Here is a 144179-nt window from a genome sequence, read left to right as displayed (position 1 = left end):
GTGGTATATCCAAACAGAATAGAACTCAGCACTGAATGAACTATCAAGCCATGAAAAGTCATGGGCTATGTCTTTTCACTATGACTAAGTGAAAGAAGTCAATCTGAAATGGCTACACACTGTAAGATCCCAGCTATATGACATTCTGAAAAAATGCAAAACTGTGGAGACAATGAAAGATCAATGGTTGCCAGGAGATAGAGGGAGGGGTGGGATGAGTGGGTGGAACACAGAGAAATTTGGGGGCAGTGAAGCTACTCTATATGGTACTAAAATGATGGGTACATGTCATCATAGGTTTGTCCAAACTCATAGAATGTACAGCACCACAAATGAATCCTAAAGAAAACTATAGACTTCGAGTGGTAATGATATGTTGATGCAGGTTCATTGATTGTAACAAAGTCCACTCTGATGGAAAACATTGATATTGGGGGAAACTTTGCATGTGTGGGAGCAGAAGGTCCTTGGGAAATCTCTGTCTTTTCTGTTCAGTTTTGCTATGAACTTAAAACTGCATTTAAAAAAGTCTTTTGGGGAGCTCCTGGTTGGTGCAGTAGATTAAGCATCCAAGTCTTAGTTTCAGCTTAGGTTGTGATCTTAGGGTCATAAGATCAAGCCCCACATGGGGCTCCACACTCAGGGTCAAGTCTGCTTGAGATTCCCTCTCCCTCACCCTCTGCCCCTTCTGCTTGTGTCGCTCTCTCTAGAATAATAAATAAGTAAATTTTTAATTTTTAAAAATAAATATATAAAATAAAAACCTTTTTTTTTTGGAAAGCAAGTGGCTGCTGTTCATGCTGATATGCCTAGAGTCCCTTGGTTGCCCCTGGCACAAGGAGATTGCATTGTCAACGAAGTGAACTAACATTAATTGATATTCAGGGAGTGGGTCAGTCCAAGCGAGCAGAACATCAGAGAACACTGGCTTCTAGAATAGGCAGACACCCAGACAATTATATTTATTGAGCAGTCACCTGAGAGTAGGCCTCTGATGGTGCAAGAAGAGAGTTGCTTCAGAAGCATCGATCTTGGGCAAAATTGGCCTAAGAAGCAGGATCCTCCTGAAGGACTAGAAAGTACCAACAGTGAGGCATGTCCTGTTGAATGTCATTAACTCCAAGGAGTAAGAATGAATGGTGAAAATAATCAGAAAAGCAAACAGGTTACTTATATAGAACAAAAATTAAGACCTCTACCAGGTTTGCTCATGACATTAGATGACAAAAGGCAATAGAGTGATATCCCTAGAGCTCTGAGGTTAAAAAAAAAATGGTCATATACAAATGATCTGTAGCTAGAGAGGTTGTCATTCACGTAGGAAGGTGGTGGAAATATATTGTCAATGAAATGGCATGCAATTATATTAGGTGGGGAGTAAATATTAGTATAGAGAGTCAGAACAAGATAAATAACAACAGTGTCAATTTAATAAATATACGCCGAACTTTGTGTACTGTGGACGCTACTTAGACAGCCAGAAACTCTCCTTAGAGGTCTTCTGACCTCCCTGTCATTCTGTCATGTCCTCTCACATATTCTTAGAATAGGGTCAAATTCCCAGTCTTTCTTCTTATCCATTTTCAATTGGGGGAGTGTCTCCCTCTTTCTAAGTCTCCTTCAGAGTATGGTTGCCAGATTTAACAACAGAAAGTGTAGGATGCTTGGGTATATTTGAATTTTGAATAAATAATGAATAATTATTTTTTCCTTTTCTTTCTTTCTTTCTCCCTTCCTTCCTTCCTTCCTTCCTTCCTCCCTTCCTTCCTTCCTTCCTCCCTTCCTTCCTTCCTTCCTTCCTTCCTTCCTTTTTAGGTTGAAGTATATCCCATGCTACATTTGGACATAGTTGTACTGAAAATTATGTTATTCATCTGAAATTTAAATTGAACTGAATTTTTGGTATTTTACCAAGAGACCTCTCTCTGTCCCAACCTGTGTCTCTCCAGGATACTTTGCCAAACTGACTTAAGTTCTTGGAATTAAAAGCAAACTTGGGAGGAAATTGTTCTTGGGTGAATTCTGTTTTCACCCAATCCCACAGAGCCCGATTTCATGGCTAATAGGTGAAGGCAAAAAGAGAAGATCCAGTGAAAACTTTAATAACTCAAAAAAAAAAGTTTTTCATTACCTTAACTCTCTCATTGTGGGGAATTTCTATATAAGGGGGGGTGAGGGATGGGTTAACCTGGTGATGGCTATTAAGGAGGGCATGTATTGCATGGAGCACTGGGTGTTATACACAAACAATAAATCAGGGAACACTACATCAAAAACTAATTGTACTGTATCGTGACTAACAACTTAATTTTTTTTTTTTTTTTAAAGAGCTATAATGTTGGAGGTGGTAGGGCAAGGAAGAAGTCTTCAAAATTTTGTCCTTCAAAACATACCAAGGCTTTTTAATAACAAGTAATGGTAACATACAACCTGAATAAAATAAATTGTTTTCAATCTTAAATAAATTATTCACAGTCTCTGTGTTGGTGCTGACTTGATCCGTGTTTCTCACTTCTTAGCACCAGTTTTCAGTGTGAAATAAACCAGATGCTCTTTTAAAAACATATTCCTAAAAATCCATGATTGTAAAAAGGCAATAGATATTTTTTGGGGGGAATAGCACAAAAAGGAAAAGGATTTTGTTATTTTAAAGAGGAAGCACAAAGAATTTCAGATCGAGTTTCGCTATGACTTCTGCTAGCAGATTTAGTCAGAGACCTTGGAGGGATTCTTCAGCCAGTGCTTGCAGTGTCACTGCCATGACCGTACCCCAGTCCCTGATCATTGTCTTGTGAATGCAGATGTTGTTCATGAGGGATGCTGGATGTAAATCTGTCACTACTGCACAACAAATAATCTAAAGTATGCGTCTCCGACCAGTGGGCAAGTAACAGATTTTTCACACATAGGCACAAAGCACTCATTACCTGACTGTTTCATCTACTGCATTCTCCCCTGTGCTGCAACTATCTTTGAGTCAGCAAGTGACTTTTTGTGTGTCTATCTTTTAAAATTAACACATCCAAGATGAAGCTGCTGAACCTTACTTTATCCTGGAATCCGTTCCATCCCCAAGCTCTCTCTTTGTAGTCATGGGGACCATTCTCTACCAAGTTGCTGAAGGCATATAATCCGAGACCTGCCTTTGATTCTCCTTTCTGCCTCACCCCTCACATCCAAACCTTGAACAAGTCCTATCAACTCAGTCTCCAAAATAGATCGTTGATTATTTCTGTGGCCATGTTTCACACGTGGACCACAGCGATAACGTCCAGAAAAGGCTCCCTGCTTCCTTTCTTGCTCCTCTGTTATCCATTTTTCAAACACACACAGAATAAGAGTTTTAGAAATGTGAATCAGATTGTGTTACTTCCTTGCATAAAACCTTCCAAGTGCTCCTCTCGCTTTTCTAATAAAACCCAAACTCCTGTAAGTCCTGTCACATCAGGCTTCTGAGTACCTCTCCAGCTTGATCTCACAGACACTACTCCCCAGTCACATTAGCCTCTTTTCTTATCTTCAAATACAGCAAGTCCTTTTCCACACTTCAGAAACTTTGCAGTTGCCACTTCCTCTGCCTAAAATGTGTTTCCTAGCTTTTTAGCTGATTCCTTATTCTCATTCTTTGCTCAAAAGTTACTTCCTATAAGAGGCATTCCAGATGAGTTATCTTAAATTTGGTCTTCACTTTACCCCTTTTGGAAATACCTCCTCCCATCACTCTTGTCTCCCTCATCGCCCTCAGTAACAATCTGTTAATTTTTCTCCATGTCTTTTTTTTTTTTTTAAAGATTTTATTTATTTATTTGACAGAGAGAGATCACAAGTAGGCAGAGAGGCAGGCAGAGAGAGAGAGAGGAGGAAGCAGGCTCCCTGCTGAGCAGAGAGCCTGATGCGGGACCCTGAGATCATGACCTGAGCCGAAGGCAGCAGCTTAACCCACTGAGCCACCCAGGCGCCCATTTTTCTCCATGTCTTATTCATCATTGTATTCTCAACCCTTAGCATAGTATATATCACATAATAGGTGCTGAGTAAATATCTGTTAAAGGTGTTAACTCCTTATGCCTAGTGTATTGTCCTGTAAACTATGAAACTATAGGAATGGTAGCAAAGGTACGGATATAATATTAACAAGGCCAATCAGGGGAATCAGTGTTCCCCACCTGATTCCAGTATATGTGGTATTATTAAATGTGGGGCTTCCCAAATGATTCTAGAATTCATGGTTATTTTTTCTTTGGAGCTATGGTTAAGCAACATTTTGTTTTTTACCAAGAGAAAAAGCTGGCAGCTGTCAACAGCACCCATTTTCAGCAGAGTTCATAGAATCATTCTCTAAAGATCTTACCTCTGACTGGAACTGCAATTCTCATTTTGGATTTAGCAGCTTGTCTGAACCATATTTCATAAACTTCCTGATTCCTAGAGGCATTTTTATAGGGTGTTTTGGTCACAAACTTAAAGTTGTGCAATTTCATAGATTTATGTGCAGTAAGCTTCTAATTGGGGTATTGATTTTTAAATCTCTGTAACTATTTATTTTAGATGCAATGAAGCATTATCATAAATAATTGAAACTCAGATAACAATGTCTAAATAAATTACAAGGGGCATATTATGATTTGAGATCATTTTTATTGCCCTCCGCTAGTCCACAAAATATAATAGTTCATCATTAACAGCTGTACCTATAGAATAACATAGATTATGATCTACAGGTAATTTTGACCTCAGTTATACCTACAGATTATTTTAAAAATCTCTGCATATTTAATAAGTAAAAAGGGTAAATAATATATGTATAGCATTTTCTATAGTGGCTTTTCTTATCCATCCATCCAGGCATTTAATAAATACTTATTGAGCCACTGTCCTGTCCCAGGCCCCAGCATAGATGTGGAAGACTCAGTGGTAAATAAGGCATATGGTGTTTCTTTCCTCCTGGAGTATAATATAACAGGGAGGTCACATAACATTGCATGACTTTATGCGGTTTGCTGAATCCATGAAATTGGAGGATATGGTATATTGTGTGGGGAAAAGGTTAGGTTGTAAGTCAAGACTTCTTGGAAGAAATAGGTCCTGTTGAGGCAGAGTGTGGGATAAAGGATTCCAGGCAGAGGGAAGAGCATTCAAAGAGGCTCAGAGGCAGGACACAGCATGACTAGGAGAACTGGAAGGAATATAGGAACATAGATGGAAAAGAGAAGGTGCAGAGATATATTCAAAGGGTCCAGATGATGTAAGGTCTATGAGTCTAATTAAAGAGTTTGGACTTATTATAAAGACAATGGGTTTTAATTGGGAATAATGTGATCAGATTTATATTTCAGAAGGTCTTCTCTAGATGCATTGTGACAAACGGATGGGAGTGAGAGAAGACACTAGGTGAAGAAGTTGCCAAAAATAAAACCACTTTTAGTCAAAAATATAATGGGGTAAATTAAAATTAAAAATAAAATGCAATGACAACTCTAGACAGATGGTAAGGTTCACAGAGCCAAACTTGGATTAAAATGCATAAAATATATAAAATGTGATCTAATCAAATGCAAGATGTATGCTAAATTCATGTTCTACTGAAATTTAAGATGCTTAAATAAGGAAATAGAAAAGTAGAGCAAGTGAAGCCACATTACCACAATTACTCAGTGCCATCCCATGTAACCATATAAAGTACATTTTCCTTTAATATGAAAAGTCCAAATGGTCACTGCTGCGTAGTCCACACACCCAGAAGGCAGTGCTGTTAGTGTCTGTGGCATTTCTCAACCAGCACCCTTGCAGCATTGACTCCTCCTTCCGCCTGATAGAGAAAAATCATTAGAATCCTATTGTTCCATAGAGAATCCCGGGTGAAACTATTTGATCCCAGGTAATTAGTTAAGGGTGTTATATAATGAGATGCTTTTTTATTCTTTTTCTGAACAATGTCGCTAATACGCAGACCCTCACCTTGAGCACCAATGAGGCAGTATTAAGATGTCTTCGTTTAAAATGGAGATAATGTATTTCCTTAAAAATTTTACAGCTGCATACCCTAAATGTGCTAAATGACAACTGTTAAACGACAACTGTTTTGACTTCTTCCTTTTACCACTTTGTTCAACTTTCTCTAAAGAAAGGAAAAATACTTTAAACACACCTTCAAACCTGCACAGATAGGCAGGGCAAACTTCTAACAGTATGAATTGAAATAAATTGTTAAGTGTATGTTCAGTTCCAGATTTTGAAGCAAAAATAACTTTGAACATTTTGGGGCTAGAATTAACAAATATTATAGAATTTCCTTCCCACATTTGAAATTTTAATTTCATAGTATTTTCAGTCCTCTGGGCTGAAACGAGGACCAGATAATATTTTAGCAAAAAAGGTGTTTTGTTTTCACGCTTTCATCATGCAAAAATAACCCAACTAATTTAGCCCTAACTTTCAAAAAATATTCAGTTTCATACAGAAATCAACTATGTAATTCTCAGGCCAAAAGGAATATTTATCAGAAAAGTCTGAAGCAAAGATTTTTATAAAAATATACTCTTCCATAAAGTTTTATTTTCAGTCATTTTTGACACGATGTAAATGAATTACTGCATTATTGCCTTCTAGTTATCTCTTATCCTTGATCTGCCAGGATTTTGTACGATTTTTTTGTATAAATTTTGATCATTTAAATTAAAACCCTGAGGCCAAGCTTAAATATTGTAATTTTATAATAATTCATAAAAATAATAGCAGTTTGCATTTGTGTTACACTCCCAAAACGCCAAAGACTGCGCTAAACGCTATGTACATATCATCTCTTTTAGCTGTATCACAATCTTAGGAGGGAAGTGTAATTATTATCTTCAATTTACAGTTAAGGAAACTAACTCTGAAAGGAATTAAATAATTTTCACTGAGCTACTGTGTTAGTTTGTGATGGAGCCAAGATTCCCCTACCCCCTGCCTCTGTAACTCTAGAATCCACTCAAAAGTGGCATCGCCTTTAGAAACAGCCCCTGGCACAGCCCCAGTCAAAACAGTCAGAGTGAGTAGGAGCAAAAACAAGAGTAGTGAGATACTATCATATATTATAGTAGGTATAGATGAAAAACTGAATACCCAAACCATCTGATAAATTACATAGCCACAGGAATTATCCATTGTGTTAAATTCTGTAGTGGATTAAATCAACAGATTTTTAAAGGCAAATTAAAACTGTTTATGGTATTTTAATACTGGCAGAAAGTATCAGCTCGATAATAACAACATATCAACTTAATTGTTGAGATACTTTGGCCTAAATCTCAAGCCATCAGTGACCATCCCAAAGATTTCGGATCAGCACAAAAGATATGCTTTATTCAGTTTCCTTTAGGATTTTCACTCAGCCAGCTATTCTGAGCACCTCTTCAAAGAGGATATTGACATTGTTTTTAAGTGCTAGAATAAGAAACATTCTGGTGAGCAGTAAATGGGTCCTGACCTTAAAAAACTTACATCCCATGTTTAGAATCAGGTGATTAAAACACACAAGGGAATTGCAAAGTACAGATTGTTCATAATAAGATTATGAATAAATTCCTAAGAATGTGAAGGAGAAAACAATTAATTCTGCCATGAACAACATGGTCTGTAAGGACACATAATTTTCTCAAGGCTGGGCTCTGACTTTCTCTCTTTCTATACTTCCCCCTGCTCATTTTGCTCTTGCTACATTGAGGCCATGTAGCTGTTTCGTGAAAACTCTGAGTTCAGACACTTCGTATGTGTTCTTACCTCTGCCTGCACATTCCTGGGCTGGCTCCTTCTTACCTGTGAGGACTCGACCCTGATGTCACCTGTTCAGAGAGAACTTCCGCGACCCCTGTTTCTAAAGTGGTCCTCTTCCATTACTCTATTTCTTTCATAGCACTTAAAACAATCTGTTGATAGAATGTAATAATAAGTTCCATTTTGTACATTTTGAGGATGAAGTGACTGTGAGAGTGATTAGGTGCCCATATCACAGACAAGTGAATAAGTTGGAGATATAAAAGACTTGATGATCAGGGTTCATGTCTATGCAAAATTGAGAATTCCAGTTACTGCTAGGGACATTCCTCTACACATGCCCTAGAAGTCAATTCCAATTCTAGACTCAAATGAATATAACCAAGAAGTCTATTGTCACCTGGTTCTGTCTCTGTAAGTTTGGCTTGAGTACTAGAACCTACTTTCCCAACGTTCTCAAAGAGTTTGCTGGTGGCCAGCCTTCTTCGGACTATAGTTATCTCTTTGACAACATCCTTGTGGGATCATTATTTAGTCACTGTTTCAAAATTTCTAATAATCGATAACTCAATACTTCAAAAGCATGCATTGATTTTAGTTATGTAAAATCTTGATGTTCTTCCAAAACTTAACTGGAATTAGCCCTCCCATCAATTTGCAACCTTCTAATTCTGCTAATAAGTTTAAGGCTACACCTTAACACTTCCCCAAGTCTTTTTTTTTTTTTCACATTATATTGTATATTGTATATATACCACTATATCTTCTTTTTAAATTTTTTAAAATTTAAATTCAATTTAGTTAACATATAGAGTATTATTAGTTTCAGGGGTAGAATTCAGTGACTTATTAATTACATGTAACACCAAGTGCTCGCTATATCAAGTGCCTTTCTTAATGCCCATTACCTAGTTACCACATTCCCCCACGACTCCATTGCATCTTCTAATCTCCATGTTAAACATCTTCACTTATTTCTTCCTTTCAAGCAAGAAACATTTGAGTTACTACTGCTAGACACTGGGATAAGAACTGAACTAACATATTTCCATTCCTTTTATAGTCCTAGAATTTCACACTATTCTGCATCAGCAATCTGTGTATTGTATAGTATCTTGAGACCCTATCATCCCTTGATGTGGACATCACGCGGCTAATAATGTACTCTATTAATTCATTTGTTGAGCAGCACATTGCCTTGTATTCCAGAATTTCTTAAACTTGTCATTCTCATGTCTTCATCACTATTTTGTCATATTTGGGTATTACCAGTGAAGACTGGATGATCTTTAAATTTTCTCACCTGTGTACCTAAATACTGTTTCAAAAAAAGCTTTTGTGCCATTGCCCTAAATAAAACACCAGTATCACTTTCTATAAATAGAAATTATAAAACAAAAACAATGAAAATATTAACGTTATTAAAAATTATCTGTGTCAATAAATATAGTTCTGTTTAAAATGTCTACTTTAAGAAAAAGTTTTTCAATGAAGGAATAGAACTATCTTTATATGTCGCTAACTTTATAATGAAGAGAGGCACTACATAAATGAGGAAAGATAATTTTTAGTTTGCAATTAATTACCTCTTGAAGTTTTCGTCATGTATATCTCTAAACCAAAGGATAATGATAACATTAGCTACGTTATAGTTTAAATTTTTAATGGCCATAGGTAGGGAAAGAGTTGCAAAACCAAAAGCTTGATCAGCATTCATAACCATTGAACTCAGCCTTCTTTCTTGTCCCTGGAAGCAAGAGAATAAGAAACCTGGAAGTAAAAATGTCTCCCGGTAATGAGAAGCTAGGCACATGCATTGGCCTCTTTTCTCCCACCATTCCCCCAGAAAGCCTACTTAATCCACAGAATGGGGAAGAAAGGAGGTCATTAAATGGGAAAGAAGACAATAACAACAACTCGCAAATAAAGGGAAAGATTGTTAACTGATATACAGATCCCAAAGCATGACTCTAACCAGCTGTGGAATGAGCCAAGAAGCAATCTGAATTACACTGTCCTAAAAAACTCTCAGAAGGTTCAGTAACGGGGTGATACATGAAGACATGAATGAACATGGTGCCAAAATTTTAAAGAATGGCTAAAAGATTATTTAGGAAGCCATCATCAGAAGACCAAGATAATCCCCTCACCAACTGGCAGATGACTGGAAGTGTATTCTCTGGAAAGAGTGAAGCAGGTTCATTGGACTCAGAAGAACCAGGCACAGTTAAAGTCAGGAGTGCCACATGGAAATCAGAAGCACTGTGAATGTTTTCTTCCTAAATACTGAATCACCAACTTTATTTTCCAATAAAGTTGGAAGTCCCAGAATGCCAGCAGCCATGATTCTGCCATCCAAGCAGGAGATGGGAAGAATTTTCTCTGAAGAAGACGACTTTAATCAGCCCAAGAGAATATGACTAAAACTGCCGGCATCTGGGTTTCCATCCCCCAAACTCCAAAAGGCTCAAAAATAAGAGGATCTGACAATGTATACCTACAGAATTTCTGCCTAACTTTTGATTTGCTCACTCTAATACCAGTAGATATTTGAGAAAGCCTCCAACGTGAGAGGGAGATCAGAACAGCCAAAATAAAGCAATCAGTGCTATGAATGCCACACATTAGGAAATATAACTCCTGGGTTTTCATTTAATATTCAGTCAATATTGATGAAGCACCTACTGTTTGGGATTGTGGCCAATTGTGAGATGAACTGAATCAGACAGAAAAGGATCATGATGTGAGCTATTTTCCAAAAGTGTTAGATTGGAGGATATGACTTACTGGTCTAGTTAAAAGGGCATTCAAACACTGCGCTAATCACCCACTCACAGACCACCTTCCCACCAGGCTAGACACTGGGAAGACCATATGGAGAAAAGTTTCATCTATAGTGCAGGCACAATACACTCGGATTGCTGCCTTAAACTGATCTGATATACAAACCAAAGAAGCAAATCGCCAGTGATCATGAGTTTTCCACTGAGTAGTTCTTACCCAGTAAGGGGGTAGGGAATGAAGATACCAATGATCATCACCCACCAATCTAGTAGCACCTTCTTTCTTCATAAACAGAAATGGTAAGGTGGGAGGAGTCAATGGTGTTACTCCAGTGGAGGTCCTTCCACATAGAAACCTGAGGAAGGGAGGAATAAATGTTCCCCTGTAACACCTGCCGTGTTTTAGGCTCTTTTTTATATGGCCTGAAAAAGACCCATTCTTTTTCATTGTGTCACTATTCAGTTTACATTTATATCATCTTATTTTTACTTAAATACTTTGGGACAATTTTCTCAAAGTTTTGACATATTTTCATGATCTGAATGTAATAACCAACTTACCTACCATTTTTGAGATCTACAAATTTGAGATCTTATCCTTTCTATACATGTATCCAAATAAATAAAATGGCACTACATAATATGACTAAAGATAGGAATCTGCGCCTCTAAGGTAATGATGATATATCACATGACTTTTGGGTATTGTCAGACCAGTTACAAATCTACCTACCTAAACAAAGTTCATGTCGAATTCTACCACAAAGGGGGAACATTAAGGGATTTGATCAAATTTTGTTCTGAAATTCACATATTTGATATTCACTGCAACTTCTTCACTCATTTATATTGTAATCATATTTTTTTTTAAAGAAAATATATAAGGAGAGAAAAGGAGTTTGTTCAGAATGATTTGTTCTAGATGAACCCTTTAAAGCTAGTAATGAGCCTCACTTTCTTTTTCCAGTTCTAATAAAATAACCTTTTAAAACTTTCTGTAATTTTATCAGTGACAGGATCATAGTCATTTACTATAGTTTCCATTTTTTGCTTTTTTTTTTTTTTTTTTTGAAAATCAGAGATTTCCCATTTCAGGTTTTCTAGCAAATTTTTGTCAAAGGTCATCAACTGAGACTCTATCGTCATGTCTGTAACTTATTTCAGTTTCACAGGATGAAATTCACCTGGCCTGGAGATTTAGGTGCATTTAAAGAATCTCCGTACTTCCCTACTGTCTTCTCACATTTACCTCTTCATCAGTTTCAGCCTTTCCGATTTGCAAGTCATTCTCCTTGAAGAAAAAGACAAAAGTAAAAATACTTGTGTAGTTTTGCTTTCTCTATGTCAGCTGTCAACTCAATCTCTCTCCTCAGTAATAGAGTGATATAATATCTGTGTAGAGTCTGAAAAATCCTTTTTGCTCAGCATTTGTCTTTAAAAAAAAAAAGAATTCAGAAGAGAAAGAAGAGATAGCAGATTTATTTATTTAGTATCTTGAACGTATATACTAATTTCCTTGCTAGCCTCTGGAGTCATTTGTGGGAGGTGATTAGACACCCGTTTGCTGGTCTCAGATACTCTATTGAATACAAATGATAGACGAATAGAAAGCGATATTAATTCTGCTTGAAAGAACTTATGTTTTAGTCACTGGATGTATGTTCAGGTCAGGGCAAGGGGCAGATCAAAAAAAGCAAATCAACAAAGAGAACGCAAAGATTATGTACTCCAACTGGGTGCATAAGGAAGGACACTTTGCCTAAGTCAGTGCTTGTGGTGGGAAGGCTGTGAGGAAGAGTCAGGCATAGCTTCCAAATAGAGTCAACCCCTTCACTGAATATTAAAAGATGAATAGGAAAGAGCTTTTGGACAAGAGGAGCAGAGTCAGAGTACGTAGAGAAGATAAGTAGTTAGAGAGATCATTACCATTTCAAAATGTCCAAGTCCTGGCCATCTGATGAAGTGGAAAGGTGAAGAGGTATGTTCTTTCTTAATGATGTTTTTGTTAAAAATACAGTGTTGGGGGGATGCCTATGTGCTACAGTTGATTCAATGTCCAACTCTTGATTTCTGTCGGGTGATGATCTCAGGGTTGTGCGATTGAACCTCTAGTCAGTGTTGAGCCTGTTGAAGGGTCTCTCTCTCTGCCCCTCCCCCCTTCTCTTTATCTCCTTCTTTTAAAAAAAAAGTACAATTTTTGGGTAGCTAGTTTAAGTTTTCTCAAGTGTTCTTTATTTTGCTTTCATGCATTCCTATTGAGAGCTTGTATATATAGGAAGTGATTTAAAACTCGTGCTGGTCTTGTCTTGTTCACAGCAAATTTATAACTCCTTCTGAGAAGCAATGTCTTTCTTCAAAGGCTTTGTACAATGAACATCTTCTGTCCTGGGGTGCCCTCATTTCAGATGTTTTGTTATCTCTTATACTAAGATACTTGTCCCACTGTTTATAGAACAGAGGGCTTTATATGAGAGAATACTGGAATTATTGAAATCCTGGCTTTTAAATAACGCAGGAAGCAGAGAAAAATAAATAATGAAAAACAGAGTTCATAGCACACCCAACAGTACTCCCATAATTATTTTTTCATGATATTTCATGTTGGTCTAAAAAGTATCTTTGGTTTTTCCAGATTATCATTCATAGAAAATCATCTCCTCAGACAGATGACTGAAATGTTCTTCTCTGTTTTCTTTATAAAATTTAGATACTGCTTCCCAATTAAAATGGCATTGGACCAGCAGAATTCCCCAACTTTCTACTAGAGCTCATAAGACATTAAAATACAAACACACACACAGACACACACACACACACACACACACACACACACACACGCTCACAGGTAGGAAGCTTCTTTATACCCTGCTTTCTTTTCACAGCCATACCATCCTTAGCCCCCTTTTGAAATGTAAGTCTTCACCAAAAATTAAAACATAAAATAGCCTTTGGTCAGTGTACCACTTTACCATAGGTACTCTTTCCACACTCATTCAGACAACAGCTCCTGGGTAACAACTCTCCAGGAAGGAGGCAAGCACCACATCTAACCTTATGGTGGCTATAGAAACTGATGTCGGGGCCACTCTAGCCCATGAGAGTAAAATGACCATCACATTACTCTTTATGCCCTGCATTGAATTGACTGAAAGCCCTTTGTTTTAATTGTTGGGTGTCAAAACAATTCCTCCCTTTGAAATTATCCTGTCAGAATTATCATGAAATTATTTCTTAAACTCCCAAAGAAGGTATATATAACATGTATTAACACACAAGTTCTGTCAACTGCCATCCCTAAGGGAATCCGTTATGTTCCTTTTTTCTGCTAAAACTGTGCCCAGCTGAAGTGTCCAACCTTTAAGTCGAGTACCTAGAGAAGCCTCACAGGTGGTACTGTGAACATGGTAATTGTGAGTGCCTGTGTTCTTTGTCAAAGGTCTGAGCAAACCTCTCCATGTTTTCAAACTCTCCTGAGAATCACTAGATCTTGTATGGAGGGTAAGAAATGCTCTTTTATTCATGTCTCAGCTATATTTAATTAGTTGGTCTCCTAAGCAACTCTGGTTATCACCGGACTGTTATGAGATTCTTTCTTCTACCATCTATGCTCTGCTCTTTTTCTCACAGAAGCAACTTTCCACCTGCCCCGCCCACAAGAAAACACAGCTCTCTCCACTCTCCCCACCAAATGCCCATTTCCATAGGAACAAGCAAATAAGCCACAGTTCTAACACGGTCTATTTTAGTTTATATTTTACAAAGAAACATTCCTTTCCACCTCTATCTAGCTTCCACCTCAGAAAGGCACAAATAAAATATGTCACACACATACACACATTCTAAAGCAAGAGCAACAGCCAAATACAAATTGCCACAGTTATATCACCAACCAAAACACTTAATACTATCAGTAGTGAATTTTTCATTTTCCTCAAGAATACTGATAGGTATGTGACAGGTTGCATTATTCCAAAAGAGGCCACAACTGTGTCTATCATCCTACATGCTCTTCTTACGGCATGACTTTGACACAGCTCCCTTTGACAGGCAGGTTCTAGATTCCCTTTCCTTGAATTGGATGGGTTTGTGATGATAGCAGAAGTGACACTATGTGATTCCCAAGGAGGTTGTTAAAGATGGAGAGGCCCGTGGAGAAAGGAACCAGACCCCTGGTCCACAACCTTGCTGAGCTTCCAGCACTAACCTATCAAGTTGAAAATGGATCCTCCAACCCCCAGCTGATCCATAGCCCCTCTCCCTGACACAACAAGGGGCAGAGAGAAGCTATACCTACTGACTTTGTAATTGCTAAGCTCAAAATTTCAAATATGTGAGCAAAATAAATGAGTGAGGTTGTTTAAAGCCATCCCATCTGAAGTGGCTTGTTATGCAAGAATAGCTAACTGAAACACAGTTGAGGACCTGAAAGTGCTCTTTTGACAAAGGGCTTAAAGTATGTGGCATTGCCTTTGGGATCAGGCAGAACATGTAAGCTTCAAGGGTCTCAAAGTGAGTTAGTGAAAACTCAGAAGGCTTCAAAGAGAGCATTAGTGGAAGTCTAAAGAGACCAGAGGAGGCCATCAATGAGAGCTTAAGGAAGAGTCAGGAAAATGATTTTGGGCACTGGAAGAAAGAGGACCCTTCTTATGTAGTAGCAGAAAGTTTGACAAAACTGCTGCCTGAGTTACTGTGGAAATAAGAAATATATGTAAGGAACTTGATGGTCTAGCTAAAGAGATTTCCAGGAAAAGTACTGAAGGCACTGCCTGGCTTCTTCTAACTGCCTGGACTCAAATGAGAGAGCTAAGAGATGAACTAAGAAAAGAACTGGTTGGTTTACAAGCAAAATCTGAGGAAACATAAATGTTCCAGGACTTGAGGTGTCCTAAAATAAAGCTACTTCTCATTCCCATCACTCCTGACAGCAAACGATTCTCTAATGAAGAATTGATCCTGGTCAAAGATCAAATCAAGTATGGTCCGTAACATCCTTTGTTGAGATCAGAAAGATTTAAGATGATACTGAGGCTTTCTCCACCTGGTGGCCATCCACTCAAGGCACCCAAGCCAGTTGCATATATAAATGGAACCAATCCTTCCTGAATACATGCCGAGTGTACTGCTTGGGGAAAATGCTATACCATTTCACTGGTATCTGCCAGTAAAATAGGCACCAAGTCTCACAGAGCCTCAGTAGATGCTTACAAATGCTAATGAAGATAACTTATGTTATGGGCTTCTTGAACTGCTCCTTTGTTCCTGCCAAGCCCCATCCAAGTTGTAAATTTGGGAGCTTTTCATTTTGTTTTGGTTTAGTTTAAGGTTGTTGTTATGCAGCAACTAGACAATTGAAAAAAAGGTACTAGCTTTGTATTTAGGTTAGGTGCTTTCTGATGATTTCCCTAAAATAGCAATTCTCACAGCAGTGGATGATACTGATTATTATAAAAATAATAAATTTAAAATTTATCAAATGACCCATCACAGCATTATCTAAGCAACTGTTGAATATTAAAAGAATAGATTAATTGTATCTTAACCACCTTCTCAACTATTTTGAAATTTTTAAAAGTGCTGTCATGTAATAATTTAAAAAGCATGTGGATGTGAAAAGAAGACACCATATTATTTTTACATATGACTCTAGCTATAAGAAAATAATATACCCCCCAAAAGAGTCAAACCAAAAACCAACTACCATGCATGGATAAAATAGTGGACAGACATCCAAGAGATCCTCCCCAGATGATGTGACTATGGATGGATTTCTTAATCTTTTTTGTGTTTTCAGTTATTTCCAAAATTTTAAAAATATATATTATTATATTTATAATAGAAGTACACATTGTACCAATATTTATTAAAAACTAAATGATTTGATGAAACCTCAGCACGAAGCAAATTTGTGGCTTTCTGGCTGTTGTCATTTTGGGTTTTCAGGGCAAAAAAAGATGACATATTTATTTTACCTTCTTGAGAAGATTTTTTAGAATAGGCCTAGATGAAACTGGTTTCTTCCTTTTGTTTTATCTCCTTACTATTCCTCAGACAACACTTTGAAATTTTCCTACTAAATACATCTTATTCTTTTTTCTACATGTATAACTAATTGGCACATGCCGCAAAATGGCCCTTCAAGAAATATTGTTCCCTAAATACAGAGGTCTTCTCTTAATGAGTCCTCATCTTTCTCACAATACTTTCACAGGTCCTCCTGTAGTCCTTGGGGAGATTGATGCAATTTTTTCTCAACCATCCTCTTAAAGAGGTGCTTTTCTATGATATTTTTGACTACCTTCTGTGTAGATCAATCCCTAGTCTTTGCTTTCGCCCCCTTCTTTTCTGCCAGTCTTGCATTTCTCAGTGTTCTGTTAATATCTTCACAGGGTATACTTATATATTTAAGATTTCACTATTTCTCAAAACTTTCAGTTCATTTTTTCATCCCTATAATATCCAAAAAGTTGTCTTCACTTTTTCATATTTAATATTCAATCATGACCAGACTATTCCAAAATTATTTCTCTGCTTCTTCCAACTTATCATTACATTTTATTCATTTCCCTCTTTTCCTGCTCTCCTAGGAGTAAACATGATGAGAATATTTTGTTTGGAGCAAATGAAGAACTCCAGTACTCACCTCCAGCAGAGTAGGCATTCAGTCAGACGGTGATTCACTGCGCCTTTCTCTCCCTAATCCATTGCCCTGGTTATGCCAAGCAACGCACACTTCTTTCCTTTTCTCCTCTTCATTGTGCCTGAACTAAATCCCCACGGTCACAAGCATCTTTCTCATCTATCCCTTTGCCACCATAACTCTTCACCATAAATCCCCACTGACACTGGTTTTTTTCTCTCTGCCACTAATGCAGATGATTGATCTGAAGCTGTAAATTCTCTGGTTAGCTAACCCTATTGACTCCCTTGATACTTCATGATCAAACAAACAAACTTGCTCTTAGTCAAACAAACAAAAAAGAAATTATTTGACAATCAGAAAAAATAAAAAATATTCTGAAAGAATCAGTGATCTGGGCTGTTAGTTTAAAAAAAAAAACCTATTCATTAAAAAAAATCTTATCATTCAATTCACCCATTGACAATTTTGTTCTGATTCTGTGTGAATGTGTGCATATATTTGCTAGTTTTTCCTGCTTAGGAGGAATGGGGGGATGTAGCCATATTAAGAAAAATAGAGTCATTTGAACAAATCCAAAATTATAAGTATGCATGCTTAATGAAGTTGAGTATAATATGTGACTCTCTATTTGTAAACATAATTGATCGTTAAGTAAACGAAGTACTCAATGATATGCTGTACTTAAGTGTGTATAAAAACACCAAAAGAGTATGCATAGGACAGAAGCTGCACAAAAATAGAAAATGCAAGGTCATACAAAAGTTTAGAAATAAATAAGGAACTTGTTAAACCTTGCTCAGATAATCAGGGGGTAGGTAGGCAAAGAAAAACAAAAATCAATTGCCATTTTTTTTTTTTACATTATGTTATCAGAAAATTCAAATTATATTACAAATGTAAACAAAGAGGCCATGAAATTATTACCTTTCATTCTTCATTGGTGGCATTATCAATTGGTAATAATTGTAAGATTTTGGAAAGCAGTTTGGCAGTCAATTGAGAGCAATAAAATATTTGCAATCTTTGAGCCAATAACTTCCTTTATGGAAATTATTTTGGAAAAGTAGTCGGAAAATAGAAAAAAGATGCATTGTTATGATAGTAAAAGAAAAGGTAGTAGCTAATAGGACTTCTCTCAATTACTCACTGGAAATTATGCTACAACTAAAAATTGTTATAAATGCCATGTGAAGGAAAATGTGAAAATAAGGCAACTGATATGATTTATTTTGATACTTTACTGCATTTCTTTTTGTAAACAAGGTACCTTAGAACACAATCTAAGAGCCCAAGAACACAGAAAGATAAAACAATTAAAACTGTGTTACCCAGACCGAAATGCTATTAATATTATGGTGCATTTTGTTCCAAGAAAGATGGAAGATTTTTTTGATAGTGAGATAGATACAGAGATAGTTAAAGATATAACATAACTCCATGCAATTATGGAGTTTGTAGTTTGCTGTTTATGGTATAACATGAATACTAAATGACAGAAACAAAGTACAAAATTGAAGATAAAGTAATGATAAAGAAAAACTTTAATTATGGGAAAAATGAAGGAAATATTGAACAATAGTAACAATGGGTTGGAACGGTGACATGTGGTTAATTTTTTCCAACTTGGCAAGAACTTTCTTTTTCTGCTTTTGTTTGTGAGGACTCTAGTGATTATTTGCTAGTTTGACCACCAAGATTGAAACACCCCTCCTCCCACCCTAAAAGAAATAGGAGGTAGGGTCTCCAACAGCTCAGAAGAGATAGCTGTTACCTTCCCCAGCCACTGGGCATCTCTGTCTTTTAGTTGTATAGTGCAGGCAGAGCCTATTTGACATTTTTGTCTTTGACTCTGAGACTAATGTTAGAGTGACAGCTGGGTGATTTCAAGTGACTGGATAATAGAGATGTGGTCATGTGTCCAGGGGTCATAATACCAGTACATACAAATTTTTCAGACTCTTTACGGGGTAGGGGGAGTCTTGGCTGTGCCACAGGCACCTGGGGGGTCTATGGAGGATCTTCCAAGAACTATGAACTTAATGAAAGCATAGGTCACACATTATGTGCGAATGTGCATTTTTCTTTGAAAAGAGTTCCTTGATTTCTTTAGATAGGCAAAGGATTCCATGAGCCAGGATGGCCCAAGTGCCTCTGATGCAAATCCTCATAAGGGAGGGCCCCTACCTATTTCTGAGTTCCATCTGACCTTAGAAGGTAACTCTATCAGACTATAATGCTTAACAGGTAGAGATTTTAATAAATTATTATTGATCTATTATTTTAACCAATTAATGAGTCCAATGGATCAATCCATTTGTTAATTTCCTTAAAAAATATATTTATTGCCAGCTTTTACCTGCAGGCATCATTTGGCAGAAGGGATACCAGCAAAGGCGTTCTCAAACACATTCTAGGTCAAGGATACAGAGAGATGCACGAAGTCATTGTGGTCTTTTTCTCCTGGTAAAATGGCAAACTAGATGCCCTAAAAATTTCCCACTACAAAATATCCAAAAACTCCAGATAGAATATAGACAATGTCCTCTTGAATAGAGGCATGATCTTGCAAGATAGTAATGGAAATCCTCCGGGAACCAGAAAAAAAATCTGTGATGTAAGTGAGTCCTGCAGCTACCAGCAAACTGTAGTCCTGGGTGGCCCTAAGCTTTGACTTAAAAAGGCATGTGTAGAAGGAGAGAGACTTCTGCAGTCAATAGAAATCCAATATCAGGTTAACTCTGGGCTTTCCTGCAGTTACCAATATTGGATTCCTGGTGACTGCAAAAATCTCCTCCTGGATGATTTGTGTAAAATTAAGCAAGCCATTCAGACTTTTCATATCTCAATTCCTCTACTAATAAAATTTTAATAACAGCACTTCTATTAGCCTTGTAGATATATAAAAATATTACTATTTGTTACATCACTATATCCATGTATGAACAGAACTCCTGCATCAGACCACCTTGTAGGCCTCCAGATGCGCTACTTTTGTGTCAGATATTTACTGCAGGTCTAAACGAAAGCGTGTCACCCATTTTGTGCTTACAGGATCACCTGGGACCCTTCCCTCAGCAAAATCTGTGGGTAGAAACACGTTAGAAGGAAGTAGGGAAGGAATTCTGAGGGTTTGTTTGTCCAACTAAGATGAATAAAGGGATAAGTCCTAAAAAGAAGTATTTCTCTCTATTCACAAATAGGACTGTAAGGACCAATGCTCTCATTTTATTCAAAAGAGTAACATAAGTGTAGTATATTCCTGAATCACAGCTTTCAAACTCCAGTAAAACAATAAAAAAATAATTCATATGTAATATAGGAGGCAATACATAGCTGGATGTGTATTTTAATATGTTATTTGAAAATATGACTTAGAAAACTAACCTTAATAGCCCAGGAAATGTGTGATATGTCAGTTGCTTATCTGTATGAAAGCATATAAGCAAAAGATCCAACACGGGACAATAGACTGAGTGGTGAGACTACCTAAGATTTGTATTTATTTTCTTGTGGGGGAGAGATAAAGAAAAATGGCAAGAGTCTGGATAATATAACTTGATTTAAGACTAATAATTACAGAGGATCGGTGATTCATATATTAAATTTATAAATATCACAAAATTTGGGTGATTTGCAAGTAGCAGCTATAACGGAAAATATGTTTATGAATATAGAGAGGTTACAGCTTTGAGTAGGAAATATCAAAATAAGATTAGGCTTTGAAAAATGTAAAGTAATGCATCTTGGATGAAAAATTCACAGATAATCAGGGAAATGGAGCTACTGTACTTGGAAAATGGTAATGTTGAATGAGACCTGGGAGTGATAGTTACAGAAAATTAGTATGAGATTGCCCAGGATGATAGAGTGGTTTATAAAAACTGTTTGGGCAGCACATGCAGAGATAACACATCATGAGTCAGACAAGTGTGTCCATTTATGAAAACCTCCGTACCAGAAGGATGTCATCATACCGGAGAGAATTCAGAGACAGCTACAAAAATGATTGAGGGGCTCGAAGGGCTGATGTGAGGTAAGATTAAAAAGAACTAAATATGTATGGCTTATCCACATATAGACTCTATCACTGCAAAACCTAAGATGCTCACGTACTGAGGAAAAGGAGAAAACTTTTCGAGGAAGTTTAAGGAGGGGCTTATTGGGAACATTCTGAAGAAAACTGAAAAAAAAAAAAAAAAAGCAAAGTTAGGGTGAAATAAGGGCTCCCTTGTGGGTTAAGTAAAGAAAATGGGATATCATATTCATTCTCTAGAGCCATTGTATGAAGTGAAAAACAAAAACATAAACAAACTATAATTTAATTTCCTAGTCCTTCAGTGTCCACATCTTTAAAGCCAGGAGCGGGGCATCTGGGTAGTGGAATCCATTAAGCCACCGACTCTTGATTTCAGCTCAGATCATGACGTCAGGGATGTGAGATCAAGCCCAACCACGATCTCCACCTCAAATGAGTCTACTTGAGATTCTCTCTCTCCCTGCCTCCATTCTTGCTCTTTCTATTTAAATAGATAGATAAATAAATAAATAAAATCTTTAAAAATGAAACAAAACAAAAAGCCAGGAGGACAAATTCCTCTTTGGCATACTTAAGAGTTTTGACTAGTTAAGATCAATTCTAAACATACTCGTTTAAGTATCTTTTAAAAAATACATGGCACTATGCTCAGCATATAGTGTAACAGAGTACAGACTTTTTTCAATAATTTAATAAAGTTGACCTAAGAAATGTATAGTAAACTTGTTTTTTTTTATGGACTAAATATGAGCATGTAATATGAAAACTTGAATTTATTGAGGTTTCTGACATCAGCACTTACAGTCTCTTGGATAAGTAAACATGAATTCAAGTACACAAGCAAAGTATGTTAATAGTTATTATAGAGGTTCAAAAAAGAGCAATTAGAGCAATTCAGATTCCAAAGAATTGAGAGGGGAATGTTTTGAGGATGAGAAGGAGGTGGTATTCGAACTAACGCTGGAAAGTTACTAGGGACTCAACAAGAAGAGATTGGAAGGAGATTCAAAAGTGGAAGAGCACGTGAATGACACCAGGAGGTAAACACACAGCCCACGGCAAAAACCATGAGTGATCTAGTATGGCTGAAACGAGAAACGAAAAAGTATGGTGGAATGCACATCTGGACAGGTGTATTGTCACTTATTGGACAAGGACATGACTGGGGCTTGAATGGGAGTGAGACCACAGACAGACCAGTAGTTTTCAAGGTTTTTAAGCTTTCATCAAATAGCATCTTAAAGAGAAGCCTCATCTGCGGAATGGATAAAAGTAGTGTTTCTCTGTCTGAAGTAGGTTAGAGGCCTAGACTCCTGTCCCAAAGCAAACCATCCATCTCTCTTCCTCCTCACTCCCAGACACCCTGAGGCTTCTCAAAAGACCTCTGACAATGGTGGTGCACTGTTCAAAGAACACAAATACTAGCAAAAAGGAACAGATAAGGAGTGCTGAACTAGACCATGAAATGACCAGTACACAACTGTAAAAAAAAAAAAAAAAAAAAAAAAAAGGAAGGGAAAAGAAATGGGAAGGGTGGGTTGAATTAAGACTTGTCTGCATGGGTCTGAATCTAGATGGTAGCTGGAGATTAGAAAAGATGTGACTTTGATATTATAGAGTCAAACAGCAGCTCTTCTTGGTGTTTTTGTTTTGTTTTGTTTTGTTTTGATTTTTTTGGTTGTTTTGTTTTTTTGGTTTTGAGACTAATTGTGAGAAGTAGAATAGATGCTAACTCAGATTTTCACAGTGGGTGTGTGGGACCTTACAATGCCACTAACTGAAGGAGAGCATGCATTTTTATTTAATAAATTATTCTAGTTTCGATTTGAATCTTCCAGTCTCCCTTAGCAGCTCTGTTGTGTACCTAACCAATGTGCAGTAGTAAAATGTACTGCTGGAGAAGTGAGAGCTTAATGCAGTGTCTTTTGTTGAGTCTTAAATTACAAAATCCTGTCCCCTGTGTGAGAGGAGACAAGAGGTATATACCAAGACTGGAATATCATTTTTGTAAATGTAGGCATTTCTTCATTTGTTTGCTATGCATTAGTTACTGATCATTTAAAGGGTATGAAGTATTTGGGTACAGGCTGGGGTAATTGAAGTTTTAATGAGTACTCATATTTTGGCTAGATTATTAACCTTTAAACTCATCTTCTGATAATTTTTAAAAACATTTCTTTCAGATTTACATTTTTCTATAAACAAAGAATTCTTTCTGAACTTGCTCCTGTTTTTATATTTTTGTATGTGTCAAATAGTGCCAAGTACCCATGTAAGTACCAAAATTCCATCCCTAAATCAAAGCGTTTTGACCTTGACCATCTGTTATCTATTGTACATACATTTTCAAATATTCCAAGTCATCACTGATATTCTAGTTTATATTTGCCTTTATGACATTCTGTGTATTTTCTTTCAGCCATTTTTATCAAACCAAAAGCTAAGTTGGCTAATTATATTTTGCATCAGACAAGAACTATTCATTTATTTTGAGAAAACCTGAAATCAATAATTATTTAAGGAAAATCTAGTTCCTTAAAAAAAAATGTGATCAGAGTGTTCATTTCACCCTTAAGTCTCAATGCCATGCTGTCACTTCTTATTTTGTATGGTTAGAATAACTGGCAGCAATATTATGGACTAGAATACCTTTTAGAAAGAAATGACCATTATCAAGATATTCTGGACAATCTTCTTTAGAGAGGGGTTAAGATTAAAAAGGCAGTATTAGGTCTATAACCTCCAATATATGTCAGTGTCATGCTATGCATTTTACTTCTTATCTCATTGAATCCTCATAACCTACATGGCAAGTAAAATCACCCATTTTATAAATGAGGAAATTGGAGTTAAGAAAGTTTAACTTGCCTGGGGCACACAACTAGTAATCAATAGAGCAAGGCTTATAAATTTCAAAGTCCAAGTACCTTTCACTAAAAATGCTCCCTACCAGAGAATAGTAAAGAATTCATTAACAAGCATTCAATATCATTGTCATTGGAGGAGATAATAGGGCGTGATACTTTATTACAGAAGTATCACAGTTATCTTCCCTGTCATATCTCAGGAATTGTCATTTACTATTACAATATTAAAGTGATAAGCCAATCTTACTTGATGTTTTCCTGCCTATTTGAAAGAGTTATCTTTGGGCAAATAGCCTTTTAGAAGGAAATCTTTTAATTTGGATTTCCTGTAGATGAACATTTGCCATTGATCATCATGGTCATAATGGCTCAAAATTACTGTACAAACTAATCAATATCATCAAGTCTTGAAAATACTATACAAACTAATGAATAATTTGCGAATACACATGTTGAAAAGATGTCAAATTCATTATGGATGTTTGAGGGATTGGTCTGTAAACTATTAGAAGTTAATTATAAGAAATTCACATCAAGCTAGATCTAAGTAGGAATAAATAAGTTCTTAAAGGACGTAATTGGAAGACTGATACATTGACATTAACTGCATGAAAAGTGGTTAATTATTCTTGTTTTTCCAAAGGTGGCTTTGCCAAGTAACTAGATAACAACAAAATAGACTTTCTTTATAGAAATTTCTAGGCGTGCTTAAATGCTGACCTATGGGTCAAGATCCTAGTTCTGTGGCTTCTTATCTCTTTATCCTTAACAACTTTTTTAGCCTCTCTGTACCTACAGGTTTCTTCACTTATATATAGGGATAATGTTCTATCTGGTTCATAAAGTTATTTTGATTGTTAAATTAAATAAGTCAATCCATATGAATATTTAGTCCATGTGGGTGGAAATGGGAAAAATCAAACATAGCTAAAGGGCAGAGAGCAGTCAGAAGAATGGTATAGATATGGCTGGGCAGAAGCAGGACCACACCTGAGTGTGTGCTCTGAAGGCCCTAAGAATCTATCCTCAGCCTAAAGACACAGAGAAGTCACTGAGTTGTTTTAGACAGAGACATGATAGAGGACTAATGTTGGAGCTAAGCAAAGGATCAGGATTATTAAATTTACTCTCTCATTCTGGAACATGCCACGATAACTCTTTGGTTATTTTGTCGTTTTTTAATGGGATCTGGATCAGGTTCTGATAATGTAACTCTCTGTTCTATCACTCCTAAAATAGAAACACTCATTGTTATGTAGTATAAGGGAAAAAAGTAATCAAGAGAAAGGATAATAAAGTTAAAAAAAAAAAAAAGGTTGCAGAAGGACGTTAGTAGAAAAAAAACAATGATATCTCAAGCCGTCACACCTAGAAATAATACAATGTATAGTCTATGTGGTATTCTTATAAAAGTGATGTCACATCGGGTGTGCCCGGGTGGCTCAGTGGGTTAAAGCCTCTGCCTTCGGCTCAGGTCATGATCCCAGGGTCCTGGGATTGAGCCCCGCATTGGGCTCTCTGCTCTGCGGAGAGCCTGCTTCCTCCTCTCTCTCTCTGCCTGCCTCTCTGCCTACTTGTGATCTCTGTCTGTCAAATTAATTAATTAATTAATTAATTTTAAAAAAAAGTGATGTCACATCATTGTCAATGTGTAAGGAAAGAAATTAAAGAATGAAAAAAGATAGCATTTATGTTTATGAGTTACAGCCTCTTTACTATGTTTAGCATCCTGAATCTATTATTTGCATGTCCATGGATTTTAAAATGCATAATTAATAAATTTTGAGGTAACTATAATTTGTTTCATATTTTAAATATATATACGGCTATTTATAATGCTAGATAATATGACAGACAAATAGAAGAGAGCATAACAAGGGTTTTAGAAATGAATTGCATTGAGATAATTTTGCTCTAAAAAATAAGTATTGCATTTTCTCCCAAATATAAAGGCAATTCAGAGGAAGAAAAGGTTTCTGGACAGCCAAATATCAGCCAGATCCATAAAGAGCCAAGTATAGCTCCAATCTATCATCTGGAGCACACTACTGCTGAGCCCTACCCCAGCCAAGATAGTCAAGTATAAAATGTGCTCGGAGCTCCTGATTCCTCTCCAATATTTTGCACTCTGCTTTGGCTGATGTTCATTTAGGTTAGATTGCCTTTTTTTTTTTTTTTTTTGGAAAAGAAAAAGACATGTTTCATCAATATAAAAATGTTCTTGAGAAATTTGTTCAATAAATGAAATTGATTTTAAAGTCCAAATTACGGAGTTGGTTTAAGAATTTCAGAAAACCATGCTGTCTAATTATCTGGGTTATCAAGAAAAAAAAAAATCTTCCTTCCTCCAGTCCTCCCTCCCCCCACCTTCTTTCCTCCTGCCCTTCCATCCTTTCTCCCTTCATTCCTTCTCTCTCTCTCTCTCTCCCTTTCTCTCCCTGCCTCCCTCCATCTTTCCTTCCTCTCTCTTTCTTTCTCTGATTGAACTAACAGGGCAGTAAGTGGTTGGTTCCTCCACAAAAGTCACCATGCAACAGAACCCGCACTCTGTTAAATAAAAGGTAATTTGTCATTGAGGGATTTTCTGGTTTATAATTTTTACAGCTGGTTCTAGTGACCATATCACTCAGTTTTGTGTCACCAATTTAGAGAGCACAGAAGACCAACTTGAGACCACTGTGTTTGTCTAAAGGCCTACAATCTAGGCCTTTGGTCTCTACTAACGATTATAACAAGGAAATTGATCATAGGAGACAACTTCATAAAACATCTCAGAAATTGGATATTTCCCGAACTGAAGCATCTAATGTTTCTTCAGAAGTCCTATCATACTTGTATGGTACTTCAGAGATCGCAGAGTTTTTATATTATTTTAACTCACTCATTTTTTAACTTACTCATACATTTATTGTGTGCTTGTTATATACATCAAAGATGTTTTTAACCTTAAAGAATTTATAGTCTTGTCACTCATTTCTTCCAAAAACTATAAAGAGTAGACCTTATTATCTCAACCCGAGGCTTACAAAGTTTTAATAATTTAAATTAATAGAGTGGGAATGCTGAGGAACAGCCTTCTGTGGCCATGATTCTGAGTCTCTGACACAGCCTCTGCTCATCAACCCTTCCTAGTAAGCCCCATGGTGACTTGACAACAGCATGGTTTCTGGAGTCAGGTGAATCTGAATTAGGATCCCAGCTCTGGTTTTTAGTTGTTGTTGTTATTTGTTTGTTTTTTGTTTTGTTTTGTTTTGTTTTCCAGTTCTGTTTCTTAATACCTATAATACCTATATGAATGTGAGAAAATTACTTTTCTTCTCTGAGTGTCCCCATTAGTGATAGGGACTGGTCATGCCCACACAACAAGGTTGTGGAGAATGAGAAGGTGGAGGGGAAACACGAAGGGCTAATCTCTTCTTTGATTAAGTGGGGACTAAGGCACTCCCCACTTGTGCAAAATTAAAGGGGGGTGGCACCGATCAATAAATATCTTAATTCAATATAAAAAAATGAAATTGGCAATTTAGAACTCATAGACTGGCTGGCTGTTTCTGTGAAAATAGTTTATCAGAAACATGTTTGGGTTTGGGTAAAGAAGTAAATCAGGGTCCGTCATGCAAGTGCAAGGTTAAATCTAATCTTTAAAATTTTGATATTTTGTTCCTCTTTGTAGCAGATGGAATATAACATATCTCCCCAAAGATTTTCTGCTCTTATCTCTGGAACCTGTAAACCAGATGAGCTATCATTCCCATGCTTATGTTTTGCTATGTTATGTTGTTATTTTATGTCACAGTTGATCCTAAGATAGAAAGATTATCTAGGTGGGCCTGATCCAATCACACAAACCCTCAAAAGCAGAGAGCTTTTTCTGGCTGATGGCAAAATATGAAGGGAGAAGAAAGGGAGACTTGAAATGTAAGAAGGATTCAGCTTGCCATTACAGGCAAGGACTAGGGAGCAGGTACAAAGAGTAAAAGTGACCAACAGGCACAGGCAACAATGACAGGTAGACCTCAGTCCTACACGCATGAAGAACTCTATTCTACTATTAACAGGAATGAGCTTAGAAGAGAACCATGGACTACAACTTGGTTTCAGCCTTTTAAGATCCGGAGCTATGCCAGCTATGCCATTGCAGACTTTTGACTCACAGAAACTGAGATAACAAATGGAGGTTTAATCCACTAAGTTTGTGGTAATTTCTTTGGAACAATAAAATTCATACAATCATGAATATTTGGCCTTAATTTCTATGTTAAATATTTTGTATTGCATCACCAGTTATCTTTGTTATGATTTTTTTGGTACCCTCTTAAATGAGTGTAGTGTCTCATTTACCTCATCCTTATCCTACTCTTAGAATGTTTGGCATAAAGAAGGTACACAATACATGTTGTTGTCTTCATCTTTATTAGTTCACAGTGAGTTCTAATTCTAGTCTTATTGATGGCAATTTTCTTAATCTTCCCAACTCCTTCAAAGTTTCTTCTCTTCATCTGCCCTTTCCCCACAATAGCCAGCATCCATGCCTCCCTACCTACTTCAAATCCGTGTGGTACTGGGATTATTCAGATGACTAACTCTTAGAGCAGTATGCTAAGGATATCACCAGATACCGTGCCATGTAACTGTCTTCTTTAAAAGGCCCCTGTTTTCCTCCTCTGTATTTGGAAACTTCTTCCTAACATTTGTATGGTACTTTGGATTCATGTTAATAACAAAATTTACTCCCACAGATATTATGTTTCTCCAGCTTTCTTTTCAAAATAATTTTGCTAAATTTAGGTGATTTGGGACTTGTGAGTTTGAGAAACACGAGTTTGGATATGGGGAGATAAGAACAAAAAGCATAATGGTTAATAAATGTTCTCTCTGATCTAGCACGTATGTGTCTAAATTGTTAACAGTAACTCTTGCTCAGGAGTTCCCACTTTATTAAGAAAGAAAGAGAAGCAAAGTAGCGATAAGAATCATTCACAGCCACCCATATTAATGACTGTTTTCACTATGATTGAATCATAGATATTTTATATCTATAGAAAGTGGTCATTTTTACTGCACATGTTGATTCATAGTTGCATAACTAATCATGACAACTTTATTAATTGCTTATTATTAAAGGTTTTCTCTTTTATTAGAGAACAAGTGACTTCCTTCCCTTATGCTGGTGTGCGTATATATCTCTGCGTGATAGAGATTAATGCATAAAGCTTTGGAGGAAACTGCCTCATTGATTTTGTTGCCTTTATATTTGTCTTCCTTAGATGACTTCCACTAACATAGATGGAGGACGTATAGCCCATTTCAGTGGGACACCCAGGGCCCTGCCTATGGTGGTTGGAGTTCTGGCTTAAATTCAGGCAGCTGAATAAGTAAGAGGTTAGAGGGATATTTTTGGAGAAATGAATGCATTGTATCATTGGTTATTTTTAAAGTCCCCAATATAGCACTACTTTGATAGAGGTACTTTAATAAAGTATCAGTCCTTGCTTGCATTTCGTACATTAATTAGGAATTGCATTGTCAATGCTGCTGTCACGATGTCCCCTAGAATAGTATTCAATCTTGTTATAAGTTGTACATAAGTTCAGTCTCTGGAGTCTATGTGTTTGGATATTCTCATGCCGTATTTTCAAGTTCTTCAAATCTCATGCTAGCCAGTCCACCGCTCTACCATATGATTCAGAAATGTTTTCAAAAGCTCATGTTGTCTGCCCACATTATTTAAGACTTAAATTGATTCCTGAGCTTTTTACGCAGTGGTAAATTCTACTCTTACACGTCACTTAATTTAGCAGCATCAGAGCTAATGATGACTAAATGTCCCCACCTTAGTACATGGTACCTCCTCTTAGAGAAAACTCTCCCAAAGTCTTTATTGAAGAAAAGTATCAAATCAGTACCTGAGAGTCTTCTGTGCTATGATAGTGCGTTGAATACAAGAAAGCTGATGGGGTAGTTTTAAAAAATGTCCTGACAGAGTCAAGGTGATGGCCATTTTTAGCTGCCCTGCTATCCATCACCTCTTTCAGCCAAGCATACTCCATCATATGCAACAGCCTCATGAATTTATGCATCAAGCTGTGCAGCCAGTCGTGCCGAGGGCGCTGGTGACAAGTGAAATTGCTGTGCGCCTCATTTAGCTGTTTATTGCGCCTGAGTACGTGTTGCAGCTGTCATCCCACGATGGGATGATAGTGCTCGTTAATAGACAAGACAGGCAAATAATGATGGAGGCCACAGCAAGAGATGCTCATCTGCCAATGGGCTCTGAGCAATATCACAAACATCCACAAAGTTTTCCATCAAAAGCAGCTCTGTAAGAAAATAGAGAGGGCAGGGCTGTTCTTCATAGGACTAACAATGGAGATTAAACTTTTGAAAAAAAAAGTGTAGCCCAGCAGATTGTGTAATTTAGGGCTGGCATCGGGGGGGTTCTTCACAATTCTTCCCTTTTAAAAGAATCCCAGGAAAATGACCACACACACTACAACCCAGTTTGCTATCAGTGTGTCCGAGGTGCCTGTGTTCCTATTCTACACCGTAGATTTAACCCTAACAGGATGAGTAGTTCCCCTTATTCCGCTGTCCTCCATGGCCCCGAGAATTTGCAAATATTATTTTTCAACTATTCGAAGACTTGCTTCATACATTTAGAACTTTGGATTGCTATCTTTCAATTCTTCTCAGCAATTCAGTGGGAAAGAACTTGGAATAGAAATATTCTATCTTTAGATTTGAATGGAATTTTCTTTTGTATACAATTGAATTATACTCAAGCATTCATATCTTGGCATATAGGAAAGAGGCTCTTAATAAAATCTCTCCCAGACAAAAGTCTGTTAAGTAACTGGCTTCTATTTCCTTCCTTCCTCGAATGTGTGGTGCTTAAACTTATGGGTATTTTACAGTGGGTGTTTAGTAAGTGTCTAAGGTATGGGCTTAAATGTGAATCTTTATGATTTTGCCAACAGGTTATTCATTTTGTAAGATATGGAACTTAAAGAGTTAACATGTTTGGTAGAATGAAAGGAAGCAAATTCTGACCCTCCTTTGTGGGCTTTTTTATACAATAATAATACTCAAGAGAATTTGAATTCTGTGCTTGATAACTGGATATTATTTTGAGTCCCAAATATAGAAAAAATATCAAGGTCTAAATTGTGAACTCAGAACAGAAATCATTATAGATATTTTATAATTAATGGCGGACTTGGAAAACCCATAAACATAAAAATATGGAAATGGAATATGTGAATAATCATTAAACACACACACATACACACACACACACACACACACACACACACACACACACACACACACTATTTGGGAAATGGCTCCCTTGCATAAAATTTTGGCCATGGTTTTTTTTTGGTAGCATCTATCTTACCATGAGGAAAGACTGCCAAAAGTTTAACAAGGTCATTATTATTAATAAGCATGTCAAGAACCATAGAAAGAAAGTACTAACTAGGCCTACATAGAGAGAACGTTTTTATTAGGATCCCAGAGCTTTAATGATGGGGGTGGGGGCGGGAAACATTTATGTGGCCTTTTCATTTTAAGGATGAGGAAACCAAGTCCCAGCCAGGCTAAGGGACCCAGAGAGGTCTGTGGTGAGCCCTCTGCAGCACTGGCAGTGAACCCAGGTCGCTGGGACTTTAATGTCCTCCAGAGCTGCCTTAGCTGTGACATTACTCATGCTCTTGCTGTGACTGGCAGTGTGGGCTTTTTTTTTTTTTTTTAACTGCTTATTAACAAGAGTCTTGCTTATATTTTATGTTACTTTGAAAGCATATTCTGGTTTGTTTATTTATCATTTATATATGTTTATTTCCTTAAAAAATAAAATAAAGTGGAGAATATAAGGCATCTAACAATAAAGTTAAAAAGGGTCGTGTCATGAGAGAAAAAAGAGAGTTGTAACAAAAAGCTCAGGCAAAGGATAATTACTAGATTTGAATACAGAATTTACCACTGATTTAAAAGGGTTGATTCATTCTTAAATGTGATCATTGTCTTTGAGCCAAAAATTACTTCAGTGAGAATAGATCTTTAGTTTTATGGTGGAAATAAATGAGAAAATAAAAGTTAACTTGCAAAGTTAACTTGCAAAGACAATAGTTTTATGGTGCATATTTGAGGAATATACATATTCTGTAAAGTGAGGCACATCTGTATTAATTATTTAACGGTCCTTTTCTTCTTTAAAACATTCATATCTGTGAATTACTTAAAATATATAGCAAAAGTCCTTAGACACAACTTTCCACTGGGTATCTGGATCCAGAAATATCTATGTGTCTTAGAAGTCTTTGATAAACACTTAGTACACAGGGCAATGTGTATTCTACAACAATTAATTTGGATGCATAGTAGACATCATTATACAGGAGGTACGAAATCACATTTGGATTATACATTACAGTAGTGATTTAGCTCAGAGTCTTAATGTAAAAATCCTATGGACTCACATGTAATAACTTTATGTACTTTATTTCTTTTTCCTTGGTTTGTGCTTCCTGGGGAATAATACAGAGGGAGCTATATTATTCGGCTTCTTTGCTTTTTCAAAAATAACAACAACAAAAATTTTTTTGGCATTTACAGAATTAATGGTCAGCAAATTTAAATATGTTGACTCCTTTTTCTTAATGAAATGGAAAAGAGATGTGTGTTACACATACACACGCACAAAGTTTTATTAATGTTTCATAAAATGGTTGCTACAATCAAAGGAACTGCTCTGAAAATTAAATCACTGGGCTAGCTCTGGAAATCAGCATAATATGCTCTGCTTAATTCAGTCATGCTAAGATGTTAGATTCTCCTTCATTCTCTCAGCTTTCTCTCTCCTTCACCTGGGGGCATCTGCTGATGAGTCTCTTCTAGAGGTTGTTTAATGACTATTTTACAGGAACTGTCAGCTTTCTAAAGCCCAGTGGTATTGGGCGTCACTGTATTACCAGCCTTTTTACACAATTGGCCTGACTGTAAAGCGGAGGTTTAAAAGTACAAGAAAAGCTCCTATTTGATTTAATGACTGGCTGATGGAGGTCGATTAATCTTTCTGTGCTCAGATGTTTTACTCATAAAGGTCATCTATTGTTTGTTTATACTCACTTTCCTGATTTTAGAAACACAAGAAATAAGAAGAGCATTTTGAGAAGAGCTGATAGTCGCCTTAAGAAAATCCCTGTCATATGCACTCTGGGATTTGTACTCAAATCCTAATTATACAGTAAGTGAAATGAACACAGCCTTGACATTAGCCTAATGTAAGGCTGCAAAACCATGATACCTGCTCAATTTGGTTAAAGGAACTGAGGATTGTGTGGTTTTTGTTTTGTTTTGGTTTGGTTTTTTCGTAGGAGGGGGCTACTTCCATTCAAAAATGAAGATCTTGGGACGCCTGGGTGGCTCAGTTGGTTAAGCAGCTGCCTTCAGCTCAGGTCATGATCCCAGCATCCTGGGATCGAGTCCCACATTGGGCTCCTTGCTCAGCAGGGAGCCTGCTTCTCCCTCTGCCTGCCTTTCTGTCTGCCTGTGCTCGCTCTCTCCCTCTCTCTCTCTGATAAATAAATAAAATCTTAAAAAAAAAAAATGAAGATCTTTTTCATTGTATGAAGAAAACTATTTGTTTTTTCCCCCTCTTCACCTCTTTTTAAAAAACCAAACAGGAGTCTTTTAAGCACTATGACCTTTACTTAGGGGCATTACTTTTATTTCAAGGTTAGGGACTCTCTATTTTCTTAAAAATATATATATTGAAAATGTATCCTTTTTAAAAAAAATTAGATTATTCACTGTAATCTTGATATAGAATACAAAGTCTTGCTTCCTGAATTTTAACATGAGAACTCAAGGTTCTCCATCAAATTATTTTTGTCAGTTTTAATTTTTAGTCAAGGAATAACTTGTTTAATCGAAGAATAGACCAATCGATTCGTCAACGCTGGTCAACAGAGAGCATGGCTTGGGAGTACAAAAAAGTAGCACACAGAGGATGATGCTGAGGAAACATTCAACAAGTTTGTAAATCTACCTTTAAAAGTTGAGACCATGTAGCCGAGTTATTCTTTGACCAACCAAATATTACTTAACTCTGGCTCCTCCAAACAAAGGAAATAGAATGATGATTTTGGCAGTTTTCCTGAATGGAGAGTTCTGATTACAAGTGATCATAAGAGAATAAGACCCACTAGCAAGTGGAACATATATAGTGAGCAAAGATGGTTCTAAATCCCCCCACACACCCTTTCAAAAGTGAGAATAATATAAACACTGAAGAAGAATAGAGTCTCATAACTTTTCACTGGACAGTCTATTCAGACATGCAGACAAGGCATCTGGATATTAATTTGGGAAAATCCCTAGAGATAGGAATTTCTGCTATAACCTAAGCAATTCAGGGCATCAAAAAGCCACAGAAGTAAATTTAGCATTGTTTTCTATTTGAATCTCAAGTCCACATTCTATTACCAAATGGCCACAGAGCAACCATATTGATTGATATGATGAGTAAAAGTTTTTCTTGGAGTATTCATTGAAAGGCATTTCTAAGGGCAAATGTAAGAGAAGGAATAACTGACAGGCAGGCTCTGATAATTCTGGCATAACATCATATAGCTTTTTTGAAGCAGTAGCTCAATCACCTCTTCCTGGAAAGTCCCAGGATTTCTTCTACCATATGGTGCCTCTTTTGGGCTTTTGCTGGCCTGAGTTATAGTCATTTGTTTACATGGTGATCATTCTCTGGAGATTCGTCTTCATAAGGACAGGGCCTGTTTTATATTCATCTTTTCTTTAAGTTTTTATTTAAATTCCAGTTAGTTAATATATGGTGTAATGTTGGTTTCAGGTGTATGATACAGTGTTTCAACACTTCCCTACAACACCTGGTGCTTATCACAACAGGTGCACTTCTTAATCCCCATCACCCATTTCACCCATCCCCCCACTGCCCACCTCCCTTCTGGTACCCATCAGTTTGTTCTCTGTAGTTAAGAGTCTGTTTCTTGGTTTGCCTCTCTCTCTCTCTCTCTCTCTTTTTTCCCTTTGCTCATTTGTTTCACTTCTTAGATGCCACATATGAATGAAATCATCTGGTATTTGTTTTTTATATTTATCTTGACATATCCCAAATATCCAGCACCTAGGACAGTGTTTGGCATCTGCGAAGCACTCAATAAATATTTCTTGAATTAAGTAACCAAATTATAGTGTTTCACGCATTCAGTAGGGGACTTACTAAAGTGTCTAAATTTACATTCCTCATTGGAATTCAGACGGCCTCTTATTGCTAAGCATGAAGGAGCAATAAGATTGGACATGGAGATGGAGGCTCTAGTCTCAGCTCTGTGACTCTGTGACTACTAAGCAAAGTACTTACACTTGAGCTTCTCCAATTCTTATCTGTAAAACTCAGAATCAGATATATAATTGTGATCCTTGACAGCAGTAATACCCTGATTCTTAGATCTCTGCTATTCCCATAGATGGTTAGCCATTTTCTTTCAGTCTACTGGGTACTCTAAATTATTACTAACACCTAACATTAACTAAGCAGTTAGATGTGATGTTAATATTATCTCCTCTCATTCTCACAACAATCCTGTGAGTTAGGTTTTTACACATAGTGAAATTGGGAACTCAAGCTGATTTAAAACCTTGTTGTAAGGATCACTTAGTCCCAAGTGGGGTAGCGAAGGCTCAAGCCTTGGGCTCCTGGGGCCAATTTTTCTGCTCTTTCCATGGTAGTGCCTAATTCTATCTGCGGCTCATTCTTTCCCAGACTTCTAAAAGTATTGTAAGTTTGTATTTAGTATTGTAGTGTTTTAAATAGAATTCTTGAAGAAAACAACAGGACGCTCTGTGAAAAGACCAATTTATTATGAGTCAGGCATTCTGATTGTATTGTTATCAGAGGTGATGAGGCTCCTCTGATCCCCCATATCTCTTCTGCTCCTCTGGTGGCCAGTGTCATGCACTTTCAAGACAGCTGGCCAATGGACTCTGTGGCCATAAAATAGAGCTCAGCAAGCTGCTCACACAAGGTCTGAACTTGTGACCTTGGCATCATTTCCATCACACCCCAAGCAATTGAATTAAATAGCCAAAGACAAATCTAACATGACATGAAATGAAACATGACCCCAGAGATGTGGAAATATTTATCATTCAGTCTATTTATATTTCAGTTAGTTTTAATTGTTTATTTTGTACTTGCACTTTGTAGAGTAGTGCACTAGGAACTGCAGAATAAATGCGTAGTTTGGATCTCTAGAGCTTGACGTGTGAGGGAAGAATTGGAAACAAGTGTGTAGATGACCGTAGGTCCTAAGAGAAGATAAGCCAAAAGTCACAGAAGCACAATGCAAAAACTCTCCATATCTATAGAACGCCCTCCCACATCTAAAGAATCCTTTAGGATCAGCAATAGCTCCAAAAGTTACCCCATCAAAAGGGATCATTTAGCACCTCATTGGCTCTCATAGCTCTTTGGATCTTCAGTCCTTGCAATGCCTCTGGTTTGACCTTACTCCTTTCTGTACTGTGATCTTCTTTTTATTTAATACCAACAGATCTGGATGATTCCCAGTTTATTTCTTCTTTTGAGTTTTCATTTATTATTCCCTAGCACTCTGAGCACTTACTGGGCCCTATCTTTGATTTTGCTTTCACTCCCTAACTCTTTGGGTTCACTTCCCCCATATTATGCTGATGGTCCTACTGCAGTTAACATCTGGATTCCTTAAAGAGGTTGCTTCACACTGTTCTATCCAGCTTCTGGAGGAGCCCAGAGATTTTCATCTTAATCCTTTGGGATGCTACTGCCCTGGCTGCTTGGGAACAGGAGTTCTGGAATTGAGTGTACGTTGAAGAGAAGACCTTAACTTTTTATTTTAAATGAAGTAAATCCAGGAACTATGGGCTAAGGATGCAACCCAAGTTCAGTTTGACCAGTAAGCAGGGACTTACAGATAGATTTTTACTTTTGGCTAATGGGTAAGGAACTAATTGAGGGAACAGAGTGTCAGGGAATGGCTTCCTTTATTTCAGGGCAAAAGTCTGGGTGACAGTGCACTGTCCCTCCTCCCCGCAGTTCATATGCTGAAATTCTCTCCTCCATGTGATAGTATTAGCAGGCAAGGCCTTTGGAACATAATTAGATCTTGAGTGTGAAATCCTCATGAATGGAATTAGTGTCCTTTTAAAGGGGGCCCAAAGAGCTCTCCTGCCTTCTTTCTACCATGTAAGGAGACAAGGAAAAGAAGGTTGTCTACAACCTAGAAAAGGGTTCTCACCATAGCTCAGCTAGCATACGGACACACTGATCCCACACTTCCAGCCTCCTGATCTGTGAGAAATAAATTTCTGTTTTTTATAAGCCACCCAGTCTATGGTACTTTGTGATAGCATTCTGAACTGAGATGCTCATGGATCTTCAACCTCTCTCCATTGGCTTCTCCTTTAAGATTCCCTCCAACTGAGATTCTGTAAGATGTAATGCCAATCAAGCTGAGCATATAGGAGAATGTGATGGTTCATGGTACTGCTCCTTGTGTACAAATCCAGTGTTTCCTTCCAGAAATTCACTCCATAAAGTGAGTTACTTTTTTGAACCACCAAAAGTAAAAATTTTAATATATGGGCTTTAGAAGAAAAGATTACCCTTTATTTTTGTTCAATAGTGATTAACTCTCTAGCAGCTTGATCAATGCCAGCTTTTAAGTTAGTATCCCCAGCGAGCTATGTGTAATATTTCAGATTAACTTGAACTTCCTTATTACTCTATGTGTCCAAATTTTTAAATTAGAGTAATCTCACTTTCTTGTTATAAGCTAACTTCAATATTCGATCTTAATATATGTTGTATTTGGCATTCAATTTAGGCAGGTCATGTCCCTGAGTATGCTTAGAGACTTATTTTCTAAGATTTCTATAAAATAGCTCTGACTTAAAAAAAAAATCTATAATTGTTAAAAAGGATAAATTTCCGACCAATAATTGCATATCAAATACAATCAAATGAACCCCATTCGCTAAAGGATTGTTCCTTATTGCTTTGACAAAAGAATTCGGAGACCTACTAAATTTCCACTTGGCCATTTTTTCAATAAGTTTCAATGAGTTTAACAAATTATCTGCTTAGGTCTGTAATGATGATGAGAACAGGAAATTCGGACAGCAAAATAGGTCGCTTCTTAGGCTTGCTGCCAGACTTTGAAAACCACCATAACAAGTTGTTTCTGCCAAGTAAGTGAAATCCGAATGCTGGCTAAAACATTTGGGGGAAAAAAAAAAAGAAGAAGAAAGGAAAAAAGAAAGAAACCCATGCTGACTAATAGGCGCTAATGTGTGAATAATAATTAGCTCAATTAAGTGACTGGCGCTGTGCGGGTGAAATTTTCAGAAAACAGAACATTAATGTAGAGGTTTACATACACATAAACAAAGCTTTAAAATGGGCTAATGTGAGCTCTGATTATGGAAATGTTTAAGGGTCAGTCTAACAATTGTGAAATTCTCATTGTAGGTATGCTAATCTTAGGTATACAAATTCTATGAATGTAAATCGTTGTTGTAATCTTCTAACGTCCTCAAAGGTTATATTATATCTATGTCATCTGTATCTATCACCCTGTGTATGGGAAACAGGTCTGAAGTCTGATAAAGAGTCTAGTAACACTAAATTCATGTGTGTGGAGTTAGAAAAATGTCATATATATGAAGCCACACTACCTAGATGACCACTCAGACACTATTTATCCCTCCCTACCTCCTGGACCCACCACCCTCCCATACAACCATGTTTATAGTCTTTAAATCTCTTTCTGTGTCTCTTTCTCTCTCTCTCCTTCTCGCCCTCTCCACCTATCATTTATCTGAAAATACAGGACCAGTTTCTTCAGTGAATAGTACAGAATTATAGCTAAGAACCATCATGGGCTTAGTTTATCTAACATGAAGAATAAATTATTATTCTCTTAGAAATACTGCTGTGTCAAGGTCAGGGTTGAGGTCATTTACAAGGCAATGTAGAGGACAGCATATAATTTACTAGCCAGAATCACTCACAGCTGATGTGTGTTGGGGGGATGGGGATCTTTCCATCAGAAATCTATACTCATTTAGCTTTCATAAACAAATGCTTTTAAGACTATAAAAAAAAAAAAAAAGGTGTGTTGTGAGCTTAATTAAGAAGCATCAAATTACCCACTTCTTTTGTTCACCTTTGGAAAATATATTTAGTAGCTGATGATTAGCGACCTGTGTGTTTATTCAACAGAAATAAGAAACTCTAAATCAACATGTTCTAATGTGCTGTTCTTTGCAAATGAAGATAACACTATTGATTCACAATCAAAGGGCATGCATTTATTTCTTCTTTCTTTGGGGGGCTTAAAGTATTGATGATAAGTAGAATATCATCCCCAGTTTTTTACCTTGTCTAATTTGTGACCAATACTTTCATCTAAGAAATAGCTGCCCAGGGCAAAACAAGTAGCCCTTGTTAATACAGTAAACACACTGTTCAGAATGTTGTTGTTGTTGTTGTTGTTGTTGTTGTTGTCTAGGTACAAAATGACCCAGAGAGTTAAAATTGTTCAGATACTCCTAGATTTCAGTATTTCAACCCATTCTTATTGATGGTCCAATTCACCACTACTGCTTGCTGTATATCTCCCTATATGCCAGAAATGTGCCTCTGTAATCAAGTCAGACAGCCTGGAGGTGAAAACGATCTAGTTCAGCAAACATTGTGACAGCATGGTCTGAACCTTGTGAACTCAACTCGATATTTAAAGCCTACCCTCATCATATCACTCTGATTTCAAAAAATCGTGAAGAGTCCCTTTTGTTTGACAGATCCTCTTTTTCTATTCTCTAGCCTGTGTCTTTCCATCCCTTCCTATGTATTAGGGTTCTTTCAATAACCATTGCTCTGAGTGAAAGGGAGTTAAAGAAAAACTAAGTGAGGTCCCAGGTTCTCTAGTGGAAAATGTTGACAAATAGGTCATTCATTGCCTACTGCATATTCTCATGTATTTAAAGAGCAATGAGTTCAAAGAGAAGGAGTACTCAATCCTTGCTGCAGGTAGAAGGAAAGAGGGCATTAAGTGGTTGGAATGCAGGGAAAGCTTCCTAGGGGAACAATTTCTGTTTACTCCTGAATTTCAAAGCTCTCCTTCCCGGCTGCCCTGTACTCTGTGAACATGCTTAAGTTTTTCCCACCTTAACAGAGAGAAAATCTTCTCATCAACCCAGCATTTCTCTCTAACAATAACCCAGCCCCTCCCACTCTTTCCATCTTTTTCTAGGCTTCCTTCTACCACTGCTTCTGCTTCCAGTCTCACTGCTTACCTCATACTTCCCTACCCTTGATTGTCACTTTTGAGCACTTTTTTTTTTTTAGAGACTCTTTATTCCCAGAAATTCCATGTCTTACCTCGTTCTAATTTGTCTTCCTTTTCATGATTTCAAATCCTTTCCTCTGTTCCCATTTTAAAACCTAGTGTTCTTGAGCTTCCTCTCTGGTTGATTACTCTTTTTACTCTGTACGTTGTCCTTAGTGATGTGTGTGTGTGTGTATGTGCTAGTGTGTGCGTGTGTGGAGGGTGGGTCTCATCCATTCTCTTGATCTTAACCACCACCTATACATGTCTATCTTCCAAATACTAGTCTCTACTCTCAGGTTCTCCTCTGAATTCCAGAACTGAATATAACAGTTATGAAAAATTCTACTAGCCATGCCAGAGACATTTCCACATTTCCAACATGGTCCAAAATGTCTCTAATCATGTCCTCTTCAGCTCACTGTATCCACGTCAAAACTTACTACTCTTTGTAATGTTTCTTTTTTTTTAATTATTTTTATTAACATATGATGTATTATTTACCTCAGGGTTACAGGTCTGTGAATCGTCAGGCTTACACATCTCACAGCACTCACCATAGCATATGTCCTTCCCAATGTCCATAACCCAACCAACTTATGCCTGCACCCCCACACCCCAGCAACCCTTAGTTTGTTTTATGAGATTAAGAATCTCCTATGGTTTGTCTCCCTCCTGATTCCATCTTGTTTCATTTTTTTCCTTCCCTACCCCCACACAACCTCCCACTCTACCTCTCAAATCCCTCATATCAGAGAGATCGTATGATAATTGTCTTTCTCTGATTGACTTATTTTGCTCAGCGTAATACCGTCTAGTTCCACCCACGTCATTGCAAATGGCAAGATTTCAGAGAAATACAAATCAAAACCACAGGGAGCTACTACCTCACACCAGTCAAAATGGCTAAAATTAACAAGTCAGGAAACGGCAGATGTTGGCGAGGATACAGAGAAAGGGGAACCCTCCTACACTGTTGGTGGGAATGCAAGCTGGCGCAACCATTCTGGAAAACAGTATGGAGGTTCCTCAAAAAGTTGAAAATAGAGCTACCCTGTGTCTTAGCAATTGCACTACTGGGTATTTACCCTAAAGATACAAAAATACAAATACCCTAAAGATCCAAAGGGGCAAGTGCACCCAAATATTTATAACAGCAATGTCCACAATAGCCAAACTATGGAAAGAACCTAGATGTCCATCAACAGACGAATGGATAAAGAAGAAGTGGTATATATATATATATATATATATATTGCAGCCATCAAAAGAAATGACACCTCGTAATGCTTCTAACTCAGAACCGTAGGGGTTATTCCCCAGCTGCCTGTTTTCCTTCCTTCCATCCCTTACAGACTCTCACCAAGTCCTTCTAAGTTTACCTAAACATTTCTCAACTGTATTTCTCCTTGTCGCAATGGGTTCCCTTTTTACTTCTGAGGCTTCTCCTGTCATATTTTAGGTAGGGTTCAAAGGCAAATTTAACATAAATCTAATAAACTTCATCTTCCAACTCCTCACTGGACTGTCCCTCCTCTCCGAGACGTTGGGAGAGGTCTGACGATGGACTCATACAGTCCTTTATTTTTCAGGTTGCTGTTTCCACACTTACTCCTTCATTGTACCTTCCGTTAAATTGTGTGGCCTTGGAATGACTACAAACATTGTTAAGCTCAGGCTCAGCAGAGGGTGAGTTGGGAGCACATTGGTTCGGGTTCATGTGATGTATTTTTGTGGCTAGCAATTGCTCGTGTGAGGATTTAGATTATTGTAGCCATTCCGGACTAGGAATGGCTTCCAGGAATATTCTTTACCCTCACTGTGTCCTCTCACATAGAGCAGTAAAAAAAGCTGCAGAAGCAGAGTTCAGGCCGTGATTGTGACCACGTTCTGTGGCTCTAAAAACAGAAGTGTGTGTACAGTGGAGGGCAGATAGTTTGGAAATGGTGGAATTTTACCAGTTATGAAGCCTATGAAATTCCAAGTAGAAGGCTCATGTCTTATTGACTCCTAGTCAAAATGGAAGTAATGTCCTGCCAGGCATATACTCAAAAATACAGCAAATACAATTATAAATCCAGCATGGATTTTTTTTTCTTTCTTTCTTTGAAGAGAATAACATATATTTACTCAATTTCTGTATTTTTAGGGTTAAATCTTATAGCAGTGCTGTGTGTAGAACCTCATATTTAGGGGTGCTTGGGTGGTTCAGTCATTAGCATCTGCCTTCGGTTTGGGTCATGATCTCTGGATCCTGGTATTGAGCCCCATGTCCAGCTCCCTGCTTGGCAGGTAGCCTGCTTCTCCCTCTCCCACTGCCCCTGCTTGTGTTCCCTCTCTTGCTGTGTCTCTCCCTGTCAAATAAATAAATAAAATCTTAAAAAAAAAAAAAAAAACACTGCATATTTAGGGCATCCTAACATACTGAATTGCTTCTTAATCTACCTGAAGAAAGTCTATCAGTTCCAAAGGAAATAGCATGAAAAATTGCCACCTGTAAAGAAACAGACTAAGGAAATGTATGTTCTGGTAATAAAACTCATACACATGTTAATTAATAAGTCAATATATGTAGTATAAAAGTAAATTGATAGCACATTTAAGTCATTCTATACATTTGAGTTGCTCTAATATATGCTTTAAATTAGGATTCCTTTTCCTAAAGGAATTACCTAGAGGTAATTAGTCCCATTTTTCAGATCTGTAAACTGAAGCAAATGCAGTTTATATCTCTTGCCCAAGGCCAGCTAGGTGGTGAAAATAATAATCAGAGTAGAAATTCAAACCCAATTCTTTTAATTCTAAAATTCTAATTCCAGTGTTCCTGGGTGACTTAGTCAGTTAAGCACCTGTCTTCAGCTTAGGTCATGATCCCAGAGTCCTGTGATCAAGTCCCACATCAGGCTCCCTGCTCAGCAGCAATCTGCTTATCCCGTTCCCCGCTCCCTCTGCCCCTCCTCCCCTCTGCTTGTGCTTGCTCTCTCTCACTCTCTTTCAAAAAAATAAGTAAAATCTTTAAAAAAAAAAAAATAAAATCCTAATTATTTTACCATAGCATAATGCTACGTATATAATTACTGGCAAAAATTTATAACACAATTTCTCTACTCAAAACCAAAGGTCAATACCATTTCATAACCAAATGATGCTATAATATTTTTTTAAAAGAGCTTTGGTAATTTTTTCCACATTACTCTCACTTAAAATTGAAATGAGTTACAGATATTATTAGTACCTACTGATGTACACCATATGGTTTCTTAAGACTTTGTTAATGCAAATTTCAAGGATTATACTACTTAAATCCTAGCAAATTCTATTAAACACATTAATGGGAATCATATTTTTAAATTTGTTTGTAAATCTTCAAAATTATCAATGTGTGAAGGCAATCTGTTCTTCACACTTTACCCTTGAACGTTGATATCAGCCCTCTGAAAGCAGCTAAAAGGACTTGAGGTAATAATAAATGAGAAAATGAATCCTTGGAATAATCATTAGAATGGCACCCAACTGAAAGATCATGACAAAACATGGCATGACAAGTAGTGGAAATTAAAAACCAAAATTAATCAAAATATGAAATAAGCACCAATAATTAAAACCCCTTACAAAAATTAAAGATAGTGACTCTTCTAATGATGAAAGAAGCCTTAAAGGTATGAATATAATACATTATAATACAATCTGCTTCTTGGAGCCAGCCAATTCACAAATATTCATGTAAGAGGAACAGAGAAAGTGTTTCTTACATCTTGAAAGCTAAATCTAAATAAAAGCAAACTAATAAGCAAATCTGATGACAGTTTTCTCTTCAGCATTATATAAATTAACATTTCTAATTTCATTTCTTATAAAGACTACAGAAAACATTTTTGGTGAAAAAAATCAAGAAATGGTTTTACCTAAGATTTAAATAGAAAAACCTTTGAAGTGGGAAGTATAGAAAAGCAGTAAAATGGTTCAGGAGTTTGACCTTTACAGTATTTTTTTTTATTCTTAGAAATATTTCACTAAAATATTGAAAAGAGTAGGATTTGAAAACCTGAAATTGATGATATATCTTTAAACAAAGTGAATATTGGCTATATATGGAGTAGAAATAGATATCATTTTATGTTGGGGGAAGACAATGATGAAAATATCTGATAACCAAGAGTGTAACAATAAGAAAATAGAAAATAAAACTGAGTGAAGAAAATAGACTCAAAAGATAATGTGGCTTTTAAAACCAAATAAAATTCATTTTATCTTTATTTTCTTGATTTATTTAAGTAGGCTCCACACCCAGCATGAAGCCCAATGCAGGGCTTAAACTCGTGATCAACACCTAAACACTTAAAACAACTGAGCCACTCAGGCACCTCTAAGTAAAACTTATTTTAAACCATTGCTTTATTCCAGTGTTGAGCTTTATTGGTAAAAAAGGAAAAGTAAATAAATCCAAGAGGATATTTTAAATTTTCTTCTAACCTTGTGGATGCATTCCTGAATCTTCAGGTCATTCTAAAGACCCGAATGAGTTTATGACTGGTATAATATATGAGATCACATAAGAAGCATAACTTCCTCATAAAATGAGAATATTCATACCAGGGGGAAAATAAAGCTTAAAGTTTTAAAAATTTTCTGAAGGAGTCACATTTGATAGCAGAAAAAAATGTGTACATACATAGATGAAATTAGCAATTATTTACATTAAGTTACTGCTAAAATACATTTTTGTCCACTCAAATCTCAAATGTAGAAATTTCCATCTCCTATATTATAAGATTAAATTTCTCAACAAATTTAACTTTCACATTCTCAAGAATTTCAGTCATGGGAGCACTGGTGTCAGCCCCTCTATCACCAAAGACCAAAATAACTTTATTTTCAGAACTGTTTTAAAACTTTGTGTGCTGGTTTATAACATAATGTGTGTAATCCTTGTTGCTTTCCTGATACCAGACCGTTTCCCATGGTTGGTTAGAATATATTTTGTTTTGATGTATATATTGGTATGTTTAGATGTCAGGTTTAGTCTTCTGAAGATGAAGTTCAGCCATTTTGCATCAAACAGCACAACTGTCTGTCACTTTCCATACATAAAGTTTAGTGAGATGTTATATGTAAGATTTGATTTGCCAGTTCTTTCTTGTAGAGTTATAAATGGAAAGATTACACTCTGATTAATAGTTTCTTCATACTCTGCATATAATTTGTTGCTGCAGAATATTGTAATTTGTTGCCCCCTGTGTAACAAAACAACTGAAGATGTGTTTAATAAATATTATACTTATTGGAAATAAAAAAAAAAATTCCAGGCAGGTATGAACTTTACAAAAGAAAATATTTTAGGCAGAAGTTGATTCTTCCAGGCTCTAGGAGGAGAAGCATCAAAGATAGCCATAGAGAAACCTGAAATAATTTGTAAGGATAAGAAATGAACAGAACAATTTGTCTTTCTTTACATGGAAATTATAAAAAAGGGAAATAAGGATGCCTGGGTGGCTCAGTCAGTTAAGCGCCTGCCTTTGGTTCAGGTCATGATCCCAGGATCCTGGGATCAAGCCCTGCAGCAGAGTCCCTGCTCAGTGGGGATCCTGCTTCTCCCTCCCTTTCTCCTCTCCCCGCCCCTTGTCCATGCTCTCTCTCTCTGTGTGTCGCAAATAAATAAATAAATAAAAACCTTTAAGAAAGTAGAAGATAAAAAGGAAGAAGGCATCGTTCTTTACAGCATGATGGTGTTGTCACAGCTACATTAGCATTGACTGTTGCGAAGCTGACCAAGTACAAACCATGAATGATAGATGCGTTATAGAGAATGGACATCAGGAATAGAAGATGGCAGGCAGAAGGAGGCAAGAACAAACAGCAAGGTAATTACAGGGAAACCCAATCAGGCGCCTCACAGGGCATTATACTATTTCCTTTTATTTGGCTAAATGCACGGGGGCCTACAGATCTCTAAAGAGGTGGGTTGGAAAATGAGTAAAATTTAGACTTTGGATACAGATGTCATAAAGATAAAAGACTTAGAAATTATTTAAAGTTCATCAACTGCCCTTTTTTCTTCTAAGACCTTTACCCAACCACCTTAAGTGAAGAAATTTTCCTGTACTGCCTAAGCAATAAATAATATGAATGATCTCCTTTATTTGCCTTAACTTCTCAAAAGTCCCACTAGTATTTTTTAATTAAGAAACTTTCTCTAATGAGAACAAATATTACAGATTATTACAAAGCATATTCTATTCTATATGTTCTATTCTATCTATACTGGGTATCATATATATAGTATATTATGTTCTATGTATTATATTCTGGATTTCAAACTGGTGGCAGTTACTTAATTGCCATTTTTTCCATACACACAAAAATCACCATATGTACTCAAAATTATTATCATTCCCCTTCTCTTCTACAGACTAAGATATCCCATTTTACATTATGCTTTACCTTGCATTTTTTAGCAGTTCTATTATTTCCATTTTTCTCCTGTATGCCCTTATCAACTGATTAAAATATAGAGTTCAAAATAGGCAAAATGATATGCTAAGCCAGTTTTGAATTTGTGAAGCCCATGATCCTGTATCCTTATTTATGCATCCTTGAGACCAATAATTAATTACCCACAGGCATTGCTGACTCATGGTTAGTTCTCAGGTCTTTGTAATCCATAGTGCTCCACCAAAAATCATGCCCAATTTTATGTTTTTCAAGTCAATATGGGATATCTTATATTTGGGAATTTAATATAACTCTTTGCCTACCAACACCTCCAACTGTAATTTTGTTTTCCAGCTATGTTAACTGTGAAGTTGATAATTGATCTCTGCTCTAAGTTATAATGAAACCAAATAAATTCAAGATGTTGGGACTCTCCTTGAAGGACCTCTTGGTTTAGTAATGAATTCTTGGTGATTTTTTAACTGCTGGAAACTTATAACATGTTTCAGTATTCAGAAGTAATAGGAGCAAAGAAAAAATTTTCTAAAGTGTAAAGGGCTCTAAGACTCATCAAATGATAAAGATACAGGTATATCATTTATTATTTATATCATTTATTATTTTAAATTCCAAGTTATCACTGTCCTTGTGGCAGAAGTGTTTTTTTTAACTAAAAACAATATTAGACAATTTATTAAATTGTACAAAGCAGTTTTTCCATTCCATTAAAACTAGAGTAATGTCTTCATTTCAGTGAATTCTAGAAAAAAATAAAATTACTTTGTTGATAGATTTATTTAACAATACCCAAGTTCCCAGAATATCCTGGAATCAACTGGACCAAGATGTCTCTTAGTAACTTTAAAGAAAACAAAAAATCTTTAAGAGGGAAATGATAGTAATGGGAAAGGAAGAGCTGACTATTCACGAGTGCAATGAAGGGCCTCCAGTTGCAAAGCAAAATCACATATAGCTGTCTAATACCGACTTCTATTGCATATGCTCTTGAGTTTTCCCAGTTTTTCTCATGAGTTGTGACAAGATGACAACAAAACTACTGCCTTAATTACACGAAGATTGGAAGGTGTGTAACAGCATCTCAAGATGACTGAAGAAATTTCACGTGAAATACAAACCTCAAGACTAGCATTTAAATATGCCAAGATAAAAATTTTAAAGTTACATGAAGGCTACAATCTTGATATTCTATCCATCCTTCAATACATGCTACTGCTTACCTTTGAAACCAAAAGCCAACTAGCCCTTTTTAGCAACATGTAAATGCATTTTCTAAAAATGAGTTACAACCTTCATTGGAGATCTTCTGTTTCCCACAAAATCATGTAACATAACAATCGTGGGTGGTGTGAGGGGATGAATTTCTAATAATGAATTATTTCCTCTCGTGACATTATTTGTGTTTATTGGGTAGGTCAGATCTCATAGATGAAAGAAGTTTTCCCAAAGCCCATTCACAGCTTACCACTACCCTTAGTATTTGAAGATGACATACATTCCTGGCCATGAGTGTGCTCCAAATGGAAAAGTGGAGGAAGAAACCAATGTCCAGTAACACTCTCCACCTGGAAAAATGACTCCTTAATTTTCAGATCTCTTAGACTTGACAACCCAGGTATTTTATTAAAAAGATCAACACTCCACTGCTGCATGTCAATGCCCTTGTCCCCCACACCCACCAGGTGGTTGGTCTATAAGCGGCTAAGAAACCTGAGAGTATTTCTCTTTTCTGTTTCCTTTGCCTGCCTCCTCTTCAGATCACTGTACAGCAGCAGCTTCAGGACCTGTCTTTCATTCTCCGTACATCTATAGCCTCAGAGGTTGTGCTATGATGAGTCCCACACTTCCGTGCTAGCAGACTGGCTGAGCGCGAGCCCTTGTTGTTGTGAATGGACCTATCTTGCGGGCTCATGCAAAGTGTTGCCCCTATCTGGGCGAGTGAGTTCAGGAGCAAAGTTCTGGCGAAGGCCCTCTAGGGCCCTGGACCACTATGTTAGGGATCATCTCTATGCTCTGACCACTAAACCAGAGAATGTTCATGACGGTTAAATGCATGTCAAAAGGAAGCCGATCACTGATGTGTTCTATGTATTCATAAGGCCATGGATTTTATCCCTAACCCTCCCATTTATTAAGAAGGTGAAATATGGTTTACTGAGTGATCCAAGAATAACCGAAATGACAACTGTGTTGGAGGTCAATTTAGATGAAGATAAACAAATTTGCATGATATATTCTTTAAGGTATAGAACTGAAAGCAAAGTCAAAGCTGAGGAGTTGATGCTCATATTTAGAGCTAAAAAACAAAAATTAGAAATTTAAAACCCAACAACTTTAGGAGACTCTCCTGAAGATTTAACTGATTACTTAGGGTAGAGCCTAAACGCCTAGATCACACAATAGATTATCTCCTTTAGCACCTGTCATCAGACAGGTGAAGAACTTCTACCTCATTTTACAGCAGGCAACCAAATCCAGATGCCATTAGTACTTGAGAGTAGGAAGCCAGAGAACCCAGATACGCAGCCTTGTAGCACCTGACCTCTACGCCCCCTTCCCCCCACTTGAACTTCATCCTAATCCCAGTAGATGTGGAGAATTCAGAGAAATTTAAAAATTCAGTGAAGTTTTGAACTACAGCGGTATCTTTATGTCCAAACTAGTTAAATTATTCATTATTTCAATGATTTTTTTTTCTTTTTAATAATGTCTTAACCTGGTAGGTTAATTTTTAAAAAGAAAAAGAACGAATGAAGAAAACATATAAAAGATGTTTGTAGTTCATTTTTGCCCTTGCTTCCCTTGCCTTTTGCGTTGTTCCTAGGAAGATGTTGCTGCGGCAGAGGTCAAAGAGGTTGCTGCCTGTGTTCTCCTCAAGGATTTTGATGGATTCCTTTCGCACATTGAGGTCCTTCATCCATTTTGAGTCTATTTTTGTGTGTGGTGTAAGGAAATGGTCCAATTTCATTTTTCTGCATGTGGCTGTCCAATTTTCCCAGCACCATTTATTGAAGAGGCTGTCTTTTTTCCATTGGACATTCTTTCCTGCTTTGTCGAAGATTAGTTGACCATAGAGTTGAGGGTCTATTTCTGGGCTCTCTATTCTGTTCCATTGATCTATGTGTCTGTTTTTGTGCCAGTACCATGCTGTCTTGATGATGACAGCTTTGTAATAGAGCTTGAAGTCCGGAATTGTGATGCCACCAACGTTGGCTTTCTTTTTCAATATCCCTTTGGCTATTCGAGGTCTTTTCTGGTTCCATATAAATTTTAGCATTATTTGTTCCATTTCTTTGAAAAAGATGGATGGTACTTTGATAGGAATTGCATTAAATGTGTAGATTGCTTTAGGTAGCATAGACATTTTCACAATATTTATTCTTCCAATCCAGGAGCATGGAACATTTTTCCATTTCTTTGTGTCTTCCTCAGTTTCTTTCATGAGTACTTTATAGTTTTCTGAGTATAGATTCTGTGTCTCTTTGGTTAGGTTTATTCCTAGGTATCTTATGGTTTGGGGTGCAATTGGGATTTCATCAAGATCAAAAGCTTTTGCACAGCAAAGGAAACAGTTAACAAAATCAAAAGACAACTGACAGAATGGGAGAAGATATTTGCAAACGACATATCAGATAAAGGACTAGTGTCCAGAATCTATAAAGAACTTAGCAAACTCAACACCCAAAGAACAAATAATCCAATCAAGAAATGGGCAGAGGACATGAACAGACATTTCTGCAAAGAAGACATCCAGATGGCCAACAGACACATGAAAAAGTGCTCCATATCACTCAGCATCAGGGAAATACAAATCAAAACCACAATGAGATATCACCTCACACCAGTCAGAATGGCTAAAATCAACAAATCAGGAAATGACAGATGCTGGCGAGGATGCGGAGAAAGGGGAACCCTCCTACACTGTTGGTGGGAATGCAAGCTGGTGCAGCCACTCTGGAAAACAGCATGGAGGTTCCTCAAAATGTTGAAAATAGAACTGCCCTATGACCCAGCAATTGCACTATTGGGTATTTACCCTAAGGATACAAACGTAGTGATCCAAAGGGGCACATGCACCCGAATGTTTATAGCAGCATTGTCCACAATAGCCAAACTATGGAAAGAACCTAGATGTCCATCAACAGATGAATGGATCAAGAAGATGTGGTATATATACACAATGGAATACTATGCAGCCATCAAAAGAAATGAAATCTTGCCATTTGCGACAACATGGATGGAACTAGAGCGTATCATGCTTAGCGAAATAAGTCAAGCAGAGAAAGACAACTATCATATGATCTCCCTGATATGAGGAAGTGGTGATGCAACATGGGGGCTTAAGTGAGTAGGAGAAGAATAAATGAAACAAGATGGGATTGGGAGGGAGACAAACCATAAGTGACTTTTAATCTCACAAAACAAACTGAGGGTTGCTGGGGGGAGGGGGTTTGGGAGAAGGGGGTGGGATTATGGACATTGGGGAGGGTATGTGCTTTGGTGAGTGCTGTGAAGTGTGTAAACCTGGTGATTCACAGACCTGTACCCCTGGGGATAGAGTATTATGCCTCCATCAGAAAGGATGAATACCCAACTTTTGTAGCAACATGGACGGGACTGGAAGAGATTATGCTGAGTGAAATAAGTCAAGCAGAGAGAGTCAATTATCATATGGTTTCACTTATTTGTGGAGCATAACAAATAGCATGGAGGACATGGGGACTTAGAGTGGAGAAGGGAGTTGGGGGAAATTGGAAGGGGAGGTGAACCATGAGAGACTATGGACTCTGAAAAACAATCTGAGGGTTTTGAAGGGACGGGGGGTGGGAGGTTGGGGTACCAGGTGGTGGGTATTATAGAGGGCACGGATTGCATGGAGCACGGGGTGTGGTGCAAAAATAATGAATACTGTTATGCTGGAAATAAAAAAAAATAAATAAATAAAAAATAAAAATAAAAATAAAAATAAAAATAATAGTGGGAAACTAAAAAAAAAAAAAAAGATGTTTGTAAACATGGTGTCGATGTCTCTGAGCAATTGTGAAGAGCTGAGCAAATGCGTAGGTTAATAGTATGAATGCTTTCATTTCTAGAGTGGAAGAAAAGTGAAATTAGTAATGTAATGTAATAAAACATTATGTTTTCTGTAATATGTTCTAGATGAACTATTTGTTATGTCATAGAACTGCTTATATCTTGAAGGTATTTATTTTATGGAATAAATAAAACTTTGCTCTCTCCCCAAATAATTTTAATCTGTAGCTGAGAAGAGTGTGATTGACTATATTTCATTATTTTTGAAAATCTTGTTTAATGTTTTGAAGCAGAAAACCTAATGCCTGATTTTCAGTTGCTTACCTCATTACTTTCATTTCATCACATGGTATTTTATTTCATTACACAGATGACAACTATGCCACCACTGCAGGCCCTATAGAAACAGTATGAAATTTGCACTCAGCGTGAGATTCATGGTACCCATATACACATATTTCAAACTTTCCTGTGAATATGAAATCATAGTAGCTAAGTTCTTATTATATGTTTACTCATTTTTATAACAGTGTGACTGAAAAGAATACCATACAAAGAAAGAGTTCAAGTGTCAATACCTATTACAGAAGACCAGTATGTGTACAAACGAAAACAGATTTAAAGAGAGAGAGAGGGAGACAGAGAGAGGGATCCCCCTTTCCCTCAGGACACAGGACATCATCTATTGTGCATGCCAGACACAGGAGCATGCTCTGTATTCAAAATTAAACATTTATAGACACAAACTGCATGTAAGGAAAGTTTTCTTCACACCCCACCCCCACCACCGAACACATTCCAATTTAGAGACCCCTTGTTTTGGCACATTCTCCCTTTGGTTTCTCTTGTTATCTTGACTATTGCTAGTTCACTCACTTACTGTCTCCCTCACTTCCATTAGATTGGGAGTCCTGTGAGTACACAGAAGATTGCAGGATTCTTGGTGACCTTGTTGAGTGCCTCATGCTTACAGCTTAGGGCAGTACTTGGAATATACCTGGTGTCCAATATACACTTGTTGATGGAGTCAATGAATCAATCAATGAATTTTCAAACATAGTCATGAATAAGTTACCGTATGACTTCTCCCCTTTCCCCTTCCGTTGTCCTTTGCCTTTGCTTTGTCCTTTGGACACAAGTGCCATTAACTCTTGCTGAGCTCTCTGGCTTCTCCTGGATTCTGCCACAACTTCCAAACACCTAATCTCGTGTAGGTTCTGCCAGTAACTCCACTGGGTATCAATCATTCAAAAGGCATTGCTTCTGCTATGTCTGCCATCTTCTGCTTGGCCTCCTCGATAGATGGAGGGCTTCACTATGGCTATATTGTTCTATTTTCCATGGAGAAGTGGGGTGAACAGTATCTAATAATACTAAATATAATGATAATAGCTGACATGTACTGAATTTCCATAGTGTACCAGGCACTAAGTTGCCTTTTGCTTTACTTGAGCCACATCTAATTCTTATAATGTTCCATCCCTTTCACACACGAAGTTAAATAGCTTAAAGTCACATTCCTAGTCCTTAGCTAAGCTGAAATTCAAGGCCAAGTCTCTTCAGTTTCAATATCAACATTCTCTTCACCATACTATATAACCACTACCAAAGTTGCACTGCCTATACCTCAGTATTTTATATAGATGTTATTGATAGTTTCAAAGTTTTCCCACCCACTAGTGGTGCAGCAAGACTTTGTGGGTGATTCTTCTAGAAACACTGCTCACCTCTAGTCAGAAGATCTAGCTTATTGAATTCGCTCTTTCTTTATGTGCTTTTTATCAGAAAAGGTCTCTTTACTTTTAAATTTCTAGAAACACACCTCACTAAAGAGAGCTTTATGAGGGTAGAGTCAAGTCTTGTTTTCTCTATTCCTAGGATCCAAGAAAGTATCTAGCATGTCATATCATAGAACACTTTTTGAAAATATGAATTGAATTGCACTGGAGACACAACTTATGGGCACACAAGTTAACAAGATAAATAAGTACAGAGAATACTGGTCAGAGGATCATTCTCAATATAAGTTTAATACCAGCTTAAACAATATCTTTTTTTTAAACATATAATGTATTATTTGCTTTGGGTATACAGATCTATGAGTTATCAGTCTTACATAATTCAGGGCACTCACCATAGCATGTATCCTCCCCAACGTCCACAACCTAGCCATCTTGAGCGAGTTACTTAATCTTTCTGATTCTCTGTTACCCCATTTATAATAGAAGGACAACTAGTCTTTCACTGGATAGTTGTAAAGATCAAATAAAAAAGCAAGGAAAACAATCTAGCATCGTAGTTGGACTATTCACAGGCCTGTGCCTTCAGTCATGGTGCCTCCATCAGTTAAACGTTGCTCTACTGTCAAGGATCACATCGTTACAACCTTGGTGCTTTCTAAAGAATCTGTAAAGTCCAAAGCAGAAGAAAGAAGGGAGCCATGTAAAGCAAGAATGGCTTGAAAGAATTGACCTTGGGTAGGCTTATCTTCTCTGCTGATTGGTTTGTCTTCTTCCACCACTGATGATTTTGATCCACTATCAGAGCTACTCTTAGCCGTTTGGCACCCCCGAACATCCCGTCTCTTTCCTTTCTCTCCTACCAATATTCTTAGTATCTATCTTAAATTGGTGTGCTCTCTGGCCCCTCTAGCTTGACTTTATCTCAGGTCTCATCTCTCTCCCAGTTAGAATAAAGCAAATCCCACACATGATACTAATGTAGAAAATCCAAATTTGCTGGATTTTCTGGGGTCATACCAATTCCAAAAGTTATCCCCATATATCCATAGAATATCCTGGGAGGAAAATTCTTATTTCCAATTTCATTTTGTCTTAGAAAAAAAAAAAAAAAAAAGCTTTTTCTGGGTCATGTGCCCCACTCTTCAATTCAGAACATATCCTTGAGTTATCCTGTATCCAAGAAAAGGGAGACTCTTGCTCCTTCTCCTTCCTTCTATTCAAAAGGAGTTACCCCTATCTCAGATCTTACCCTTCAGGCTGACACACATAGCAGTAGAGCTGAGGGGCAATGTATTTTAAATAGGCTTATGTGGACCAGCCTTAAAACCAAACTGATTTATAACATTGATTCTTTGGGAAAGGGTATTTATGTCCCACATGACCATCTAACAAACAAATTTTTGTAACCCATCCCCATCTGTAAGTTGGAGGCTGCCCTTATTAGGAAAAAAGCAGTAAAACAAGAATTCATATCCTTAACATTAGCAGTGCTGGAGAAGACAGAATTATGTGATAATTGTATAATTGATGAGCATAAAGGGAACATTTTATTTAAAGCAACACTTTCGAATCATTTCCTTTGACTCTATTTCAGTTGTCTGCCTAATAACATTTTAGCAATCTTTTTTCCTACATTTTCTTTTCCTTTCCTTTACCAACACTCAGTAAGATTTCATTCTAGTCCTGAGCATATTATTTGCTTTTCAGTAGGCTCTGGTGGTAATAAAGCATTACTCATTTTTCTGCTTTATTTCCTTGAGACACAGAGCAAACATGCAGTAAGTGATAGCTCTGTTCAAAAGCCACTGTATAAAGCAAGTGAGCAAGACTCCTGGCCCCTATCTCATCACGGAGGAATGGAATGCTTTCCAGAACCACACAAGACAATAAATTAAGTGAAGGAATTTGTATCTCCTGAAAACTTTCACCATAATTCCTCCAAAATACTTGAGAATAATTCATTCTGTTTTTATGGCAACACTCTCAAGCTGGCACTCTTTCTCATTGATTCTAATGAGAAAGGGAAGTTACTGTTGTATATGATTCCGTACTGAGATGATCAAATTATATAAGATCTCTTTTGTTCTGTCGTTTGGTTTTCCTTCTTATTTTAAGATTACATTAACAAATCAGATTTTGCCGAGAAATTACTTGCAGTTTTCACCAAATGCTTCCCACGAGGAAAATGGTGATTTTCTTCACGAATGCAAACCAAGAATAGTGTGGTTTTCTCTAGACGAGAGAAACTGGAGAATTTTTTCTCTGAGAGCATAAAGCAAACTGATTTAAGTCAAAGAGGTGTTATAACTCCTATGGGAAAGCTACATTCTTTATTTTTGAAGTATTCCCAGCAAAAGTCTAGGAGATCTCACCGATAGTCACACCATGATCCATTCTATCTTAGTTACTTGCAAGTCCTAAGCAGGTCACTATAACTTACACTTACTAACCATATAAATAAGGATAAGACTCCTAATCACTATGAATAATCTTGAGTCTTCTCCATTTTTTTAAAGTAATAAGCATGTTAATAAGAGAGTGTTAAATTGTTAAATTGATTAAAAACATTTGTATTCATGTCACTTTTTAATCTGTTATAACAAGAACCTTAGAAACAGTCCATGTTAAAGGATTTATGAGTATAACATAGGGTGCCTATCCTTCCTTCTTAATAAACAGTCTTGGTATTGAAAATGAATGAAACATATCACCAGTTTACTTCACAGGATTTATTTAATATTATGGAAGGATCAATGTAATGGAGAGTTAAGGTAAACTCTGGTTTCAGACTGCTTGGGTTCAAGTCTGAGCTCTCCCACAGGTGGGCTATGGGACAATGGAAAAGACACCGCTTTCTTTCTACACCTCTGCTTTTTCATCTATAAAATGAGAGTAAAGACTGTCTCAGCCCTATGTGGTTGTTGAGATGATTAATATGCCTAGAAGAGGGGCACCTGGGTGGCTCAGTGGGTTAAAGCCTCTGCCTTCCGGCTCAGGTCATGATCCCAGAGTCCTGGGTTGGAGCCCCACATTGGGCTCTCTCAGGGAGCCTGTTTTCCCCTCTCTCTGTCTCTGCCTGCCTCTCTGCCTACTTGTAGTCTGTCAAATAAATAAATAAAATCTTATAATAAAATATGCTTAGAAGAACCCAGCACCTTGCATGTGGGAATATGCACTGATACCTTAAATTAGTAATGTGCATTTTGGGGTGTTTTGGCATTATATTTGATAGTTTTCCCTAAAATAAAACAGAATGTAAAATGTTAACATCTATTTGTGGTTAAAGAAGTTTTAATTTTGGCTCTTGACTCTTGATGAAGATGACAGGAAATTCTGTGTTCAGCTTTTCACTCTTAACTCAATTTTTAATAGATAGTCGATACTTAAATATGTAAGCTTTTCTAATCTGAGGCTAATCTTTGCTAACTATATCCATAATTTAGTTTCACTATTCATAAGCAAATAAATACAGTAATGTATGCCAGAGGACAGACATGGCGGAAGAAAATAAAATTCTCGCACAGTATATTTCACCTGGTTTGGCAAACTTAAGCTGGTGAATAATGTTGACCCAGGGAAATTAGTTTGAATCCTTGAGCTGTGTCCGAAATATTAGACAATAAAGTTTCACAGAAAATTGGGAAGATACACAGTTTCCCAGACTCATGATTTTTCTATGTTCTTTATAGGAACACAGAGTCTAGCAGCCACTACTGAGCTTAGCTATCCTCAAAGTAGCTCAGGGATGCAGAGTCTCACATTTCTGAGTTTAGCAATCTGGAGACATATGGGGAACGTGTGAGCTGGTCAGCAATCAGTGGTGCTTGATTCTGTTGCAGAATATCAATTAAGGGAGAGAATAGGCTAATGTTCTTTCCACTAGAGAAATGACTAGAATATTATGTCTCCCTTAGCCTACCCAGTGACAGCTGACTTGTGCCCATAAACTTTGGCACACGGACCTATTAGTTCACCTACTTCGATAAGCTTTATTTTCATTAATGTACTCAAGCTGTGACTTTGTCATAATTTTCCCCATGGGCATTCATATTTGGAGTGCTCTATGGTGCACACAGATATTGGCACACCCTGGAACACAGTCTTGAAATCGCCACACACAATTTACTGAAAGCAATGTGGCTGTGCTCTGAAGATGATCTACTGTTGTTAAGTGACTCTGAGCGCTGAGCATTGCTTCGTTCATGAAAGGGGGAAAAAAATACCTACCCTCTCAAATGTCTGGATTTTGTGTTAAAAAAAAAGAATGAAATGGAAGAAAGAGAGAGAGAGAGAAAGAGAGTGCGCACACAGAGAGCTTATCCCTGTTTACATTTTCATCCTGTGTCTACTGGATTGATCCCTACTTCATGTCAGCTCACCAGGCTGACAGCAATTCTAGCAGAGAGACACAGGGTAAGAGGGACTTTGATTCATCCCCTCCCCCTAAGTCCCTGCCTGTCATTGTCTGCTCCTGAGTAAGCAAAGTGAATATGGTCAGAGAGGTCTGGGGCTGCTGGAGCTGTGTTTTCCAATCTCAGGGGCAGCCACCTTCTCATCAACAAATCCATGCAAGCATTCTACGCATTATGCCGCTTTTCACTCACAAGTTTTGTTCTTCACTAGGGAAGCACTTAGCCCAAATAAGACAATTCACCATGGAAGTGTGTGTGGGGGGGTGGGGGGGATGAGTGATAGATAGAAAATTTAGAAGGTTTTTTTTTTTAAGGCTTCATCCTTATTTTTAAAACGTTAATTTCCCCCCTCCCCCTTAGTTCTTCCAAAAACTGCTCTGTGATGTGATCACAAATACTCATGTGCATAAATTCCCATTATCATAATAGGAGCACTGCAGTGAGGCTTCTTCTGAAAATAAATTACTCTGTAGAATATATTAGGAGGCCTAAACCCAAACAAGCTAAATTGTGTGTTCTCCCATCCCATAAGTTAAGCATTTGAAGATACAAAACCAATTGCAATTTTCATTTCATACGTATTTTGTTTTCTTGTTTTATTTGCATCTTATCTGGTTCATCTATTTTCTCTCTCTCTCTCCCTCTTTTTAAGTTAGAAGACATTTCAATTATTAAATTTCTTATTTTCTTTCAGTTGTCTTAATCATTCTGTTAGCTGCCCCTCTCTTTTCAACACATTGTAGTCCATGTCAATATCCATGGCTGACTTCAAACACATGAATATGTATGTTCTCAAAGAGAGGAGAGGCACCCACCAGGGTGTGTTTATTAGGGGCAGAGTAAAGGCAGGGAACAGGCTGAAAGTGTGAGTTCTGTGTCCTGATATTGCATAGCTTTGAGCTGGTCACCAACTTTGCTTTCTCTCTCCTCATTTCTAAAACAGGGACAGACAGACCAGCTCCCCAACCAATCTCCCAAGGAGGGTGTTAATGCCTATAAAGTAATCTATAGGAAAGAACAATCAACATTAGGAGAAAAAAACATTAAATTCAAGATGATTCCTGTAAATGACCCTCATTCTAGAATTTCTGGTAAATATTTGTTCGTAACTCTTGGATATGTTTGCAGGTTTAGTTTAAAATTTAAACTACTGGGAAAGTGATTACAATTAACCTGTGTTCAAAAGGGCTAGGATTTCAACGGCTGCATTTCAGCAGGGTTTATCCTTAGGGATGAAGGTTACCGAGAATATTAAAATCACCTTAAAATGACCCAGAGGTGTCGATGCCTTTCTTGCTCCCAGTTGGTAACCACCACTGTCATTGATTCAAGGGTAGACAGTCAGCTAATTAAGAGTTATCTTTGATATCATCTGGATTGATTAAAAAAAATGTATGAAATTTTACTTAATGTCTTTTAAAAACTGAGCTTTGAGGGGCTTTCTTTTGAATTCAATATGAGCTTGAATTACGTGTCAATGGATACATTCAAATATCTTTAAGTTAAGGTTGAAACTTGATTAAGATTATGTTTGGCATGAAAGGCATAAACCAGCCTACTGTCTTTGTGAATATATCAGACAAATGCTTTTCATGATCCTGTGCATTTTATCTTCTCTGGGGCCAGTTCCACTCAGTTTTCTCCTGATCTGTAAAAGTGAAAACCACACGTGTAAGAGTTGATATTTGACAAAGTAAAGAGGTTCATAAGAATTTTATTTTTTTTTTCAGATGTCCATGCTTCTTTTTTTTTTTTAATGTGTTTTTTCCCACTTTTGTCTATTAGGAATGGTGTTTTTTTTCCCATCAATTTACATTGCTTATGCCATTTTCTTGTCTTGGCTGACTGGGAAGTGGCTGCATACTGGACTTTTCAATGACACAGAAAAAAAAGCGAATTCCCTCAAGCTAAGCGGAAAAAGGATTTAAAACTCAGTGTGCATCCCTGTTAGGGGCAAGAGAGCCTATTGCAGAAACAAAGAGTGAAGAGAAAATTCTATCCTTGGAAGCTTCACAACGACACAACCACAGCTTTTCATGTAATAGCTCAAATGTTCCCACTACAGCCATTAACAATGTAATGAAACAAATCACTTGCTATCTGTCACAATTATGATCGATGGAATCCAACTGGTCTAACTTGGGAGAAAAAAAATCACATCTCAGAATGGATCCATTTTGAGAAAATAGCAAAGTTTGGGAGGGAGGGATGACACTTATTTCCCATAAACAATATAGGCAGGCAGCCATTTGATCTATCTAAACCAATAGATTACTGTCTTGATATATCTTTCCCCTGCAATTTTCTCTTTTATTTTATTAGGCCTCGTAGAGGATTTCTGGCTGCCCATGTGAATGAGAGAACAGGTTTAGGACCACACGGAAAGTAATACTGAGATATATAGTGAAGCAGTGTTGGTGTCACTCAGTCTTTACTCTGCAGGTAACTACTCTTACTTTCTTTGGTTTTCATTTCTCTTATTAGGCTTCTTTATTCCTGTCATCTTCAGAAATCTCTAGAAATATTAATAGGGCGTAAGAGTTACTATAATACTTAAGAAATAATAGCAACGACCTACACTGAGAGTATATAGCGTACTGTTACATGAGGTATGGGGCCAATGGTTTCATCACATACTTCAGAAGTCAGTTTTGTTTTAAAAGTTGCTTATGAATTGAAACATCTTCTCCTCTTAAAAGGAGAAGTATATGCAGAAGATGCCAAATTGAAATTGACCCGCAGGGCAAAATGTAATAATAATCATAGGTATTACTTACTAAATACCTGCTATGTATCAGATCAACACACATTCTGATCCGAACTCATACTGCACTCCTGTGGTCTTAGTAGCTCATTTTTCAACCTCTTTTTATACATGGGGAAATGGAATTTTACAAAGCCTAAGAGACTTTCTCAAGAGCAACAGGATAGTAAATTGCCAGAACTGGAATTAGAATATAGAAATTTCTTCCTCGAAGTTCATGTTGTACCCATTAAAGAAAATTTCCTCAGATTTAAAAATTCTTTCATACTTAAAAATACACAAGTCACATTAGTTAGCCACACAACATTAGTCATAGTTAACAGTACCCATTCAATACCACAAAGCCTAAAAATGAAACACCATCAGTAAGAAGAGCAATGGGAACCAATGTATACAACAATATAGATCATAATGGGCACCGAAATCCCACAGGCAGTACCTATTAGAAGGAATCAAGCAAATAATCCAAAATTGTACTATCAGTGAAATAAAGAAATTAAAACATAACTGCACACACATACACACACACAGTAGTAAAGTACGGCCCCTGGAGAATATGTTCTACATTCCCAGCTGGAGAAACTGTGCCGTCCGTCAGATAGAACACAAAGGATGATCAGGGCTGAGTGTTATGGCTGCATTTGGGGAACTAGGAGGTAAAAATGTGCTGATTATCCTAAACAGAGGCATGCTGTTTTCCAAAGAGGCATACATTATGTAAACACATTTCATCACTGACTCCTGAGTTAAATAACTGCCACCCCAACCTTGGGGAAGGCGGGTTTCTATCCAAAGGGAGATGAGTGGTCATATGAATCCAAGCCTGAAGGTATCTTTTCCCCTGTTTATCTCTCCTTTAGAGAAAGGCAAGAATTTTAGGAGATGACCTGACTGTTCAGAAAAAAACAAGAAAGAAAAGAAAAGAAATGTTTGAGATGCAAATGAATTTAAATTTCACTCACAGGCAATGAAAAACTAATGGATGCATGAGGTGGGAGAGGGAAGCTTGTCTCACAGAGTTGGGTCAAAGAGATTATTTCGAGGTAACACATTGGCCTGATTGGAAAAGTGAGACGAAGCAAGGCCTGGAGAGCTCTTAGAGGACAGGAAATGTGGCTTTCCTGTGTTTTCTCAAAAGGTGAGCACCTTGCCCTCTGTGGCTCCTGATAAATATTAATAAAGGGGGATAAAGAAAGTGGTTTCAAGGACCCAAATTAAGAAGTGACTAAGCTCTGAATAATAATCCAGTGCTAGAAATGGCTGATACTTAGCACATTTTGGGTACTCCAAAAATAATGATTAAATAATAACCAGAAGAGTAGAGTTAATTATCTTCCTTTCAGGAGAAATGATGTTTTTAGAAGTGGTTAAAGAAAGTTTTGTACTGGAAAAGGAAAAACTTAAAAGAATGATGACTATTCCCTAGAAGGCAGGAGATTATTAGTGCAATAAAAGCTAAGAATGGACTCAAAGTTGAAATGAGGTTCTGTATTCCAAACTGTGAATGAGGTTCTATATCCCCATGTGCCTCAAAAAAAAAAAAAAAAAAAAAAAAAAGTCCATTCCATGGAATAAATGTCTAAATGAGAAAAAAGAGAATGATTTCTCCTTCAAGGACTAAACTGCAGTGTAAAGGATTTTGCGATACTTAATTTTATATGTTAACTTGACTGGGATAAGGGATGCCCAGATAGCTGGTAAAACATGATTTCTAGGTGTGCCTGTGAGGATGTTTCCAGGAGAGGTCAACATCTGAATCAGTAGAGAAAGTACAAAAGAGCTCCCTCACCAATGGGGGTCGGCATCATCTGGTCCACTGAAGGCCCAAATAGAACAAGAAGCAGAAGAAGGGCCAATTTTCTCTTTGTTTGAGATGAAGCATCCACTCTCCTCCTGCCCTTGGACACTGGTGCTTTATTGCTGGACTTTCACACCTCCAGGATTGACGCTCTCAGCTCCCTTAGTTCTCAGGCCCGTGGACTTGGACTGAACTCCACCATCAGCTTTCCTGGGCCTCCACTTTGCACACAGCTGACTATAGGACTGACTTCTCAGTCTCCATAATCACATGAGACAATTCCTATAATAAATCTCCCCTTATATCCACATATATTCTATTGGGCCTGTTTCTTTGGAGATTGCCAACTAATAGAGTCTCCATCCTAGCTCCTGTCCCTTTCAGCATTCTCTTACTGTTTTCCAGCACATTTTTGTTTTCAAACTCAAGTCTAACTATAAAGACTAGAACGGATTTACCAAGTTGAAGACAGAAATGACAGATTGTACAGCAACTTGAAAATGAAAGAGATAAACAGACACCAGAAAGAAACAAACAAAAACATGTTTTCCATAGTACACAAGAGGACTAAATAGTTGCAGAGCTCATTCTGAATATGGAATGTGGAAGTCAGGCCTATTATTTAAATTACTAATTCTCCAGTAACTCCGTTCAGGTGGATATAGATATCTAAGAAAACAAAACAAAACACAATAGAACAGTGGTTCGGTTATGCCGAATCGCCGCCGTGTTTCAAATGTTTTGAGCTCTCCAAATTGAGTTGAGAACTGCCCGTTTTGTGCTCAAATCCATATCTGTAGTCTACTTTTATTATAACACATTTCTCCCATTGATTTGTTTATATTTTGGTTACACCCCTTATACCGTGAGGTTTTCGAGGGCACTAACCATATCTCACTCATGTTTAGCCTATTTTGGGAAATAGTTAGCTCAATAATTGTTTGTAGAAATTAATTGAATCAAATTAAAATGATAGCACAGGTTTAAAACATTAACTAATCCCAACTGGTGGCTCCATATTACCCACAGGACTTAATTATGATTCTTATATAGACTTGCTACTGAGAATGATCCTCGGAACCCACAACAATGGCATCACCTAGGAGCTTGTTAGAAATAGAAACTCAATTCTCAGGCCCCACTCCAGACCTACTGAATCAGAATCTGCATTTTAACAAGATCCCCAGGTGATTCATCTGCACATTTGAAGTTTGAGAAGCATGGATCTATCTACCGTAAGTCGATTTTCACATATGCATTTTTCAATAAGCATTTATTGTGTATCTACTATGTGCAAAGCATGGCTCAAAGCACGGTGGGTAGAAAAACAAGATTTACAGCTCTTATAAAGCTTGCACTTCTAGCAGGAAAGACACATGATAAAAACTCCCCTATAATGAATTATTTAATTGAATATAATGATTGCTCTGTTGGAGAGGTATAGGAGCTATGAGAGATAGATCTAGCCTGGGGAATAAGGGAAGGTTTCCCTGAGGAGCTGATGTTTGAACTAAAATCTGAAGAATGAGTAAGAGTTAACTAGAGAAAAGCCTGATGGAATGGAGAAGGGCCTTTAGGAAAGGGGAGAGCATACGAGAAGACTCCGGGACAGAAATAAGTGTAGCATTTTGGAGAAACTTAAAACAGCCAATGTGACTGTAGTTCAGAGAGTGAGGCAGACAGTGAAAAGAGATGAGACATAGCTGGGACACATCATTCAAGACCTTGAAGATAATGTTGGAGATTTTGACTTTGATCCTAAGAGCATTGAAAAGCTATTAAAAAGTGTTAAGCAGGGTAATAATATAATAAAAATATATATATTTTCAAAAGGCTCTTGGCTACATTATGGAAAATAGAAGAAACTCAAGGATGAATGCAAGGAGACTATTCTGGTTATCTATTGCTCACTAACAAAACTTGCTGATTTAATGCAACTATTTTATTTTGCACACATTTTGTGAGTTAGAAATTCGGGGAGGACTCATCGGGTAGTTCTCTTCTGATTCCTGTGGTATCAGTTGAGGCACCTGGTGTTGGAAGATCTAAGAGCAAATGTCTGCTGCCTTGGCTCTCATTCTCTCCCCCTCTCTCTCTCTCCGCTCTCTCTTTCTCTCCCTCCTATCCTCTCATTCTCTCTCTCCTCCTCACCAAGACATCCTCCAGTCCCTCTGCCCGTAGTTTGGGTTGCTAATAGCATGGTAGTCCAAAGGGTCCAAGAGTGAATGTTACAAAAACAAGTAAAGCTGCTAGATTTTTAAAGCTTGAGTCTGGAAATTGGCATGAACGAAAGCAGTCAAGAAGCCAGGCCAGATTCACGGGGAGGATATTTAGACTATCTTCCCCTTGCCCCTGAAACAGGTACACACAGAGTGAAAATACAAAGAATTTGAAACAGTCTTTAGTCTACCGTAGGAAGTTGCCAATTATGAAAATAATATGTTATCCTAACACCAAATTCTATTTTCTAATTTGGAAGAAAGTTTCATGTGAATCTTAAGTCAAAATGAGTCAGATAGGTCCATCTCCTGATAGCTGGGACATGGACATATTTCATAGGCTTGGCCAATCAAATGGTCCCAAATGGAACTATGACTGTAAGGGAAGTGACCTTGGCTATGTTATCTGTAGTTTTTCTTCTCATGGTTTCTGAGGATATCCAAAAACCACCTCTCCAGTATTCAATTGTCAGTTACCTACCCAGTACCCTTAGATTATTTTTCTAAGTTAGTCACCTAGAGTTAGTTTCTATTGCCTAAAACAGAATCCTGATCATTTGAGTAGTTCAAGCAGGAGTTAATGGTAATCTTCACTCAATGGCAGCAATGGAAAGAATTAACAGAATCAAATCATGTTAAAGAGGTCAAATATATAGTGTTGGGTAAAATATGAGGATGAGAGAAAAGCTTATCAACTATGGATATGGACATTAGAAGAGGGTGACATTGTAGGGGTTCTTCTATGTTTTAAGTTTTGAACATGTTGATCTTGAAACACCTATGAGAGATCCAAACTGACATCTTGTGTGGATAGTTCTATATATCATTTATAGTTTACATATGAAGTCTGGATAGAAACAGAAATATGGGAATAATTAGTTTATAAATGTCAAATAAAGCCATGTGTATGGATGAGTGAGCCTGGAAGAAAAAGAAACAATTTCTTTCTCTGTATCTATTCTCTGGTCAACAGATTTTTAATTGAACAGAGGATGTTCCTCTACAATCTTTTCACTTAGGCTTCTCTCCAGAAAAAGTCTGCATTATTGCTTTGATGAAGTACTGTAGGAGAGATACAATTATCAGACTCAAAGGGACTCTTTTCAGAGATTTCCAAGACCTGTCATCCTTGAGGTAGCAAGACACATAAAGAGCTTAATGCAGAAGTAAGTTGGGTTCTCACTCCTCAACTTTTGGCTCTGTAGGTCCCAAACAGCATTGTGATCAGAAACCAACAAATATTCCTGTGAAAACTCCTCTTGAAATTTTTGAAATTCCTAATTAAGAGTCTTATAAGTACAAAACTATTTTCTAATAATTCATGCCAGATTTTAATTTTTTTAGAGTAGAGAATTTGTTGTCTGTAAAAGAAAAGTTGCATATAAATAAATTAGGTATGCCTTGTTGCATTTAGAAGACATTAATAGAATCTGCCTAATTCCATAGAAGGGTCACCATGCATCTAAGGCATGGAGTCGAATCTTGTATAGTTAAGTGCTTGATATTTTTGCCCCAAGACAGGAGGCTCTGGGGACTAATTCATGCTAACTAAATTCAGGCATGATAAATAAATCAGAATCCTAATTTATAGATTTATGTTGACGTGTATATGGACATTTCAGTTGGTGTACAACCTCTCTCCTATAGAAATATGTCTTTGGGAAACCAAATCACTAATCAAAATTTTCTTGGTGATTAGAGAGAATATTTTCCAGAATTTATTTGGTGGGACACAAGTTTGAAGTCATATCAGTACGTGTTGAATTTTCTCTCCTCCCCCTAAAAGGGATTTGGTGATCAAGAGAATGTATCTTTCACATTTTCTGTGTCAGGAATTCAGAAAAGGTTTGGCTGGGCAAAACTTGGGATCTTTCATGCATTGCTGTGATATGATGTTTGAGATCAGAAGAGTAGATGGCTTGAGCAGCTACATGCTGGCCAGTCATCTCTCTCTTTCTCCTTAATATAGCCTCAACATTTTCCATGAGGTCAATTCTACTTTTTTATAGATTTGATTTATTCATATGACAGGGCGTGATATAGCAAGAGAGGGAACACAGCAGAGGGAGTGGGAGAGGGAGAAGCAGGCCCCTGCTGAGCAGGGAGCCCAACGTGGAGCTTGATCCCAGGGATCATGACCAGAGCTGAAGGCAGATGCCTAACGACTGAGCCACCCAAGCACCCCTCCATGTGCTGTTTTTATGTGGGCTGATTTGGGCTTGCTCACAGCATGCTAGCCTCATGGCATTTGGATTTCATGCATTGAAGCTTGAAGTTTTTAACAGGAGTATTCCACCAAATAAGGTGGAAATTGCATCACCTTTTCTGATCTGGCTTTGGAAGTCTTGCATCATCACATCTGCTGCCTTTTGTTGGTTACAAGCAAGTCATAAGCTTGCCCAGATTGGGGAGGGAGGGAACAAAGACCTCACATCGCAATGGAAGGGATGCCAAGGTCACATTTCAGAACAGCACTTGGAATGTGAGATAATGTTGCAGCCATCTTTAGCAAATGTAGAGTGTCACGCTAGGTGTGTATCATGGTCATGTAACTCAATATCTCAGAGGCTCAGACACCTCACATGGAAGAAAAGAATGAAAAGAAACAAAGGGAAGAAAAAAGTCCTGACTTTGGCATCTACAAATCCATTATAGCAAACCATAACTATTAAATACATGTATCAATCAAGGTTGGTGCAAATATCATTCCTTCCTTGCCTCCAATCTTTATTTCACCTATTTCTGTATTATTAACCATCTTGAACATCTGTTTCTCATCTTTCATGATTGAATTTCCATCTGTATGCCAGCAACTCTCAATTAATATCTCAAACTAAGACCTCTCACCCAAACTGGGGACTCACAGATCGAACTGCCTGTGCAAACTTTATCCCCTGGAAAGAATTAAGATCTTCTTATAACAAAGAAGCACAGGGCTTAGACCAAAACTGCTTCTTTTCTTGAGCTGTGGAATATACTTACCTTAGATTTGGCTTGCTGCTTGGGTGGTGGCTCTCTGAGTGTGACCTCTAGACCAACAACATCCGTATCACCGAAGAAGTAGTACTGTGTATTCTTGGAATCACCTAGCTCTGCTGAATCAGAAATTCAAGGTGTGGGGCCCAGAAATCACGTTTTCCCAAGCCCTGCCCATGACTCTGCTGCACACTCAAACTTGAGAACTACTGTCTTAGGCCAGATGCTTCTGAGGTCTGAGAACCGTTAACTTAGTTCTTCCTCACTCACTACCTCATATTTCTCTCTCATTCCCATTTTATTATGGCCAACCTAATGCTCATAAGCCATAAAACCTCTTCTAATTGCCAGTAGGCAGAGCAGAATCCCATTTATATGCTTCTCATGTTGCAACAGAAAAAAAAAAAAAGAAAAAGAAAAAAAAAAGCCTTTTCTTTTTCACCTGTTTTCTGGTAGGACCCTTGACATCTCAAATTTGCTATATTTTCAGGCTTCTCAGCTGGGAACAACTCCAACCTTTTAGTGTTCTTTTTTTTTTTTAAAGATTTTATTTATTTATTTGACAGATTATTAGGCAGAGAGGCAGGCAGAGAGAGAGGGGGGTAAGCAGGCTCCCCGCTGAGCAGAGAGCCCAATGTGGAGCTCAATCCCAGGACCCTGAGATCATGACCCTAGCCGAAAGCAGAGACTTAACCCACTGAGCCACCCAGGCACCCCACCTTTTAGCATTTTTGCTGTTTATTTCTCACACATCCCAAATCAAATCCGCCAGGGAATTCTGTCTGCTCTACCTTCAAAACAGATCTAGGCTCCAGCCACGTCTCACTGCCTCCAACACCATCACCTAGTCCAGCGGCCACAATTCCCGCACGTATGATGGCCAGTGGTTCTCCCTGTGTCTGTCCCCTGTCCCCTTAGACTACTCCCGACACAGGAACCCAGGCTATCGTTCTGTAACGTAAACCATATCAGGTCACACTCCCACTCCCTGTTAATACACCCAATTTTCTTAGAGTAAAAGCAAGTCTTCACCACAGCCTGCCAGGTGAGGCAGGGCCAATTCCGCCCCTTATCTCTGACCTCTCCCTACTTTATCTACTTACACTGGTCTCTTCCTGTTCCTGCCTGCAGGCCTTAGTGGGGAGAAGAGAAACAGCCCAAGGGCTCTGTGTGTCTGACCTAGAGAGCAAAGAGGTGCGGCCTGAGACCAGAAGAGCAGCTTAAACCCTGAGGGAAGAGAGCACCGAACTACTGGCGGCTGCAAAAAATCGGAGTAGGTGTTAAACGGGTCACCTTAAACAGTAATTTCCCCGGGAGCTACCTTAGGCAGGGAAATAAGATGATTTTTCTGCTTGTGCACTGTGTGTTTGTTTCCATTTTGCCCTTGTTTAAACACATCAGACTTGCTTATGCAACAAAGATGTTTTTGAGAGCTCTGTCTAGTGAGAATCTCAAGTTAAGTATTCATCTGATGGTCAGTTACAAACCACCTACAGCCGGATGAGTGAGAGTTGATTATATTGAAGGAAACCTCGGGTATAGCTGGACTCTGCATTCTGGAGCTGTTAAAGAATCCTCATTCTCAAAATTTGGTAAGGGATGAGTTGAGAATATGAAGATTAGGGCACTAATCTGCCCTTAGTAGCTTGCTCTTTTTTTTGAAAGAGCAGAAGCAAATACAAGCTTTGATCTGTGCCAGAGTTGAAGAATAGAACTATAGCCCCTTTGCACACTTTGATTTGGAAAGCGTCCCCTTTCACAATGGGGTTCAAAGCCTGGATCTTTACTCTTGGAATGTGTTTCTTGCTGTGAGCATAAGCACTCCCACCGCTTGATTTCCAAAAGGAGTTCCTTAGACTTTCCTTCTTTCCTTCCTCCCTTCTTTCCTATCTTCCTTCCTTAAGAATTTATTTTCAGGGGGCACCTGGGTGGCTCAGTGGGTTAAAACCTCTGCCTTCAGCTCAGGTCATGATCCCAGGGTCCTGGGATCGAGCCCCGCATCGGGCTCTCTGCTCAGCCGTGAGTCGGCTTCCTCCTCTCTCTCTCTCTCTGCCTACTTGTGATTGCTTTCTGTCAAATAAATAAATAAAATCTTTTTAAAACAAAGAATTTATTTTCAAGTAATCTCCATATCCAACAGGGGCTCAAACTAGGTGGTAGTGAGTCTCTCTCTCTCTCTCTCTTTCTCTCTCTCTCTCCCTCTTCACCCTTTTCACCCAAAGTCAAAACTGAGGGTGACATTCAGTTCCATTCTACTTTATATTCCCAGAGTAAAAACCTCCATTCTGTGGAGCCTACCATTATCTTCCCCTTTCCACATGTGTGATATTTTTACTAAATGATGGAATGAAATTTGCACATTTTTTTAACCTTATTTCACACTCTCAGGTCTAGGATTTTGTGAAACTTGCCTCTTCAAAAGCCACAGCTGCAGAAGTTGGTTCCCTTATGGCTTATACTTCTAGGGTCATGTATAGTTTCTGACCAGATTGTTTAATAGTGTGCAACAAAGTTTCTTGGGAACTGCTGGGTGCTAGGTGTAGTGTTAGTTATAACTGTTGAAAATGTAAAAGTTCATAGTGTAGTGGGGAAGTCAAACACATAAACCGCTGGTAACCCGTAATGTGGCAGAGTATCAGAGATGCCTGGGAAGCAGGGGTGCTCAGCGGAGGGAGTGGGGGATGGAGATGTAGAGCAGGAGATGCACTGTCTGGAATGGAGCATAAATAGGTCTTGTCAGGTTACTAAGTAAATATATCATTTCATAGCAGATTTCTTTTTTTTTTTTTTTTAAGATTTCATTTATTTATTTGACAGAGAGAGATCACAAGTAGGGAGAGAGGCAGGCAGAGAGAGAGGAGGAAGCAGGCTCCCTGCTGAGCAGAGAGCCCGACGTGGGACCCGATCCCAGGACCCTGAGATCATGACCTGAGCCGAAGGCAGCGGCTTAACCCACTGAGCCACCCAGGCGCCTTCATAGCAGATTTCTAACTCTCTTTCTGTCCATGAGCCCTCACAACTTTTATTTCTCGAAGGATCCACTGAGATCTAGGAAGATAACTAATTTTCTGAAAAAAATAAAAACAGATAAATTTGAAAATTATGTTAGAGCTGGAGTTTTATGCTGTGTGGGTTTGTTTGTTGTTAAGAAACGAGGGTGGGTGGAGTTTCTGGCAAGCTCTGCCAGCCCACTGGGCTTCAAATGTGGTTACCTTAGGATCTGAAAATTGTACTTTGAAACATGAATATACTTATCCTTTTTGTAAATAAGTGCTGATAAAAAGGGAAATGTGAGATTTGTATCCTCCACACCTGGCACAGAGTTGGTATGTTTTCCGTACTCTGCCGTGTTGAATGACTGACTGCCTTGTCACATTTTGAGCATTTTTTCTTCCTGGCCAAGAATGTTCAGCGACACCTGTGTGGCTCAGCTGATGAAGTGTCTGCCTTCAGCTCAGGTCATGATCCCTGCATCCCGGGATGGAGTCCCACATGGGCTCCTTGCTCAGGGGAGAGCCGCTTCTCCCTCTGCCCGACACTCCCCCTGTTTGTGCGGACTCCAGCTCTCTCTCCCTCTGACAAAAAAAAAGAAAAAAAAAAAAAGAATGTTCATTAATTATGACTGCCTTCACGCACGCACACACACACACACACACACACACACTCTAAACTTTTCTCTTTTATTTTTAAAGATTTTATTTATTTGACACAGTGAGAGAGGGGACAGGAGCAGGGAGAGAGGAAGAGGGAGAAGCAGGCTCTGTGCCCAGGAGGGAGCCTGATGCAGGCTCAGTCTCAGGACCCTGGGATCATGACCTGAGCCAAAGGCAGACGCTTAATGACTGAGCCACCCGGTGCCCCATAAGCCTATTCTAAGAGTTTGCTCTCCAATATATTTTTCCTGAATATTTCTATCCCACATTTATCTTTCTCTTCAAAGAATTTTTGTCAGTCATAAAGTCATTATTAGAACACTGTCTCCCCTCAACCACCAACCCACACAGTCAATTTAAAAGTTTATATATTAAGTTTTCTTATCTAATTTTCCTCTGTAAATTTCTTGTTCCTTGGATGAGATTAAACTTCTTGAAGTCAGGAACCAACTCCCGTACATATTCTCATCTTCCCAAAGTACCTTGAAAAGGTGGCAAAGTAGGCTTTACAACCTCATACTATACCCCCCCACACACACACACGTTTCCCACTCCCATATACACACTCACCCACAAACCACACTCAGGCATCAGTTGGGTCTTCAGCTTCTGCTTGCATGGCCTTAGCCTACTAGAAATGTCAACAACACGCACTCACATCTTTCTCCCCTAAAGTCACCTTACAGACTATTATAAAAATGCTTAACTGGCTTATAAAATCAGGGTTTTTTTTTTATGTGTTTTGACAGCATATTTGGTAAGGTTAATAGTCTTCTACTTTACAGATGGAATTTTGGAGTCTGAGAAGTTCAGAGATTTATCCGTACATTGCAGGATAATCCATAAAGAATGGTAGAAAGAGCACGAACTACTGTCCTATCTATTTAATATTTCGTCTTTATTATCAGGTCTTTCATATTTTTTGAACACCCTCATTCTTTTTACTATTTCAGAATTCAACACTTAACTATGAAATATAATTTCATATGAGGAAGACTATAAAAAAACTTATTTTGGACACATTGTGATAGTACATCTGACTACATTTTGAAAACTGTAAAGTAATATACAAATTACAGTGTTACGTTTTCAAGAAACTTTGGCATCCTTAACAAAGTCTGCTCATGAGAATTGATCAAAACAGAATCTGTTAAATGTTATCCTTCATTTTCAATGATATATACACGAGAATATAATTGATAGGAACTATCTGTATAGTTGTCGGTGATACGGTGACAGTAAATCATGGGGTAAAACATTCTGGTCTCCCACAGGAAGCTGAAATATTGTAGCTATAAATTATACATGAATATATAATCTGTGAGTTAATAACTATATACATCGATACAAAATAATCCTTTGATAAGACATTTACTAATGAATTAAGAGTTTTTAAAAATCTGAATAGCTCTCCTCTTGCCACCATTCAGTTCTAAGTCAATAAAATAAAATGTAGTTTTCAACTAGTTAAATGAATAAGCTAGCCTCTCTACTCAGAGACTTCCTGAATTGGTTCTGGTGATGAGTGCTATACTCACTAGTTGACATCCCGTAATTTGTATCTATTGCATGCATACCACTTTTCCTTAGAATAGATAAAATGTTGAGAGCCTAAGCTTACAAAGCTGAATAGTTGGTAACTGCCACTGCACCAGCCATGGCTGAAGGCTTGTGCAAGCAGTCTCTAGTCCTGTAGAGAAACTTATCTAGACAAACCATGGTGTGAAGTGGGAAAATGGTGAGTATTGCTTTTTTTGGTGTCTCCGAATGATCTGTTTTTTGTTTTTGTTTTTGTTTTGTTGTTGTTGTTTGTTTGTTTTTTATTCTCATAAAAATTAGGCTTGCAGGTCCAGGTGACCTCTTTTTCTCTGGTTTTGTTTTTCTTCCTTTTGCTAATCCTCCTCTTGCTTTCCAGTATCCCATCTTCATCCTGTTCCCACTCTCGGAGTTCAGCTCAATTACGCCTTGTGTCTACAATTCTTACGTTCTTTCTCACACTCGTGGTCAAGATCAGCACAGTCCATTTACTCCATTTGCTCCTATTATTCAGAACAGAGCAACTATATGCCAATCCATTACTAATAATAATTGTCCCTGAGAGTATGCCAGTGCTAGCAAGCTAAAAACTGGCCCTTCATGAGCTCCTGCCAGAACTTATTTTGGTCTTGACTGATTTGTCTAATCTCAATGTCTTTACTTCAAAATGTTTCTAGTTTTATAGCACAGTGTGAAGTCCTTTTATTTTCTTTCTGCCTGGAGATCAAGATACTGGGATAGTCTTCCTCAGAGATTTCTATACTGAAAGTCTATTCTAGAATCAACAGCTTATCTGGTCTAGGAGCTGCCTTTTTAAGAAGGTACCAATATATCATACGAGTTTGTATCCTCTATGCTTTCCCGTGCTTGCCTGCATGTTAAGTTGCTGAGGCACACTATTCTTATAATGTTACTTGTGTTATTCAGGGTTCTCCAGAGAACTGGAACCAATAGAAGAAAAGGGGAACAGGGAATAAGAGATTTATTATAGGCATTGGCTCACACAGGTACGGGGGCTGGAAAGTCCTACAGTCTGCCGTCTGCAAGCTGGAGAACTAGGAAAGACGGTGGTATAATTCAGTCTGAGTCTAAAGGCCTGAGAACCAGGGGAGTCAGTCATGGAAGTCCCAGTCCAGGGTCAGAGGCCTGACCATGAAGGGGCAGCTGGTTTAAGTAACAGAGTCTGAGAGTCCAAGAAACCAGAGTTCCAGTATCTGATAGCAGGGAAAATGCACCTCCCAGCTCAAGAAGAGAGAGAGAGCCTTCTTCTTTCCTTCTTCTTTTGTGTTCCACTTAATTCCCAAGGGATTAGGTGACGCCCACTCATATTGATGAAAGTGTATCTCTTTACTCAGTCTATGGAATCAAATGCTAATATCTTTTCTAGAAACACTCTCAGAGACACTCCCAGAAATAATGTTTTATCAGCTATTTGGATACTCTTAGCACCATGAAGTTGACACATAAAATTAACTATCACAGTACCTTAGTGGGTTCAATTCATAGCTCATATTTTTCCCTTGGCACCTACTCTACTTTGTTTCCCAAATCCTACACTTTGAGCATCATCTAGTATCACTTATGCTATTGCTTCCCCCAAAAGCCAGGTCTCTTTTGGGCTGAAATTCATCCACCAGTGCCACCATATTGTTCCTGGCTCATTTATCTTATCTCTGGGAAGAATCTACAATTCTTTAAAAATTCCCCAAGGAATTTATCACACTTCATGAATTTCTTCCTCAATTTCTCCTGCAGAAAGTTAATTGGAATATTTAGAATAAACTTGTATAAAAAGCCATCATTCCATTTTTAAAATTTACATTCCCTTGGCAGCTCTTTCATGATTACAATTGTCTCAATATGATTCCTCTCCCAAGAAGAGAATATCATTAATATCTTAAATGCTTGCACTGGCTCTTGTCTTTTTCCATGGCTCATTCTGCTAAAAATGACATGGTAGCACGCTACTAGCTCATTTCTGCAGGGTACTTTGTTGAGAAAACAGTTAGCAGTGCAACTGTCCAAAATTCACTAATCTTGAAATAGACTTCACAAAGGAACTGTGTCATCCCATCTTTATATTTCGAAAAGGAATATAGATAGGTGCAATTATTATCAGAAAGGAGGAAGTTGTAGTCATACCTAAATGCTCTAAAAGTCAGAAGGATGCTGCAATGTATCTTCACTGGTTCCACTGAGCTTCTTCTTAGCCTAGACACTCCACCTTGAAAGCAAATCCTGAATCACCTGGTCTGACCCATTGTTTTCCTATCTTTCTCTTCTCTCTGCTCCCAACTCCAGGATCCATGTTGCATGTTACAGTCATCACATATACTCAAGTCAGCAATTTCTTTTCATCTTATTTGGCCAAAGCAAACATGTATCTTCTCACACAGCGTCTTCAATATAGAGAACCAACACTACAAACCTTTCTTGTGTATCATAGCACAACTTTAAAATAAGTGTGTGTGTGTGTGTGTGTATATATATATATATATACGTATATATATATATATATATAAAATAAAATACTATATATATATATATTCTTCAGTATATGTGTGTACACACACACACTCACGCACACACAAATGTTTCACAAGATGTTACATAATGACCTATACTTACAAGGATGAGTATGGGAAGAATCATAGAGTTAAAGTAGATCAAGTCATTGTTGTTACCCCCCAAATTCCCCTTGTCCTGTGTATACTTAAGTAGGGAAAGTGAAAAATGAGGAGAGAATTCTTCACAGAAAGGCTAGGAGAGCCCTACTGGCAAGCACAAAACGGCAGTAAAGGGTAGTTGGTCCATCCCTGTTTTCACCCCCACGGTGCCTCAACACAAGACACAGCTCCTGAGCAATGACTGTGGGAAGTGTCCATCCTGCCTCTGCACAACTGTCCACCCCAATCACACACAGACCATAACTGTGGAAGCACATTTAAACAGAACCTCCAGTTTGAAGAGACTTATAAAGCAGTTTTTGCCAGAGGGAACATCTTTCAAACTTGCAGAGACAATTCCCAGATGGGTTGTCTGTAGATGCAATCTGGACTAGGGCTGTCTGTCACCTCCAGCAAGGAGGCAATCTGGCAGCACAGAAAAAGAGCATGGAGAGAAGAGGAAGATGGAAGCAGTCAATGCAGCTCTTATTAAGTGACCATCCTTCCCATCCACGCTTTCGCCTTTATTGGAAAAGCCTTCCTTATTTTGTTTTGTTGCTATTATGTAGAGAAAATGTAGATTCGGTCTAGAAACTATTGCATCTGTTCAGATGGAGAACTGCATGTGCCCCTTGAATTTCGTGTGAAATTTAAAATGTATGTGAAATATTTTGGAAAATATGCTGAATTTGCCATACAGTTAAAGAATTATAGAGCATACATTACCATCAATTATTAGCGTACATCATTTGGAAAATATAACCCAAGCCAAAGCAGTTTATCAATGCAATAGAGGGGAAAAAAAAAGTCTAAAAATGTTTTGAAAGGATGTTAGCACATGTAGTTTGTAGATGAGAAAACTACACTCAGAGAGACTGATTGGCCAAGATTGCATCGGTGGCAGAACGAGGATTAGAGTACATCATTTGCCTCCCTGTCACGGCCGCTTCCTATGGTATCATATACCTGGAATGGTTTGATACCGGACAGTCGGACAATTGATTTGCTTTTCAACAGGTAGCTGTTGCATTATGTAAGCAGTGTGGAAAGACATTTGCAAAACCTTATTAGGAATATGAGTATGACATCCTGATTACTGAAGGGAACCGTTGTAGACCAGAAAGCTGTACTTTCTCGAACACAGCAATCCTCAGATTAGAATAAGTAATTTGGTCAAGCACCAACTCAAAATCAATCATGCTGCAAAAAAAGGATATGTAAGTTCAGTATGTGCTGGGTACTGGGCATAAAAATGGAAAAGGCAAGGATTTGCCCTCACAGAGAAACTTACAGTTACATACATCTCTCCAGTTCTTGTATTTTGTATCCTTCTGGCCAAGAAGCATTGATATACAAGGACCCCAATAAAGAGCAAAGTATTATTTTCAGATTTTTCTTTAAATATGTGTAAAATATTTCCCATTATTTTCAGCTGTCAATTAAGTTTACAGTTTTAAAACATGTCATCTATTCAGAGATGCAAACCATTATCTAAAGTGCCTAAGTGTAAGGGAGTCTGTCTCTGCCAAGGATTCCTCATCTTCCTGACTTCTCAACATTAGAGTGGCCTGGGGCTCCGTCTTCAGACATTTTCTTTTCTATCTACATTCATTTCCTCAGTGATCTCATCCAATCTCGTGACTTTAAATACCATCTATATGCTGACAATTTGCAAATTTATAACCTTAGCTTAGAACTTTCCCCTCAACTCCAGACACATATATCTAACTGCCTATTTGACATCTTCACTTCAATGTCTAAAAAACCCCTCAGACTTATTACTTCGAAAACCATGGCCTTGCTCCCTTCTGCTGTTCCTGCAGGTGGACTCATGTCAGTAAATGGTAAATCCATTCTTCCGGTTGCTTGAGTTATAACCATGGAATCATTTTTAACTCCTTTTTTTCTCTTATGTCCCCCTGTGTTCAGGAAATCTGGGCTGTACTTTAAAAAATTACCACTTGTCATCACCTCCCCTGCTACTACCCTGGTCGAGGTCACAATCCGCTCCTGCCTGGATTACCCCTCCAGCCTCCTACCTAATCTCCCTGTTTTCACTTTTGCTTACCTGCAGTCTGTTTATTAGGGCAGCGGCCAAGGTGATCATCCACCTCTCTACTCAAATTTACCCTATAGTTGCCCATTTCACTCAGATAAAATCCCAGCGTCTTTACGATTACCTGTATGGCCCCACTTCCCCACATTTGCCGTCTCTCTCTTCATTTCCTCTCTGAACTCACCTCCTACTGCCCGTCCCCCTTGTTCACTGGACAGCATTGGCTGGAGCCCTTGATGTAGGATTCCTCAGGGCCTTTGTACTGGCTGTTCCCTCTGCCTGGAGGGCTGTTAACCCAGATTCATGCATTTCCTTTAAGTTTCACTCAAGTGAAAACTTTTCTGGACTCCTTCTCTTGAACTGCAAACCATATACCAAAGCACACATTTGCAGAATGCATCAAAGCCATGATTTTAGAATTATTAAGCTTCAGTATTTTTTTTTTTTAAGACATTGAAATGAACAGGCAGTTAGATAAAACACACACAAGCGAAGTTCCCCACTTGTTTTTTAAAGTCAAGTTTTCTTGGGGCACAGCTACACCTATTTGTTTATGTACTGTCTGTGGCTGTTTCCTTAGGGCCTCAAGAGACAAAAATATTTATTTTCTAGCCCTTCACAGAACCAACTTTCCAACCCCTGTGAGTAGAATGTTCAGAAGAACAAGGGTCTTATTCTATGCTCTTCTTTGTCACTAGAGTCCCAGGGTCATGCCCAGCACGTATCAGGTACTCGGCAAGAATGTGTAGCCTGATGAATGAATGAACAAATGAATGGATGAAGTGTAACTGTCTGTACACTTTAAGGAACTGGACGGGAGAGTGAGACTGAGTTGCCCTTCCATATGCCCAAGGATATTCAGCACACATTTTGGAAGGTTTTGAGGAGGTTCTTTTTGTTGTTTTTCAATTAAGAAAAACATTTCTTTATGTCATTTTCTTTATATCATTCATCTTAAGTAACAGTGGTCATTTCTTAGTGTTGGCTTAAAATAAAACGTAAAACAACTGGTAGAGGTATTGTTATTGTGCTAGTAATATTGTTACAGAAGCACAACTATAATAGAGACATTAAATAAGCCTGTTGAGAGAGCAGTTCCTTAGGATGAAAATTGCCTAAAGTACCAAATGAGATCACCTGCAGGACCTTTTCAGGACTGTTTCCATCTTGTTACCTACAAAGTGAGAGACCAAATTTAAACCGTTTTGAATGCAAGATTATAGAAACTGTGGGTCACTTAAGTCCAGCAAAAAATATAGAGTCCTCTTGGCTTTATACTTTTAAGTGACAAAATAACCTATTGCTTCCAATGAAAAGGTGAGGTTGAGAGTACTTTGTTTGATCTCGGATCTCTCGTGGCACTAGAAATTTCAGTAGTAAAACCCAAACCGATGTTTCCTTTCTTTCCTGGGGAACCAGTCACAAAAGACTTGGCACAAAGGACCCTTCACTTTGGAGGGGTTCAGACTCTAAGAGGAAAAAGGTTTCCTCTCTTTTAGGTGATACCCCAACCCTCCATTCAAAAAACATGGATTTCTGGCTTTGACTGATTGATGGCAAAAATGACAAAACCTTGAGCAGTCTGTTAGCCTGAGCTGAAAAATGTGCTCAGCTAACTGCCTTAAACATTTTAAAATATAACTCGCTAGCTGTAGTAAAGGCTGTCGAGCTGAGATTTGGGATTAATTGTTCACTGTTCAACATGATTTGTGAATAATTGCGGAACCATAGCAATTAAACTGTACTTTCTACAAAACAGGCAGCACATGCCTCCTGCTTTAGAGAAGCCCATGTTTTGGGGTGTGTGTGTGTGTGTGTGTTTCACAGATTAGCAAACCTCTGTACTCCATTTGGATGTACAGGTGACATCCCTCTTTGAGTCTTCAGGACCCTGAGACCTCTGGGATATGTGCTATGCCATAAACTTGAATGATGAAAAAGCAGCAGGGCTCCTTCAGCCCCTAATTGGAACCACTCGATGTAGCAAAGAAACCGAGCAACTCTTTATTATTCCATTTAATGGGTGTTTTACATTCACAAATCATTCATCAGTATCATCTGAAAGTGAGAAATGATAAGCACAGTGATATTTGGCACAATACATCCAGTTTGTTACCCAAGAGTTGGTGTGTAGGTACGAAAGTAGTAGCGATGAAGTCATCGCCTGGATGGGCAGAAGGGGATGTGGTGTTCAGTTCTGGCTGAATTCCCAGGTTTTGGCCAGTGTGAGTCTACCGGAATCCGTGATAATGTTTTCTGTCATGGTTGTAAAATACTTCCAGAGAAGCATAAAGTTTTTATGGGAAGAATAGTAAAAGAGATAACTTCTTCTATGCCTGGGGGTTAATATTTGTTCTTGTTGGGCTCAGTTGAGGAGAGCAGAGGTTGAGATGGAGAAATGAATGCACAAAGCTTCGAGTATGCTGCTACTCACGGTACATAGTCCCTTCCCGGATCGGCACAACTGCCCAGATTTAGAAGCCCCGACAAATCCCCAAGTCACTAAATGGAAACATTGGCTTTGTGTAGGTCACAGGCCCCACCACGTTTTTCTTTCCCCTCCCTTTCCTTCCTTTTTTTCCCCATTAGGATGATAGAATTATTTGTGTATAGGTTTCCAGGTTTCAAATATTATTTATTTAGAATCGTTTATTGTAATATGTCAGTGAGGTTTAGCAACCTTCCCAAAGAATGGGAATGTTAGGTTGCTCCAACCACATGCTGTCAGAGACTATTTTAAGTGCCCTGTTTCATCAAGCAAATGCAGTTAGTTAAATTGAATTTGGAAGATTTTCTCCTCTTTGTGATGAATAGAGAATGATTATCATACCTGTGATACTCCTGACTTCCCTTTTGTACAAGTAGAGTAGTCATTCTGATCTTGAAGTTTATTAGAGCTTTAAGCTGTCAGGATATTACTGTCAGTTTCAAGAAAAGAAAGAGTTACTGATGTAAAATTAATTTATTGAATGGAATTGTTTTGCCCTCAGGGAATAACATCACCATTTAATTTAATTTCCCCATCATATTGTCTCATTTGCAGAGGAAAAAATAACTTTTCTTTTTAACAGAATAAAGTGCATTATGCTGAATGGTGTACTTCATCCTTACAGGTTTTACTTGTTCTAGATCATCAGTTGTCATAACAACGTGATATATTGTGCAGTAACTCTTGCTTGCTGAATTTGGGAAAACAGCCCTGGTTTTGATATTTACTTCTAAAAAAATGTTAGGAGGATTTAGTAACATTTATAAAAGTTCTTCTCTGGTTACTCTTTTTATTATTAAACAATTTCACTATGCACTGTCCTAAACACAAATATTTTTAAAGTACCTCTATTTATATTTTTAAATAAGCTCTGAAATCACCAATGTCCTTGTCACTAGCAGTGTTCTCCGGGTTGGCTCAAAGACCCAGCTCTGGTCTCCTGGGATCCAGAACACAGGTGCACTTGGCCTAGTAGATGGGATTGGAAGGACATCGATACAAACACTAAACAAAGAGCTGAGCATTTAAGCCACTTTTCAAGGAGAAGCCTGCAGAGGCACTGGAGGCAAAGGTGGAGTCTCGGAGAAAACTACTCTCTTGATGCATGAAATACTAAGACTCCTTTTGAGTCCTGTTCCCAGAGGATATTTCTTTACAGACAGCAGTTGCGTATCACACTAGAAAGTTTTGTCATATATACATAGATCCAGGAAAATAAATAAACTATGCTAGTTACAAAATGAAATCCGCAAGGACTTCATTTCTCTCTGTATGTGTATTCTATTAAAGCAGCACAGTCTTAACACCTTCCTTTCCCCCTTGAATTGAGCCATAATGGAAAATCAATATTCATCCGGCGACACTTTTTGGGCACTTATTATGTAAAATGCATAATATTTACCTCTACAGTTTGTAAGAAGATTCAGAGCACACCATTTATAACCTCACAGAGTTTGCAATCAGATACCAAAGGCAAAATAATTATACCAAGAACATGGATAAGGAATAGAGCCTGGTAGGAAGGCAGATGTCTAGGTCATATATGCACAGGTAGAGCTGTCCTAGCTCTTCAAATCTTGTATATTTTCTTTTAAAAAATTTATTTATTTGTCAGAGAAAGATCACAAGTAGACGGAGAAGCAGACACAGAGAGAGGGGGAAGCAAGCGCCCCGCCTAGCAGAGAGCCCGACGTGGGGCTCGATCCCAGGACTCCGAGACCATGACCTGAGCTAAAAGCAGAGGCTCAACCCACTGAGCCACCCAGGTGCCCAATCTTACATATTTTCAAACTGGTAAGTAAAAGCTGTCCCCACACAGGTGCCCACCCCCAGCCCAGGTCCCCAGCCCCTCTTCAAAGACCTTCATTTTCCCAACTCTTCCTCTGGCAACTGAAATGTTAAACACCTGCACAGCAAGGGGCCATGAAGGACCCTGCTTCACTGAAGGAACTCATTCTGATTGATAAGCTTCCGAACCAATGCCAGTTGTTAAATATGTTGAGCATCATCTCTAACAGAAAGTACTACTAGAGTTGCAGAAGTTTGCAACATAAGGAGCAGCCATTTTGTCATTCAAGAACAGTTGCACATAGTAATTACATATGGTTCCATCCATGCAAATGGGTGTTACAGACATTCAAAGGAAAGAGTGATTGATTGTACCCTGTTGTGTTGAGAAGGCATCCTGACTCTAACTTGGTGGCCTTCAAATTTCAGTGTACATCTGAATCACCTATAAAGCTAGTTAAGACACAGCTTGCAGTAGGGCTGGGTGAGGGCCTGAGAATTCCCATTTCTGACAAAGTTCCAGGGTGTTGCTGCTAGTCTTGGAATCACTGAGAGCATAGCAGCTTTCCATTCTTCCTGGGAGAAAGTGTTTTTTTAATTATATAGTTCTTATAAACCAATAAGGAAAAAGATGAGTCTCTCAATTTAAACAATTGTCAACATGCTATATATTGGAAAAACCACCAAAGGAAAATACAAAGGTCAATTAATACAAAAAGTAAAAATCATTAGTTATCAAAGAAATGTAAATTAAAGCAATAAATTATCACTTTTGGAGAATCAATAGCCCAGATGAGAAAATATTAATAATACTCAATGTTTAAAAAGTTAGAGAGAAATGGATGCTCTCATAAACTGCTAGTGGAATTACAAATTGCTAAAACCTTTCTGAAAGGTAATTTGGCAGTATGTCTCAAAAATCTCTCTAATACTTGTACTCTTTGCTCAGATAGCTCTACCTCTAGAAATTAATGGCAGGGACCTCTCCAGAGCTGTACATTAAGATTTACACATGAGTGTTTATCAAAGCATTATTTATAATAAAAATTAAGAGTAACCAACCTAAATATTTAACACATAAGATCCACAGGGTAGAATAGTACAAATCATTCAGAAAAAATTCTTAAAGGTTATTCTTAAATGGAAAAAAATGAATAAAGCTGGAAATAGAGCTATACATAGAGCAAAGCTCCAATTTATGCATAAGCTTTCACACATGCAGTGCCTATAGACATAGATATTTGGAAGAAATAGTGGAAGTGATTAGAATTGAAATGTTAACCACTGTTAACTCTGGCTGATGAGATTACAGAGAATTTTTCCTTTTCTTATACATTTCTTCATTTTCCAAATCCTTCCATGATGAACTTTGTAAGGAGTAGTAAACTGGCCCCATGGCTCCAAAGGTTCATTGGTGTTGAAAGAGTAAATTGTTAAAATTTTCCGGTTAAATTGTTCTTGCCTTTTGAGCTGGTGCTTGTGCTTATAGGAATATAGCCTGTCCAAATAAACAGATAAGATATATAATACCTACAAAATTTCATGAATCGGGAAAGCTCCTCACAGCAGTGTCTATACTAATACTTACCACCTTTACCAAATGTTCATTAGTTGAGGAAGGATTAAATACATTGTGGCTTGTCTATAACCGAGAATTCTAAGCAGCCATTTAAAAGAAGTTGCTGTTGAGGATTAATGCCCTGGAAAAAATGGCCATTGTCTAATGTTAAGTGAAAAAAAGCAAATATACAAGCAAATATATGCACAATGTGATCCCACTTAAAAAAATATCAAAAAATTATGCAAAGAGAAAGACTGGAAGAGGTACACCCCATGTTTACAGTGTTCATCTTATTATAGATAATTTTTATTTATATATATATTTTTCTAGTAGTCTTATAAATTTTAAATAAACACATAACATTTCTAAAGGAGTATTAAGGGAGTATTCTAAAGGAGTATTAAAGGAGTATTCAAGGAGTATTAAACCAGCAGACTGCCAGCCTTTTCAATGTCAAAGCTCCTTTTCTAAGACTGCAATTGTTCTCCCAGCCATTTGTGCTGCTATTTTTTAATCCACCATTTAAAATGCAGAAGTTCAATTTAAAAAAAAAGAAGAAGAAGAGTGATTCATTTGGAAAATTTTTTTAAATGGCTAAAATGATTTTTTTAAAGATTTTATTTATTTATTTGACAGAGAACACCAGTAGGCAGAGAGGCAGGCAGAGAGCGAGGGGGAAGCAGGCTCCCTGCCAAGCATAGAGTCCGACGTGGGGCTCGATCCCAGGACCCTGAGATCACGACCCGAGCTGAAGGCAGAGGCTCAACCCATGGAGCCACCCAGGTGCCCCAAAATAATGTTTAAAAAGAAGTTCTTTTTTATCTGATTGGAAAATAGTAGTCTAAGCATCACTTTCCCAGAACAGAGACCTTCTGCAAAGCCTCTGGAGGACAGAGGGTTCCTGGCTTCAGTCACTAGTTCTGGCCAGAAGTTCAGAGACTCAAAGCCATTGAACGTACCTAAGAGATTCACACCTTGGGTATAGATCAGCACATCCCTTCTTGCACTCACTCTGGAAAGCAGCAGCCAATAAACACTAAATGGGAATTCAGCTGGGAGCCTAATGGGAAGTACAGAGCCCATAACAGCCTGCCACGAGGTGACCAGCTGGTGACCATCCCTTCCTTTAGTGAACTGCCGTCGTGAATCTGGCTGTCCTGGACCCCTGCCTCAGGTGAACCCAGAGATAGGCACTTGGCCCAAACCAAGCCAATCAAACTCTCCTCCCCTAGAGCATCCCATGGTTGACACTGGGCATTTCATGGAATGGCCTAAACTCTCCATGAGTTGCTACTATTGAATCGCCTGGAATGGTTCACATTCTCTGAGTCCTGGTTCTTTAACTTTCCCTTCAGTTCTGGAAGTTACCCAATTTCCTTCCAATATAGTCCTTGTATTTATTTATTTATTTATTTGTTTGTTTATAGAGAGAGGGAGAGAGTGTGTGAGTTGGGGGGGTGGGGGCAGAGGGAGATGGAGAGAGAGCATCTCAAGCAGGCTCCATGCCCAGCACAGAGCCCAGAGTGGGGCTCTATCCCTCAACCCTGAGTTTGTGACCTAAGCCTAAATCAAGAGTTGGACGCTTACCTGACTGAGCCACCCGGGCACCCCTAAATTCCTTGTTTGTAATTGTCAGTGAACATTTCCATAAATTACAATGCAATGTGTAGCCAAAACTCAAACTGTGTAGAGAAGGCAGAGTGGGTTTAGGAGAGAAAACAGCAAAAGCTCTGGTGAAACCTGGTCAGGGGTGTCACCCACACATAAAGCATAAAGCACAAACCACATAAAGCATAACGAAGTAGGCCTGGTTACACCCCCTTGAGGGACATCGTGAGAATGGGCTTCTTACTCAGTCCTGTACTGAGGCTTTGGCCATATCGATCTACTTCCTTTCCATCAGAAGAGCTGGGCGGCTTCGAGTCTTACTGTGATCTTGGTAAAGGCTCTCCCTCTGCTGGGAGTACTGCCATCACCACCACCACCCTTCAACTACCGAAGTCCTAATTGTCTTTAAGATCTTAGCTTGATATCATTCTTTAGAGAAATCTGTGTTACAGAGACAAAGCAGATTTCCCAAACTTCTTAGAAGCATTAATAGTAATTATAATTCAATTATTGACTTTAGAGTTAGGTATTCAATGTTTGTCCAGTCTGCAATAATATACATCCCATGACTATACAGAACCATGGTTTTCTCATATATCCTGGTGTCATACCCATTAGTATCTATCTGGTTCCTAGCAAAAAAAGCCGTGTGTCTGGTAGGTAGTCAGGTATCTGCTGAAGGAAGAAATGATCTGATGAGATAGGGTATATGAAAACTTGGGAAAAAATAATACAAGAGGATGAAAATAAGGGGTACAGGAGAGTTCCACACTCCAAAATGAGTACATTTGTGTGACTTACTTTCCCAATATCACATAGTCACTGTAGGTCACTGAATGCCAGCAAACTTAACTGCCTTTCCTTCTGAGGACTGATCTGGAAGAGGATGGTTTCAAAAGTGCAGCCTGAAAGGCCGCAGTGTCTCAGAGGGTCATTAGCATAATCGTGGTGTAGCTTCAGCAACCCCACCCACCGCAAAGACACTCCAAATAACACAAGGTCATATTTAAAACAGTATTTTCTAGGGTGCCCCTGGGTGACTCAGTCACTTAAGTGTCAGGCTCTTGGTTTCAGCTCAAGTCATGATCTCAGGGTTGAGAGGTCGGGGCTCCCCAGTCAGCTGGGAGTCTGTTTGAGAGTCTCTCCCTCTGCCCCTCCCCCCTGCCCATGTGCATGCTCTCTCTCTCTCAAATAAATGACACATCTTTAAACAAACAAGCAGAACAGTTTTTCTAAGCAGAGGCAGGCGTAAGGTGAGTGGCTCTCCCTGCAGCAAGATTTCCACCCCTAACCCCTCCTACATAGACTCTGGAGATGGCACTGTGGTTGAGGCTTTGTCCAATGCCCGTTCCACTTCAGATCAGTGGACAAGAAACAGGTGCCATGGCAGCCAGTGACCTGACCCAAAGGATAATAGGGAATTAGAGTTTGTACTGGAGAGTGAGGAGAAAGAGGACTGAGCATTATCACCTGAACTGCAAGAGAATTATGTTAACAAATCCAGTGTAAGAACAAAGAACAGTTCGCAAAAGAAACAAAATCATCAAAGATGTACCTTGCACAATGGTCCTGTGTTCTGTACTGTTTCAGATCTGCCACTAGGAAGGTAATAGCAATATTTGTCCATGCAACAAAGATACAATTTTACAATTATTTTCATGGTAAAAAACAGCATATTTCTCTCCCAACTGTCTCTGAGGCCTTCGTTTACAAGCTCTGGGAGGGGAGCCTGAAATAATATGAAAGTTGTGGGTGAGAAAAAATAAGCAAAAGCATTCCTTTGAAATGTTCTTAATAAAATTTTTAAATTAATTTCCAGGCTGATAGGTCTCAAGGAATCAATTTAAACTATTTAACTCACCATGCAAGAATGAAATTATTTAAAAAAAAAAAAAAAGTCAAGCTGAAAAATTTCGAAGGCTATGTGCAGAAAGCCTTCAGCAGACCCCAGGAAGGAGAACTACAGGCTTATAATGGGATTAGGAGGGTTTTTTTCCTCTTGGAAAAGTGCTCACTGAAGAGTACTAAGAGGTCCAATTAAAAACCCCATTATAGGCGCCTGGGTGGCTCGGTGGTTAGGCCGCTGCCTTCGGCTCAGGTCATGATCTCAGGGTCCTGGGATCGAGTCCCGCATCGGGCTCTCTGCTCAGCAGGGAGCCTGCTTCCTCCTCTCTCTCTCTCTGCCTGCCTCTCTGCCTGCTTGTGATTTCTCTCTGTCAAATGAATAAATAAAATCTTAAAGAAAAAGAAAAAAAAAAAAAAAAAAAAAAACAACCCCATTATACTCTTATGAATAGTTGAGATTTCAAAAACTCATCCTAAGATAAGAGTTCTAACCAGCTGATACTAGCTGATCCTAACCTGGTTGAGAGGTTTTGTTTTTTGTCTTTTTAAATCATATCTTGAGTTCTATCTTTACAGAAGTTTACATTGTAGGTGCTAGACTATCTCTCTTCCCTTCAAAATGTGTCTGTTCCTGGGTTTTCTATATACATACAAATAAACACCAACTCTGTATATCCTATTACTCCTTTAAGAGAAAGAAAAGTATCCTCATACTCTCATAGCTTTGGTCTCTCAGACGGAGCAAAACAGAGTAGAAGAAATCTAAATTTTTCAGGCAGTTGATAAAGTCTTGACATGTTTATGCAAATATAAACCAATGCCAAATGTTCTCGTTGGGTATACACCTAGAATACAGGGCTAGAAACTCTTCCTCGTCCAACCTCTGCATTTCTAGCTGTAGTGATGGGTGAAAGTGTAAGTTTCATAAGTATTTGGGTTATTTAATGAGAGTAGTGTTCCTCCCAGTGGTGTCTCGCTTTTATAATTCATATTCCTTGGATTGGGAAATTAAGAGCCAAGCATTTCTTCTAGCCTAGGCTTCTTTTTAATTCAGTTCAACTCAATTCAGTTCCATTCAATTCCACCTTGCAACTACTTACTAACTCTTTCCCTCTTCAGAACCGGATTAGTGCGTGTTAAATAAGCCCAAGAACCTGCCTGCTTCATTCCTTTACTCATCTACTCTTCATTTAGTAGCAAAGATGTAAAGCATTCCTCTAATTGACCATGGAGATCTCTCTGTTTTTCTCTGTCTCTCTCTCTATGTTATTATATTATATACACATAGTTTTCAATGTATCTGTATAAATACCTATTAAATATAGAATCTAAATATCTTTCTATCCATCTCTTTTAGGAGGATTTTACAAAGTATTTTTAGAGGAAAGTTAGGAAAATAAATTTTACCTATATAGTTCCTTACCCTACCTACGTAGGCTTACACACTCATTCACTCACACCCACATGCACACTCACACACATTCTTTTTTCCTTATTTGAATCAGTCACCACAGCTGCCAGTGCCTCAGGGGTTTTAAACATCAATCAGTTTCACAGCTGGAGGCAGAGTGATCTACAGCAATAAAGCTTTAAGTGCTTCCTTTTCTGATATAATTTGATTCTTCCATTAGAGCACTCTTTTCTCTCTTTCTTTCTTTCTTTCGTTTGTTCTTTCTTTCTTCCTTTCGACTAGAGCAAATGTTCTCTGTCCATACCAGGGCAAATAAACAGTTACCTTAAAGAAGCAGAAGGTATTACCCACCAGTTAGAACGCTGGGTGGAGAAAATCAATCCAATAGCCCTTACTTCTCTGCTGCTGAGTTTCTCACCCTCGTATCTAGGAGATTTGCCACACTCCTATTTCCTCAGGGCTGCTGGTGACGTTGGTTCTGCTGGTCTGGGAGTGAATTCTGGTAGTTATAGTAGAACAAATAACAGTGGCTTTATTGAATATATTCTTGGCTTTCTAATCCTGTAGAATTCAATGAAAAATACAGAAAGATGTTATGACAATCACTGTCCTATTCCCCGCCCATAGGACCCAAAATGCTTAAGTTTCAAAGTTTCTCCACCCGCTAGAAAGCAAACCTTGGATCACCAATTTTAGATGATCTTAAACATGATCTATTTCTATCTTTACCAGTGTCTCTCTGATAAGCTCACTGTAGTCATTACTCTTTAGTTTTGTAGGTGTTTTTTTTGTTTTGTTTTGTTTTCTTTTGTTTTTAGTTTTTTTATTTGCTCTATATATGAGAGAGACAGACAGACAGATGGGAGGGGAGGGACAGGCACAGAGTGAAGGAGACTCCCCGCTGAGCAGGGAGCCCCATGCAGGGCTCCATCCCCGCACCCTGGGATCATGACCTGAGCAGAAGGCAGAGCCTCAGCCCACTGAGTCGCCCAGGCACCCCGTTTTGTAGGTTGTTTTTTTTTTTTTTTAATTTTAAAATGTACGAGAAAGGGTAGAAAACAGTCTGAATGCCACCAAACTTTGACACTGATAGTTGCAAAGAATTAGTTGTCCTTAAGCTTGTGGATTCAAAGATTAACCATCAGAGTGGGTCAGAATCCAGGTATGGAACATGACTTTGTGCTTTCGTTCCTATCGAAGAAGACTGATTGGAATATTCGGGTTTGTTTTGCATTGTTTTTTTCCCCCAAAAGACAGAATTTTGGCAACAAAAATCCAGATGATTTTTTAACAAAACCAGCAATCGCATCTCAACTGGAAGCCTGCTAGCCCAGTCCAGCTGCTGCCGCCAGCACTCCTTTCCAGCTGTAATGCTGGCCACTGCCCTTCTCCTGGCTCTACAAAGTTTCTCTCTTGCTATATTTTTAGCTTGATCATCCCTTAGAAATTGTTAGGCAAATCTTCATTTAGGCAGTCTATTCGATAGTTAGAAAGCATGAATCTATAAAGACAGTGTATACCGAACTTCATCGTTGATAGAATCCGCATCCTCAGACCTCCTTAGCCCTGTACTGCCCCAGCTCCCCACTTTATTTTTAAATATTTTATCTATTTATTTATTTGACAGAGAGCGAGAGGTCACAAGCAGTCAGAGAGGCAGGCAAAGGTGTGGGGGGAGAAGGCTCCCTACTGAGCAGAGAGCCCAATTCAGGGCTCGATTCCAGGACCCTCAGGTCATGACCTGAGCCAAAGGCAGAGGCTTAACCCACTGAGCCACTCAGGTGCCCCCAGCTCCCCACTTTTTACAGGGGAGAAATCCAAAGCTTAGGAAACTGAAATTTGGGCCCCAGTTTTTCTAAATCACTTTTGCTATGGACTGAATTGTACACACCGGGGGCCCCGCTTCATATGTTGAAGCCCAAACCCTCCATGTGACTGTATTTGGAGATAAGACCTTTAGACAGGTAATTAAGTTTAATTAAGGTCATGGTGGTGAGACCTAATCTGATAGGCCTGAGGTTTTGTACAAAGAGGAAGAAATACACATTTTTTTCTCTCCACCATGTCAGAACATAGAGAAAAGGTGACCATCAGTAAGCCAGGAAGAACACTCCCAACAGGAACAAATCCTGCTCGAAACCTTGACTTTCTGGCCTTTAGAATGGTGAGAAAATAAATGTCTCTTGTCAAAGCCACAAAGTCTATGGTATTCTGTTAGGGCAGCCCCAGTTAAGACATCTAACTTCCCATTTATTTATTTATTTATTTTGTATTTTATACCTGCATGCTGAGCTCAAATATTTTATAAAAGATCCAGTTCTGGGGCGCCTGGATGGCTCAGTGGGTTGAGCCTCTGCCTTTGGCTCAGGTCATGATCTCAGGGTCCTTGGATTGAGTCCCGCATTGGGCTCTCTGCTGGGCAGGGAACCTGCTTATTTCTCTCTCTCTCTCTCTCTCTCTCTCTCTCTGCCTGCTTGTGATCTCTCTCTGTCAAATAAATAAATAAAATCTTAAAAAAAAAAAAAAGATCCAGTTCTACTATGGAACACTGAGTGCAATATGGAGGGTTCCTGATAAAATGGGTCTACTGGCCAAGCACACTATCAGTAATCATGCCCACTGCCTGTGTCTGAGCCAGAACAGACACATCAGGAGCTTAGACACCACCTGTTTTTATTGTGTCAAATTTGTCTAGCTTCAATTGCACACAAATGGAGCTAGTTTTCATTTATATTTATTCTCTAAGTGCCTGCTCCTTGGTTTAGTTCTTCCAAGTTGGTGTGATGCCCACTACCTTGTTTTGTTCCTATCTCCTTATCTTCCTTTTCCATCTTCTCTTTCTACTTTCTTTTTGTCCTAGAGTGTGGCAATAATTTTATCAAAAACCCTATAATCTGTTCTAGAAGTTTATTTTCTTTATTCAGGAGTCACAAGGGGACCCTTCTTGAATGAATGCCTTTGTCTCTCTTTGAGACCAAAACAATGGGGGGGGGGATTATATACCCGCTTGGGCCAGAGTAAAAATTATTTTCCCAGGTGTTTGCTTTTAAGAAAGCCAATTTATCTCATATTCTAAATTAAATTTTAAGAGCTCTATTTAGAATTATAAATAAGTATTCATTAGCAACTCACATATTTGTTTTTGAGTTTTTAATTGGCTAAGGTATTTTAAGGAAAAAAAAAAAAAGAAATATGTTATACTCAAGTCTTCCTAAAATTGTGCTTTGGTGCCATCTTTCTTTTCCACCCCATTGCATTGAACTTCTCTTAAAGAAGGAAGTAAAACTCCTAAGCCCATCTCTTGAGGCTCTTCATGACGGAGTCCCTTCCTCCCAGCCTTGATTCTCCTGGGTCCCTTACGGGTTTCCTTGCCCTTAACAAACTGGTTGACCCCTAGTTTCCCAAAATCACCATGTGCATTTCTATCATTTTGTCACTTTTCCTGAACTGAAATGTCTTCTTCTCTGCCACTCAAATACCTTCTACCCTTTCTCCACCATTAGGTCCCATGTCCCATCGCTTTCCCCAGACACTTCCACCAACAGTGATTCCTCCTTTCCTGTTCCTTCTTTCCTGTTTAGCCTGGATTGGTCTGTATTTGCTACATCTATGCTCACCTGTCATAGCATTTATCTTCCGTGTGGAGAGGCCCTGGATCCTTAAGAGTCAATGCTTTCCAACACTCTACTCGAGTACCTGACACGGTGCCATGCACGTTTCAGATGCTCCTTTGATTTGTCAATGGCGATAATAAACTTGTTCTGTAACTATTCTTACTGCCGTCACCTGCTACCTAATGTGCAGGAAGCAATTATCATCAGGCAAGTGGTGAGCCAATGCCTTACATCAGTTCCTGCGTTGCCTCTTGCCTCAACCCTCTGACGTAAGTCCCCTTTGCTGTTTCACAAACAAAGAAAATGAGGCTTGAGGTGCCAGAGTAGAATGATTATTTCATGACTAAATGGTGGAGAAAGGGACTAAAACAGGTTTTTGCCTTTTCCCTGTCAGATACATCACTTAACTTTCACAACCATCTGTCCAGTGACTGGGTTTCATCTCACAAATGAGAAAATCCAACTCCAAAAGGTTACATGGATTAGTTAAGGTCAGGCAAGGTTTCAGATGTCAGATTCCTCCTGTTTAAGGATAATAGTCTTCAGTACCTGCTGTGGGGTTTGGGAAAGAAAAATACTATACTGCAATGTAATACTTTTTTCTTTTCTTTTCTTTTTATTTCTTTTTTTTTTTTTTTTTACCCAAACTTAAATTATATGCTCCCTTTATTTTTTTAATTTAATTTAATTTAATTTTTTCCGTGTTCCAAGATTCATTGTTTATGTACCACATCCAGTGTGTGTCCTCCCTTTAAATAAGAATTGCCAAATGCAGATTGAAGAAATGGTTTAACGATATTTATGAATTAGAAAAAAAAAAACCCTACTTTAACCAATTAATGGATGTCATTCCAGCATAATTTGTATGTTGGGAAAATAAACTTCCTGACGTTTGGGACTGTTTGTGATAATTGATTTTAGGTTGTTACTGTGAGGAAAAACCCAACTCAAATGTCTGGTTCAAGGTATGGCCCAGAGCTTCTGAGCACAGAGCACTTGGCAGAGAGCACGTCTGGAGTCTGCCAACCAGAGGGATGGGTCTCTTCAGAGAAATACTACATTTTAAAGGAAAGATTTTTTTTTCCCCCTCTTCACAGCATTTTCAAATCTTGGCACTAAAGAGGGGGAAAAAAGGTATGTCTTTTCTTTGAAATACTGGCTTTTTCTGAAAAGACCACCCTCTCCCCAAGCCTTGGAAACTTCAAACAGTCTGACCGAGAAGTCAGAACTCCTCTGGTTGAAGAAGCTGTTATCTTGAAAGCTGCTACAGGCTATAAGCTCTTAGAGGGTCCTGGAGCTCAGAGTCTGTTTGTATTCATTTTTAATAAGCTAAATGAAAAGTGGAAGAGAATTCTGAATGTCTGTATAAATGCATACATACATGTACATCCATAGATGCATAAATTCTTGATTTTTAACATTATAAGTATATAAAATTTAGCTAAATATGCACTTAGGAAATGAAGTATTTTTAAAAAACGATATAAACTTCAAATACAGATGTAAATTTATTTGAAAAATTGTCATTAGGCTTTTTACTAAATATATTCTTATAGCAAATTTCCTGTGAAATTTTAATTGGATTTCATACTTTTTGTCTTATTTTTATGTGCTTCATATTTCACTACGCTGTAAGAATTTGACACAATTTCCATGTGTTTCTCTTACCTGATATCATAGTTTAAATACATTTTAAGTGCATGAATTAAAGGGCAAAATCCAAAGTCATTGACAAGGGTGAATATTAATTTTAATGTAGCTTCTCTATTTTTGGCACTTCTCTCTGTGAATACTTCCTTGGCCCATCTAATTGTTACCCTAGCTTTCTACATTAAAAAAAAGTCCCAAATTAGGCACACACACATGCATATGTGCCTAACTGTCCTAGAAACGCGTTCCGAGAGGAGAATAATGACCAGAGCATTGAACGACAGTCCACCGTGCTTGGTTTTCCTGCAGTTCCCGTAATTCCAGAGGTCCCAAAGTCTTGAAGAAGAGCATAACGTATCTTTGGGCTACCTGGGACACTCTTTAGACTCTGCTTTACATCCCTTCTATCCACTTTCTGCTCTAGCTGTGGCTCTAGCACCCCATCTCACACAGGTGTTACCAGAAATACCTGGCCTTGGTAGCACCCCCTTCCTTTTTGACCAAGGGCTTCTTTGATGACTTGTGACATGCTGTGTAAACCAACCAGCCCATTCTGGCACCACACATAGGGGTACAGGGAGTCAGCTTCCCATGGAGTTGAACAGGGACCAATGACAAATATGATGTAATAGATAAATACATCCTTTAGGTGAACAAATGAGAACTACATCTTATACAATTCAGAGGGTCTCCACCTAAATGGAGGCCCAGCTTTCTAGGTAGTGACGAACTTAGTCACCATGAACTCCTCCTCCTTCTGGGTGTCACATTATGCCACCTGTTCTCAGCTGTGGATGATTTTGCTCCCTTGTCCCCATTCTCAGAGTATTTGGAAATGTCAGGAGAACTTTTTGTTTGTCACAACTTCAGAGGGAAGGCTATTGGCATCTGGAGGGTAGAAGGCAGGCATGCTACTAAATGATCTTACAATATATATATTGGGTTTACCTATATGATAGGTGCCTGTACAGTACACAATACCTATATTGTATATACAAAGCTTCTACAACAAAGAATTACCTGGATCCAAAGGAAAGGCCCCATTTTTTAGGGAAATCCAGACCAAGACAGAGGTTACTGGATTCTAGCTATGTTTAAGGAAATCCAGACCAAGACAGAGGTTACTGGGTTCTAGCTATGTTACCTACTACAAAGCATTTTTGATTAAAAATGTGTGTGTGTATATCAGCTGTCAACTCAAACTGCTTTCTTAGGCTTGCTTAAATTATTCCACTCTCCTTTTTTTTTTTAAAGATGCTATTTATTTATTTGAGAGAGAGAGTGAGCATGCACACACATGAAAGAGAGAGAGAGAGAGGGAGTGCACAAGAAGGGGGATGGGCAGAGGAAGAGGAAGAAGCAGACTCCCCACTGAGTAGGGAGCTGGATGCGGGGCTCCATCCCAGCACCCTGGGATCATGACCTGAGCTGAAGGCGGACTCTTAACTGACTGAGCCGCCCAGGTGCCCCTCTATCAACTTTTTAATTCCATGCAAACAGGTCTGCGGGGAGGGGGAAAATACTAAATTAAAATCTAATGACACTTAAAAATTTAATAAAAAAATGAAACAAAATCTAATGACCCTTGAAGAAAAGGAGGCTGAAAATCAGCAATTTATGTTCAACATGAACAGGTTTTACAGTAATTGGTTCTGGGCAGCAATGAGCCAAAGTTTGCAAAAAACTTTCCCCGAACCAAGGCTCTTCTTTTTCTAAATGACAATTCCAACTTTAGTTTTTGAGGGGAACAGTATTTCTTTTTTTACTCAGTGGACTATGAATTCTTTGGAGACAGGGTCTTGTTTCATCTGTGAATTTCTCAGAAGTTTCGGTTTGTCTCTGTGCAGCAAATGTTCAGTTGGTTAGTGAATTTGAGACAGAACCAGGGTTATGGCCTGGTCTCTTGGTTCTTAGTGCCCTCCTCTTTCCAAGGAACCTGGATGGTCTGGGCTGTTTAACCCAAGGATGACCAATGAAGCAGAGCAATCATTCCATAGCCATTGGAAAACAGCATTCTTTGTCATCTCTAAGGATGCATTGCCTATTTTTCTTTTCTTTTCTTTTTTTTTTTTTAAGATTTTATTTAGTTATTTGACAGAGATCACAAGTAGGTAGAGAGGCAGCCAGAGAGAGAGAGAGAGAGAGAGAGGAAGGGAAGCAGGCTTCCCACTGAGCAGAGAACCCGATGCGGTGCTCAATCCCAGGACCCTGGGATCATGACCTGAGCCGAAGGCAGAGGCCTTAACCCACTGAGCCATCCAGGCACCCCTGCCTGTTTTTCTATCATTTGGGAGTCTTTAACAGTTCATTTCCATCAGTTTTTGTGTTTAAATATTATCATCAGTTCACTCTTGTTTCCCAAGAGTGAAATGTAAGAAAAGTATCTCAAGATCTGCTGTGTTTGTTTCTACTTCTTAGGGTACAAGACAACAAAATGACTTCTTCTCTAAAAGAGTTGGTCCTTTCAGATACGGGTTAAATCTCTGAATTCCTTAAACTCCTCTACAGCTACAAAAATGGCCAAACGAGAAGAAAACACTTTCGAAAACATTCGGATCTTCCAGTTATACTCCCAACTGGGAACTTTTCGCCTCATCATTCAATTACATCTTAAAAATTCAGTAAAATTAAGGAAAGAGGATTCTACTCATTCTTCTGGTGCTGTTAAATCTGAATGGAGATTTGAGACCGTGTAGATAGTTCAGCTAACCCGAGTCCCTCATTTCGGGAATGAGAACATTTAACTTCTCTCTGGGCAGACCTCGAAGAGCCTGCCCTGATCGCTGGTGGATTGGGTCGCTTCCTCGGAGCAGAATTTTCTTTAATTACAGAGCAGTGGCATCGCTGTCTTCCAGTTCTGCTTGTGTCTTCTAAAGAGCCAATCATGGCATTAGTATCAGCTGCAGCACTCAAGTGGAAGAGGAAAACAAGAACATAGGCGAGTGAACAAATTATAGTTTTTCATGCTTATACTGCACCTTTTCAAACAAAGAGAAAAGATATGTAACCTTGAATGAACTTTTGACTTCAGTTCTGCTCCCTGACCTATGGCCTGGAATCCCTTGGACTTCTCCTTCCCAGGGAGAAACAATAATATAATATACATTCTCCTAAAACATCAGCAGAGGTTTAAAGATCCATGTTCCAAATGCATCCTGGGGACAAAAAAAAAAAAAAAAAAAAAAAAGAAAAAGAAAAGAAAAGAAAAAAGAAAATGGCTTGGGAACATGTAATAGTTTTATTAATTCACCTTTATAATGAATCATTAAAAGTGAGCCCAGAGCAACCTACCTGTTGTGGCTTCTTGCTCCAAGCTTTCTCTGTGCTCCCTACTCTGAACCTGAAACTTTGTTGAGAATGACTGTGCATCCACGGTTTCAAGGTTCGTTAATCATACTCCCTGCTGCATATGCTTTCTGCTGTGCTGTGATGCTCAATGAGATTCCCATATTTATGCAAAATATTAACAGAACTTTTTTTATTAAAGATGTGCTTTATTAATCTTAATAAATCATAGTTTGTTGGATCCTTTCTGACTGCTTCTCAAGTAAAATGGGGCTTGACTGTGCAGTAACAGTGTTTATGTCATGCTTGAATTGTTTAAGGTGAGGCTTTGAGTAGTTTTATTGCTTTTGTTTATATAGGTAAACCCAATCTGCACATTTGAAATGATTGATGAACTGCAGCCCCACTTGGAGTGTTTGTCATCACTCATGTGCTGAAGTGACATTTCTTTATGTATTTTGGCATAAACATATGCAACTACTGGCAAAGCATTTGACCCTAGAGTCTGACTATTTGTCATTCTAATCTTTTTTTGCCCAAAGTCAGGCGAGTTACTGTATATTCTATCTTCACGCACATTGCTAATTATTCAACAGACAGTAAAATAGTCTTGTGGCTGGGATTGCATAAATTGCTGAATGTGCGATCTTCATTTCTCCAGCCAGGCAGCGAGGTACTATGCAGAAAAATAAATAAAGTTGAGACGCATGTAAATGTCAGGGAAGACAGCCATATTGAACTACAATAGCTTTTCAGGAAATTCTGCAGCTTCTATCAATGAAAAAAAAAAAAAAGAGAGGAAAATGCTATGAGTGTGGAATTTCGCAAATCAAATGTAGGCAAAGATTAAGCAAAATTCATTGAATAGGACTACCCTGGAATATAATTTTCCTATAATGAGTCTTCTTTGAAAAGCAAGTAACCAATAACTCATATCATGTGGACAGAGATAAATGAAAGGCTTCCTAACCTCCAGGCTCAGAGTTCAAACTCGATGTTGTGTTGTTTGAAAACTTGTGATTATTTATTGGTGAAGATGTCAGAAAAATAATTAAAGTGTGAAGTAATTTTCTGAAGAAAGCAATCACACCTCATTTGGAGAACTCTGCTATGGCTGTTTTCCTGTAATCCTGCATGAGCAACAACGGAGAGGGAGAGTGGAGATGGGGAGTGAACAAATTTCAAAACACTGTAACAGAAATCAGAGTAACTGACATCGTTATTACCCAGTTCATAGAGCATGGTGAAAAGGCAGATGGTTAAAGTTTCATAGAAAAAGAAGAGCTTACAATTCTAGACTGAATACAAGACTTGGATCTTAGGATATACATTAATGAGAAATAAGATAGCTTGCCCTTTTTTTAGGATACAAAGATATGTTAGTTACCTTCAATCAGTTGTAAGCTAACTAGTCAAGTCTGGATAGTTGACAGTGAAGAAACTCTGGGTTGAGCGGAGGGATTTCAAGTCCTTCTCCATGACTGACGTCATTCTGTAGCACCATATGGAAGGGAAAGTTTCCATCTTCCACCTTTGGTAATCAAGATGACGCACTGCTCCTTGTAAAGCGAGTCTTCCTTCGTTCACGTATGGAGATCAAGTCTATTAGTAAAATGAGAAAAGGTTAAAGGGCAACCTGAGAGGATAGTAGTCACTGAGCTCGTCACGAAGAGAGCATTGAGGTCACCACAAAACTTCACAGGTATGAAAGTATAAAATGTACCATTTTTATGTTAATTTTAGTTGAATGTTATACAGTTCAGGTAGTGTAGGAATTCCCTTTTGTTTTTAATTTATTTTTTACTGTTTTCAGGTTGGCTTTTGTTTTTATTAACCATAGTCTGCTACATCATCGTTTAAAGTATTTGCTGCCCTCCCCTGAAGTGGATTTGACTCCCCTGTGATTTTAGATCTAGTTGTGTAACTGGCAGTGCCCTACCAGCAAAAAGATTATGCACCAGGTATGTCCATGTGATTTCTTTTGGCCAGAGAAATGTGTATCTGGAGTGGCCTGTGACACACCAAAACAGAGCTTTGGAAAATCATTCCATATTTCCACCATACTCTTTTCCCTCTGCTACGAGTCTGGAAATATTTCTGAAAAGGACAGTCTACCTGCCAGGCCCAGAACAAGAAAAGGAGCAGAGCAGCAGGGGTTCATGAAGGACATGGAATGTGAGTGTAAAAGATACCCTTGTGGTATATGTCAAAGATCTGAGGGTTGTTTATTATTGCAAGATGTTAACCTAAGGATTTGGCAATCTTCTGTAAATCAGAAAAATATATGGAAATATTCATCAGGGACTCCTTATGTTTGTTCTTCTATTGATTAAATCCAGGTCAAAAAGATAATCAGTAAGCACCTAACACTCTGCAAGATGGTATGAAGAGGTACCAAAAAAAGCATGCGTCATAATCCTGGCCTTCAGAGCGCTTACATTTTAGTCGTTTTTACAGTCTCTATGGAAGGAAAGATTTCTCCTACTCTTGAGACACAGACACGAAAACCATGCACACCTTTACACATATGTGTGACCTCTAATTTTAAATATGATTTCCAGAAGCCAGTAGAAGGACAGTCTACTGCTTCATGTTTCTACCTCAGTATATCCATGCATTGGAAATGTCTTCAGAGATAGTGGACTGCTTGTTGCTCAACTCCATGTTGAGCATTTCCACATTTTACCCCTTATAAGCCCTCTCACTGCCCTGTGAGGTACATGTCATGGTCCAGACTTCACAAAGGAGCCCTGTCTGAGGGCCCAGGACTTAGAAGCAGTGAGTAGGAAATGCCTGCTGGCCTCAGCCCACTCTTTTTCCTCTTGGCCACGGTGGTGAGTGTTTCACGGTGATGGTGCCCTGGGAACTGCAGAGCACTGGGCCTTATGGGAATGGAGCTGAAGTCTTTTCTTCAGCCACCCTGAAGCTGTGTCCCCATGATGCCCTCTGGCAGTTTGTTCACTCATAATCACCTCATTTGGACAATGCATTTCAGTGAACTTCTTCATGGTTTATTTTGATGGTCATGGGAACACAGGGAGAAACTGCAACTTTCCTTTCTCTCCCTTTCCCTTTTCCCCTCAAGGATAGTGATTCAAAGCCAATAAGCGATAGCATCTCGACTGTCAGCATAAGGAGATATGTTTCCATTTCCTGTTAAAATCCTACTGCATGTTTGGCCTGGCCTTGTTTCTTTTAAACTTCAGGTTTATAGCTTGTGTTAATTTGCATGGTTGCACTGAAATAATGAGGACAATAATTAGAGTCCAAAATATTATGAATCAGGGGATTCACATCAATATAACAAAAGCATTCAAGAGTAACAAGGAAGAGCATAGACGGAAGAACGCTGTTATAATGCGCTTTGCGAGACCATGGACTGAAAGTAGGTACGCCCTTCTGTTTGGTATCAGAGAAAGCATTAGAATATCATTTGTGTTTGGAGTTTGCACAGCATGGAAGTTATAACAGTAATAATATGGTATGTAGTACAGAATCAAGTCTAAAATTTCACAAGAAAACAATGACTACAGTCTCATTCTTTTGTAATTGCAACGGGGGCATCCCCCAGATAGGAAGTCTGGTGTCAAAGACTCCCCCAAGCCATCCTCTTAAAGATGGCCAAGTTCCTTCAGCTTTGTCTCTGTTCTTATCATTCTTTATGCTCCCCAATTTATTGATTTTACGCTATGATCATGTTATCTACACCATTCTCTTACACTGTATAACCTGTTGCCTAAGGCGATCTAGCACTCAGATGATTATTGAAAACAAAGTGATCGGGATATGATTGTTCATACATGAGTGTGTACCACAAACCGAATGCAACCCGAGTCACCTAGGTTTGTTTGCTGAGTATAGGTAACATAGGGAAATTTCGGTACTTGAATAAACATGATTCTGTTGCAGTACATTGATGTACACAAATTCATGCATGGATTCATTCTGTTTTTGAACAGAAACTTATAATAGGGATATGGATAACAATTATACATTCAAGTGTCCATTGGTGATTTATCTGATGTTTCTTCATTATCTTAGGACTTCACAATAATTCTTCCCCTCTTTTCGCCTCCTCCCTTCCCTATCCCTATATTCCCAATTGGGTTGTTATATTTAAAATACTAAGCTTTGTTTCCTTGGGTTTTCATTACTAACATACAGTCATTCAGACAATGATAGCTTCTCTCCAAAAATTAGAAATACCTATACCCTATCATTTATATTGGGAATTCTCCAGATAATCTCTCAGAACTAATAGTTTTTTTTTTTTTAATTTTTATCAGCAGATAGGGTTTTTTTTTTTAAATATTTTTTTCTAGAATTACAAGAAGTTTCACTTTTCTATATAGAGATGATTTATCAGCCAGCTTTTCCTCCAAATTACTAAGCCAATTCAGGGGAGATGAAAGAATTTATTCTTTAAGGTAAACATAGAGAGAAAAATCAGAAAGAAATTGACAGCCTAGTGAGACAAAAAGACATATTCATTAAAGAAAATCTTTTAAAGAAAAACTCAGAACATTACTTCTTTGAAAAACTACTTCTCTGTCACAGCTGTGTGGCTCCGCACACAGTTAAAGCTACCTGCAAATAGGGCAGAGATCTCTCTGTAGTGTGGTACACAAAGCCACTCTTCAGGTCTACATTTTTTTTTCATCCAAAAGCGAGAGCAGGGAAGAAGATGGGGGATTCCCTGCAGAGAGTGGGGAGGCAGTGAGAGTGTGTCCCGGCTTTGCACTCTGATTGGATGAGCTTGGGCACATTATTTGACACTGTCTTGATTTCTTCAAGCGTAGACAGAGATAGTAATACTAACCTCGTGGGGTTTTTACAAGGATGACCTAAGACAACCCACATAAACCACACACCATGGGGCCTGGCATGTGGTCAGCATTCAGGAATTATAGTGTCTAATTATTACTGTGCCCATTTTTCCTTTCCTCTTTATTCATTCTCTGAAGCCTAGCCAAGTATGGACCAGAGATACGCTACAAAGAGATGAAACATTAGGGATGCCTAACAGACAGCATGCAGTAATCATTGGTCATCCTCAAAACCTTGATATGCTAAGCTCTGTTACCATGGAGGTCTGGGCCTTGCCGGTGATAGCAGTTCTACAGATGTTCAAATGCAGTGGAAGAATGCATGTACCTGGATGAAGGTGAATCATTCCAGCTGGTTTTACCATCATAGTTTAGATCTCACCAAAAAGTCTTCCTAACGACAGGCATCCCTGTGTGTGGCAGTTTTGGAGAGTTTTGGAGAAGGGGTTTACAGCTGTGGTCAACCAGCCTTAACAGAGACTTAGTCTCTCTGCTTTTCAAAGGCGTTCCACCAGATAGTTTGGGATTTTTATTTTGGTTTTCCTAAAATATAATGAAAGTCAAAGAATTAAGTAAAACTATTCTCTTTATTTGTAAAATTTTCTTGCCATTCTCTTGCATTTAAATGTAAAATCTGTGAAGGCAGTGTCTCTACGTGTATATGCTCAGAGCTTAAAACACTGCCATAAACCTAGTGGGAGATTCAATTAAAAAAAATTGTAATTTTGGATGACTAAAGAATAAATATATGAATGGTTGAGAAAAATGAAGGAATTAAATACTATCCATAGGAGGAAATGTCTTTTTTGTTCCCCTTCACATCTAGGACTGTGCCTGGAACTAAATGAAATTTTAATACCTGAATAAATATTTAAGATCTTGAACCTTAGACATACCCTTGACAGAAGAAGGATCCTAATTTCTTTAGGAAAATTGTACTTTTCTTTTCTTTCCTTTTCTTTCCTTTCCTTTTCTTTTCTTTTCTTTTCTTTTCTTTTCTTAAGTAGGCTCTATGCCCAGCGTGGAGCCCAATGTAGGGCTTGAATGCACTACCCTGAGAAAATTGGTCTTTTCAACCAAGGACACAGCTTCGTGAAGACATAAACAGGGCCATGAAACCTGGAAAAACATCATAGATGGCTCTCGCATTCAGCATATGTACTCTGAGACACCCCTTCGAAGGCAGGTTCTCTAAACTCCCACTCAACTCAGAAGATCTCCTTCAACAGTCCTGGAAAATGAGTATCCGTTCAAATACATCCTATAAAGAGAAGCTCATCACTTTTCGAGCCAGCCCATTAAACGGTTGGAGAGCTATAATTATTAGAACTTTCCTCCTTCTATGGGATTGAAACCTGCCTCCTAACTAGTACCTAGAGCTCTTTGTTGTTCCCACAGGAACAACAAAATCAACTTTATTATCTCTTAAATATGGAAGATGAGATTCTTATCTTTCTGTTTTTTTTCTTCACCTCTAGTGTTTTTGTTATCTCTTATTCAGAGAAAATGTGTTTGATGATTCATGTTCAGCGTGGGTAGCAAAAATGTGTGTGGCCATTTATAATAATATAGAAAAGAATAAGAGAAGAAAATATGAAAACTGCCATATTTCAATCAGTTATTTCAAATGCACCCTTACTATCATTCTATGAAGAAGCTATTACTAGATCATTTTAAGGATTAGGAAACTGAGGCACAAAGACATTAAATCCTGTGAAAAGGCAAGCTGGAATTTGAACCCAGAAATAGCTAATTTGAAAAATATGTGCTCTTTCCTCTCTGGATACAGTGTGGTATCTTTCTGTAGATTTTGGATAATAACAATTTACTTTCTCTGAATGAAGATAAGCTTACATTCTCCAGTGGTAATGGTTTTGTTTCAAAACTAACCAGCCCTTGAGAGGCCTGAGTGGCTCAGTCAGTTAATCATCTGCCTTTGACTCAGGTCATGATCCCAGGACCCTGGAACTGGGTCCCACATGGGGCTTCTTGCTCAGTGGGGAGCCTGCCTCTGTCACTCCCCCTGCTTATGCTCTCTCTCTGTCTAATAAATAAGTAAATGAAATCTTTAAAAGAAAATAAAACAAAAAACAAAAAAAACCTAACCAACCCTACTGGGTATGTTGGGTATTTAAGGTTTCAGATCGGGTAAAGTACCACTAACATGAGCAGGGTACTTGCGAAGTAATAAAAACCTGCATATAACAAGGCAGGAATGGCTTGGCAAGCTCTCTTAATTGGGTCTCAACAGTTCTACAAGAACCTGGGAAATACAGAACATTCAGACAGTTAAGTCCACTCCCAAGGACACTGACCAAGGACAAAGACATCAGATAGCTGCTCTAGTCCTCAGCAAACTGAGCTTGAGGTCTGAGAACTCAACCTTAATAGGGTGGGTACTGAGGGAATTTCACAATCTATTTGCCTATTATGTATAAACTCGCATAATTTAAAAAAAAATAGGTGTTCTCCCTGCTGGGCGGGGAGCCTGCTTCCTCCTCTCTCTCTCTGCCTGCCTCTCTGCCTACTTGTGATCTCTCTCTGTCAAATAAATAAATAAAATCTTTAAAAAAAATAAAAAATAAAAATAAATAAAAAATAAAAAAAATAAATAAAATTTAAAAATAGGTATTTTAGCATGAAAAACATAGATACAAGAAAGCCATTAAATAAAGATAAATGTATCAGATAAATAACACAGGAGGGAATATAATTATATCAGACATAATGAGTAACAGTTAGGCTCTGTGATTGTGCACCACATTTAGCTCTGAGCTCCCTGGCAGCCAAGACAGAATTAATGAACAACAAGAAACCAATATGATTATTGAGGCTAGAACAGAGGCTGTTGTCATATGCCTTTTCCTTGTCTCCTAATTCACACCAGAGGAGAAGCAACAGTGTTTTAAATGTAGGTTGTTCTGGACCAAGCTAGAAAGGGCAGAATGGGGGCACCTGGGTGGCTCAGTGGGTTAAGCCTCTGCCTTTGGCTCAGGTCATGATCCCAGGGTCCTGGGATCAAGCCCCACATCAGGCTCTCTGCTTGGCAGGAAGCCTGCTTCCCCCTCCCTCTGTCCTGCCTCTCTACCTACTTGTGATCTCTGTCTGTCAAATAAGTAAATAAAATCTTTTTAAAAAGGTGGGGGGCAGAATGGACCTGCAGAGATCATTTACAAAGGTTGATACTCAGATAGATAGTATCTGTCTGTGAGTAATACTTCTGTAAATGACCTGATATGGATTTATTATTCACTGAATTAATCAACAAGTATTTATTGAACTTCAGCTAAGTGCCAAGCACAATTCCTCTCTCTTTACTGCACACAGTCGATATAAAGAGTGCTTGATTATCTCCCAAATGGTGGGTATAAATCAGGGCTTTTCAAAGTATTTTCATTAGACAAGCTCCTGAAATCCGCACTGCACATGCACACACCCAGAAACTCAGTAGTGATGGAGCAGTGAGGGAGACAGCGGGTCCTGCCCACCCGGAGCCTACATTCTACTGGTATTTTCATACCCACATCACAGAAATTGAGAAGCAGAAATGATTCAGTGTTCAGACTCTGAGGTTAAAGGTCTTAAGCTCAAGTCTTGAGTCTCTCACTTACCTAAGTGTGTGCTGTGGACTATGAAAGGAAATTGTTGCAGACCTCACTTCCTGTTAGGTTGAATAGGGAAGGTAATTCATATGGTTACTGTAAGGATTAGCTCTGACAGTGAGCAATGCTTGGCATAAAGTGAATGCTCAATCCAAGTTGGCCAACCCTGTGTCACAGACAAAGAACCTGAAGTCCAGGAAGGCAGAATGATTGTCTCATGTCACAAAACTCGCAAATGGTGGAACCTAAATTCATATCCAAGCAGCAGGATGAAAAATCCTGTATTCTTCACCAATATTCAGTGAAAGACAAGGTCATTAAAAGCCTGGGCCATGTCTTAAAGTGTTTGGAATGACGGGGGGGGGGGAAATAATTGAATTGAGTAATAAGGAGACATTGGAGATTTGGGGTATGAGTAGGAGTCCTATCAATGAAATAATCAAAATGTTGTTATAGAATGACTGATTTCCTGGCAAGATAAAGAATTATTGAAAGGATAGCAAACAGAGATTTAAGATTGATTTATGTTTCAGCTTTTAGAGATAATGGGAAAAAAAAAAAAACTTGCTGCCTCAAAAAAGGTCCCAGGCATTGAAATGTTGATTTCAGGGAACAGGGTCAATAAGAAGGAACTAGACCCAAACATCTGTCAGTGTCTAGGGTGGGTCCATCTCTGGAGACTGGAGAGCAGAGGCTAACATGGATGTCCAGGAGGGCCAGGACTGTGTAGCCCAGAGAGTGGGAGGGACTTGGGCCATCCACTTCTTTACCTGTCTTGGGTTTCACTTCTTCCATCTGTAAAATAGGAATAATAAAAGTACCTACCTCACAGGGTTGCTGTGAAATTTAAATAATTAATATATAAAAAGTGCTTAAAATAGTTAATATATGAAAAGTGCTTAAAACAGGGCCTGGTACATAATATATACTCAGTAAATCCCCAGTCAGATTTATGACTTGTGAAAGTTACGTAAGCTCTTTGAACTTCAGTTTCCAACTGTCAAAATGGGGACCACACTGTAATTATTCAGTTCTGTGAGCTTTTTTAATATTTTAAAATTATATAGTCAAAATGAATCTCGTATTTGATTTATATACTTTACGTATAATTTTTTCCTTGAAAAAAACCATTGATTGCCATACTCAGTGGCATCTTGGTGTCAAGGAAATAAAGAAATGCTTATCTTGCATAACTGTGCATGGCTATGGAAGCCACAAATACCCACAAAGCCTTCCACACTGGAAATCAGCTTCTGTCTTTCAGTTTCTTGCCTCAATTTGGTTCTAGAAACTCATGCTTCCATTCCAACAATATATGGGCATTTACAAACATGGTAATAGACCTTTCTTTGAAGTCAAGTGTTCATTTGTTGTGTCTGTCATTTCAGAATTAGATTAACATATACTCTCCCCACCCCTCAAGTTATAATATATTTCAGAGCATTACTTTTGAGAATCAGTACCTGGCCATTGCATGAAGCAGTTTAGCAATACACGGGTTAAGAACCTGGGCTTCCGAATTCGAGAGAACTTCAACATTTTCTTGTATAAGATAATAATAATAATAATAATAATGAGATCAACCTTAAAGACTGAAAACTAAGTAAGTCATAATGCTAAACACTTAACATAGTACCTGGCCTATAGCAAGCCCTCACAAATGATAGCTCTTATTGGTTTTGTTTGTTTGTTTTTAAGATTTTATTTATTTATTTGACAGAGAGAGAGAGAGAGCACAAGTAGGCACAGGTAAGCGCAGAGGTGAAGCTGAGCAGCGAGCCCAATTCAGGGCTCAGTCCGAGGGCCCTGAGATCATGACCAGAGTCAAGGGCTGACACTTAACTGACAGAGCCACCCAGGAGCCTCAGTATAAGAATTCTTGTGTAAAATACACATTTCATAAAAACCCACAGATTGTTTCATATATCCTGTTTTAAATGACTCTTAATTTCAGTGCATACATTTCCATATTCTAAGGTGAGAGACGTCCATCCTCAAAATATCCAATTTAAAAATATTGTAATTTCATTTTAGTAAAATATAAGTTCACCCCAAAAAATGAAATGCATATTATACCCTCTATCTCAATAATGAAACTTAGTGGAAATGTCAAGTTCTGGAAGGCCTTCGGTTGACAGAATTGCACAAACTATGCAAAGGACATAAAACAACTAAGAAGTAATTCTGTTCAATACCGAATACATTTCTGCAATTGAGATTCACAGAGCGACATAGTTTAGTATAAAACTAGTCCTATAGCATGACAAACCACAGCTAGAGTTCCCCAGTCCCTCTTGGAATCCAGGGGACAATCTATACATTTAATATGTACATTAAGTGTAAGATTTATCCTGATTATACAACTGAAATGTGAAAGAGAGATCACAGCATTGAATGAAACCGTGAATCACCATGCCTGGAGGGAGGGGCAAGAGTCCAGCCATTCAAAATTTCACAGAATGTTTCTTTGATCTGTCTGTCGGGCTCTTGTTCCTAAGATGATGATCAAGTCAAATAAGAAAACCCATAGAACTCCACTTAGGTAGAGATCTTTTAGAGAATCAATAACTAATAGAAATAATACTAGTCAACATTATTAAATGCTTACTATGTAGAAGCCCCTGTGATTAGTAAACACTTCTCATGTATAATTGGTCAGGAAGCCTTTCTGTTCTCAGCGCATAGCACATTTTTTGGTACATAAGAGGCATTCTCTTATTACTTTTCAATGAAAACAATAATTTTATCCACATAAAAATAATAGCAAAGATTGGCACATTTCTTTAGTATTTCTGAAATAACTCTATACTTATAATTATTTTTACCATCTTCCAACATCTATTTTTTCTTTTTCTGTTTTTTCCCCCCTTCTTTTTCTCCTTCTCCTCCTCCTCTTCCTCCTCTTCCTCCTCTACCCTCTCCTTCTTTTTTTGCTTAGGGCTTAAGTCGGAAATGATTTTGCTCAAACAATTATAAACAAACAAAACACTTCATTTTGAAATGTTACTCAAATTCAAATTCTTTTATATTCAAATTTCTTTTGTATTTTAATCTTAAAAAATTATTCTATCTGGATACGAATATATTCTCAAGATGTCATCTTTATGTAGGCTATTAAAATATCCCCTTTTCCTTAACTTTAATTATTGTTGGGTTTTCTGGGGGTCAGTTTCATCTCTTTGTAAATGTAAGTAGAGCATTGTATTTTCTTTCCCTTTCATCTCTCATAGCTCCCTCGATCCCCACAGTTTTTCAAAAAGAACTGTAAATGATGCAGTTAGCATGCTCGCCAGTTTCTTTCATCCCACAGATAGAGGGATATCATCTGAACCTGCTGATCTAGAGATACGCTGACTTTCCGAGTTCTCACTTAGCCTGCTTTTGTAGATAGCTATTTTTACAAGATCTTCATTACTTCCTGATTGCCCAATATTTTTCTTTTTTTATTCTTTCCAAAGACCAATTTATAAGATAAGTTCGAGGCCTCCGACATGTTAAAGCGATCATTAATTTCAAGATGCTCCACATTTATGAGTCCGTTGGTGACAGCATTGTGTCCCTACTGTGTTCCCGTATTTACCAAAGCCAAGAGCAGTTTGAGGCTTTTCTCCCTGAGAGCCTCTGCTCCTTGTTACAGTTTCTTTGTTACTCTGTCTCGTGTTAGCTTTTCCTTGAGTTTCTCACCCACGCAACCTGTTGGTTTGGGTTCACTATCTTCTTCTCAAATTATAATACAGATTACATGCTCCCTATAATGGTTCTGAAGAGTCTTATAAGAGGGCCACTCAGTGTTTACACACTTAGGTTCTGCTTTGTTTATGGAATTGTTTTTGAAGTTACTTTGTGCCCCATACTGGTTTGTTGCTGTGGCTTAATATTTTCCAAAGTCTGATTTATTGGGACTTTTTAACTTACTCAGCTAATGTGTCTATCTTGATTGGAACAGAATACAAACAGCAGAGTTTGAGCAGCAGGTTTGTCATTAATATTGTCCTAGATGCACCATGATGATATTTATCTAAGTAATAATCGAGCTGATTCTATTTCCGTTAATGGGTGGTTTTAGAAATATGTGTTATGACTATTAATAGCCTAACAGTTTATAGGAATTCTACCTCCCATTGTGACACTTGGAAATCACAGTTAACTATGGGAACTGACATTCAGACACACACTGTCCATCACAATTTTACACAATAAAATGGAAGCAACAGACGGTCCATCTTGAGTGGTGGACTCACGGCTCCATTTATAAGGCAAATGGCTGCTTTTGGTTAATAGTTGAGTTTCTGCGGCAACTTTCTGACTGTACTTTGGAACATTTGGAGCAATAAACAAGAGGACAGCAGATTCAGGAGGCCAGACTGGCAGGAAGTGCAGGTGGGCTCTTCCTTGGCATGGCCTCTCCTGTTGGGCATGGCCTAGTGCCAGGAGGAGAGTGCAGAAGTCATACTCATGATGGTTGGGACTGGCTGCCAAAGTTTCTGCTCCTTATTCCCTGAAACTGGACAGGTTACATTATCCTTCTGAGTTTCAGTTTTCCACATATGTACCTCTTTAGTACTGGATGAGATGCCATGTGGTATGGTGTGAAGCCCAACGTGAAATGGAGGGCTGCTTTCATTTTTCTGTAAATTTTATTTATTTATTTATTTAAGATTTTATTTATTTGACAGAGAGAGACACAGTGAGAGAGGGAACACAAGCAGAGGTAGTAGGAGAGGGAGAAGCAGGCTTCCAGCTGAGTGGGGAGCCCAGTGCAGGGCTTGATCCCAGGACCCCGGGATCATGACCTGAGCAGAAGGCAGATGCTCTGAGCCACCCAGGTGCCCTGTAAATTTTATTAAAAGAAGAAAATAATAATTAAGCCCACGTTAAAAGAGTTCTGTACCCATTAACAATAATAATTAAGCCCACGTTAAAAGAGTTCTGTACCCATTAACAACATAAATGTATACACAGTACAGGTAAAATCAGTATTTTAGTGCAGCGCCTCTACTTATATCTTGGAAAATTGTAGAATGTTTCTCTCCTTTCTCCTCTCCGTTGACTTTCTCTCTTTTCCTCTTACAAGTGTAGGAACATGAGAATGACTTCGGAGGCACAGTAAAGGTCAAATTAATACAACGTAGAAAACAAGAAAAGTCTACTACTGTTCCTTAGTATTTGCCACACTTATTTTTCAGTCTGAAGGCCAAGCAGTCAGTCTGCGTATTAGCTTATTATTCCCACCAATTAATGAAGGTTTTCAACAAGTATGACTAGAATTTGTGTTCCAGGCTTAGACCTCTTTTGCTTTTAACATCTTATTGCTGTGTTTTCCTCCAATCTATGTTCCAATCTATGTTGGTCTGGCTCAGTGCCTAGTCCCTGAACATACAACATTCTCATGCTTCATTTGAGAATGTTGTCCCCACTTCCAGGAAGGCTCCCTGGAATTTAGTCTCCTGGGTCCCTGCTAGATTCACTTGTCAACTCTTAATTTAAGCTCAACTCCTTTAGCAAGCCAGGCCTGAATTCTCCAAGCACACTAGACACCTCTCCCTCTCTATTTGTACAGACCTTGTCTGAAAGCACTCCGGGGGCCTTAGGGACAGAGGAGCATTTTTTTTCTTATGACACCAGTGAGGTACCTGTCACACAACAGACCCTCACTTAATACCCATGGATAAATTCATGGATATTTGTTTCTGTATAGCAATGCTGATATGATAAATGCCATGTAGCAATTGTTCTCAGTTATAGAACTCATAAACTGAAACTCTAAGGCCTTTTCTATTCACTGTTCCATTTAATCTTTAACGCAACTCTATACAATTGACATTATTATCCTTTTTTTTTTTTTAATAGATGGAATTCAGAAAGGTTAAACCACTTGCCCTAAGTCCTGTAGGCAGTAAGTAGTAGAGTAGGGAAGAAAACCCAAGTTGGCCTGGATCCAAAGTATTGACTTTCAACAGAAATAACTATAGAGGGTTATCAGTCTTCCTGCCTCTACTTCTCTAAGCCACTTCTTAAAAAAAAGTCCTGTATCCCAACCACACAGACTTCAGTTATGGCACTTCCACGATTTGCCTTAATTCTTTCTCTTTACTGCTGAGTCCTGTCTCCACCAAACTATAGGTTTTATAGGTGGTGCTACTTTCCAATGTGGTTTACTTGGAATGTAAACACATTCCACTGTACCTATCTGGAGCTGTAGTTTGAAACTACAATGTTTTCCAGACTGAGGACTCCCTGGAAGTTTCTCCCATTCTTCAACGGCATTTTTCCATATGTTTGCCCACCAGTGGAGTGCAAAAATGTGTGTCCCTAGAGTTAAGCATAGTTTAATTGGCTAGAGATTTTGTGGTTTCACTGTTTCAAGCTCACTTGAAGTGTATTTTAACATTACAGTTTATTGCATGAATTTGTATCCATAACCCTCTAGGTTAAAGTAATTGTATTAACTCCCAACTTACTAAGCTCTTACTGTATGATGGGCACTATGTGAAATGTTCTACATGCATTATCTAATTTAAACTTTATGCCCGCTGTATAATATGATGCTAGTGCCGAACTCATATAGGAGAAAAACGAGGTCACTGGCCCAAGGTTACAAAGCTAACAAGTGAAAGATGCAGAATTCTATCACTGTGGCATTACTAGAGTCTGAACTCTTAATTACTGCTATATTATCTCCCAACTAGTACCTCACAAAACGTAACTATTTATGCTGAAAGGAAAAGCTATAGCAGTTATTAATGTAAGAATTAGCAGAATTTCTCAACAGTCATATCATATTTTCAGTGGCAAGTTGTACTCAAAAGCACTGAACAGGAAGATAAGATCATAGGCTTACTTATCTGTACGAAATTTAGAAATAGAAATAAGTTTACCAGCCTGATTATAATTGATGGCTTCTTCTATTATATATCATTGATCATTAATATACTAACTTGAAGTAATTGAAGCTAAAAGCAACTAAAGCTTATAGGTTTGAGCTTCCACAACCTAAGCACCAGAACACAAATGATTCTGTTAGCCATTGGATACTGTTGACAAGTGCTCTTAGACCTATTACTACACTGGGAGAGGCAGTCTTAGCAGAAATGTTTGGAACACCCCAGAAGAGTATATGATTGATCTAATCCATTTTCTTTCAAACAGAATATTTCCTATTTTAAACGATTCCAAAATAAGTCCCCCACTGCCCAATATCAAAGTGCAATTATTTCTGCATTGATTTTAAATAAATGAAGTCAAGAGCCATCATAAGTATAAAGGTTTTGAGCTACTGGGTGAACATATCAGTCCCTGTTGAAAAAGTCAGGGAGATCTCTCCCACATGTCTTTATTTTTTTTTTTTTAAGATTTTATTTATTTATTTTACAGAGAAAGAGAGCACAAGTAGGCAGAGAGAGAAGAGAAAGCAGACTCCCTGCTGAGCAGAGAGTCCAATGCGGGGCTCGATCCCAGGACCCTGAGGTCATGACCTGAGCCAAAGGCAGTGGCTTAACCCACTGAGCCACCCAGGCACCCCTCTCCCACATGTCTTAAAGGTGGTCTCAGTTTTACTTGCATATCCCTTATTCTTCTGACTATGTGAGGGTACATAACATTGAGTGGAACACTTCTTGCTTTAATTCTTACCCACTCATTTACAAAGGTGAGGCCCTCTCATTTCCATTCACAAATACATCATGTAGATAGGGAATTTATGGAGTATTTCTTGGGTGCTAAAGTGAGCCACCTTCTATAAAGTTGCACTGACAGTGAACCAACCATAAACAACACATAAATCCATGTCTGAAAATACCACATTTTGTCATTCTTTAAAAACAAAATGCTCAGTTGTGTCTTACTGTTGAATTAAGTGCTGTATGTTGGTGTTAAAATAAATGAACCAATGAACACATTCCTTTCCAGTATTGCTATCTGTAATATACAATGAATTGCTTTCCTCAAGGAATCCTGGTGGAAAACTTACTTGTTTATAAATATGCTTTCTTTTCAGATATTAAGGGTTTGTTGATCTTTTATGTTTTATAAATTTCTCTTAAAATTAGCATAGGAGGAAAGTGCTTTAAACAGGATGTGAGATAATTAATGCATTGAAAGTTATGATTTTTTTTTTTACCATGATAGATGGAGGATAGACAGACAGACTGATCTTCCTATTTGGGTTCCTTTTCTATAATTATCTTCATCTGATCAATAGCTTACTGGAGAAGTATATATTACACAGGATTTTTAATTGGTCAATTTCTACTTTTAAAAATCTCCAATACTTTTCTAATTCTCCCCTTTCAATCCTCAAGGTTACATCTGCAATTATGCTTCATTATTGAGGTCATTCAAAATAATATATAGACACCTTAGTATTTTCTATTCCCCTTTGATGGCTTTACTGTCCTTTCTCCTGATTTGCTCTAATCGAGCTCACTTAGGAGCATTCTGTGAGCGTCGGGCTTCCTCTGGCAGCGGCAGCTGCTCCCTTCTTCAGCTTCCCTCCTACTGGTACTCAGCACATTATAATGCTAGATACAAGATCACCTTACAAATAAGTGAAAACCTTCAGTGTTAATTCTGAAGCAGCCAGAATCAATCAATCAACACCAGTCTGTTGAATTACGAAGAAGTTTCTACTTTTAAATCAGGAGCCAGCCAATGGTGCTCTGGTCAGGTCTGTACCGTCTCCCTGGAGGTCTAGACTTGTTATCTTGATCCTTCCTCCTCTTCCAGGGGCCGGGAGTTTTGGAGAAATCACCTGCATCATCAACGAGGATGGTGGGAAGGAGGGACATAGGGGCACGACCGCATAGTAGGACTCTTTTCTGTGTGTGTGTGTGTGTGTGTGTGTGTGTGTGAAAGTAGCTAAGTTGTTGTCTGACTATGACAATGGCAGGTGCACCAACAACAACACAATAAGGCAAGGAGTCTCATGTGATAGAAGCAACATTTTAATCAGAGTCAGGGAAATTTGAATTTATTGCTATTCTGTTCATCCAAATCCTTCCTGTGATCCACAAAATCCCTCACAAACTGCTGGAGGAGGAGCAAATAGTTGCAACCAATTCGAATATCTATGTCCTGATGTGGAGCTTTTATATTACTCAGGAATCCCACTCTTACACATATCTAGACTTTGTAACAGTGCAATTCATAGTAGCAAAACCTTAGCAAAATGGACTCGAATGCTGAGAAAATAAGCAAACTGTGGTATATTCACACAAAATATTACATCGTAGTCACAACAAATGAACTATAGCAACAGGATCATTGTAGGTGAATGATAGCAATAAATTATTGAGGGCAAAATAAAAGTACAAAGGTGGCACACTGTTCTTTAAAAGAAAAGCTAAAAGAAAAGTATGCACTTGATGCTAAAAACATAGATGTAATAAAAACTATGAAACATGGAATGTTGCCTGTGAAGAGTTTGAGTTTCAAATAATGCTTGCCGTGGGTAGAGAAAATAGGAGGATGAGATGAGGAACCATATGATCAGATATAGTTTTCTGTTACTGTGGCTGCCCCCAGAAGACTGTCCCCCAAATTTAGTTGAATAAGACAGTCATTTGTCATGCTCATGGTTTCTGTGAATCAGAAATTTGGACATGGCACAGCTGGTTGGCTTGTGTGTGTCACCATGTTTGCAACCTGAGATGGAAAACTTCAAGAGGATAGAATTGCCAGGAGACCCATTCATTCTATGGATTCAGAGATTGAGGTGGTTATCAGTTGGGGCAATCAGATCCTCTTCAAATGGACCTCTCCATGGGGACTCTGCATGGTATAGCGTGAGCTTCCCTACAGTATGGTGGCTTGGGTCCAGGGCAAGTTCCCCCAGAAAGAGCCACTTGGAAACTGGAGAGCCTTCATGACTTAATCTTACAAGTTAGTTGACATCACCACATTCTAGTCATCAAGGCAGCTATAAAGTCTGAAGCAGGTGCAAAAGGAGGTAAATACACTTGTTTATAACATCTTCATGTTAATGAAAGGTTTTACAAGAACCTGGGGGACAAGAAATATTGCTTTGTTCATTTTTGGAAATTACAGTCCACCATAGACTATCTTCTGACTATGAAATTTACATCCTTACCACATAGAAAATACAGTCTGCATCTCCTCAAGATCCTCTCAGCCTCAATTCATTACAGCCTAGTTCTCAGGCTCAAGGATGTGAATTCCCTTTTTTACATCAGGTCCATTGTAAATGAGGCATAAAAATGATGTTATTGGTTTATCCTAAAGATACAAAAATACAGATTCAAAGAGTTACATACAATCCGGTGCTTTTAGCAGCATTGTCAACAATAACCAAACTATGGAAAGAGCCCAAATGTCCATCAACTGATGAATGGATAAAGATGTGGTTTATATAAACAATGGAATATTACCCAGCCATCAAAAAGAATGAAATCTTGCCATTTGTAATAATGTGGATGGAGCTAGAGTGTATTATTATAAGCAAAATAAGTTGGTCAGTGAAAGACAAATACCATCTGATTCCACTCATATGTAGAATTTAAGAAACAAAACAAATAAACACATGGGTGAGGAATAGAAGAGGAAGAGGGAAGTAAACCATAAGAGATGGTTCCTAATAATAGACAACAAACTGAGGTGATAGAGGGAGATGGGTGGGGGGATGGGCTAGATGGGTGATGGGCATTAAGGAGGGGTTTTGTTATCATGAACACTGGGTATTGCATGTTAAATGATGAATCACTGAATTCTGAAACCAATATTGTACCATATATTAACTAACTATAATTTAAATACACATTTTTAAAAAATAAAAAATATTAATAAGAAATGAAAAAAAATCATGTTATTGTGAAAGCTTAGATAGGGACTCCCAAAAGTGAAGAGCATAATATTGCTATAATTGATTAATGTTTGAAGGGTATATATGAGGCCCATATATGAAAACCCACTGAGGAGCAGAGATAGAACTAAGGATCATAGGCAAATTGTAAAGTGAGCCTGGGGAAGTGAGAGTAAGGTTAGAGGGAAGAGGGGATGGAGAAAGAAATGATCAGGAGACCCATGCACACTGTTTGGGGGGCAACACAAATCTAACAGATCTGGCTCAGGGCCACCTATGGACACCAGCTGGGTATGGCCATGGCAGCCATGTGCAGAAACAGGTCACAGATCTGGGCCTGTCTGGTTTGCAGTAGAGTTCGCTCTGAGGGTACAGGGCAGGACCAAAGAGCTGAGACCCTACTGGGGCTTTCCAGTTTCATGATGGGTTTCAATCAGAGAAAGGAAAACCAGTCTCAAGTGTAGTAAGTCTTCTCTAACATTTCTGAATGCTGTGAGTCTTGCCTTCATGTGATCTCATCGGCTGCCCATCACAGCACATGTCCTACTGTCTTGCAATTGCTCATTTCCTGTCCGAAACCAACACTAAGGGCAATAACACATCATTGTGTTCATTATCCTACCCCAGAGCTTTACCTGTTGTGAGTCACTAATGGGAACATAATAAATATAGCTTAATAAATAGAAGCTAACTGAGTGAAAATTGTAAATCTACAGTATAATTAACTAAGGGCTATGGGATGTTAAGGGCAATAGAGCGTGAGAAAGGAGAGTAGGAAAGTATAGGTATGGATGTAGTGGGAGCTCTTATTGATTGAGGGAAAGCTGGAAAATGGACTTTAAGCTTTGGCAGGGGGTTACCCACAGTTGTTGGAGGAGTGTGTGTGTGTGTGTGTGTGTGTGTGTATAAATGCATTTGTGGTATGTGAAAAGGTTTGCTTTTTGGGAGTAGGGAGGAAGAGCGAGACATATATTCAACTCAGTGAACAGAGTAAGATTGATTCCAAATTCTATATGTGTTTGGTCAAGATTTGCTCAGACGTAGGATGATGGATTCCACTGTTCAAGGAACTTAGACCTGAGGTTTTGAGAAAGCCAAGAGTATACTGTTCCAGACAGCCACCATATACCTTAGGTCTCCCTTTGGTCTAGTTAAGGAAATTGATCTGCTATATTTGGGTGCTCCCAAATGAGATGCTACCAAGCAACAAAACCTTGTTACCTTATTTCCTGAAGATTATGTAAGAAGTCTACCTATACATTCAAAATCACTCATGCGCCAAGGATAACCCAAGTTTATAAGCCTGGTAAAAGTATACAGTGCATATTATGCAATGAACATCATTACCAGAAATGTAAAGAAGGTAGAGTCCTTGTTACCAACCCAGAACAGCAGTATTGCTCACTGTCAGCCAATGATGAGTACAATTTAGCCAGCATGCTATGAAAGTTACTAAATTATCATGGATCTGATTTTCCCATAGTTGGCCCAGAAGTTCAGAGATATATCATGAATGACCATTTTCAGATGTTTTATTTATTTATAAAGCCAAATCAAATGCTGTATAAAAAGACCATTCGGTATTAAAATAACAGTAAAGTAAGAAGGAACTCATAGCCTTCCTTTGAACTATTAATATGACATCGGAAAAATTTGATGAAAGAAACATGCAAATTGCACCTTTTCCCAGAGGAAACTGACTGGCTGTGGATATCTGGGAAAGCACAGCCCTGATTATTCTTCCCCACAAACACAAAAATTCTCCTGACACCATCTGTCTGTCCTCACCTACCAAACATATCTGTTCCATTCTGAGAAAATGTCTCTCGGCAACTTTCTTCTCATAAAACAAAGTTATGAAAATAAACTAGCATTATTCATGAACATTTCACCAGTCTGAAACAACATGCGCAAAATAAAAATAAAATTTGGAAAACCACATCTCAGGGAAAGCACAAATTCAAACCACGAAGGAAAAAAAAAAGAAACAAAAGAAAAGAGAAACCAGCCAGCCACATAATAATTCTAAAAGTTCCGTCAGTCGAAGCAGCTAGGCAGGCTCACTTGCCTCTCAAGCCTGAGGTTGAGAGGATATAACCTTTTTTTGCATTACATGAAATAGCTTCTCCTTAAAAAAAAAAAAAAAAAAATCCACACTTGTTACATAGCCCTTGTGGTTATCCTTGAAGCACAATAGGACAGTCAAGACACTCAGAAGAATACATTTGAGTGAACTGAATGACTTTAAAGGAAATCAGAAAATGACCTCCAGAGTAGTAATCTTCATAGAGATATTTATATTTTAATATTGCAGGAAATTTTGCTGCTTATCAAAGCTGGAAAGTAAAAGCACCAGCTGGGGTTGAGCTTCCTATCTCCTGGGAAAAGACTTTCTCCACACATACTTAGTTTTTCATGAATCCTGACTTGACGTGAACCTCCTTTCCAGGGATTTCTACCACTTTTCTTGCTCCTGACTGCGTACGTCATGTTTATCCAAGAGCTGAAATGGCCCCGTCCTGTCCTTAAGAAGCTTACACTCTAGTCTAGCAACTTTTGAGTCATTTTCATATCCACCCTAAAAATATATTTTATTGGGGCGCCTGGGTGGCTCAGTGGGTTAAGCCGCTGCCTTCGGCTCAGGTCGTGATCTCAGGGTCCTGGGATCGAGTCCCGCATCGGGCTCTCTGCTCAGCAGGGAGCCTGCTTCCTTCTCTCTCTCTCTCTGCCTGCCTCTCAGTATACTTGTAATTTCTCTCTGTCAAATAAATAAATAAAATCTTTAAAAAAAAAAAAAAAATAGATAAAAATATATTTTATTTCCCAATTGAGCAGACACACAAAGAGTATTTATATTTATTTTTTTGTATTGAAGGGTAACAGGTAACAGTGAAATTTCATTAAAAATATTAAAGTAAAAGGGGGCACCTGGGTGGCTCAGTGGGTTAAGCCTCTGCCTTTGGCTCAGGTCATGATCCAGGGTCCTGGGATCAAGCCCCGCATTGGGCTCTCTGCTCAGCGGGGAGCCTGCTTCCCCCGCCCCCTCTGCCTGCCTCTCTGCCTACTTGTGATCTCCCTTTCTCTGTCAAATAAATAAACAAAATCTTTAAAAAAAAGAAAATCCCTCCCCCAATGTCCTCTTCTTTCTAGTGATTACCTATTTACCATGTAAGTAAATATATACATTAGGGAGCAGAATGCATTGGCATATTACAAATAGGTGTACATACAAACATAGAAACAAGTTTAGAAGCACAATTAGATAATTAATTAGGTTGAAAATTAAGATTAAGCTTAAGTCTCATGACAACTAACTCCAGGCCCACCCCAAATTTGTGAGGCATTCTGGAACCATAATGTTTCTAATCACTAAGCAGCACAAGTTTGAAAATATTGCTTAAATGACTGTAACCTAGTCATCTTTAAAAATTAAACGAGGAGAACAAAACACCCCTACCATGTATTGGATATTTGTTATGGGGTAGGCACTGTATTGGGAACCTCACATATACTTCACATATTTTGTTTATGCTTCGTAACAAGACAGCTGTATGTATTAATGTCCATTTCACAGGTAGGAAAACGAAGACTCAAAGAAGTGAAATGACATACTCAAGGTCAAAAATATTATGAATACTAGAAAAAGAATCCAAACTCAAGACTGCCCAAGTAGGAGGCACGTCTGCACACTGCCTGTCTGTCCCTTCCAGCCTGTGAGTATCCAAGGGGCAGAAGATCACGTGGGAGGCATGTGCATGCAAGCACCGGGTTGCATCTGTAAAATAGTATAAACGTGCTTCCTCCCCCCAAAAAATGTCTACCGTGTCTCTCCAGCCAAACTACCGAAAGAGCAGCCTGAGACAGGAGAGATGATGAGACCAGTAGGTGTTAGAGCCGGCGTGCTCATTGCTTGAAGTGTGTCAACTATAACATAAAACTCTTCAATTCAGGAACCCATGCCTCTTTCAACATTTGTTTTTGAGGTCTTGTAGTGGATTGCATATGAAAGAATGAGATTTCAATTGTCCTCAGCCTCTCTCTCTCTCTCTCTCTCTCTCTCACACACACACACACACACACACACACATCCATGTACACACACACACACACCCCTTTCAGTCTTTTTGCTTTACTCATTTTGAGCAAGGTAACTTGTCCCATGTTCCTACTGTTCTTTGTTCCTCATTTTTTTTTTTTTAATTAATGCATTGACTACCTCATGTGCTTGTCTTAAGGAGGGTTCTAAGCTTGCAAAAGCCTCAATTTAAAAAACGTATTGTGGGGCACCTGGGTGGCTCAGTGGGTTAAAACCTCTGTCTTCAGCTCAGGTCATGATCCCAGGGTCCTGGGATCAAGCCCCACATTGGGCCATCTGCTCAGCAGGGGGCCTGCTTCTTTTCCTCTCTCTCTGCCTGCCTCTCTGCCTACTTGTGATCTCTCTGTCAAATAAATAAATAAAATATTTTTTAAAAAACTTTAAAAAGCATATTGTAAAATATTTTTCTTAAAAAAATGTTCTTTTTCTGAAGTCAATAAGACAACTTGTACTAATTAGGAAAAGATTTCGGGTTTGTATTTTCTGGTTCTATCAGGATTAAATTAGACTAGCCTATGGATAGGACCATAGGTTGTGAGGTCAAGGTGAATGCCACAAATTCAATTCTAAATCTAAGCTTAAATGCAAATTGAATGTCCATCTTTGGATGGATTTACTCTTGTTCCTAATCACTTGAAGAAATGTGTCCTCCAACCACTTAAGAATTATTTATGAATTCATCCCTTCAATTTTTTTCTTCTTTCCTTTCTCCTTTCTTTCTCCTTTTCTTTCTCATTTCTTCCCCCTTCCTCCTTTCTTCCCTCCTCTCCTTTTTCTGGTTTATAGAAATCATATTTGTAGATAAGAGGATAACTCTGTTGGTATGTGGGGGGAGTAATTTAATTATGCAAAACAGGAAGATGCTCTTTATATTTGGTCTTCTGGGCTTGAAACAATGTCATTAATCAGACTCTCATAAGAGATATTTCAGGTTTTTCAAAACATCGGCTCTCCTGTTTTTGTTCCTCATGTAAGTTCTAAGCCCTTTCCCTACCTATGTTGTTTCCAGGAAGTAATGATTAGGAACTGTTGAAATCTTTACATTATCTTAGTAACGTGCCAATTAAAGAAGGTGTTTTACCCAGATTACAAAGATTAGTCTGAGGTGGCCACCACTTTGTTAAGGCTGTTTTGTGGACATCTTCATAATTAATGGAAAAATCATTAGGAATTCAGTCTTTATTAACCCCTATAGCTGCAGGGGCCCATTTCATCTTAATTGCATTCATTTGGCACTGGCAGTATTATACAGCATAATCACTAATAAATGATCTTTTAATTTGTACCAATCAACGGAGCTTGCTTTCATGCCAATATTCCTGTTTCTTTGATGTTGACCTGTCTTGATTTTTGATCATTTGGGCTTAAGATGATTTACTGGAAAATCAATATCAATACCAGAACTGCTCGTATTCATAAGTCTGTGGTTAGGTTCTATTTAAGCGTATTTTGATTGAAATAAGTAGTGCTTGATTACCCATTCAGATGAGGGGGGACAAAGCATAATCAAGTTGGGAAATCTAGTACTGTATTCTTATTCAAAGGAAAATAATTAGAAACTGTAGGAAAACTGAAGATTCAGGAGAGCGGTAGAGGTAACACTTCAGATACCACTAATTAAGCAACTTTGTCCACCATCTCCTAAAGGCCTTCACCAAGAGCGTAATATGCTATTACCCATTAGCAAGGCCAATGGGGGCTTTGGTTACACTTGTTAATGGGAAACCCCGAGACAGTTTCTCTCATTATCCCCCTGTCAGCACTGTCTCTGCAGTGTAAAGTGGTCGTCATTGTTCTGTGGGTCAGCTAACCAGGAACCAAGCTACTGTACAGAAACATTCTGCAGCTAATTGAAAATGACTGAAAAATCCCCTTATCATCCAGTCACCTCTCTTTATTTGTGGAACAATGGAACATATATGGACTATGCGGGTTGGGGGAAAGGAAAGTTCAGACTATGACATTGAATTTTTCCTGACTAATACAACTACAAAGAAGTCTTTGAAGATAATTCCAGGGGAAAAATCCACTCACTTTTTTTTTTTTTTTAAAGATAATGACAGTAAGACATAAGTTAGTGTAGAATATTGCATTTGCTGTTCTGAAGAATACTTCATGTTTATATGATTCCCTTCACCAGAGGAACTCAAAGCTTTTCCCATGGAACTGCTGAAATCCTCATTATCCTAATGAGCAAATGGCACAAAACTGGAAAAGCCACAAGGAACATGAAGCTTAATCACATATTCTAAGCTGGGCTGTTTCCGTGAACTCTTAAATGCAATTTAGTATGAGGTGTATCTCCTTTTAAGTAAGTCAAAGCCTGCAAATACAAATTTGTGGGGAAAAAAACAAATCAGGTCTTTTATACATGAAGAAAAGGAGAAAGAAGAAGGACTGGAATAATTCCTATGTTTAATATATTATTTGCTTTTCAAAAAGATTTGAGTCATTGTTCTTTCCTTTAAATTGCAAGATCCTAAACTGCATTTAAAATACGATTGAAATAAATATTCAAATTGATAGACAAAATGGGATGATCATGTATCTTAAATGAGGAATGCTTAATTTGGGTATCTGTAGGAGTTTTTAATTTTATCATCCCAAGGAAGTTGCAGCAATGCTCCGAGAGCTATTATCATTCATTCATTCTTTCCTTCCATCGGCATTCTCTGGCAGTCGCTCTGTTACAGGCATGGTTTCTAAGCACTGGAAATACAAAAGGAATTAGACATGACAATTTCACCTAAAAGAATGTGCAATCTAGTGGAGGAAATAATAACACAAACTTATAATCATGTTATAATCTAATAAGTGAAACAAACCATATAGCAAACTGTACATAGTAAAAGGGTACGCTGAGGAAAGAGAACCAATACAACTTGAGAGGGTTAGGAAAGGTTCCTATGAAGAAATAACCCATCAGCTGAGTTTTAAACGAGCAGCTAAGTTACCTGAGCAACTGGTGGGAGCAGCAGTAGTCGTCTCTGAGCACATTTCAGAGATATCATGAGCAAAGATGAGAAGGAATAAATGATATGTTGTATGCTAATTATTATGAACGAGCAGAGAACAGAGGGGAAAAAACAAGTCTAGAGAGGCAGACAGACACCATTATTTATTCCTGCTTCTTCAAAATTTACCCTCTAAGATACCAGACAAATAGAAAAGTTCAGCTTTGCATTTAGTAGACCACTGTGGCTACCCCATGAAGGGCACATGTCGTGAGGAAATGATCAGAGAAAAGGCTATTTTTGGTCAGTATCCTGTTTCAAGAATCCAGACAAGAGATGAGAGGGGTTTGAATTGAGTGGTAAATGTGGGAGACAAGAGTTTATAATGGGAAAACGTTAAAGATAAGCATGAGTAAGATGCTTGCATAGGGTGTCAAAAGCAAAAAGATTAGTGTGCTAAGAATAGAATTGGGATATCAAAGTGTGACATGTAAGTAAAGAAAAGAAATTCACAAAGGAGTCAGAGAAGGACGATTGGAGATATATGAAAAACCAAGAGTGTGAGGTATGATAAATTCCAACGAGATAGAATCTTTCAACGTAGAAAAAGTCATCAATCAGGTCAAAAATGAAGAGAAAAGTTATATTTAAGTAAAATCTTTAGAATACTTATTGCATTTGGATTTCAGAACTTATCCGTAACTTAATGAGAACAGTTTATGGAAGTCGAGAGGGCAAAGGCTGAAGGTAGGACAGTGAAGAGATGGGAATGGTGGGTGTAAACAAGACTTGCAAGGAACTGGGATAAAAAAGAGAAGAGCACACTCAGCCAGTGGCTACTTGGGAATACTGAATCAAGGGAACACTTTCCAGGATAGGAGAGACGTTGAGGTGTTTTCAGACTGAGGGAAATCTCCAGCAACATGGTAAGAAGCTGAAGATTAAGCCAAGAGTAAGGATAAAGGGAAACTGAGCTTCTAGGGAAAGAGCAGTTCAGGGGATTAACATAGGAACTCAATTGTAATTCATAACTCATGGGAAAGGAGAGGGCCAGGTTGGATAAAGTAGATTAAGAGAGTTTCTGCTCTCTTAATGATGGTCAGAAATGCTGGTGAAAGTAACAAAGGGAAGAACAGGAATTATCATCAGGGGGCCATATCCACTCCTGACCTTTGATGATGGTCAAGTAAATTCTCAGTAATGCAAGGTTGGTTTGAAGACATCAAAGAAATTTAGATTAACTAGACAAGTGCACACCAACTTCATTCAGATTTATATAGATCCCTTGTGATCTAAATCTCTAGAAGATTCTAGATTGAATGGATTCCTGCATGTTGGCCATCTGAGAAAACTAAGGACAAATTACTCTAGATCATCATATTCTAAACTGTTTTCTAGCTTCATGAGATGTCAATAAGTAGTTATAAAGCCACCCCCTTGAGGTCTGTGGATGAGTTTTAAAACAGTGGCTTAAACCCCAATTAGCAGCCATTTCTTTTTTTGCTAAAAGAGCCTTTAAGAAGCTCAGAAGCATTGTGGTTCTCCAAAAGGAAAGTATAGTCTGTAGTTTTCAAAACTTGTTTGATAATAACACATTTTGATCCTCAGAACTCCTTTAACTTGTTGCATAACTAGGGAAACTCTGTCATTTAACAATGACATCTTTTGATTTGAAAGGCTGGCTACTTTCACTTTTGCTTTAAATTTCAATCTGAGTGGTGAAGTAGTGCCAACTATTAAAGTAACTATATTATTGTTTCTTAATTTTACCAGCTGGTTGGCTTCATTGAATGCTTAATGGAGGGGTGCCCTGTGCTTACCACTGTGTTGGATGCTGAGAGGTCACAAGTAAGAGAATGTGAGCTGCTCCTCAATGCCAGGCTCTGGACCAGGAGGGAAATGGAAAAGCTGTGGTCTGCACACCGACCTTTCCTCTTAGGACACATGCTTTTGTTCCAGCCCACCGTGGCATTTTGACCACAGTGTTCCTTCTTGTGAAATCATTGCTTACACATTTATGCTGCCTAGGCATGATATCTCTTCTCTTCTGATTGTCATTTGTATTCTCCTGGTCCTGTCTTCTTGGGCCACACTGAAAATGGAGGTTCATGTTGATACTATCTGTGCTATTTAAAATTTTAAATCCTTCAAGGAAATCAACTCGTGTGCTTTTATTTTTTACTTTCAGCTCTTCCAGTCTGTCCTCAGACTTCATCTCTTCAACCTTGCCACGTTTCAAGCACGGCAATGCCTTCTGCAATTTCCTGGGTTTGACATGGTCTCCAAAGAGCACCACCAACTCGGGGCCTCCCTTTCTTGTACGTACGCTCTCATTATCCAGATGGGCTTGTCTTTGAAATCACTTTCTAAAGTTCTCTAGAAAAGTCATTCTGCCTTTTTGAAATTATATGTCTCCAAAATGTATCTTAAAGTTCTGATTTTCTTAGGAACAAAATCAAGACTGCTATTTTTAAGTTATGCTTAAAAATGTTCCTTTTAAGAGCTTGATTAAAAATTACGCTGTTAATTGAGATTCATTATTTCCTTCAATTTAATAAGGTCTCATCTGAGGTTTCTTTAAAAATACGTTACTGCCTCACTGATGAAGTTCTTAAAAAAATTTTTTTCCTGACACGGAAACATACACTGTCATTGTTATTGTTGAAAGGACTGCACACCTTGCTAGTAGTTTCAACAAAACCTGATCCCTATCCATGCAGCATTTTCCTGTCATTTCTAGTTATTCTGATATTTAGAAAGACATGTGAAAACCACCCACTCACCCACCCACTCCCCCAAATGTATGAAAGTAAAACAATTACACAATTGGAAACTTCAACCATTTGTACTATGAGAATGCTTCCAAACAATGTAGAATTATTGAAAACACCCAAACAAAGAAAACCAAACAGTAACAAAACAAAAACACAACCTAGTGTTAGAGAATGCTCTGACAAAATGAAACATGGTTACCAAGTAGGGATTATGGTGAAAGTTTTCATATATGTTTAGACCTTGGGGTTTCTGATCTTTTTGATATGGCATTTTTTAAAAAGCAGAATAGAGGGCGCCTGGGTGGCTCAGTGGGTTAAGCCGCTGCCTTCGGCTCAGGTCATGATATCAGGTTCCTGGGATCGAGTCCCGCATCGGGCTCTCTGCTCAGCGGGGAGCCTGCTTCTCTCTCTCTCTGCCTGCCTCTCCATCTACTTGTGATTTCTCTCTGTCAAATAAATAAATAAATAAATAAAATCTTTAAAAAGCAGAATAGGAATGGTTTTTTTTTCATGTATTTTATTTGTAATAGATATATTTTGTCATATATCATTTAACAAACTTTCAATCCCACCAAACACAATGAAAACCGTCATGTTTACCAAAACCCTCTGGAGAGCAAGGTAGGGCACCCTGCTCCCTTTTCTCCATGCAAAGCAGATCACGAGCCTTCACTGCCACCTCAGCTTCTTGGAGAGAGCTGCTCACTTAATTGCTTATTTGCCCCCTGCCTGACCAGTGGAAGAATAACCTTTCTAGGGCATTCCTCCGCAGTTCTGTGTGATTTGATCTTTCTTTGGTGACCTGGGCCATGCCATCCCAATATGAGAAGAAGCAGCAAATTGAAGTCAGATACTTATTGGAATGAAACTCTCATTTTAAGAAGAAATTCAGATCTATTTAGCTTGACCTTGGAACTTGAATTAAATCTTTAGACACTCAACTTTCTCCAGGGAAGTGTGAGGTTTATATGAATTTGAGTGTATTAAAGCTAGTCTGGCTCTGATCTACGTACCAAGTTGGTTAATTTTTCATTTAAAGGACAAAGGGTTTCACTGGAACTAATTTAACTGACTTAATTTGTGATATTCACATACCAGTTTATATTCTAAACCAGGAGAGGTTTTTTAAAACCATTAACATGTCATTAAAAAAACATAATATGTTCACTGATTGATGTTTTGAAGGCAGCCACAGTTGCCTATGGCTGGGGACTTCTGACATGGTTCATTTTTTGCCTTTGCTACTAACCAATTGTGTGACCCAGTATGAGGTGTTTCACCTTTCTCTGATTCACTCTCTAACTAATAAACTGGGGTTATAATAATTCCCTCTTCTATCTTTCTCAAAGGGGTATACTGAGAATTAACAAGTTAATGGTCATAAAATACATCAAAATGATCAGTCAAAAAGCAATATATTAGGACTTTTATGTTATGAAACATATTTAAAATGTATTTTTTACCAGAAAAGATGACTTCTTTAAGACGTATCATGTACTCAAATGTGAGAGTAAGTTGGTTTGTTTAATACTGAATCTGCTAATATACGCAGATTTGTAGGAATCCCAAATTAACAACAAAAAAAATCAAATGCACATTTGAACATCCTGAATCAAACACGGTATTTCTTCTTCAGTATTTTTTTCCATATATTTTAACTGTCCAAAACTCAGCTAGTATCAGAATCCTTGCTTGATTAACCATACTACTTCACACCATCTCTTCTGTACTTTGTTGCTTGAAACACAACATTCATTTGTTTGATTATATATGAATAAGCCTCATAAGAGTTTTAGAGTTTTTGTTTATATTTGTTTTTTCCTCCTATCTGCTTGCATGGTCTCCATGTCAGAGGCTGTGTCCCTGCTTAGTTTCTCTCCCTCACTGCCCCTTGTGAGCAGACCACAACAACACTGGAGAAATCACATTTGCTCATTATATACAAATAGGGCTGGAGGTTGAATTAGATCGGTGGCTCCTTTCTCATCTTATTTTTTAGATAACTTTATATGAAATTGTGGATCGCACCATAATAAAAATCAAACAGCCACTGTCTTGTGGATGCTTAGAATTTCACGGTGTGATTTTGTTGCATTTAAGTTAAATGACATAAATTTTTACTCAATCTTCTTAGAGTTATATTGTTGATAAAACAAAAAAAAACAGAAAATTATCATTACATCAGCAGTTAGAATTTTTTTTTTAATTTTAATTTTTTATTTGACAAAGAGAGAGAGAGCACAATCTGTGGGGAGCGGGAGTGGGAGAGGGAGAAGGAGAAGCCCCTGCATGGCTCGATCCAGGACCCTGGACCATGACCTTAATCAACTGAGCCACCCAGGCACCCCGCCATTTACAAATTATAGTAATATTTTCCAGTATAAATCTTGCTGCTTTGGAAATCATAAAATCTATAGATATTGTAAAAAAAAGAGCTCATGGGGGGGTGGCCATAGGGCATAGAGAAGAGAGATAGGAGCATAATACTACTTTAATTTTCAAAGGATGAATTCAGCACCATCTATTCATACATGAGGTGAATGTTAGTATGTTAAGCATCTTTATAAAGCATGCATTCAAAGATTCTTTCCAAAAGGAAGGAAAAGTAGAAAAGAAAACTTCTAAGTAATGCTCAAGTGTGAATGAAGGGAAAATCCTGCAGCACTTAGTATGACACTTAGTAATTTTTTTCTTTTGTCTTTGTTTATTTTTCTTTTTAAATGTATTGCCTTTGGTCACCTGGGTGGCTCAGTCGGTTAAGGGTTTGCCTTCAGCTTAGGCTGTGATCTCAGGATCCTGGGTTCCAGCCCCTTGTTGGGGATCTCTGCTTAATGGGGAGCCTACTTTTCCCTCTCCCTCTGCCCAGCCCTACCCCTGCTCATGCTCTCTCTCATGCAAATAAAGTAATGAATCTTACAGAAACAAACAAATAAATGTATTGCTTCATTATGAAAATCTGCATAGAACAGGAAAATAGTAAGAACTACCTGATATTAATTATTTTGCCACTAAAATTATTTATTTATTAAAACAAAAAGAAAGAAGCTCTCAGACTGGAGCACGGCTCTCACTCTTCATCCAACAGGCATTGTGAATCTATCTTCTCTTAACACACAGAAACAGTGTCCAAGTCTGGAACTCTTAGCATGAAATTGCCCTACAGAGTTTAGAATACATTTTGAAGCCATAACCATCATGGGCAACAGCACTGGTAATTTACAGATAAAATGTATCTGAGTATTATTCCAAAATAACAGACAAGTATCATTCGGCTCTTGCTAATTTATATATTCTGAAATTCATCCACTTCATAAAGTTTTGAAACTTATATGTACAAAATTGGGCAAAGTATCTCTTACTTTGCTTTGTATATGAGGTTATATTGAAATCCTTATTTCGAATATATGTGTTCTCTGTGTTTCAATCACTCCTAATTTTTTTTTTTTGACTAGCTATTGATTCATTGATTTTTTTTCCTCCCAGAGGCAAGGGATCTATTATACAATTCCAAACTTTTTGCCCATCTATCTTTTGTTTTTATCTCCATCAGTTCTTTTTCTTTTTTTTTATCTTTCACTAGTGTCTGAATATTAATGCTCCAGATTTTCTTCTGGGCATAGCTTTAACCACGGCCTTAGGTTGTGCTAAACATTATACTCATACCATTTTATTTTCTGCAGTCTCCAGTTTCATATGTAGCTTTTAAATCATTTTTTTGTTTTGTTTTTGAAGAGACTTTATATTTAAAAACTTCCAAGTGTTTGGGTTTTTTCCTATGATTTTGCTATTAACTTCAGTTTTTACCAGATTGTTATCATAGACTGTAGTCCATATTAGTTGTACATTTTTAAATTGTGGCTTCCCTATGATCTAATATTTAAGTAATATTTATACATAGTCAATGGGCACTTACTCGAAAACTATGTAGTTTCAAGTATAGATTTACACCATCGCTAATCATTTTATGTCTTCTGATACTTATACTTTTTTTTTTTTTTAATCTACTTGGTTTGCTAGGGGCTGAAGAATGTTCTAGTTCCTTATAATTCTGATGATTTTAGCTTTATACACTTTGATCCTATGGCATTTGGTACATCTTTATCACAGTTGTGTTTTGATTGTGAATTATACCTGTCATCATTATAAAATTGTCTCTTAAAATGCATTTTTCATACATTTAAACCATTTTAGAAGTTGAGATCCTGGTTTTATCTCCCCTTTTTTCTACTACTTTGGGGTTCTTTTCCATTTCTTTTACTTTCCACCTGAGACGTTCTGTTCGTTTGGTGTCTTATACACTGCATAAAATTGAATTATGTTATACCATACAGCAAGACTCTTTTTGTAGGTAAATGCATTCCATTTATATCTTACTATAACAGATGTTTCATGTTAAGTTTATTATTTTATGTTATGCTTTTTGTTGTTATTGTTTTTAAGCCTCCCTTTTCCCCTTCTTAAATATTTAAAAAATATTTTTTGTTGTTGTTGGACTGATTTTAACACCTAGAAGAGCACAAATAAAAATAATTTCTCTGGGGCACCTGGGTGGCTCAGTCTCTTGATTTCGGCTCAGGTTATGATCTCAGGGTCCTGAGCCATAATCTACCTCATGATGGGTATGGAGCCTGCTTAAGATTTTCTCTTTCCCTCTCCCTCTGTCCCTCCCCCATCATCCCTTCCCTCTCAAAAAAACAAAAAACAAAAAAACAAAAAAAAACTTGTTCAATATCTTTTTTGTTGAATGACTAACAAAAATGAATAAAACACTATTCACTGCTTTAACTACCTCCAAGTATATAACCTCACTCCAAATAACCTTATATGTTTTCTCAATCACCTTATATAAAGAAAACAAAAAGATTGACATTTTTTTTGTTTCTCTCCCCTTCCTGACAATCTTCCATTTTTTATTTAAGTATATGATTTTTATTTTTTTAAAGATTATTTATTTACTTAAGAGAGAAAGACCAGGAGCGGGGGGAAGGGGGAAAGAGAGGGAGAGGGAGAAGACGACTCTCCCCTGGATCCCAGGACCTGGAGCCGAAGACCTGAGTTTATCATGTTTATCATGACCTGAGCCAAAGACAGACGCACAACTAACTGAGACACCCAGGTGCCCCCAATCAGGTATATTGTTTTTTAAATGCCAAAGTTTCTGTTGAGCTCTGTATTCATAATTTCTTAGAGTTGTGCTCGCTTCGGCAGCACATATACATAATTTCTTATAGTTATTTCATGCCACAGCTTCCTTACTCTCAAGTTCTCATTTGTGGCTAGATCTTTTCATTAGTTATTTTCAAAAAAGGCCTCTAGGTTCCTTATTTCTTGGGTTCTTTCAGGTTTTGAACATCTTTCTGTTGTTTTTCTGCATATACCTCAATTTGACTGGTCGTATCATTTTTAGGTTAACTTTCTAAGTTGTTCTCCCAGTGTGCTACAAACATTCATTCATTGTCTCTAGAAATTTAGTATGCCTATGGACACTTTGGGCTGTCGCTTTCATAGATTTTTTTAATACTTCTGATCATTTTTCCATAGGATGAAATTTTTTACCTTTGTAGTTAAATACATTTATTAAAATATATCTGACTGTTGCTTGTTTTAGATGTGTGCTTCCCCCCTGAAATCTCATGTTATATTCAGAACTCCCATTTCTTATTTTCTTTCTTCATTCTTTTTTTAAGGACATTTTTCTTCTACTACAACTTTGTTATTTTTGTCCTACTTGCTTTGTTATCTTCTTTAGAAATATGAAGGTGTTTACATACATGGGACAACCTTTAACATTCTCCAATGTCTGTGATGCTACTTTTAGTTCTTTTTTCTCTTTGTTCTTTTCATTCTGCTTTGTATAATTTTTTTAAACCTGAACTACATGATATTTTGCAGCAGTACCTATTCTGTTTCTTTTTTTTTTTTTTAAGATTTTATTTATTTATTTGACAGACAGAGATCACAAGTACGCAGAGAGGCAGACAGAGAGAGGGAGAAACAGGCTCCCTGCTAAGCAGAGAGCCCGATGCGCGGCTTGATCCCAGGACCCTGAGATCATGACCAAGCCAAAGGCAGAGGCTTTAACCCACTGAGCCACCCAGGCGTACCCCCCCCCCCCATTCTGTTTCTTTATGCTTCGTTTGGCAATTTTAATTTGTATATGGTTCTATTGCTTGACTCAGTTTCTCCTCTGAACTCTCTTAGCTTATATGTTATATTACTCTCCTGTGTCATCATTATTTCTCATTCTTCTTTTATCTCGATTAGGCCTTCTTTTCATTAATAATTTTCTTCTTAAACTTATGAGAATAAAGATAAATATTTGTCTGACATTTATTATTTACTGGAGTTACTCTTTTTTTCCTGTGTGCATTTCTTTATCTGCCCTTATTCTGTTATGTTCTTTCCCTTTGTTTCATGGTATGTACACAGGGTCACCTGTGATGTTCTTTTTGAGTGTTAGTCCTGTCTGAAGGTGTTGGATCTATCCAAACCTCTTTCTTCACAAATAACATGGGAGGATTAGGTGACATGGAGTGAAGTGACCAGCAGCCATGTGCCTGCCTGTGTGTGCATACACATGTGAGTGAGGTGAGTTAGTAATTTATGGCTTTTTAATTGTTTTCTTTCCAAGTCCTTTCTCAAAACTCAGTTTTAAGAGAAAATAAAGATGCCATGTATTTATCATCCATCTTTACAAAATACAAATGATACCCATATTATTGTTAATATGTTAACACAGTATGAATAAACCAATATGTTTTGGACCCTTATCATATGCGAAATCCTATAGAGTCTATTCCATGCTTAAGAGTACCCATAATTCGTGACTTAATAAAAATAACACTGACCAGGATCCATGAGACCTGGGTTTCAGATATAGTTTGCGTAAACTAAGATTTTTTTTTTCTTAGTTTGAAAAAAACTATTTAAATTCTCTATACCTATGGTTCCTTAGAAATTTAGGTAAGACCATCATTAATTCTTTACATATTAAAACCTCCTGATACTGAGAAACAGAGAAGAGATACAGAAAGCTATTTGAGTCTTTTAAAAGATTTTATCAAATCTTTGATGATAATCGTCAACAAAATAAATTTTTAAAAATGGAACTTTTATTTACACATTTAAATAATTCTGTAATCAGAAAACATATAGGCATGTTTTCTTCACTCACTGCTGGTCATGTTCTTATATCTTGGGAACGCCAGATCACAGAGGGCCTCAGTAGAGTAAGAAAACTTTGTTAAAGTTTAGACTTATCTCTGTACTTTCTACACAGAGGTATATCTATTTGCATTTTCTGTTAAGTGGGGAAAATCAAAGTAGGTCAACAATTGTATTTTTTTTTTAATCATAACCAGTGGTCTTTTTTTTTCCTGAAATTAGTATTGAATCAAAATTCAGATAAAAGTTACATATTGCCAAGGAGTAAGTTTTGTTCTTGAAAAATAGACCCTTACTTGGAATTCTTTGCTTTAAACAGTAACTGTCTTCGTGATACATCGTGAACTGTCTTGCAGTGCCTTATGTGTGGTTGAAAAAATATATGTATTTTAAAATCCACAGAAAGACAATTAATAAAAGACCTACATTTTACTTACACGGAAAGCGATCTGAGAAAGAAATTATAGAAGAAAAACCCATAATTTGAAGGGAAAGAAGGATAAGAAAAAACAAAGAGATTCTGATAGGTCACTTTTTCATACACAAGCATTTAGTCTACAGTAATCTTCCAGGACTGTCAGATTTGATTGAAAGATAATGCAAGATTTTTTTCTTGCCACAATTTATAGCATGTATCCATTAGGAATAATTATGGTTGCATGATTTTGCTAGCTGTTATCTCTACAAGTGTTACTAATGGTTTTATCAATTACTCCCTGTCCAATAACTGCATGGTTGTAACCTAATTTAAAGACACTCTATCACCAGGCTGATTTGTGTAGTAGTAAATGACAGCATTTGAGACACCAGCCAAATGACTCACTTCAGTGACTTAGTTAGTCTCTAATAATTAACAATTAGTAGGTACCTAGAGAAAGCTCAAGAGACTGGAGCTCCCACGTTTCTCTTTCTTATCTAAATATAAGAAGTTAGAGAGACTTCGGTGATTCATGTTAATAAAATTGAAGGCCTCTATGGGTTTGGAGAACATGTGTATATAAGAGCTGTTAATAATTTCTATTTAAAATGAAAGAAATTGGGGTGATGCGTGTTCATAAGGCTATGTCTTAATACATTGGAATTAGTAGATACGCTGAGATCCACAAGTAGAAAAATTACCCTCCAAGTATTTTTTTTTTTTCCAGGCATGTTAGTGCTTCGGTTCAGAAGTAAAGTCAATGTGCTAAAAGGGGAATAGTGTTGGCAAATTTGTGCTATTTCTTGAACTTTAAAGGGAAAATGCTGGATGTGCAAAAAGAAGCCCTTCATTACAGATCATTAGTGGGAACTTTATGTACAGCTGAAGGCTCAGAAAGGTATTGCCTGCTTAGAACTAGCTGGGAAGAAATTTGAAATCCCCCCCTTTTTTTTAATGAGTGTAAAAGATGATTTTTTTTCTCTCTCTAAGGATGTTATCTCTAAGGATTTTTTTTTTTTAAGAAATCGGCCCATTTTGAAAGTCTAAATAAGAGCCTGGATTTCAAGTCTTAAGTGGCCTACATTTTCTGAAAGCAGTTTGTTTTCTCAGGGTGCAAGATAGTGAAAGCGAGTATGAATGCAGGGAGGACCAGGGTTCTGGCCCTGCGCCGACCACCTGCAGAGCTCATCAGTGTATTTGGAGCGAAGTTGATGAGACCAAGTTGTTTAGGAGTCATTCATCAGTCAGGTTCCTGTGTCAGACCTTAGTACTTTAAGGCTTTCAGGTAAACCATGAACTTAAGAGAACAGTCAATTTACAAGAAAAGGGTATCTGGTAGAATGATGAAGAGTTTCACTCAACACTATCATGATGTTCCCAGTTGTACTGGAAGACCCCAACCTGTGAGGACATATGGGTCCTGTGATCATTCTGTAGCAGGTTATTCTCAGTAATGTCTTTAAGGAACCGGTGAGCAGAGCAAACTACCAAGATAGCACAACCTCAAAGCTTTAGAAACGTCATGAAGAGTACTCTCCAAACACCTCCGCACTCCTCTCGTGACCGCATCTAGCTACACGGTCTTGGTGACGAAACAGATGTTCCTAGATAAATTCTGATGGACACTCGTCACCCAGATTCCTTCAGCTTGCTCCACAAACATGCAACACGAATCACAGGTGCAAACGCACTGAGAACCCAAGTCCCCAGCCACTCCCTGTTACATGACATCGTTCCTTGCCCATACATTTATGTCACCATTTTGTACCAATCACAAAAGAAATCCGTGGAAAGGAGGAAAAGAAATCCCTGAGGATCTGATCATCCCTCGAACAAGATCACAATGGCCAATTTGCAGGAAAGAGGTTCTCTAATTTCCCCTTGTGGTGGTGATGAGGTTATGAAATAGTCATAATAGCAGGAGAACTGCCCTCTTCGGACGCTGCTAAGAAAACTCCAACCATAATAGAAGGGCAAGGGCTCGTGGTGTTTCTTACAATGGAGTTGAAGCCCCACCCGCCTTACCCGGTCGTATTTGCATATTCTTTTGAAAACCACACATTGAGTATCTATAGCCCCAGCTGATGTCACCGGGCACAGCATGCAGCCACTAGAAGTGGGACAATTATAATTTTTGTAGCTGATTAATCATCATGAAAAAGTAACAGTCAATTGACTCAATCATACATCCATGGTGATTAATCACACTTCACTTGTGTTTTTTTTCCCCCAAGTATTTTACTGACAGTGCAGATGTTGGTTGATTTTCTCCTTTAGCCTTTTACTTGGTCACAGATGTTAAGTAATCACCTTGTCCTGATACTTGACTTATCCATAATCTTCAGTATTACAAGCCCTTAAAAGAAAATGTGCTATTTTCTTAGAAATCAAATGGTAACATAGTCATTACCTTAAGAAAAAAACAGGTTAATCAATATATGAAATAGCCATAATTGTACTCTGTAATCACAGATGCTTTTTTTTTTTTTAATAATCATGCTACTCCCCCATTTGTTCCCCAATGACACGGTTACTGATAAAACCCTGGGAAAGAGAGCTGTTTTTCTTCCCTCCTCCCTGAGTATGAAGAGCTCAATTCCACTTAGATTTAATTCAAAACTATTTGTTCTAATCCAGATTCAAAAAAGGCCCCACCTGGCTGCATTTCACTTCTAGAGCAGACATAATTTACTCCTGGCAACGGAACAGACATCATACCACACTCTCACCTGAACCACACCACCGCTGGAGTTGTCTCAGCTACTGGCCCATAACAGAAGCTGAAATGATTCCGCTGGAGCCACATTTATAAAACCGTCACATATGAATTGTTGATATTTAAGAAGCAATTACCAACACACCAGTCTGTTGGTAAAAGAGGAATATTCAAGGAATATTCCAAACGATTATGAATCAATTAAATCACTTTTAGGGACAAGTGACGACCTAGTTTATATTCAAAGCAACAGAAACACTTCACTTCAGGCTTCTTGCTGGAGTAGTGGGATTAGCGGGTGAGGTATGTCAAAGATACGCTGCTTCAAGCCCTAGCAGACACCCTTGCCTGTCTAATTTCTCAAATGGAAATGCCTGATCCTGAGGGAACGGCAAGGCGGCTGTCAGAAAGTGAAATCCCACCCCCGGCCCCCAGCCTGGCTCCCATGATTTCAGACACTTCAGTCTTAGAAGACACTATCATCTCCTAGCACCGACCTTCGAATAGTCTTTGAGGTCATTTCCCATGCTGGAAATTGCTTTCGAGCCAAGATCACACAGCACCATCGAGTTCTGTCCTAGGTAGCTGTCTTGATACTGTTAATAAAGAGCCTTGGGTTGGATATAATTGTTAATAAACTAATTCTAAAAATCCACTCAAATGTCACTTATAATCAGGATTTTCTGCTGTGCTAGGACCCCTGGGGAAACCTTTGAAGCTGCGAATCTTCTATGCGAGGGCAGGGAGGAACATAAGAAAGTAGAGGGCCACCATTGCTTTCTAGTTTAGTTTAGGTGTTTAAAATGGTCATATATGGCCAAGCTCAGACACACTGGCAGCTTTGAGAACCATTAGAGAAAGCAAGCCATGGGGCAAAGAACCAGTATGACACTCCCCAACTAAACCCAGTCCTCTTTCGATGTGCCAGAGGAGAGGTGAAAAGATGTTATTACTTGTAATTTCTAGCAGGAACATCAAGGCACAGAAGATAATATAAAAGCATTTCAGTGAGAAGATACCCATGACATGGAACTATTTAAAACAATTAATCAAAAAAGCCTAATTATTCAATTAGATGGATAAATGAATCTTCTTAAAGTGGATATGCAAAAAAGAGAGTGATGATGAAATCTTTTAAAGGGAAATGAGTGTAACAAATCAGCTAAATATGATCTCTAAAAAATTCTGAATAATAAGTCAGTGATTAGGTTTTAATTGGGCTTTAGCTTTATTATAATTGAGGACACTCATTATCTTGTTTTATTGTATTTATGATTTTAATATTCATACCATTTGGTACTTTATCTTTGTATACTTTCTGCCAGTGCTTGTTGCACTTCCTGGCTGATTAGTGCCTGGGTTAGTGTGAAGAGAATACAGATGTCTCAATAATGACCGGCAGGAACATTGGGCTGATTTTCAGTGTTTGAAGGTCTCCTATGAAGTCGTCCTTTGTGCCATTGTGACGGTTGTTTTTTTTCCTGTTTTTTTCTTTTCTTTTTTTTTTTTTTTTTTTTTCCTCTCTCTCTCAACATGAGCAGCTCTGTTGGTAGGAGTCATCTAACAGAAAACTATTTTTCCCTCTGAAGGGGATCAAGGGACTTCATTTTGGGGTATGGTAAGTGTTTCTAAAACGACATCTTATACATGCACATTGATCCTATCTTAGGAAAAAAATATGTCTTATGCAAACAGTAACATCTAACTGAAAATTCGAGTTCTTTATCTGAGTATAAAACGGAGGGCAAAACAGAGCTCTTAATGCTTGTAACTTCCAGACGATCGGATAAGCCACTCTTTGTTCACAGAGAAGGGCAGTTGAGCCAAAGATTATTTCCAAGTTTTTGTCAATCACTTTGCCCTGTAAAAGGTGCACACATGGCTGATTACTTACACGCTCAAAATCAGCCAAAAGGTGCAGTCAGAATGGGTCGGCAACTGTTCAGCTGCCTTACACATAGAGAGAGCTTTAAATGGGCCTTTGAGAAGCAAAGAGGGTAACCATTTAGTGTGTGGGCGTGGGACTTTTGTAAACCCAAGTGATATACATGAGTATTTAATCCATTTTTTAAATCTGCCAAATGACTCAGTGGCGAGAATTGCATGGAAGACTTTATTTAGGTCCACAGTGTCGCTGCCAGTTATATTGAGATTAGGAGGTAGAATGTGTGGACTCTATTTTGCCCTGTGGTCAGGTAAATTTATATTTGCCAGCCAGTGTCCTCTTAGTAAAATTAATTAATGAAAAAACAATGAACGAATAAATAAATGCATAAACTGGACAGAAAACACATGCATATCTGATAGCCTGTGTGATTCCAAGAGCTCTAGTCTGCCTGGTCGCTTCTCTAAACGCAGCCATGAAAATTATTTGAAAGCTTGGACATAGCTCTTTATTGGCAGATATATTTTCATGATCATATTTTTGAAAAAAGAAAAATGGACTTATAATACCTAGTCGTGATGTATGTTTTCTATGACTTGCTCTCTAAAGAACCTGAAGATCTTAGACAAGGGCTCATACGCTCTCTCAACTTTGGCATTATTGACCTTTGGGGCCAGACAATTTTGGGTTGTGAGAGGCTAATCTACACACTATAGGACGTGTAGCTGCATCCCTGGGTCCACTCTACTCAAGCCAGGAGCACCACCTTTCCCTCAGTTGAGATGATCGCAAGTGTAGCAGGCATTCCCAAATGGCCCCCGGGAGGCAAAATAGCACCTCCCACGTTTGAAAAGTATCATGTTAAAGACTTAGCTTATAGTAAGACATTCTTAAAAGGAAGATGGTCCACAGTAATATAGTAAGAGACCATTATAAAAGCAGGCCTTTGATCCCATCTACTGTAATCTGGAAATTGGGAAGGGTTGGATGATTTTCTGCTCAGTTTACTGGTAGTAACCAGTACAATCATCCATAGCACTTCTAAGTTTTTCTGGAGATGAAAAAGAAATAGTACAAGAAGCTGTGATGTGTTAACTTGAAGAAAATGGGTAACTTTACTGAAACATAATAATAATGATAGGGATACTAGCAACAATGATAATAATAGCAGCATCCATTAACCAACACAGGGCTGGGCAGCCTTATAGTTTCTACTCATTGAGGTTATTTTACCATAAACAATTTCCCCAGGTAACAAGCCCAGATTACTCTGCTTAATCAGTGCTTATTCTCGGATCCAGGTCTGGTGTGGTGCCTAGAGGCTGAGTAACAAATGGGTTGGCACCTTTCCTTAAGGTGGTCTATATCTAGGCTCTTGGATCAACACCAGTTGTTAGTTGAATACGATGACTTTAGCGGTTCCATTTTGAAAATGTGAAGATCAAGTTATTTATCCTGAGATACTAAATGCAAAGGCATTATTCAAGGAAGCAGCAAGAACTCCCTGTGTGTGACTGGACGGTTAGTTCACTCACGTATATCTCTAATTGTAGGAGGTCCAGCATAGGATTTTCACTTTTGCTATGTTGGATCAAATTTCTCCATGGAAGAAGAGAGCCAATGGCATATCCAGTGCTGGACTCCCTTGGTGTCTTCTCTGTGTCCCATACAGATTCTCTGCAGAATTGATGGTTCCTGTAATTACCTTTATTTTACTTACTCTGGGTTAAATAAGTTAAAAAGCAGCACGTTTTTTTATCTCCCATCTGGTTGAGTGTTCCTAAATATTATTATTATTTTTTAGCTTTTTATGTATTGTATATTTCTCTCCTGCACTGTCTTCCTGTGTTTTATAATTGCTGAACTGGGGACACCTGACCCACTTCTCATTCCATTTCTCTGCCTCCCAAGATTTGACTTTCCTTGGAGCCTCTGCTCCTAAAGAGAAGTTTCTTGTCCTTTAAGAGTTTGAGCCGCGTGATCTTGAAGTAAGTGAGCTCCGCACATCTCACAAGCCATTCTTCCCTCTGATGGTTCTCACTATTCTACACAGCTATTGTCGTTCTGTTCTTAGAGTTACTGCTGATCACACAGTGATGAAATTCCCACACGTTCTTCTCCATCAACCATGAAATATGAGATCTTTAAGACCTCTTCTCTTCCACTCTGTGCCCCACAGTTTTGCTTCTGAGTGAAAAGCTTCTGCATAGAATATTTCAGGAATGTTAACACCCAAGAAGTAAAGGAAATGAGTCCTCAGGGATGATGATTCTCTTCTTTTCTCCTCTTTTGAAAACTTACCTCTTCTCCCTCATCTGAAGGACAAAATAATAAACAGAATTTCTAAGCATAGAAGGAGCTTCCAATTGCTTCCAAATATCTAAAATCTCTTTTCATGTGTGTAGAACTTTTAACTACGTGTATCATATTGTGTGTGTTACTTTAGTAAAAAATATTTTTCCCATTCAAGCATCTTATGGCAGTGTATATTAATTACCTAAATTGAAAGCTAAGATGTTTCTTTCTACGTATAAGAAAGATGGAAAATCTACTCCCAAATTTCCATAAGGAAGATTTTGTGACGTACCATTCAGAGCCAGTTTCACAGTTATATACCAATCATTTTGATGAGAAATTTTATTATTTCTTCTTATGAGATAATGTATATCAACTTGTGAATTCAGATGATACTCTTCAAAGATGCAAAACAAAAGTGGGCCAGGATTTTAAATTGTCTGTTATTCTTTTCTACAATTAAATTCAGAATAAAAATGAAGTGATGTGAAATTCAACCCACATTAGCAGAATTATTTAAAAAGTAAATAAAATTATGAAAAATTAAAAGAAGAAATGTTCGCAAAGTCAACCATCACATTAAAATTCCTTTTTGCTGGGTTAGCTGAAAGACTATGAAAAAAATCCACCTGCCATTCAGTTTAATTTCTTGTGTTTAGAGCTCTACAGCATTCTGTGTAAAACTAATCAATAAAAAGGATTTATGAGACCTTGAAATAGAACAGTCGAAAGGAGGAAATTATAGTCAGTTTTAGTTATTAAAGATTTTCACCACTAAATTTAGTATAAGGGAAACGTTATACATCTTTTTTAGCTGAAACAGGACATTTATCAAATGCATGGATTGGGGAGACAATTGTGCTTAGACCCACTGTAATGTGTCTTTATTTGTTGCTCACCGTTTATTGTGGGCTGTAGTGAAGTAAGCCCAACCAGAAGGGAAGGAAACAGGATTGGAAAAACTATGTTTAAGAAGGAAAAAAAAAAAAAAAAAAAGGCAAGGGAGCCATGACCTAAACATGAGAGAATAAAAGTATTGTGAATTCAGATCCAGTCCACATGGAATTGCTTTGACTATATATTTAAAAGAATGAGGGCAAGGAAAGAAGGAGACAGGGAGAGAGGAAATAAGCAAGAGAAAGAGACAAAGCTCACCATCAACTTAAATGGCTTTTCAATATTACGGAATTAAAATCTAGTTCTGCTCATACTTGGAGGCCAAGTCATGACTGATTTTCCTTTATTTTTGGTATCGTAATATTTGCGGGACCATGAGCATTTCTGAGAATAAATATGCAGGCGCTGCATAGCGTTGTTGCTTAGAGACAAGGAGTTTTGAGAGCCCACCTCAGAGTGCTGCCATACTGCATACATAGTCTGGAGACTTTGATTCATTTCATAGGAGGGTGATTTGAGAAAATTCAAGAATTTCGCTTTTGTTTGATGAAATACAAATGACAGATGGAAAACTGCAATATTTTGAAAAGAAAAAATGCAATGATGCACAGAACATAAGATTGCCATAATAATAATAGTACTTAGCATTTACACTGAGTTCTTCATCTGCAAAGTACTTTACAAGCAACTAATTAAGCCTCATAACACTCCTGCAAGACAGGTAAGTGTCATTACTGCCATTCTACAGATGGAGAAAATGAGGCATGGGGGTTAAATGTCTTAGCCTAGGGCTATTGGAAATAAATAGCAACACCCAGATTAAGGCTCAGGGTCTCAGTCCTCAGGGATAAAAGTCCAGAGGGCTAGCATTCTTTCAACCAAAACAATGATGCTTTTAATGCTAAATATTTTTTTTCCTTTTGAAAAGATTAACAGATCATTCAGTTAGCACTGATTTTCTTATAAATTGCAATACTTGCTTTCAGAAAACAATAACCCGTCCCCCACCCCTCCTTTATTTTCCTCATTCATTCTTCTCACTGTCTCCACAATTATCCCCAAAGAATGCCTTTTCTGAATGACTGGGTGATGAGGGCCTTTAGAGTCAATGTCACCTGGTGGCAAAGCACTGAGACTCGGGTTTCACTTTATATTAAAGTTACAAATCATATCGATGGGCTTCATTTCAAAATTATGATGGCTTCTCATTTCTGATGGGTAGTAATTGTTGGCAATTTCAAAATCCTACACTACGGGAGGGAAGAAATAAGTAGATCTCATTCTTTTCTACCAGTTAACTATCTCCGTAATTCTCCTGAATCCCAAAATTATTGTTCAAGATGTAGAATGTCACCAAAGAAACAATTCTCAGCAGGAAAGCAATCACCTAGTAGATTGCTTGTTTCTGAATCTTTTGCTGCTGCTTACTTTTAGAAGTCACCTGGTTTTTAATGAATATTCTGCCGAGCTCCAAGTGCATTATGGGAAATAGCAAAAATTTTAGGACAAGGTTCCTTTTCTTTCTCTTTGGAGGATCAACAGGATTGTTAAGTTCAAAAATAAGAGCGTCGGTTATTTTACCAGCAAAAGGGTTTATTAGGAAATAAAAGAGAATTACAATAGGGACAAACAAGTTGGAGCAAAACCATAGGGGTGTCCTCCGCAGTGAGGAGACAACCCCTCTCTTACAAAGCAAAGGCGGGAGTTGGAAAGACTGTTTTTTATAAACAAAAAGTGCATTGGAGTAACCTAGGAGTTCAAATACAGGGGCTTTTCATTGGCTAAGTTGTAATAGTCTCTTATTGGCTGGGCCCTTGCAGAGGAGGTAGAAATCCTTTCTTCCAGCTGTTGGGATGGTAAAGCAATATGCAGGACCCAAGTCCGTCTGCTCCTGCTGGATTTGCGATTGAAGGCCAGCGTTAGAGCATGAAAGCGGCCCTTTTGGAACCCCCTGATGCCATTTGTTTTTTCTTCTGACCCCATTTTAATGAGTCTCCCCTTTATTAATTTTTCAACGACCGTGTTTGCATGTACACGTATTTGTAAATTCCCAGCCCCTAAGATCCTATATACCAGCCAGGGGGAATAGGATTTGAAGCAAGAATGAGCAATGCACTAATGACACCGGGATCTCAATGTGGAACTAAGTCATATTCTGCTGTCTAATCAATCTATTGAGGAACTATGGAAAGGAACAGAGATTAGTTTTGTCTGCTTATGTACCAAAAATAGTTTTTGCCAAACTTCCGATTTGTACATGAGGCCATTAATTGACTAATTTGATTCTTAAAAAAAAAAAAAAAAATTCTCGTACGCTTGCTTTTTAGAATTCCAAACAACGAAAATGCTCAAAATTTAAAATGTAGTGATGGTTGCACAACTCTGTGAGTACACAAAACGATGGAATCAAACACTTAAAATGGTGAATTTTATGTTATGTGAATTATAGCTCAATAAAACTGAAAAAAAAAAAAAAGGTCAGAAATTTCTAAGCCTCTTCACCGCATCCTCGTGATCAGTGGTGGTCATTAGCTTCCAAGAACTATGCTCTACCAATTTAGAACGTACTTTTCAGAGAATTGTTTAAAGATTATTTTTTTCTTACCTTGTTTTCTTACCTTGTGTTTTCTTGATTCTCTGCAGGAGCCATTTGGGTGCGTAGTTGCTGCCCATATTCTGGCTAGCGGGCTCAT

Source organism: Mustela erminea, chromosome 4 (genome assembly GCF_009829155.1).
Source record: "Mustela erminea isolate mMusErm1 chromosome 4, mMusErm1.Pri, whole genome shotgun sequence".
Taxonomy (NCBI): Eukaryota; Metazoa; Chordata; class Mammalia; order Carnivora; family Mustelidae; genus Mustela; species Mustela erminea.
This window is presented reverse-complemented; position numbering follows the sequence as displayed.